Source organism: Lepisosteus oculatus, chromosome 16, assembly GCF_040954835.1.
Source record: "Lepisosteus oculatus isolate fLepOcu1 chromosome 16, fLepOcu1.hap2, whole genome shotgun sequence".
NCBI lineage: Eukaryota > Metazoa > Chordata > Actinopteri > Semionotiformes > Lepisosteidae > Lepisosteus > Lepisosteus oculatus.
Window position 1 is genome coordinate 5,149,085 of NC_090711.1, and position 144,179 is coordinate 5,293,263.

At 35.3% G+C, this 144,179-nt stretch overlaps 2 protein-coding genes across 3 annotated transcripts; one reads left to right on the top strand and one right to left on the bottom strand.

The window, feature by feature from the left end:
- The first annotated feature begins 34,894 nt into the window (after positions 1-34,894).
- On the top strand, positions 34,895-55,668 carry oprl1 (opiate receptor-like 1). Its single transcript, XM_006639609.3, has 4 exons — positions 34,895-35,673; positions 36,039-36,264; positions 50,695-51,050; positions 53,625-55,668. The coding sequence occupies exons 2-4, from the start codon at positions 36,053-36,055 to the stop codon at positions 54,146-54,148; spliced, it is 1,092 nt and encodes a 363-aa protein (XP_006639672.1). The 5' UTR covers positions 34,895-35,673; positions 36,039-36,052; the 3' UTR covers positions 54,149-55,668.
- A 25,405-nt stretch (positions 55,669-81,073) lies between these two features.
- npbwr2b (neuropeptides B/W receptor 2b) lies at positions 81,074-83,704 on the bottom strand. Of its 2 annotated transcripts, none has more exons than XM_015364963.2 (2): positions 83,585-83,704; positions 81,074-83,219 (listed from the first exon to the last, which is right to left on the bottom strand). In XM_015364963.2, exon 2 carries the CDS (start codon positions 83,038-83,040, stop codon positions 82,033-82,035), a length of 1,008 nt encoding a protein of 335 aa, XP_015220449.1. In that variant the 5' UTR covers positions 83,041-83,219; positions 83,585-83,704; the 3' UTR covers positions 81,074-82,032. The 2 variants fall into 2 exon arrangements, with proteins under 2 accessions (XP_015220449.1, XP_015220450.1); XM_015364964.2 differs by having other exon boundaries at positions 83,576-83,704.
- Between the last annotated feature and the right edge of the window lie 60,475 nt (positions 83,705-144,179).

Sequence of the window (144,179 nt, forward strand, 5' to 3'; positions counted from 1 at the left end):
TATGTTCTATATATTATTGTCAGCTGACCCTGTTTTTTCCAGTCAAATTTGTAAGTTTATTATATCAGCGTTCATTTTTTCCTTATGTCAGACCCATGATTTCAGCAGGGAATTAGTGAAGAATCTGTTTGTGCATGTCATTAATTATTTTGGCAGATTCATACGCCATTGCAATGAAGCGGGTGTTCTAATGAATATTGAATGCATTTTAAACAAGCTTGACTCCTGGTCAAAATTCCTTTTTCTAATTCTAAAATTAAATTTGGTGTCTTAGACGGGTCAAGTAAAGAGAGCACTGTGTTTGCTTCATTAGCATATCAAAGATTGGATATTCATTTAGCTCTTTTTGCAGGCTAAATCGCCTTATGAGCAGGGTGCAAAATTACAACTTAACCCAAGATTGTCCATCTCTAGTGTTCAAGGATTGCAAGTCTTTTTAAATAATTATCAGAGGAAGACCTGCAAAAAATGATTGAATTGGTCCAGTTAAGACTTAATTAGACCAATAGAAACATCCTCTAAAGAGTGTGGCACTTGAGGATTAGAGTGAGGATTCAGGACATAATTTAAAAATCCTTGTGCTCCTCTCATCCAAACTGAGTTGGGTTTTCTTGCCCAGGAATCCAAAATCCAGTGCACTATTAGTTTTTAGTGTTGGGGGAAGTAAAGTCCATAGGGTTGACTTGTACTGATCACATTTATTGATTCCCAGGGCACTGACAGATGGCATTGCCAGTCACATTGAGTATCATCCTGCAGGAAACTGAGTTACATCAGCACCTGTCCTTATAAACCATACAAAATCAAGCATAGGACATTGAGGTGCCAAGAGAGACTCCTGACAGGACAGAATTATGAAATGGGATTCCCAGCTTCTTTTGTCTTGAAGACCAGTGATAAACTCCTTAGAGGTATAATTTTAAAGGCGCCATTCAAACATGTCCTGCATATCTCTGGAAGATTGGAAAAAATCTCAAAGAATACTCAAAGAAAACTCACATGAATTCACATGAGAACATGTAACTTTCACCATCACAGGTTGCCAGACACTTTGAACTGCCAAGTAGCAGCACTAAAAATGTTACTGTGCAAGGCACTACATCAGGATACATACAGTAAGTCTTAACAGGAAATACTGCAGTGCCTTAACAGAAAAATAATAAACACCCGATTAAACTACAGAACACAACTTAAATAAAAAACAAGGCTTCACTTAAAGATATCTGGAATTAATCTTGTAAAATTAATTCATTTAATTTGAATTAATTAATCTAGTTTATTTAATTTAGAATTATTGTTTCCATTGGAATTCATCACAATCCTAGACTCCACTGTGGTGAAAAAAATGAGCCACAATAAATGACCTGGCAAAGTTCCAGGATGCAAGCATTGTAGTCGTGAAGAAAATATAAACAGTCTTTGCATCCTCAGTCTGAATGTCACCACAAGAGTCTTGGGATAATGTAATAACTTCGCTGCTGGGAATGCACTTCTGCCTCAAGGCATAAAAAAAAACAGTTGCATAAAAGTTCAACGACAAAACATTCAGACAGATCCAGTTATTTAATTGGATGAATAATAAATGAAGGTGTGGAGTTGTTTTAGCCAGGATGATAATTCCCAATTGCAATTGCCTTGAACAAATTTGGGATCAGCTGGGAGGGGAACTATGGGAATTTTAGAAATCAGCAAAACATCAAAAAACAAACAGAAAAAACAACTTCTGAATGCAATCGGAAGTGCATTAAAAATGATATGTTAAATGTTGCATTCCATTTTGTTAGATTAAAATAACGAGGATTTATTTTCTTTGCTGTTTTAATACTTAGATTTTTTTAAAATTATTTGTATTTTATCAAATTCTTTGTCTCAAACTATCCACTTAATTAATCTTCCAAACAGGCTAGCTCATTATTTCGCCATGTAATGTTCTTGCTTTGAGAACCTAGATTCCCTCAAGATCATTCAGTATGTGATAATACTAGTACTAATACAGTATTCTTGATTGTGCACTAATGCCGTAAAATATAAAACACCTCCACTGTTTTTAAAATGCAATTTGTTTCAAATACCTTTTTTCATTTGTTTAATTCTCTGTGAGATTTAAATTTGAGGATGTTTCTTTGTGAGTTAAGAGAAACAGGGTGGAGGTTGATTTTAGTGAGACTTAAGCAAATGAGACTGTTAAAATATTTTATAAATGATTAGACGCGTAACACAATGTTTCTCCTGGTATGTACTGTAATTAAAATGAATAGTTTCTGGATAGGAAACCTCATACCATAGAACTATAGAAATAGCTGGTTGGAATGGAGAGACTTTACTTTTGTTTCTTTACACTATCATGAGGCTTTTATTCACTGAACAGGATTTAAAAAAAATTGAATCGCACCAAGCTGGAAGAGTTTGTTAGTCTTCTGGCCTAATGAAAAATTCTGCATGCATTGAAAGTGTCAGGGAACTTTTGTATTGCTCCATGCTAATGGCTGCTATGACAATCACAGTGTATAATGATTCCTACAGGGATGTCATTTTCATAACTTAACTGTTGCATTAAAGAACTGAAAACACATAAGGCTGAGCAAAGAGAGATATTATGAACTGCATAAAAATAGAGCAGTATGAAAATGAATTAAGCTGAGATTCATTGGACGCACTATTAATTGATCATGCAAAAGAGAAGCTTTATTTTACCTGTGGCCGCTTAAAGAGAAAAGCACAGAAATCATGTTTTTGAAATAAAACCCATAGAATGTCATGTTTTTTTTAATGTACGAGAGGTTTACAATTCCTAACAGTAAAAGAATTGCTGTTTTTAAAATGAAAACACACATATTTAAAAATGTTTTAGAAACTAATTTTAGTCTAGTTTAGTGTTTCATTAAATTTAACATTATTCATGGAGGGATTCAATAGCTCATCATCTTCCTTCTGGGGTTAAAAATCTGTCTTTCTACATCTGCTGCTCAACGGGTATTTGTTAATAAAACCTTCACCATTCTGTTACTCACATGTGAAAGGGCAGAATTAGATTAAGCTAATAATTTTGCTGTAACTGGGTCCCTTACTCTTTCATTATGAAAATCATAATCGTATTATCTGATTTTGACAGGCATTCTGTCAGTGGTTCAGAACACTTGTTTTAAATGTTATTCCACAAAAATAAACGCAGATGTGAGCTTACACAGTTCTCTAAAAACTGATGCATAAGATTTTCAGATATTATATTAGAACTTTGTTTTTTTTCAATCACAGCTAGGTTTTGAGACAGTTTTGTTTTAGTAATTATATTAGAATATTTTAAAAAGGCATGTGTATTACATAATAATTTGCTCATTTCATCACATTGAAATTTGATTCTGTTTCCATTTCCTCCAGTCTTATAGTATGTACAGTTATTACTTTTGTTTACTCTTTATCACAATGAACTCTTATAAAAACACACAAAAATGCAATCCTGTCAATAGTACTTGAAACACTTCTCTCCATCTGATAAATGAGCTATATTTGCCTTTCAAATATCTGAACAGAGTTACAGTATAACAGTGTCAAGAGCAGATGCTTGTTCTTATATTTACTTTCACTCTGCTATTTTCAGTCAAGCTGATACACATTCCAGAACAGTATACTGTATTGTAGTAATAACATCACTTGAAGCTTGGCTCAAGGTCTTCTGTTTAAATATTTGATTCTTCTCTGGCTTGTGGTGATATGACTCCCAAATGTTTCAATGAGAATACTACCTTTGTGTGTGGAAATAGAGGCGGTATTATTAATCTATTTGGCTTCCATTTTTATCTGAGGCAACTTACTGTACTTCTGCACCTTTTGCAAGTCCAGAACCTTGGCCACATCTCTACACTGCTACCCCCAAAGCACAAGAACCCTTTAGATGTTTTGAAGCCCCAGGTGCTCTATATAACCAAATGTCATTTCTAGAAATACTATTAGTGAATCTTGATTTTTCTCTTGCTGAAGGAGTTTTATGACATAACACAAACCAAAGAGTGGACATTCATGTCAAGAGAATGAGAACATTGGAATTTAGAGCATCTTTGGAGCCAAATAAATCTCAGAAGCCTGGCTCAAAATACTGCTGCGGTAAGTAATATCAGTTATCACTGTCCCTACCTTGTATAATTAAATGCTAGTTTTGTGAAAAATTATGCTCAGCTGTAAAAGCTGTGTTCTGTTTAACAATCTTTTGAAAAGGTTTATCTCCTATTTCATCTCTGTTTGCTATAGAGTAGCTGAAATTGCATGATTCATCTTTTGGTATGAGTTCTGTGCATTTGATATATAGTACTCTCATTTTGAATGGATGCGTAATTACATTTTTGAAGCAACTTTTTTTAGAAAGGCTGGAGGAGTTAGCAAAGTAATTTCTTTGGGAAATTCTTAATTAGGTTGAAGAACACAAACCCTTTGTTCTCAATCCATAAACCTCTGAGTTCTGGCATAAATCTACAGATCAAATAAAACAGTAACCTCCTCTGGCATACATAGGGCCATGAGGTAATTCTATTTATTTCCACTTACAATAATCTCCTTAATGGCATATATTATCTTGGTTGTGATTGGATAAACCGGAGCATGTTTTTGCAGGATTTCCAAGGAGAATGTAAATGTATATATGAACCTAGTTAGTAAGGTTTATAAGTAAGGTTGGGATTAGCAGAAACTTTAGCAAAGTTCATTTATTACCCATGTTTTCTGCACTTTATCATTGAGCATTCAAATCGTTTGGAAACTATTTACTTTAATTGTATAAATTCTCCCTTTTCAATTAGGCTATGATCTGTGTGATTACATGTTTTTCATGCATTTTAGCATTTTAGCTTGTTCAGTCATTTACTTGTCTGTAGAGGTCTTCTTGTATTTGCAATTTAGAATTAAGTTAATGAAGTTCTTTGGAATTATAAAAGACAATATTGAGCTTTTTATCTCAGTATAATATTTTTTTTTAATTCATGGTCAAAAACAATTCATGTTCCCCATTCCTATAAATCATATACAGTATAATAAATATTGCACGTAGGTCTTGAAACAAAGTACATAGAAGAGTATTAAGCAAGCCTCCTTACTGGTTTTACTGCTGAAAACTGAATTTCGCTTGTGGCCATCATGAACATCACACTACCGTAGTTTAAGAAAATGACACTGAAGCTTTTCTTAAATCACTCCCAGTTGCCTTTTTCCTTTACTGTGGCTGATTTGATGATAAAGGCAATCATGGACCTTCTGCTTTTCATGCCTGATTGCTGGGATCAATTGCTTGATCAGTCTTAAATTTAGGGTAATCTTGTAACATTGGTGTTTTGTGGCTTGCAGAGTGCAGCTCTGCATCATCAGGGTGATGAGCTGAATCGTAGAACCTGTAATAATAATACAACTGAAATACTCCCATTTCAAACCATTTAACTACAGATGACCCGTAAAATAACCATTTTTTAAATGCTGGCCTCCTCCTTCAGTTCCTCCTTCAGGTAAATGCAAACAAAAGCAATAGAATCTTTATCAGGTGTTATTTTAACTCTTGAAGTTGATTGAAGGGGTAAAAGTATTATGGAATGGACGATGTGTATTATTAGGTCAAACATTTTACCATATATTTTGAGTAAAGAAGAACAGATTTAATCCTTCTTGAAAGATTGATTCATACTGTACTTTAGAACTCTTTCTAGTGGGATGTTGGATATTTAAGAAGGAAAGCCTCCAGTTATTTCAGAAATGAAGGAGGTGGAAATTTACTCTGCAGTCTACAGTATGTTCCAGAGCTTCCCATAATGGTTCAAAGATGTTTAGATCTGGTGTTTGAAGAGGCCATGGAAACTGTTTGATTTAATCTCAAGGTTCAAGAAACCACTCTTGAATCCACTCTTGAAGCTGTGTGTATAGGGGTGGTATTGTCTTGGATGATCGGATTCTTTAGAAAATAATGTTTGTACAATAGGGTGTAACTGGTTGGCAAAATGGCTTTGTAGTCTTTGGCTGTAATTTAACTGTGCAGAGAAAGAATTGGTCCCAATAACTGCCATGAGATGGTTACCCTTACCATAACAAATCTACCACCATAACAGCTGGGACCAAGCCTGTGGGTTGAAGACTTCCTTTGGCTTTCTTTTTACATAATTCTGTCCAGATGTACAGTAGGAAAAAGTAAAAGACAGGTCATCAGATAATTTTAATTTCTTTCATTTCTCTGAAATCCGGGTTTTGTGCTCAATACACCAGGTCATGCTTTGCTTCTCCTTGGCCTTTTTTACAAGTGGTTTCTAGATGGTGGCCTTACAATACATATCTACTTTGTGAAGCTCTCAATGTAAAAATTTTGTTGAGACTGGATCGTAGAGGAGTAGATTCAGTTCTCTGTGAAGTTTTGAGGCCATTGGTTTTTAGCAATTCTACTGTGTATATCCCTGACAATGAGCCTTGATTTGCAAAACTGTTCCTCTTTCATGATGCTGTTTTCCCTTTTTTCGCATATGCTGTCCTGTGTTTTGACACTGGCACATTAAATTATTTTGCCGTTTCTGTGAGTAACCTGCAATTTGGACACCAACTATTTCTCCTTTTTCATCATCTGTTAGATCTCTCATGTTGCTTTAAAAACTCACATATTAAAGTGTTGATTTTAAGACATTTTTATAGCATAAACATATTAGTAATCAGTACTGAAATGAATATGAAACACATTTGTAGAATACTTTCTAATTGCGATTTAGTTTCTTGAAAGCATAGTGTAAGTCCTTTTTCAATGGGTGATTTGATTATTTTATCCACCTCCTGGATAATTCTATAATCTGCCAGAAAGGGCTGTGTATTTCTCTAGTACCAGTGAAAACTAGCATTATGTTCATCAAAATGTAAAATCAAAGTATATATAAAGTTACAAACTAATGTAGGTTTATAAAAACCTAGAAAGATTTCTTAGAACTGCTAGTTTTGTGTATTTTGTGGTTCAGATCCATAAAGGTTTTTTTCCTTTCATTTGAAATTTAAGATAAGATCTCATGGTTTACTTTAATCCTTAATGCATCTTTCAGGAGCTTTAAACTGCAAACAGGCTGTTGGGTTTGAACTATGAACTGTGTCAATTGAAAGCTAACTCATGAATGACTAAGCTTTTTCTCTGAGGGCAAGTGAGGCGTGGTCTTGTAAGAAATCTTACAATGTAAAACTGCAATAGTCTTCTTTCACAAAAGAGTGCTTTGGTGCCAACGGTAATGAAAATTTACATTGGAATGAAATGCTAGTTTATTGAACAGAATGAGAATAAGAGGTTTGTGATATTCATTTTTATTTAGATGATACAGTATCTTGAAAACATCAAGCTCTCCTTTTTTCTTAATTTATTTCTCTGGAATTCTACATCAATTAGATTTATGTTCTCACAAAAACTATTTACAGTATGCTTTTTCTCAAACAATATCTGGTTGTGTTGTGAGTGAATTCACTAGAAATAAATTCTGTATATCCATAGAAAAATAGAAGTGTAACAGTTATGGTCCTTGTAACTTTGAATTCTAAAACCCAGAGTATTTAATAAATAATGTTTTCCTGTGTTTTGTAATTTTGTAAACTTTTTCAATTTATTGTATTAATTAATAATAAATAATAATGATAGCTTTTCAAATGCCTGTCAGCCTGCATTCAGAAAGATTTGCAGTGGTAATGTGTACGGAGGAAATAAATGTAAATAAATCTGTTATTTTTCAATGATACAGAAGAAAATAAAAAAATGGGAAATTGGTGTGTTGAATACATTCTGGAAAACCTGGTGTAACACTTTAAAGTAAGGGAAAAATAATGATTTCTTTGTTTCTTAGCTTTCATGTTGCTCAGAAAGATAAAGAGATTGAAGATGCCTCCTTTAATCATGGCTAGTTGGCTTGTTAACTTGTTCTGCTTGTAGGTTTTGAAGTAATAAGCCTGAAACAGATCAATACAAGTACGTGTAAGCAAGTCAATAACAATCTATAATAATTACATCCAGAATCCTGTCACCTTCTTTCAAAGACTTTAAAAAAGGATATCTCTTTTCTAAGGAGTCGGTCAAAATTTTTTTTAATGGACTGATGAAAGCATATAACGTTTCTGCATTAGTATGCTGTACCTTAAAGGAATACCTAAAACACTTCTTTTTCAACAGATTGAAAATTTGTCTAAAGTTGACACCTTATTGAAGACAAAGAGTCTTTTTCAATGGTTTTGAGTGTTTTAAACTCTCTTTCCTTGGGTTGAGGAACATTTTCATATCTGATGACTGGAGACAGATTGCAGGATTGCTCTGTTGAAACCCCAGCTAGGGTTAGGGTTAGCATTCCCTCTTTGCTTGGATATTTTTACGCCAAGTGCTGGATTCTGGTTCCCAAGGGAACTTTAGGACGAGAAACGTTTTCAGCTTTTTTTCTGAGATTTTTGTCTGCCTATGTTTTACAGAATATTCAGTAGCTAACAAGATGTGACATCAAGAATAATTAAGATTTAGAACAGAAAGGGGAAAAGGTGCTGTCATCATCTCTGACAAAACTGAGTTAAGAACCTGCATGAAAAGTAATGCACTTGTGTCGAATGACATGAACACTTAAGAGGTTCTGGCATCTATCCCTGTGAGCGATGACATCCTACTTTATATGAATGAGGCAGTAGGAACTCCCTCATTAAATGAGCAAACGTTTTGCTGAATTGGTTGTATTGGATATGTGCGCAAGCAAGAGTTGGGGTATCATCTTGTCCCAAGCTTTCATTTGGCTTTAAATTTGATTATTTTATGAACACTAACAAAATAGCATGTATTTTGTGATCCAGGGATGGTGATGCTTTTGGTTTATGAATGCCGATATTAATACATTCCAAATATAACAGGCCAGTGGGGATAATATCTTCCTTCATTAAAGCCAGTTTGCCAGCATTTGGACATCTGGCCAATGAATAATGCATAAAGAAATATGAGACTAATTAGATAAACAAGTGGCATATCAATGGAAATGCACTATTACTATAGAAAATCTCCAATATGTTTTCACTGCATAGATTTAGATTTTCTAGGTATCTCCTTGTCTATGGTGAATAATGTAACTGGCCTCCTTGCTGCTGAATAGGTAGCTGGCTCTGACGACTGTTATCTGCCCAGTTTTTTATCTCTTGCTGTTCACCCCTCTTAATTTTCAGACAGCAATGTCTTCAGATGTCTTTGCAATCAAAGACCTTGCATTCCTTTGATTCATTATTCTTTGATTATGGGGCTCAGGGGTGCTTTTGTCTTCCTGGATTTGGAATATGATAATAGTTAATAATAACGCCTAATTTAAAGTTCTTTTCTGAAGATGCAGTTCATTTATCCAGGAAAACATTAAAAGAGAGATACCCTCTGATTAGGTCATTTTTAAACAAACTGAGGAAACCCCATGAATTCCTTTAGAATATTTTTGGAAGATTAAGAAGGAAGATATTTCCATGAATGGGTATAGTAATCTCCTTCTGTTTATTTATATATACATTTGTGTGCAGACAACTAACTATATACAGTACAGTATGTACACATATAACTCACCAATGTATTCAAACCCTATAGAAATAGGAAAGTCATTTGCTCTTACATTTAATTTAGTCATTAACAAATTTCACTTAGTAACTTACATAAAATTAGAGAGATGTTAAAAGTAACACTGTACAGAGCTACACTATCCCAGCTTGCAAGGCAATGCTATTAATAATATATAGTCAGGATATGTCAGTAGGTTTCAGCAGTACTCACGTTTAAGCCTCTAGCTCTTGGGACTGTATACCAATGACCTTAATATAGATTGCTGTTCTCAAAATGCCATCTCTGTGCTGATCACAAAGTCATCACCGCATCTAGTAGGTGTAGGTGACAGAAATTAAATATGGATTTTCTTACTTCTCAGAAATGATGAAAGAGTAACTCATGTGTATCTATAGGCACATATGTAATGGCTCTTGTGCATCACCCAGGTTGGTGGCATGCACAGTACAAACCCCCAAGCTTGTAAAGTGCATTTGGAGTCTTTGGCATGAAAAGTGCTAAAGAAATTTAAACATTTGTATTATATGCTTTAGATTGCAATTGCAATTAAATAAAGTAAAGTTGATGGGATCCGTCTTAGATAACAGTGCTTTGTTGTCTTTCACTGACAAGTTTGAATCAGATGACCTATATAAGTGTTATTCCTCTCTACCATTATCTAGTGAAGATATGCTAATGCTGTAGCTGCATGTGGCATGTGAATGCCACTTCCTTGGCAGGTTTCCACAGATCGAGCTGATACGGTGTAACCCCATTTCTAACTTCTAGACATCTTTTGGCATTTGAAATGAAGTGAGAAGGAAGACTGACTTCTCAAAAGCCTTGTATTCAGAAGATCAAGCTTCCTTTATAACTGAAAAAGAACGTTTTTTGTGGTACCATCTGCATACGGAAGAGCACACAGATGAATGATTAAGAGGACAGATTTAATTCCCCTCTTTCTATTTCACTGTCAGTGACTCACTGCAGGATAAAAATGCGCCCGCTGATTAATAATTCATCAGCTAACAGAATTGACCTTGGCATCCTTGTTTACTTTGTGTCACCGCCATTCAGAGACATGTTGGCCCTGTCCTGGAACGATTCTGTTTCCATCAAAAGCTTCTGCTGAGAATTATGGCAGGGCTGTTACAGTTCAGCTGCCACAGAGCTAATGTGGATATGTGTTGTAAGCCAGATTTGTCACTCTACAAAAAGAATTAGAGTGCAATTATACAAACACATAAAGTACAGTAACCTGTGTCTTATGATGTACTAAAGCCATCCTGTGTACAGTGCAAATGTTGTAAACCATCTTCTTTTTTTCTGCAGACAGACAAGATTGAAGAAAGTACTGTACATAAACAGAATAGATAAATACTTCCAATCAAAAACAAAAGTAAACTTAAGGAAAAAGTCAAGCATGTAAAGTATCTATATTTGTACAGCATAAACTGTATTATCATGCTGTATTCAAAATGGATTCCTCTTGTCTAAAACATTAGAGGAGAAATTGTTTCATGCACTGGTGGTGGGGTGTCTCTGGATTTGGCTGGGCAGAGCTTTGAGGAGCTGGGAGGGCTCATGGATAAGGATTGTCGGACGGCTTCAAAGATGTTGACAGGTGGAAGGAGCACATTAAAGAGCTCTTGAATGCAGTGGACATGCCTTTCTTTCAAGAGGCAGTGCCGGAAGCCTCTGGTAAGAATGGACCATTTCTGTGGCTGAGGTCACTGCGGTCATTAAACAGATCTGTAGTGGTAGGGCTGCAGTGGTAGATGAGATTCAATCAGAAAAGCTGACGGCGCTGGACATTGTTGGGGTATCGTGCCTCTGGATTGGCAGACTGGGGTGGTAGTCCCCTTTTTAAAAAAAGTTGGATTAGAGTGTGTTCCAACTATAGTGGCTGTTTCCATTAAAAGCTTAAAATGCTGTTATTCAATCAACCCAGATGGATTTAATATATTTAGTCTCAGAAAAAAAAGTTAACAAACATGCAGTACAAAACAACCTCATCAATCGACAAAACAAACTCCCCATCACCCACCCACACTCTCTTCTAAGTCTCCTGGGAAAAGCCTATGCTGGGAAGAAGATGTTGTTGACTCAGATACAGGGAAAACAATGAGGATTCTATCCTGGCCATGGAACAGTAGACTGACTCTTTATCCTTGCACAGATGTTTGAGTGGGCAAGAGAGTTTGCCATCCCTGTCTACACCTGTTTTGTTAACTTGGAGAAGGCTTACAACTGTGTACCCTGGGTTATCTTGTGCAGCGGGAGTATGGAGCACTGTGACTGCTACTGCGCGCCACCTGTCCAGGTATTTTGAACCAAGCGTTATGTCTGCATTCAAGGTCAAGCCCATTCAAGGTGGGTGTCTGACTGCTCCAAGGCTTGTGTCTTGTCTCCTCTCTTGTTCATGATTTTCGTAGGTTGGATATCAAGGTGCAGATGATGTTTGGAGTGTATCCAGTTTGGGTTGCATCTCTGCAGGTGATATTGTCCTATTTGCCTCATATGACTGTGAACTCTGGCATACACTGGACATGAGATCACAGGAAAATAAACATTTAATTTATAATAATCTCTTGAAGACACTTCACTTATATTTTCTTAAATAAATAGAGATGAGATGCCTATGTTTGTACAATAGAGTCTTTGTTTTATAAATCTGGAGACAGCAGAGTGACAGTTGTGTAGATGAGATTTGTCCAGTATTTTGAATGCACGCCAAAATAATGTGTTTATCTTTATGTTTTTATTTTATCCATAATGATGTTTTGAGTTATGCACACAATAAATAAAAAAAAACAAATCTACAAAATACAGGTTACTTCATATCAATTCATCCCACAAAAAGCAGCATGCATTTTTTCTAGCTCAGCAATAGTATCAAATGCTAAACCAACATATTTTGTGATGTGATCAAATGATCCATCTGCCAGGGGCTCAGATCTCTTTTATGGACCCCCTAGTACAAAACAAATGGACTTTAATCTACTAGGGGTTAAGGAGGGAAAATTTCCTGGTGTTGATTCATCTGAATGAAAAGAAGGGAAGCATTCAGGTCAGTCTATGATTGATTGGTATGAACTCGACCTCAGAAGCTTAGCAATATTTAGGTGTATTGGATGAAAATCTTTTCTGGATAGACTGCAGCTCCAGATATCTGTTATTAGCTTTCAAGCTAGGTATGTGAAGGCAGCAATTAACTGGCACCTCCAAGTACTATGGAAACAGAATTTCCAGTGAATGCTTTTCGTTATATTTTCTTTTTATTATTTGGAATCAAAATTATACGACTGCATGAAATTTTAATTATGTACTGAAACAGTCAGTGGATAATACAATTGTGATGTAAAGTTCAGTTTTTGGGTGAAGACCATCAAACGTCAGTTTTGATACGCTCTATCTCCTGCACTGAGGAACCAAGAATGTCTTGAATTCTTACGCATTCCTACAAGGCAAAACCCCAACAGCTTGGGCCATCTTTTTAAAGATAGAAATCTTACAAGCATTTCAGAGCAATAAATATATCTGCAGTGAATTTAAGATAAAAGGATTGTGCTTTTTATATTGGAAGAAATATTTACTTCTGTTTAGTACCTTCCAGGCAGAATTTATATCTCTGAGATCTATTATCTGCTTTATAGAAACAATTTTCCCAGTTCAACATCAGTTTTAGAGAGCAGACTGTCCTGAGGAGGGTATTTTGTTATTTAGAAGTATCACTGTCAGTTTGCATTTTACAATTTCTCTCTTCTCCACACAGTCTTCTGCATGGTGGGGATACTGGTGTATGATGGTTGCTGTGCATTACCAAAGTGGGTGCTGTACTTAAGCAGTGGGTGAAGTGAGTTCTCTCTTATGTACAAAGCACTTTGGGATTCATCACTATGACAAGAGCTAAACAAATGCAAGCAATTATTAACATCTATTGTGCCTCAGGGAGCTTCTGAACTCACCATGAAGACAAAAAGGGATTTATTTACAAAATATAGTATAATGCAAACACCTGTTAAAGAAAACAAAATATTGTAAGCTTCAATAGTGAAAATTTTCTGAATCCTAAATACTATGATTAATTAAGCAAAAAAAGTCCACACAAATTTGGTACCACTGGCAAAACTGCTTTTATGTGATTACTCTGTTCGATTGCCTGCTGCAGAAAAGTCAATATCCCGCTGTCACCTTAAAAATACAGGCTATTCCAGTATTCTATAATAAAGGCAATATCCCTCTCAGATGACTACTGTATACAGTTCATGAGAGACATTATAGGGAAACAAAATGTGTCTGCTGAGTGAAAAATTAAGAGAAGATGCACTTCTTTTGCTAATCACAGTTTTGCCATGATGCTTTGAGAGTGAAGCACCATGACTGGCTCACACAAGCTGGAAACACAGGCCAATGTATTGGCATGACAAAGGCGTAACAACTATTAACTTCCAATTTATACGTTTCTAGTAGGAAGTACAGTATCACCAGGTTCCTGTTTACAAAGTAATTTCAACTGTCAAGTAAATAAACTGGAAGGAGAAAGACCTGCATAAAAAGCTTTGATTATTTTATTCTATGTTATTTCTGATCATGTCACTGATGGAAATTGTTGCCTGTTAACAAAAATATTTAGTAAAAATAATAGCAAAGATTATAATATAAATGCACATTGCTTTATAATTTGAGGAACCACAGGAAAGAGATGAAAGTAAAAGTGTTTGTATTGTGAAGAAAGCATTAACATGTTCTTTTGCTCTACAGTCATCAAGATGTGAAAAAACATGTAAAACTTAAATAAGATGTGAACATCTTTCATACTGCACTAAATTTAGTGTTTAAACTACTTATTTAATGAATAATTGAGATTTTGTATGTTTTTGATTCTGTGTATGTACTACGCCATAAGGAGCAACTATAAAAATCTAAAGTAATGGTAGGACTGAATTACAGTTAATAGGCATTTACCGTAAGTAAATGCAAGAAACTGCAATAAAGGTTCATTATACAGGCTGAATTTTTAAAAAGGCTCATTAAAACTGAAAATGATCTTGAAAATTAAATTAGTGTACATGTGTCATATGATGATATAACATGAAAAACTGATGGGAAAGGTTGTTTATTTTATTATCAATTAAAAATATTCCATGAATTTTGTCCTTGACTGCAAAACCCCCATTTTCACTTTGAAACCTATGCATGGCTTCTCTTACGGCTGGCTGAACTGATGTTTTCTGAGGCTTTGAATTAGTTTACTTCACACAGCAGCAAACAGATGGCCACAGGTTCCAGGACAATACCTTTAATCTTCCATCCATCCAGAAAGCTGCTTATTTGTGGAAAGGGTTGCAACAACCCAGAGCTTATCCCGGAAGCACAGAACACAAGGCACGGATACAATCGACAGGATGCCAGTCCATCGCAGGGTACACACAAATTTACATACATCAATTGACTTAACCAGCATATTTTAGGGAGGTGGGAAGAAAACACAGCATCCAGAGATACAGGAGCTACACTACAGTACATACAGACTCTATACAGAAGGTACACAAGTCCAGAAGTGAACTCAGGATCAAGAAGAATAAGGCAGGAATTCTAGCTACTACACCACTGTTCCAATCAAACTTTTAATTTTGTATTGTTTTTTCTGATGTTTTTTATTAATGTTTGTTGACAGCCCTCAATTAAGTAGAATGAAGATAACTGCTTTTTTTATTATATTTTTCTTCATATTTTGTTGTTGAGCTCTGTAGAGTTTACAAAATGGACAAGAATCGAATATTATAGCCTGCATAGCCTGTATGCTTGTGAGAAAAAAATAACATTCATTATTTTCTACACATTTGCCTCTAATCTTCCCATTGTGTGAACAGGTCAGTGGGACAGTCCAGTCATATGTACTTAAGGACTACTCCCTCACGTAGACACCTGTTTTCATCAAAACAAATTCTCAGATACTGACTGTGAAACCCCACACTTTCATTTGGCTAACAGTTGTTCCATTGAATGACACTGAAATCTCATTTCACCTTTCTGTATTGTAAGAGTATTGTAAGAGTGTACACTGTACTGTATGTGAGTGGTTTATGGGGTACCTATTGTAACACAAAGGATTATGATTCACTCAAAGTCTGTGAACTAATTCAATTCCCCAGGCTTAGGCAGACAAAGTTTAGGAGGGTCATGATCAATTATTGTTTTTCTTTATTTTGGGGTGCAAAAGGACTAACACTCTGGGGCAATACAGAACTTAAGTAGACATTTACATATTCCAAGGATATAAGATTTTTTGCACAATGTAAAATTCTAAAATCATGAGTTTAGTTATTTAGTTAATTTCTCACTTGCAATGTTTGCATACAGTATAGTACACAACTGTTGTAAAATGTTGTTTTTTTTCAATATTTTGAAATTAGCCTATTGTCTTCATTACAAAAAAAATATTTTCAAGCTCTACAGCTAACCTAATAGGATGTTTTGGTAGGTATAAAATCACATCCTCCCACAGAGGATATGAAAATTGAATTCCTGCTACATGTAAAATATTTACTGTGGTTACCTCTGTGTGAAAAATGTAGTATCTGTAGTATCTGTGAATTTTCATAACATACTTAGAGATAATTCACTAATTAGCTGAAGATCAATGGTATTTTCATGAACAAACTGTATGGCAACTGTAAATGTCTAAAACATAAATGAATGTTGTAGTTTTCTTATTAAGTATTGACAATACTGATAATGATAATGTAGTTCATAATAATCATGTACTTTATGGGCAATATAAATGTTTTCTTATTTTCATGATACTTTGAAACAAATTATCAGTGGAGGACAAACTTGACTTCATCTGTCAAGCATCCCATCATTCAGAATTTTAGCACATTTCTGACCTAGTCACTTAATTAAATCTCAGCAGTGCCACCAAGTATTATCTGATGACATTTTGTCTTTCTTGTGAGTGAGATAATATCATTCAAGAGCATATTCTCCTTGTAAACCACTCAAAATGGAGAAAGACCGATTATCACAAAGCTGGTGGGTTAGAATTTCCAGAACAGGAGATTAAACTCTTTAATGAAATCATTCCAAAAGAAGTCCTTTGTTCAAATTAAGACAAACTACGCAAGGGATTTTACTATGTATCATTACTGAACTCATTACTGAACAACATATTGCAACTTTTCTGTTGTAGAAGTAGTTATATTTGAAAACATAGTTACATTCTTTAGAGGATATATAAGTGAAAGTAGCTTTTGCTGCACTCAAATATTCTTATTATAAAAAATAAAAAGTGAACAACATTTGTGCTGAAGACCCAGATCTTCTAAAAAGTGTGTTTATTCTCTTTGTTTATGTAACTTTGTTAGTGTACTTACAGAATATTGAAACGTAAATTAAATATTGGACTGCACCGCATCCGACCGTAAGGCACTACAGCGGGTGGTCAAAACTGCCCAACACATCATCGGCAGTGCCTTACCATCCATCCAGGAAAGATACAACACCAGGAGTCTGAAAAAAGCCACCAAAATTATGTCTGACCCCACTCACCCAAGTCATAACTTGTTTGTTCCCCTACCATCTGGCAGAAGGTTCTGGTCACTCCAGTCGCATACAACTAGACTCCAAAATAGCTTCTTCCCCAGAGCTGTCAAGTTGGTGACGCCCCCACTCCCTCCCACCATATTATGATCTCTCCTAACGTCTTCCTCTACCCACAACCACTGTACTCCTCCACCACCACACACACATGTAAGCCGAAATTGTACTGTCCCCTCAATAGCCCAGTAAAACTGTAACTGGCATAATAATATTTAATATTTATTAATTAACCATACTATTTTTAACCATACTATTTTTGCACTGTTCCAAGAATTACCTTGCACTGTTTTTGTCCTGTTATATTTTCTCTGTTTGCTGAATTTTGCACAGTTTTGATTACTTGATTACATGTTATTTATGTTATGTTATTACATGTTACTGTTATTGCTATTTTGTAACTGTCTATTGTCTTATCTTCTGTCCTATTTATATACTGCACCTGAGTGACTAATGAGAAACACTTTTCATTATACTATGCACCTGTGTAAGTTTAATGACAATAAAGTTGAATTGAATGTCTCATCCAAAAGACAGTGCCTTTTTACAGTATAGTGTCTCCATCACTATATTGGGGCATTAGGACCACAGGGTGAGTGCCCACTACTGGCCCCACTAACACCACTTCCAGCAGCAACCTTAGTTTTGCCCAGGAGGTCTCATATCCAGGTACTGACCAGGCTCACACCTGCTGAGCCTCAGTGGACTGCCAGTGGTGAGCTGCAGGGTGATATGGCTGCTGGCTAAATTGGATTTGCAAAATACACTTCTTTATCTGACCCTTTTCACTTTATTCAAACCCATCAGATCAATATGGTTACATTTTAAAATATTGACATTTTATTTGTTAAAGAATTCCACAATTTATTATCCTCAATAATGACAAGTAAGTGTCATTATGTTTCTTTTGACATTTTCAAGGATTATTTTATAAAACTGTTTTTTTGTGAACAGGGATTCACAGTTTGAAGGGTTGTGTCCATTGTTTTTATTCTCACCTTCCTAAAAAAGGAAAATAAGGATAAAATAAAGGTTCAAGCTCTTATTTTTGTTGCTATAATGAAAGCATGATACAAATAAAACTACAAATAGAATTAATCGTTTGGGAACTAGAGCTGCCTCTTTAAGTAAGTAGCATTTAGTTTATGAATGGAAATAGAGCATTCATCCACTATACTGTAGATTTATAGATATAAATGTATTAGATTATAGCAATCAAAATTTTAAACATATCAGTAAAAAAAACAATAGTATCTTTTGCTCCCTCTCTATATTGATATATTTTTTAATTTGGTACAGATCACTTTTCTTAGCTTCGTTGTTAAATAACATAAAATGCATACCTGATAGTAATAGCTGGAGACAGCTAATTTGCTGTAATGTGCTTGTCTGCTGCAAATCCAGTCCCTTTCCACTTCAATAAGGAGCTGTATTCAATTTAAGTATCTAATCAAGTTTATCTCACGGCTGCCAAAACAGCAGATTACCTGCACAAGTCCCACGTGAATATAAATATTCCAGAAGCCTTTTCCCTGTGCCTTTGCCTTGTGATCTGAACAGCTTGTGAATCCCAGACAGACTGTTTTTAGATACATGCATGTGTAGATGTGTGCATTACTGTATGAATGGGAAAATTCATGATTTTAAAATTAATTTGCACACAACAGTGAAAGTACATTTACACGATATAGAAAGAGCTGTTTTCACTCTATTTTGAAATTAAATTTTGGAGGGTTAGTAATGGGTTAGTAATGAAATAAGAATTAGTAATGAAAGTTGCCATTCATTGATACTACTTTACATTTAGTATGTCTATCTAGCTAATGTTCTAGGTTTGTTTTGTCTTTATTTAATGTCTTTATACATGGGACGTACAATAGGTAGACAATACATTATACATAATATTAGGCAGTGGTGTTTTTAAATGTCTAATTTCTATACAAGAATCATTCAAAATTTTAGATTAAGCTTCAGCTTCTTTAACATGTCTAACACCTTTAAATAGCAAATCTGAAATGTAGACTAATCATCCTGATTTAAAAGATAAATCCCCTGTAGCTAAAAAACACAGGTGTTAGGCTTAATTGAAAATAATCTTCTTAATTTTAATTTGCTAGAAGATACAAAATGCTTAATGATCACTAACACATAAAAATCAGCATTTATTTTGAAGTGTCCATTACATAAAATCACATAGCACAATGGCTGTAAGAAAGGTAGCAGGTGATGTGAAGGTGTTATTTCCAATCCCTAGGAGACTGTATGATTTGTTACTGGGTCCACTTATCTGTATTATCTGAACTGTAGATTGAATAACACATTTTTAAAAAGGTCGTTGTTTTTTTTAAGTATGTCAGTGCGTAGACCATGCTGCTCAGCCTTTTTAAAAACTGGGTTGATCTGGATTTCTGGATTCCTGTCAGAGACATTTTGCCACGTATGTCTTCACAAGAGACTTTTGAAAGCTTTTATGCTGATTACAAAACAACAGCATTTTCAAAATGAAGGTCAGAAATGTCCTTTTAATACAGTATATCTTTCAAGCTGATATTTTTTAGTTTTATTATTTTTCATATTTGTTTCATGAATGTGCTTTTGGGGAAAAGGGAATAATAGGGCAGCCAAGGAAGGAAACAGAAGGAGGACAGAAAAAAGAAACACCTTCACCTTGAACCCTTGTTCAAGCAAGAGGACTTGTTCTGATTAGTCTTGGAGACCAAATTCTGGTTTAATAATTTGAATCTTTTTTTAAAGAACCCACTGTCCTACTTATTTAAAGAAATTCTTGTTATATTTATTGTGGAACCCTCAGGATAAAAACGTCCTCTACAGGTTGATGATGCATTCTTCATCAATAGAGAATAGAGTTTGACCCCACGTAGCTTTTGGACATCCTTGTTGTAGGAAGGGGGATTTAGTGGTGGGTCATATTCTTATTTGACCCACCAGCAGCCATATCACCCTGCAACTCACAACTGGCAACCCACTGAAGCTAAGCAGGTGTGAGCCTGGTCAGTACCTGGATGGGAGACCTCCTGGGAAAAACTAAGGTTGCTGCTGGAAGAGGTGTTAGTGGGGCCAGCAGGGGGCGCTCACCCTGCGGTCCATGTGGGTGCTAATGCCCTGGTATAGTGACGGGGACACTATACTGTAAACAGGCGCCGTCCTTCGGATGAGACGTAAAACCGAGGTCCTGACTCTCTGTGGTCATTAAAAATCCCAGGGCGCTTCTCGAAAAGAGTAGGGGTGTAACCCCGGTGTCCTGGCCAAATTTCCCCCCTGGCCTTTACCCCATCATGGCCTCCTAATAATCCCCCTCTATGAATTGGCTACATTACTCTGCTCTCCTCCCCACTGATAGCTGATGTGTGGTGAGCGTTCTGGCGCACTATGGCTGCCGTCGCATCATCCAGGTGGATGCTGCACATTGGTGGTGGTGGAGGGAGACCCCATTACCTGTAAAGCGCTTTGAGTGGAGTGTCCAGAAAAGCGCTATATAAGTGTAAGCAATTATTATTATTATTATTATTATTTGTAGACACATTGTATTTTGTAGGTGGCGTGTTAGGGTGTTGTATAGGATTTCAGATTACAACTAGCATTTTGTGTTTCTGTATTTCTGGTTCTGTAGAATGTAAGCTTCTGAGGTACACTGTTTTGTACAGTGTGTAGTATAAATTGTTTAAATTGTGTTATTGTTTTGTTAATATGAGTTTGTCTACTTGTTTTGTGTCTGGTTGTAATGATCTTGCCAGAACTGTGCCAGAAAATAAAGAACTCAACATGTCTCAAATGTAGACCTACTACTTGAGCTTTTTTATTTTATTTATTTAACTAAATTATTTTACAGCATAATTGACCTGACAACACCTTTATTTGTAACAGAAGTGTTACCTAAATCTATTCCTTTAGACACAAACTCTGCCATGGTTTTTGTACTGACTGAGCTCCTCAATAGCTAATTAAATTCAATTAAACCTTTATTTAAACACTAATAATTGTTTTAATCAAAGCTTTTAGTGTTTATTGTCCTCTTCAAAAGCTGGATACATGTTTAAAAATATTTTTAAAAGGCCTAATTGAACAAATAATTAGTTCACATCAGTAGCTAAGAGCTCAGATGGACGATAAACCACAATACAAAATATCTGCATCTGTCTTAACATCTTCAAATTGTGTGGCATTCTGCATAACTTAACCTGGTTTAATTAGCTAACAAGAGCTATTCAAAATAGACAAGTATACTTAAAACCTTCTCTTTAATGGCACCTCTTCTGTTAAGTTAAAAAAACAGGAAAAAACAAAAATGAAATGCATACTTTGTTGCTCAATCATTATGCTCATATTCATTGTTGTAGCTGCAAATGTTAAACCAACAGGAAGAAGTATAATTTTATCGCAACCTTATCAGCCAATGAATAATGACTAAGCCATCAACAGATATGAGGCCTTTTATTAAAGAAACAGTAGGGAGGGGGAGAATAGCTACAGGAATGAATAATATTACTATGTAAATTAAGGGAATGGCTTTGATCCTCTGAACAAGGAATGTGAGTCAAAGAGAAAAGTCATTAAGAGTCAAAGAAATGACAGATAACAGGACCATATGAAGCATAATAGCATTCTTAGTCTAAGTGACATTGTAGGGAAACTAACCACATGATGTGACATCTCCAGACAGGTTTATGCTTTCAAAATTAAATTATACAATGTGGTGCCAACATCTTCTTCACTGTTGTAAGAGTGCATGAGAAATGGTAGAGAATATGACATTCAGTTTAATATGTTCAATGTGATAGGACTGCAACAAATAGTATTTTATCTATTTCCTGTGAAGATATTAAAGGGTTTTATTTGTTTATTTGCCCTTGGTGTTGTTAATTTTAGTTTGGAAATATGTTCTGCAGTAAGCAGCACCTTGAAATTATTCTGGAGTTTCATCACAGACAAACATTTTAACATCATTAAGTTGCACTACTTAATATGCTCTCTTGTAATAATATTTAATATGTGCTGAAATCTACCATTCACAGTAAAGACTGTATGCTGTTTAACACAGTGACGGGCTGAAAAGAGCCTTAGTGAAATCATGCTACTTGGATTGTAACAATAATGCCATTAATTCAGTAATATGAAGGCTTTTTAGATAGTCAGCTATGATATCTCGACAGCCAAGCCAGGACATCCAAACGAAAGATGCATTTAGCACTCAGCAAATTGGTTGTTTTCCATGCAAAGATTATGACTGACTTATAATTGATATTATGTACAGTATCCTGTATTTTGAATTCAAAATTAAAGTTACAATGAAGGTACGCTGTCTTGCTCTAAGATGTTTAGGGAATACATGTCTGCCAAACAACTCCTGCAGTGAATTAAATAACTAAAACAATCTTGCTTCAATTCTAAAAATACAATTTACTTTATTAAGGTTAGAGAATTACTGTTCCGATAGTTCCCGCTGCACAGTACTTGAGAGAATCAATGAATCACATTATTAAGTGTGATGCTTTTGGACCCTTGGCGCAATTGGCACAAGTGTGGTTGTTCCATAATGACTAAAAGAAAAAAATGAATAAAGTATATTGTACAGATTTATCAATAACATATCTTTTGGATACTTCTGCTTTTTAACTGTACAATAGGAAAAAATAAGATAGATGATAGATAGATACTTTATTGATCCTGTGAGGGAAATTGCAGATAAGCATTAATAAGCATTAATCAATATACTGTAGCATGAGGGAGTGAGAGGTAGCTTATAGGAAATGGATGGTGTTAATGGTAAAAACCAGTGAAGCAAGACAGACCTGGTCTGATCATGTACTTAGTACTCAGAGTAAGTGAAATTCCACATGAGGGACACAAGCTGTCAGGAAAGGTTATACATGGAATAAGCCACTCCCCCCAAGCTGATTATGAGGCTTATTAACAACTGGAAGGAAAAGGGTCTCAGGTGGTGTCTAGTAGGAGGAAGAGTGTGCTCCCCAGAGAAAGTGTGCATTAACAATTGACTGGGCTGGCTTACAGGCCTGTAGGACTCAGTGACCTAGGGATGCTAGAGAAAATACAGCTTAGGCTGTACTGAGTGGTGTCACAGGTTCTAGACAGGTGAGCTGTATGGTTGTTTGCCATACTCAACTGGGCTGAAGAGGACTGCTGAGGAACAAGGTTGGCCAGCTGAACCAGAGCTGAACCAGGACTGACCTGAGGGGGCATTACTTGGCACAATAGTACAGTAGTCTTCTCCCTCCATCTGAGAGAGAAGTATAGGTGGGACTACCCATCAGCAGACACTGATTATTACTGTGAAGTGAGAAAGAGAAGAAAAGACAAGACAAACTGGCTGCTGATGGGTAGTCCCACCTATACTTCTCTCTCAGATGGAGGGAGAAGACTACTGTGGCTTACAGGCCTGTAGGACTCCGTGACCTAGGGATGCTAGAGAAAATACAGCTTAGGCTGTACTGAGTGGTGTCACAGGTTCTAGACAGGTGAGCTGTATGGTTGTTTGCCATACTCAACTGGGCTGAAGAGGACTGCTGAGGAACAAGGTTGGCCAGCTGAACCAGAGCTGAACCAGGACTGACCTGAGGGGGCATTACTTGGCACGATAGTACAGTAGTCTTCTCCCTCCATCTGAGAGAGAAGTATAGGTGGGACTACCCATCAGCAGACACTGATTATTAGTGTGAAGTGAGAAAGAGAAGAAAAGACAAGACAAACTGGCTGCTGCTGTATCAGTAGTGCTAGTGTTGGTTACAAAAAAAACATCCCTGGTCAAACAGGATCAACCTGGATAGTGATCAGCAGAATTTCTGATAAATGAAAGAGTATTGAAGTGTAAAAAATATAGGCTAGACCAGCAAAAGAAAGAAGACTGCAGCCTTTCCCAGGAGGGGAACAATGAGAGCTAGGTTCCTGGAAGCTGTCTAAAAACATCACCACTTCTTCCAATTCAGGGTCACCACAATTTAGTCAGTGCACCTCTTGTGGATAGTTTAAGAACTAAACTTTTACTTTTCTTTGCCTTTGGCCCTGCTACCTGATGTACCCTTAGTCTCAATCTGATATGAGGTGCTGGTTAAGGAAGATAAAAACTCTACCTGTCTGCTATGGATGTACAATATTTATGCCTGAAAGATGTTTGTCTTCAAACTTGAATAAAATTGTAATTTAAATAGCATATTCCATAGTTCTTCATTTTTGTTGATAACTCAGTTCATTATATCTGATGTGTAAACTGAAACTCAAATCCACAAAAAGAGCTCACTTTCTATGAGCAAGGCTAACATTAAAAAAAACCTGGTGCCTGGTGATACCTTCCACTTTCAACTTCCATTTCCTGGAAATTATGGAAAGAGACCTACTCTTCCAATCCTGGGACATAGTGGTGTTTTCTGTTGCTGACAGGTGGCAGGATTGACATATTGCATATCAAAACTTCTTCTGAAAGATCTATTTTAATTTGGTTAATGAGAATTAATGTTAATGTTTTGAACTACACAGTTCTAAAATGGCAAGGTTAAGTTTCTCTTAGGCTTGCAAGGTATAGGTTCTCCGCATACAGAAGATGCCATGTCAACCTGATATTTTGCCTTCCATGTATGTATCGTTACATTTGTCTTTCAAAGTCTTGTTTTTTCTCCTGTAATAAACCTTTATGACCAAAAATATCCTCTAGAGAATGGTTGTGAGAATACAATTATTGCCTAACCTAACACAAAGATGACTCATAATCAAACATATTGATTATTAGGTATATACCATGCTCTCAAGTGAAATAGGAAAATAAATATGTACATTGAGTTTTTGATTAGATAATATTGTGCTTGTGCAGTACATACTACACTTACTATACGCTTCTAGTAAAAAAGTGTAAAGTATCACAAGCATATATAGTAAAACTAATATATTCCTAGTATGAGTATGAAATTAGCATGAGTTTTCTTATAAACGCAGCATGGAAAATTACATATAATATTTGAATATGATACATGAATAAATGATTATATAGATTACATTATGATAGAGCCACTGATGTATCAAACATCCTGACAAATCAGAATCTACTTCAAATCTGATTAACTACAGCTATTTCATGTTTTCATCCTTTGCTTACTCTGCTCTATGTTACAAAATCTGTACTGGTTTGATACAGCATTAATAATTCTAATTTTCAGTAGTGTTGGAGAAGATCCAATAAAAAAATCATACTGTTGAGATTTCCCCAGAATTGGGTAGATGTGTTAGTTCACTTAAGGATGAGCTTTGGTTAAGATGAAAAAGGATAATGATGAATACTGCGGCAGTTGATTAATGCAACTACTTACATGGGTCTCTTTGGCTCTGAAAACAAACAAAAGATAGCATCTACCAAGTAAACGGAAAATGCTTTATCAGTCTCCATTTTCACTAATAAACAACAGACTCTGAAGTAATGGACAGGAAATTAGGGACCCTTCTGTTAACACAGACTTTTACTCCATCACAAAAAATAATGAGACCTTGAAAGCTTTTCCTTGTGATTGGTAATGGCTGCCATGTTTTAAAGATGTCAAAGGTAGCAACTTAGAAATTGTACTGTATCAGATAACAGAAGAAGATAAGAATTGTTAATAACGAAAAGAGGCCATTCGATCCATCTAGCCTATCTGATAGTTCGTTGCTAATTGATACAATGATATAATTTCTTTAAGTATGCCAATGTATTGACTTCAACCACGTACTGTAGCTGAGTTGCTTGATACATACTCCCACTACCCCTTATTTATAGTGAGGAGTATTGAGGTAGTGCCTCTTTTTCTTGATTTAACTGTATTTCCACGTCATTTTCACTTGCATCCTCTTGTTGGTGTTTCAGTGTTCATTCTGAAGACGTCCACTTGGTTGATAGTCAGGGTCAGTGTTCTCTTTCGGGGTGGCTCAGTGGCACAGTGGTCAGCATTGCTGCCTCACAGCGCTGGAGCCCTGGGTTCAGTTCTGGACCTGCTGTCTTGAGGTACTATCTGTGTGTAGTTTGTATGTTCTCATCATGTTTGCACGGGTTTCCTCTGGGTGCACCGGTTTCCACCCTCAGTCCAAAGACATGCTGGTCCAGTAGGTCAATTGGCTTCTGGGAAAACTGGCCCTGGTGTGAGTGTGCCTGTCTGGTGCACCCTGTCTTGTGCCTGTTGATTGCTGTGACAGGCTCTGGCTCACTCTTATGATGCTGAATTGGAAGAAGTGGTCTGAAAATGGGTGAATGGAATTTTCCCTCTTAATCTTCATTGACCAAGCATTTCCTTACAAGGGTACAGCAACAATGGAGGCCCTGTCACGCCCTCTGCAGCCAGAGGGCGCTCCTTCTCTGTCCTGTCCCTAGTTTCCAGTCTGCTGTCCTTCCTGTCCCTCTCTTCCTTGGGCTATATATTTCCGGGTCTTGCACTCTGTCCTCGCTCAGCATTGACGTTCGGATGTCCTGAGACCCGCCTAGCACCAGGGCGCCCCACATCCGCTCCCTGAGGGCATTGGTTTATATACGGCATTCCTGAACTCTTTGCACTACTGAGCCCGGGCCTTTTTCCCGTCTTGCCGCTACGCACATGGGTCTTTTTCCGCTCTCCTGCTCCCCATGGTTAGTCCCTTTGGACGTCCGTGACAGGCCCCAGTCCACTTATCCAGCAAGGAAGGAGGGGACCTCTTTGGCAGGTGGGAGGAAACCCTGAGAAAGAACGTGTGGACATGAAGAGATGATGCAAACCCCAAACAAAAGCACCCATAGGAAATTGAACCCTGGAGCTACAAGATGGCAGTTCTAAACACTGGGCCAAACTATAATAAGCTAATTTAATTTAAATAGTTCAATGTCACTTTTGTCTGCTTTGTTAAGCTGTGCTGATTCAATTAATGTTTTGCTTTCCTCTGCCATGGCTCCTAATCCTGAAATTGTCCATAAAATATTCTAAGCAGTGCACTGTTCTCTTCCTAAATGGCATTTTCTCATAGAAGCCGGTTATTACCGCAGAATTCTAAATCTGCTCCTCTCAGGTCCTTCTGCAGTGGGGTGGGTGTCTGCAGCATGATCTATCACTGATTGTCTGATGCATTTATTGACATCCTGAGAGTGATAGAATCTGTTCAGGCCACATATGATATGTTACTTTATGATTGATCTATTTTTATTCACCTGCTGTTAACTGCTGTCTTTAGCATTTGTATCGGTTAGTCAATATTGAATAAACAAATAACTAAGAACAAGCCCTGTGTGTCCTGAAGGATTTAAGAATGAACATGCTTATAACATCATCCATATTAGCTGATTTTGAATGCACTTGTAACTTACTCTGCAATGCAATCACACTGCTTCTAGCACCAACTTGTACAATTAAGACTGACAAGCGCAGACGTTTGGTAAATCAATACAAAATCCAGCGTTAATTAATTTCCTTTACATTGGTGACTTTACAGAAGTCACCTATAACGTACAGATCAGTCATGAAATAATGGCAATATTTTAAAAATGTGCATTTCCACAAAAAGCACCTTGAATAATAGAACATACTGTAGATGTGTTTGTGCAGTATGTGTATGTCTGTGTTGGTGGTGGGGATGCTACAGTATTCCTATTATTTCTACATTTTACCTAAGACTGTATCAGTTTTTTTATCCATGGGGATCCCACATTCTATTTAATTGTAATGAATTTTGTTATTTTTAGTGGAGATGTTCATATTGATGAAATAATTCGAAAGGCACTGTGATGTGACTCATTTCATGAGTCACATGTATGATTGAAAAAAACACAAGAATCTTAAAGAGCAGCTGTGAACGAGGTGTCAGAGAGACAGAACCAAATAAAAGGTCTGTGCTCACAGGCTTACTTTCCCTATCAGCACTTCTGCTAGAGGCTTTAACTGTTTGCCATTTCATGGAACTAGTGTGTGGAAGGCAGTCTGTAGATCTTACCAGTTTTCCTGAGATATCAGCTCAATCTCAGCTCATTATATTGGATAAAAACAGTGAGGTATCAGAAAGTCTTCAAATGAGAACAGCTGGGAGGTGGATCACTATAGGTTTTGCATGTTTTTTGGTGATACAGAATATGAACAGCACAACCAGTAAAATGCTACTCCCTGAAGGATAGCATTAAAAGATGTTTGTCATTAAATATGTCTATTAATTAAACTGGAAATTATTCCTGACACTTCTGTTTTGTATTCTTGGAAAATAATTCTTATTTCTTATAAGGAATTCTTTTAAGATTTAAACAAAATTAAGATGAATGTTGAAATGTATCTGGCCAGTGGTTTATATGAAAGGATGGAAAAATGGATTAATATAACCTGTTGCTTAACAGTTTTCCTGTTGAGTAGCTGTGCTGCGCTTTGAACATTAGGAATAAATCTGACAGTCTGACAAGATGACACAAATTCTAAAGTATATTTCTGCTTTTAACTATTTTTTTTACCTTCCTTCCTTTTTTTTCAATTCCTCCAAGAATTATTATGTCTACAGTCTAGTCTTCATACCATTGAAATGGTATAATGTATCATTTGTATTTGTTTGAATTTATGTCTTATTTGTTATTATGCACAGTACAACGATTGTCATGGTTTCTATATTCACAATTTTGAAAGGCTTTCTTCTTTGGCTGCTATTATGATTTTTTTATTATTTGTCCTTAAAAGAAAACCAGGTTAAATTTTCATATTTTAGAAGTAAGTGACATGAAAAATATTTAGAGCTCAACAAACATGATTAAAATACTATTAAAAAACTCATACTTTGATGGCACATTACTAAGTATGAATACCAGGGAACATAATACAAAATACTAAGGTATGATAATCACAATTCAAATGTTTGAGGCTTGGCATTCAAAGTAATTCTGACATTATCAAAATAGATTTTGTTCTTGTTTTGTACTGTATGTACTCAGTTTAGTATTAAAAAAATATTTGTCATTTTGTCCTTAGGATCAGTATGATCAAAGCTAATTGGCTGTTCATTCAGCTTTTAAAAAATGTAATAGATATGCAGTCAGATTTGCATGATTAAGAAGACGCTGCATTAATGCCTTCTCGATTTACCAGACAAATTTACATTATGACATTTAAAGATTAAACTCCAATAATCAGTTTTATTGAGTGGATGTACAAACTCTCTGCTTCCTGTTATAAGAAAATAATATTTTTATTTCCAAGAAACTTTTATTTACCCTTTGTAGTGACTCACAGCTTATTTATTAATTCCATCAATTCCATTAGACTCACAACCCTTATAAGTATACGCAGGATATATATTTTTCTTAGTATCATTTTAAAATATGTTGTTGCAAACATTTTTATATTTTAATGATTCTGTTTTGACATGATTAAGGTAGAACAGGAAGTATTATGTAAGACTGTTTTTAAATACTGTCCATCACAGGACTTTTACTTAAATCTTTAAGAAACAACTTTACATACTGAATAGACCAACTTGTGATTTCTGTTTTCATTTACAGTGGAATTAACCTCTGCCTGCTTCTCTGTGGCTTGACAGACACAATGACAGACCTCCCCAGTGTAAATCCTACATACAGTACAGTACAAAATCAAGGTAGCCCAAACCTTTCAGTAATGTCACAAGAAATAATATCAAGTTACTGAAAATGTATTTATTTCATATACTTTCTTAAACATTTGTTTTACATTTTAAGGTGTGATTGCTAATTACCGTCATCTAGACTTCCTGCTATCACTGAAGCGATGGGTTCATTGTGCACAACTCCCTTTAAAACTGCATTGTTCTAATTAACATTAAATGTTGGCCTTGTTGTTAAAATTACAAACTCACAGGTGCTGTGGTCACAGGGATCACGGTAGATCCCTGGCAAGTCAAGAATAACTAAGGGCACTGGGATCTATACAAACCAGGCACTTGACAATCACATAATGAAATAGCCAAGGTTCAAGCTGTTGGTGTCTTGACAGAAGAGCTCAGTGTGAGCTCTGGACAGGTGTCTTTAATAGTTAAACCATTCCCAATCCCAAAGTTATTCTTTGAAAATCACAGTTACGAATATTCAAAGTCATAAAGCAGTACTGTCTCCTGAGCATTCATATTCTAAATTCTTAGTGATTGCATGCTCTTAGAAAGCCATCATTATCCAGGAGTACATTCTTTGAAAATAAATATCTGTATTAAACAAATGGACTGTGGTATGTATTTCTTTTCATCTGGTCTGAGTAAAGAGGATAGAGCTGAACATGACAGCACAGTTGTCATCATAACAAAGGATGTAACAGTGTTAAAACCTGGATTGAAAATTGCAAGCATATTCTGTATATTGAGTAAGGGAAGTTTTTTGGGGAGGGTTTATATCAATAGCACACACATGAAACTTCCAAAAAGATTTATAATGTAAAGTAAGATTTGGATTAAAAAATTCTGCTTTGGTTATTTAGTTTTATTCATGTGGAAATGTAAGAGTAGAGATGGTTTTGAAAGTCCTTGAAGGAATATAAAATTATGATTAATTTGATCAACTCTAACAGATCAGGCTCGGCCTTGTTCAGTCTCAGCAAAAGTATGTTGTGCCAAATCAGGACAAAATAGCCCACAAGCTGTCCTGTATGGTCCAGAAGAGATAGATGTCAGAAGAGTACATAGAAAATAATGTTGATTGATGCTGTTATCAAATTGTAACAGAGAAATCCATCTAATAATTCTATATTTGATCAGCCACCTATCTGGGTTTACTAATGGAGACTGATGAATGCAAATGAAGATTGTATGAATGTTTTTGGAAACTGACATGCTATTATGTTGGGAGCATTACGTTATGGGGTTGCTTCTCATCAGCAGGAACAAGGGAGGTAAGTCAAGTTAAGTTAAGAGGAGTAAAAGAATGGAGCAAATCACAGGCACATCTTTGAACAAAACCAGTTTTCGCTGCTTTAGACATAAACTGGGATGGAAATTCACCTTTCACCAGCTAACAACCCAAAGCACTAGGCCAGCACTACGCTGGCTTGGCTTAACCAAGAAACAAACAAAAAAAAGAAATAAAAGAAACACAGAAAGTCAATGTTCTTGAGTAGTAGTAGCTGATGGTTGGTAGAGCTTTATCCAAAAGCCTTGCAGCTGTAACTTTCGAAGGTGCTTTCACCAAGTATTGGGAATAAAAAATATATTCATTTCATTTTCTGATTAATCTGTGGCAGTTTTAACTGACATGTAACTTATTTCATCCATCCATACAGCGTATGTTCAGTTTGAGTTCTCCAGTTTGGATTAAAAATACTCACTTTAAATAGGAGTCTTATCACTTGTCAAGTACATCATTTGTAATACAAAAATATGGGCCATCATTGGAAGGCATGAATATGTCTAAAAGGCATCGTATATAACCCATCTATATTTTGAGTACTGTACCAGGGACATATACTATATATACAGTATATACATCAAAAACATGGAAGAAGCAGAATTATATGAGACATGTTCAAGATAATGCAGTATTGTGCATGATGGTTACCGATTCTGTCTTACAGTTACTGTGTTGGGTTGTCTCCAGGTGCTCTGCTTTCCTCTCTCCTCTCACAATTTGCTGGCTTGGTTAACTGATGTCTCTAAACTGTGTGTGTGTGCCCTGCAATGCTGTATATTCCTGCCTTGTGAACAGTGCTTCTGGAATAGATTCTGGGAGTCACAGTCTTTACCAGGCAAAATAAAATTGGCTTTCTGATAACGGATGGATGGGTCATACACGTGCGACAGCTGTAGCTTTCTGAAGACAGATTAAAGGATTCAAAAGCAGAAGGGAAACGAAGAAAACCTTGTCTGCAACGTGGAACAGATGAAGACTTGTGAAGCTTTTCTGTTGTTGAATCAAGTGGTACTGTATATACTGTAAATTCTTCAAAAGCCTCTCAATTAAGGTTACAGCACTTGTTTTTCAAAATAATCTTAAATATTCATACATTTTTGTCATGAAAAAGTATTCATGCTTAAGAAGAAAGAGTCTATCCCAGACTGACAAAGTGTTTTACGCAGGGGGAAGAAGGGAGGCAGTAAAGTGAAAGGAATTTGAGCTGAGAGGTGGAGAGGAGTGAAAGGAGGCTGTCCATTTTAAGAACTCTACACGCCACTGATTTTTTTCTTTTTATATTGAACTCAAGCTTCTAGAATATTTCAGAAAGCATTGTTAGATGAATATTAAATTAATGCAGTGCTACACTGAACTTTATTTTATTTGTACTCATCCAGTAAATAGTGGTTATTTTATTAATGTAGCTATTCATTATTAAATTCTATTATTTCTGTGAATTGTAATTGACTTTTAAAAAACATGTAGTCAATGACAGTACTGAAGCTCCTGCAGACAGATTTGATTACAAGCATCAGAGTTCCAGTGGCTTTCCATAGTAACAAGGCTGACAGCTACAGCAACCCAATTAACATTTCCCAACATCCTTACAAAATGTCAAGCTCACATTCCAATTATTTCTACACAAGCCTCAGTACACTATCACTTAATTTAACAGCTTTAAGAGACATCTGTACCAGACTCCATTAGTGGACTTTGTTGGCATCTTTGTGTAAATCAAAGTCTTGTGTGACTGAATTAAAATCCAGTTCTATCAGAGGCATCAATTAAATTGGAAAAAAAAACTAACTTTTTTTTTATTTCCCGTTTCATAGTTAAAGTTAAGCCAATATGCTACAGTATTTGGATGGTAGCTTTTGTATATTTTCATTTTTTATAATTAATTTTAACCAAATGTGAAATTGTAAGAAATGGACCTACTGGGTTTGCTTGCAGAAAGCCTGGTTTGTCTCGCGGCTCTCATTACAAAGGAATTGATGCTTTGCAGGCACTATGGTAACGCCAGAGCAAAAGTCGTGTTAAAGGTTTTGTAGGGAACGGATTGGAGGATAGGTGTTAGCGCAGCGAACTCAGCGATAGATTAGGCTGGAGGCCATCATTTTTTTTCCAGAATGGCAAGAATTAAAGTATATCTTACACCAAGAATTGTTCTGGAAAGCGCCAAGGAACGAGGCTGGAGCTTTCTCCCGCAGTGCCATCGCTGATCGGAAAGAGACGGTGAAATCCACAACCTCTCAGCTCAGCACCATGGACAGCGGTCAACAGCTACAGCCTTGACAGCACAAGTGCTTCTTAGATTCAAAATGGCTTTCAGCTAGGAAGGTTTTATTGTACAGTAGCATGTTGCGATATTATTATTTGGTACTTTCCTCATTTTAAATTTATTTTAATTAAAAAATGATTTAAGAGCATATCAGTTCAAATGACCTTCTATAGCAGATCTACGGCTATACTATAAAAACGATTTTTTAAACCTTTTTAGAGTTTTGTGATAATGAACAATTGTCTAGTGTTTTGCTCCATGTGTTTAACGCTCCAATAAAAAAAAACAATAAGAAATTAAATTCTCCAAAAAGCTGTTTGAATATGAATTATTCAAACAGGGTTGTGATGGCAAAGACATTTTATCTTACATAAACAACAGACTTTTACTTTTCGGCGTGGGATTAGGCTCTAGATTTGCCTTTGAAACTCGCACAAGCACGCAGCTCTATGCGGCAGATTGACATGCCTTCTTGTAAAGGATTAATGATTAAGAATAATTGCATCGGGATACTGTATTTTCGATCATTTCAATAACTTTTTCAAAAAAATACAAACTGGAAATAAACATTTAGGACTGATACGAGTAGTAATGATGCTCCGCTATATGTACTGTAATACAGTAGTGCGATTGATAGGAAAATGTCATAATTTTGAACGATAGCTCCACCTGCAGACAGTAACCGAGAGAGCTGGGAATGAGAAAGGACGAGAGGGGCATGACTACAATGCGCTGGTATTTAAGATGTGCACGCGCGTAGTGAACATGACGTGTATCCTTACACTCATGCAACGCCACATTTTCAAAGCTCAATGTTTCTTTCTTAAATCTTTTTCAATATAAAAATATTTTGTGGTCCTTGGAAAGAAGACAGAAACGTGCTATAGGGCTAAGACGGACCTGTATTAAAATAATGAGAATAATGAAAACAGTAGCTATGTAAAAATATGCGACTAACTGTAGCCAGTCCAACCACAGGACAATAGCTTTCTGGTCAAAGTAATTACAGTAGCTGTGCCATGACGCATCAATTCATAATAAGCGCCTGTTATTTTAATGTGATTACTTATTAAGTAATACAGCACGTGCTTTTCAATGGAGTTAATGCAAAATGTACTGTTGATGTATTAAGTCATTATGTACAGTATTCATGGGCTATTCATATGGCTTTCTCTATTCGCCAAGATTGAATCATGAACAGCCACTTGCTGAAAAATGTTTCCTGTTTGGTATTTATATGAAAACATAAGTTGTTAGTTGTCCCATCCTAATAACTACTTACTGTACATAATCCACTGTCTCATTGAAAACCATTTGATAGCCATTTCTTTATACCACTGCAATACTATTGTACAGCATATACTGTACTGTATGTACATGCATGGGTTTGAGTAGTGTTATTACATTGTGTTTGATTCATCTAGTAAAATGCTTTCATGACACGTTTCCACGATGAAAAAAAAAACCTTAGTAAAGTACAGCCAAAAACATACAGTACATACAGTATACACATAATTTACATCCCCTTTAAGAGACAGATTGTGTTTGTAGTACACTTTCGTCTGTTGGGCTGTTCTCTCCAAGTTTCTGCATGCCGTACTGTATATCTGAAACACAAGTTGTGTAATTTTATATAAAGCTTCGCTTTACGCTTTTCTCTGCATTACTCTTAATCGTATCGTTTTTTTTATCGTTTACAACATAGTGTGCATCCAATTTAATTTTGTTTAAAAAGGGAGTCTAGCCCGAATGCAGTTAGGGCACGGAGCCCAGCAACTCGATGCTGTAAAGCATAAACACCCAAGACAGTCAGTAGCAGTGCTAGTAGCTTCTGAGTGCGTGATTGGAGACAAATTGAGTTCGACCTCAGAAGTTTTGATTTCTCCGCATACGGAAACAGAAAAAAGAAGGGAAAAAATACAGGAGGCACTGACACACACACAGAGGTACCAGGGCGCTCAGTCTACCGACTAGATGTCTGTACTCGACTGAAAGCCATGAAGACGCGTTGTATTTTAAGACTAGCGAAGAATAACAGTCTCCCTTAACACACAGTAAAGCTTCCAACAGTACTGCGTGAGCTTAATCAGATCTGGATTGCAGAACAAACGAAGAAGAAGGGGGGTTTCCAGCTTTGCCTGCTGAAAAAAAAAACATCCGCTTTAAATTGAGCATTATCTATCAGCAAGCACACTACCACACCTCCCCCCTCACATGTAAAAAAAAAATGTTTCGTTCATCTTAGAGGTCTACAGTAACCTGAACAGGCTTTGAGAATTGCAAACAGAACACTGAGAGGACATTTAAAAAGAAGGGGGAAAAAAAACAATCTACTGAACCGGAACCTTTGACATTCATCTTGGGAGACAAAAAAAGAGAAAATAGCTGATATTGAAGGAGAGGTGGAGTCCGCAATATATACCGGTATGTACCTGAAACTATACTGAATGATTTGCATGGGTCGCAAAGGAACTGGGGTTTAGCTTTCGTGCTGGGGGATTTTTTCTGTTACTTGACAAGTGATTAGTCGTTTTGATTAAATATGTATTGACTGTAATGTTGCCTGTAAAAATCAATTATGAGCCTTTGATATATGCAACGTAATTACTAGGGTGCAAAGTGACCTGACGTCAAATTCTTATGTAACATACTTTCTTAGTAAAAGTGATTGAGGCAAATAATTCATAAAGCTGGGTGTATTCAACTGTAATCAAAGAGTCTGTAAACAGGACCCGAGTCTAGAGATAAATGTGACAGGAATGTATCCCTTTTGTTTTCTTTAAAAACAGGTTAGCAGTTCATCATGGATTTCCCAAATGCACCAGGTGGTTTTAGAGACCCCAGTCTAAGCCGATTGCTCAACGACTCTGCTTTTAACATGAACTTCAGTGCTTATAACTACACCTTTGAGGGGGTACTGCCCATTGGCGTGAAGATTACAATTGTTGTACTGTACATGATCGTCTGTGTAGTTGGGCTGGTGGGAAATTGTCTGGTCATGTACGTCATTATCAGGTAAGTAAGACACGTTCTAACGTGCAAATTACTCTCGAACATACAGTAGATGTTTTATTTAAACTTTAAACATTTGCTGCGCGTTGTTGGCCTTAAACGTTTTATAATGTATGCTTTTTAAAATTTAAGTTATTTTATTGGCTCTTTTGCTCCCTCTTTTGGAATGTGGGTGGAATGAAAGGCTGTGCTCCTGTATCTCTTTTAAGTTTAAAAAAGTTTAAAATTCCGCATAATGCCATATTATGAAAGTCCTCGGATACGCGGTGTTGTTTCGATCACATTGACGTGTTCGACTGATTATTTTTTGTTTATCTGTTCCAAGCGAATTAATCAGTCAAAACCAATATCAGCAAAAAGAAATCTGCTTGAGTAAGTTGTGATGTGTGTCATTGCATGACGACCTCTAAAAGGTTACTGAAATGCCCCGAAAACAACGATGGAAAACGGCCTTTGATCGCGCTTATAAAACGTATGTATTGAGATCTTAAAGTAAAAAGAAAAGTTTTAGAGGATTTTTCTGATTATTAAACATGAGCTTTCCTTGAAAACGTGATTGCTGTGTACACAAAACGTGAAGCAATTGAACAATAGTGTTGTTGTAACAACAGTACTGTATGTGTATTTTCACACCACACATTTTTAAACTTTAAACTTTTTTTAATATGAATAAAAAACTGCAAATTAAAGCATAATAAGCAGAAAGAGAAATTAAACAACAGACTGCTCTTTTTTTTCAGTGATTGTTCTGTTCCATATACAGTATACAGTATTCTCTGGAGTGGTTAATACTGTATATTGTTGTCTGTCGTTGTGCCTTGGCAGAACTGTAATGTATCAGTCATTATTGCCAATAAAGCCCATTGAATTGTTTGCAACCAAGTGATTATATTTCAGTTACAACTTCAGCTTTATATCTCGTGATCTGAGCAGACTGAGCTCATCAGGCCAAAACATATTTCTATTTTTCAACTGTTTAAAGCATTTTGTTCAAACTCCAATGCCAATGCAGCTTTTCATGTTCACACTCACTGTTAACAAATCTACGTGGTCCAATAAAATAGTTTAACTTGAGCTATGTTAAGTCATGGCAGCATAATTAATTTTCTTGTGCTTCGTTGTTGTTGATATAGGGTACTGAATTGTATTTCCTTAGCTTGCTGGTCATCTTATAAATACAGGCCCAGGCAAAAACAGCAGATCATCTGCTGAGGTGAGCCTTGAATGTGAGTGAATGCTGACTAGATGTTCACAGGTATCTAACAATCTTCCTCGAAACTCACCCAATGTCAGTGCTTCTATTCTATTTCTGGTTAATGTTACCAAAGATACTCCAGGTTGGTTTGGAACTTAAAGTTCACTTATACTTTATTCAATTTCCAAATATCAGTCAATAGCAAATGTTTTGAAGACATTGAGAAAAGCTGAAAACATTATGTTTTTGATGTGACATCTTTTTGAGAAATTCAGTGTGAAGTATAACCACAATGGCATTTGTTTTTATGGTGGTCATTTTGGTTTTAGAAATATTTTCATAGCAAAATACAAATAGGAAATAGAAATTTCTAACAATCCATAGCTGAACCGCGTAATATACAGCCCCTCTGATTCACTTCTCTGTTGTACTCTAGTGCAACCAGAACCTCAGTTACTATATTGATCCCACTTACTACTTACTAATTACTGAAGTGAGCAGCTGCTTGCTGCAAAATTATTCAAAGGACTGGCTTGGATAGACTGCAGGTTGAATAGCTCTGGTGTGTGATGTACTGAATATAGAGAGATGTCCTCTATATATATTTATCTAGGACATGTATGAAACCCAGTAGAAGCCATGATCAGTGCTATCTGGTATAAAAATGTGTCTAGTGCTAAGTCAGATAGCAGCTCTTCATGGGGTTATGCAATTTTACAATTTAAGAGAACAGTCTGTGAAGTATGGAATGCCACTGGCTCAGGACAAACACTAACAGTGGAACACTTACATTTATTGAGTAACAAATGGCATTGTACAGAATTACATCAGTTTAACACTGCTATCATAGTCTTAGAAATGTTCAGTGCCAAAGCATACTCTGACCAATATGTGAGTTCTGATATATAATTGTCAGTACTACAAACACATTTGAATATCTGTTATTAAGGAACAGTGAAATGGAGGTGGAACCATTTATCTTTTTTAAAAAAATGATAATACTTAATATGATAAGACAGTAGGAATGTATAAAAGTAAATTTATTAACTCTTATTTTTATGTACAAACACACCCATCCAAAATATTTATCTTTATTCAGTATGCCGTGTTCGACATCTATTGTTTAAAATTTTGAAACAAAACAACCTTAGGGTATAGGTGTATTAAGGATCCAGATTCTGATTTTTTTTTTCTGCTAATATTTTTTGCTAAGTTAGATATTGTGTGCCTTCAAAACTACCAAATCAGAAGAATGAAGATAACAAAGGTGTATTTTGATGAAAGGTTTAAAATATTAACAATTTTACAAAATGTTACTGTTAAACATGATTAAAGACTCTTAGGCTGGTTGTCACATCTTTTTACTTGCAGATATTGTAAAATCTGATTTTGATATTCTGAAACAAACTCTTATAATAAACTTGCAAGTCCAGAAAGGCAAAATAAATATGAACAAGGTACTGTATATTAAGTGTTTTATTTTTTTTGCTTTAGCATAATTTAGGAATTTTGGCTGGATTCTGTTTGAAGACAGAGATAATGGAGCAAATTGTACTGTACATTAGGGCAGAAAGATTTGAAATTCTTTAGCCTCATGTGTAAAGGCTTATTTGGAATCTGATTCATAGGAAAACAATACCTCTCTGAAGGCTTTCTTGAAGGACAGAAATGAATGTCAGTATTATCTTCATCTTATAGGTCACATCGGTATTTTGTGTTGTTTAGTCCTCTAGTTGTGATTCAATTCTTAAGATACTTCCAGTATCATTCAAGATGTAATGGTATGGCCTTACTTGTTTTTTCAAAAACGTTCTTTATCCTGAATACATACATGAATGCGTGGCTTGTACTGTAGGCTTTTGCATTGCTTCTTGAATATGGATCACCACAGGTGATTGTTGGAAAAGATAACAGTAGTTGTGCTACAAAGTAGCACTAGGGTCTAATAAAATAAAAGGGAAATGTTCATTGCTGTTCATTTCCCAAAAGAATGGAGAGGAAGGATTATTTATAGGCATAGCAAGTGTAAGGAAGCTTGGCAGTTGTAAACAGTGCAGCAGCTGTACTTTTTTTACTTTGATGTTTATGCTCCAAAGCTGAATATGAAATGGGGCATGTTTTCATATGAGATGTGAATTTGAGTAATGGGCTATTCAGGAATTGCAAGGTCTCAAACAATAACTTGTGGGTGATCTTCATTATTGCTATGAAGGCTAAATTTGTTCATTTTCTTACAGCCAGCTAGACTTTGTATGAGTTGAATAATTTTGGTTCTGGTGAAATGGCAGCTGTGTTATTTTAATTCAGGCCTCATTTCTATTTGCATTTCCAGGGTTGCTTACTCTCACAAAACAGCTTTGCTTTCTCAAATTAGGTGATCTCTGTATTTATTGTATTTAATTATATTTACAAACCCTAGAGGCACAAAAGTGAGGGAGAGAGATGAAAAAATGGTTTTATGAAATTGTGCATACCAAGGTTGGAGAAAGATTCACAAAACAGCAGACATTTCCCTCTTGGCAGGTGGTATCAGCACTGTTTCTTTCTGTATTTAGATTTTGCCAGCTTTTTGCAAAAAATCATCTGCACAACCCTATAAAACAGTTCACTCCACACCCACTCTACAGATGGCCTTAGAGGCAAGCAGATTCCTGGAAACAATGCATATATTACAGTGGCCTCTGGCATGACTTGAAAACTGTAATTGTGATCCATTAAGTTGTCTACCGAAAGATCCATGAATCTTTATAATATATATGTATAAAATCAAAAGTGTAAAACTAAGACTATAAAAGAACTGCTTGTTCAATTATTCAATAAGAAATTAACTGGTTGCCAAGGCAGCAATGTGCTTTGGATGTGAAAAAATTATAGTATACCAGCTTTTCACATTTGGTTGTGTCTCTTTTTTATATGCTCTTTGTTACAGTACATTTTTACTTCAGGGGGTATAATTAAATAATTTTAATTTTGGAATACTCAGAATTATTTGACACCTTTCTTAGCCAATATTTCCAGTGCTCTGAAACACCTGAGAGGTCTACAGATGATGTCAGTGGGTGCAACATCATGGATACCTTCATCAGCGCAGGATTACATTGTGATTTAAAGAATCTTCCTGTAAGACTGCCTTTGGGAAGGACATTGTAAAGAGCATACTTTTGGACAACGTGATGACAAACTCAAATATTTTCCTCTGAACAGGAACTCTTTAAGATTTCATTGGATGGAACTATATATAGAAACAGAAGAAACATAGGAACATGCCCAGGGGTAGATGCACTGCATAATTTGAAATCATGTACAGTATACATAATTCCTTAATACGCACCTCATCTGCTCTCTCATGATGTCTTTGTTTTGCCTTTTTTAGATGATTACACATCTAGCAGGTTTGAGAGGTGGCTGTATAATAGTGGAGCTTAATTGAATTAGTAATTACATGATTTTCTCTGCATGGTATATGGCAGGGGTTGGCTCTGTTACATTGTAAGTCTCTGTTCCACCTAATCCTTAGTAGCTGAAGTGACAATTAAACAATCAGAAATCAGTTTAGTATTGTTCTGAATGCATCCCTAGGATAAGCATCCTGGACTAGAAAAAGCAAAGGTGCCTAAATACAGTATGGTCAATGATACTGTTGAAGATGTTTCTAACTGCAGTCTCCTGTCCTGGTCATTGAAGGCCGATATGTCTATCAGTTTTATTCCAGCTCAGCTCTTAATGGATTAAATTGGCTCAGATTAATCTATTCTTTTTAGATTCACCTGTCTGGTTTGCAAATACCAGATCATACTGGATATGATCTATCATGAAAAAAAGAAGTAGGTGTTCTGTGTCTGAGTATGATCTTAATTGACTAACTCTCCCACAAAATTGTCTATCAGTTTTTCTACCTCATCATTATAGTGTCACCAGTTCTACTAAGACTAGCTGCTGGTTGCTGAGAATCCAACAATTACATTTTTATTCATGCCTGTATTTTAGAAGTTGTACAGAGTTGTCTATTTGGTCAAAACTACAAATGTATTGTCTCTGCTATTATTTATTGCCTTATTCAGGACATGACAAGGTACAGATACTCTTTGGGTTTCTGAGCACATATTCTTCACATGTCAAGTGCTGAGATGTGTTGGACTGGCAGGCTGTCACACAATATTTCCATCAAAGGAAGGCCTTGCTATGAAAATTCTTTCTGCAACATTGCAGAAAGAGAAGCTAGATTTTGGAGTTTCTTAAGACTCACTTTTTATAGAATATTGTATCAGCAATAATGGCATTTGTCTTAATGTATGAAATCCCCCATGTAAAGAGTACGGTTTTTCATGAGAAAATTTGATGTGGTATATTTGAAAATTATACAAAATGTATTTTCAAGTTTTATTTTTTGTCTTTTTGCATAGGTCACATTTATTTGGTCTGTTAGTTGGTGTTCCCAGGTGCTGTTTCCTAGTGTCTTATCCACTATCTACTTTATCCACCTTACAGTATGTTGGATAGGTATATTGGTACAGTACATGTGCATAATAGGAACTGGTACACAAATACAAAGACAGATTTGTTTTCTTAATTTCACTATTAAAATCATTTAACCAGTAACCTCTTTGACTGGGACATTGTTTTGGGGGTTAGTTTATTTAGATTTTAACATTATGCTTATAAACTATAACTATGTATCCTCTATTAATTCTGAATCTATCTGTTCCCCCACTACACATTGGGTCAATGAAAAGTAAAGGTTTTTTTTTACTGTAATGAAAGGTCTTTTTCCTTGGATTATGCTATTTTGCTGCACATCAGACATCAGGGATGTCTAATTGTGTATGACTGCTCTATTACACTGGACTGTATGATGATATTGAGTGATGTAAGAGATATACTTTAAATGTTTCTGGCTAGCTGAGAGTCGTTTGGGTGACATTTTTGAACACAGTATTTGTAGGCAGTACAATCCAGTACTGTATGTGTGTTCCAGAAGTGCCCGAGCTAGGGTTAGTTTTAGGGTTTCATTAAGAATTAGATATATTCTGATGCATTTGCTGTGCTTTAGGATGCATTTGAAATGCAGGAAAAGTGTTGTTTTGTTGTTTCCTCGACAGAGAAATTTGGCCAGATTGTTTAGTTTCTTCTAAGCCGCGTGGCTGTCGCCTAAAAATGGTCAAAAATCTAAGTTTGAAAATACATTCTGCATGTGAAATTCTCTTGTTTCTTGCATTTAATGCCAAATACAATGATACTTTTAGCCATAATGTAGTGGTAATTGTAATGCTATGCTGCAAACGGCACAAGACATGCTCCTTTTATATGCCACTTCAGGAGCAGATGAGAAAAAGCACAATACTGGAAATTTAAAACAAATTCAGTGCAGATACATTGAATATACAGTACTGAAAAACATCATTGTACTGTACATGTATTGTGTTTGTATCAGTGTCAAGCCCTTCTTCAATGCTAACATTAAATATTATAAATATTAAAGTTATATGTTCATTTTCACAGATTTATAATTCCTCACAAATTTCAGAAAGAATTACACTATACTGTACATTACAACTACTATTGTATTTCTAATAGCAAACAGAAGCTTCTACCAGTAAATATTGAATGCCTTTTTATGAACTGAATCTTTAGCCAATTCAATTATACCGTATGTTCTAATGGCAGTAATAAGATGTGTATTGGAGGAAATGTTTTTTGTTGTTGCTGTTTTATAATTGATTTGTTATGTTTTGGAAAATTAAAGCTAATGAAAAATATGTTCACAGACAAAGTCATGAGACATTAATTAAAATGTTACTACATTTAATTTGCAAGCCATTTACACAATAAATACAAATCATTTTGGTTCCCTTTTATCCATCTTGCTTTGTATGTCTTGGGTTGATAGCAATGGTTGCAAATTTGGATCTCGAACTTTGGCCAGAACATTGCCACCACACAGTGAGATCCTTAAGGGCCCAGTCAATACAATAAAATCTTCACTTCACTATTGTTGTTGAAGTGGTAGTTCCTCAAAGGGTTTATCGATGTGCCTTTTTAAGCCATCACATCGCTCCCTGAGGATCTCTATCAAGCCACAGTGCTGAAGCTAAGTGGGAGGGCCTTGATGCAGATATACAAAGAGTTGCAGGGCTTTAGTCTTGTTTGAGCTAGATACCTCAGGTTAGTGTTCATTGAGATATTTGTGTTTGCATTTACATCTGGGTGGCAACCGTGATCTGGTTGAGTACTAGGAATGGGACCCAGAAGGCAAGAGTCAATCTAAGTGCTTCTGACACTACAGAGAACTGTTGTTGAGATGGGGCATATCAAGAAATGTAGTTTGACTACCGTGAGTCCTCACCTGTGTACGCCATTCACCTGCAGAATGTACCAAGGCTACTGCACTCCTTTTGAAGACGTTCCACAAATGTTGCCTGTTACACATAAAGTGTAAGCAATTATCATTAATTATTATTATTATCTGTGTTTGGTTGTGGGAACATAGAACAAGCTACCCAGCCGTGTTGTTAAATCCCGGCTTCTTTCAAGAAAGAGTCTAATGAGATACTTGTATCAATGAGCTACTAACTACCAAATGGGCTAAATGACCTCCTCCCAGCTATAACCTTTCATATGAACCTACTGTATGTTTTTACTTTTCATTAGTTTTTTCAATATAATAAGCACAGATGCTTTACAACTATTAAAGGTTGCTGCATTTCTGACCTATTTGAACAATATTCTGTTTTTGTCCTATATGAAAACTGCTCGTTAAACAAAATTCAGCACTTTGGACAGTTCAAACCATTTTTTTTTCTGCAGTGTGGTAAAATCCTCTTGAGTCCTGAATATTTTTTGTAAGAGATAATGAAGGAGTGTCAGTCTGTCAATAAGTACCAGGCACTTCCAGTTAATCAGAAACTCAATCTGATTGCCCTGAACTGCAATTGTGTTGAACAGCAGACACAATCCCCTGGGCAGCTGATCATAGCCATGTGCTCTGCCTTCTATTTGTGCAGTCTTATACAGTATGTAAGTAACTCATTCATTATTGTTAATAACCTCTTTGAACAAGGTTATTCACATTTATTAATTACAATACTAATATCATGAAAATTAAGTTAAAATATATGCATATAATAAATAGGATACAGCAGACCATTATTTTTTATTCACTTGGCAGCACAATACGTATTTTCAAATCCCCAATTTGAAGTTAGTTAGTATGCACGTAGACATTTGCAGACTATACTGTATGTATAGCAAGAGTAGACTAATTGTTAGCTTTTACTAATAAGAAATAATAGTAACACGTATAAATAAATGAATGAGTTAGTTAGTTAGAGTCTTAGTTAAACCATCAAGCACCTTAAACCTTTGCTGCCTGTAAGTGATGTTAGTGGACCAGAAGGGTGTTCTCTCCCTCTGAACTACAACTTGTATGGGGTATTGTTGCAGGAGAAGCTACCCTTCAGATGAGACATTAAATTGAGGTCCTGCCATCCTGTTCATTAAACATCACATCCCATGACACTTCATAAAAATAGAGGTATGAACCTCCTCAGGCTTTGAATTGTCCAACTCATGCACAGATGGGAACTGCACTCCAGTGGTGGTTGAAGTGGGTACCCTCCTGTACTGTATGTAAATGGCTTTGGGATAGAAATGCTATAAATTTTAGCTTTGTAATTATTTAATTTTATAATAATGTTAATTTTTTAACTAATTATTTTTTAGATCCAGGATGTAGTTTTCCTGTGATCAGTACAGTCAAAACATATATATTAATATGCAGCTGCAGAGCACAGCTGTGGTTTCTGATAGGACTAGATGATGTCTTGAGACAGATCTCGTGTTTCCTGCTGACATGCAATAGACTTTGCAGGTAGTATCTTCATGCATAGATATATTGTTTACATTATTAAGCCATTGCTTTCAAAAGCTTGTTGTGTATTTTGTTCCCGTATTATGTTCCCTGAGAGAGCTACATTCACTTATCTTAGAATATAAATCTTGTATCCCACTCACATTTCACTAAGTGGCCCTTAGTTCAGAACTGCTGCTTTACAAACATAAATCAAGTTCAGTGCTGTTTTTCATGGATTTAATTTGAAATACTCTTGATGGTTTACAAAAGTAGTAGGATCATTTACAGATAAAAGAAGAGCTAATGACAGTACTCATTTTGTGTAACAGCTTCTGCCCTTCAATTTTAGATTGTACTTTATACATCTGATTCCCACTGCTGATTATATTTACAAGTCTCAAGTGTCTAGCATGTTTTATGTATGTTTTTTTTCAAACATACATAAATAATGCTAGTTTGCTTCTTCCAATTCAGAGTTCAGGGGAGAGTTCATATTTTAGCCTAAATGACAAACAAAAGTCTTGCACTTTGACAGTATCTCTTCAAATGAAAGCAGGGACATGTGAATTTGAAGCATTTCCCTACTTAACCTTTAGCAGCCTGTAGTAACAGTAATTGGAAAGTTTGCTGTCTTAATAAAAGAGAGTGCTCACTTTGTTTGGAAGTGCAAACATGCACTTTCCATTGGCTGCTTAATGTTATTGTCAAGAAAAGCTCTCCAGGTTGTAACACATGACTTTAGTCTATTACAATCATTAATAAGAAAACAATTGTAAAGTAATGGTTTGTAGGGAATTTAGGAATTGGAATGCCATTCATCAGGCTGGCTGTGGTCAGATTGACATATTATCTAGCAGTCTGTATACTTTCCTTGAAACTAAAAAGTTATTAAATGCAGATCATGCCAATTTTGGCAAGACATTTTGTTTTGCAATATGAATGGTGCTGTTTCTCAGTGCAGAGCCAATGGGCTTATAGTTACATTCTTAATTGTAATTATTCTGCAAAGTTTCCACTAAAGACACAGCAGTTTATTGCATACAAAACAATAATCCAGTCCCACAGATCTTTTTAGTTGTATAATTGATTTTTTATAAGGCCAAATGTCACATTCATTCAGTAAGTTATATTGGTTGCTTATGCATGACAGTGTAGACATTGCAATTATTTCTACATCATACATGAAAATGGCTTGAGAAGCTTTGTAATTTCATGAAAATGTCAATGATCCTGTCAAGACTTGTACAATTTCATTTTAGGGAAGCATATCCATTAACTCCAGCCTTTTCTGTTTTGTTTTTCAGATTGAATAAATGCTATCAAGAAAGCTCTTTTTTACTTATACAGTATATATTTATTTCAAATGGAGGAAAAAAATCTAAACATATCCTCCATAATGTAATATAAAATATAAGAGGAAGTGAGCTGAGATGCAGTTCCAAACACATACCATATTGTGAACAGCTGGCTCATATATTTCTGGAATATTAAAAAAATACAGCACCTTACTGCACACAGAATGCCGTACTGACAGACTCCCGCACCCTCATGTCAACATTGAGTGCACTTCTGTAACTGCAGTAATGCTGAAACAAGCTATGCAAATATAAAAATGGAGTGGAGACTTTGAACAGGTCCTGTTGTTTATTATTAAGCCGACTGAGTAGCAAGATCAGTAGGCAACAAGTTCAGTGCACCAAGTAGCAAATAAGAAGAGCTCAGCATGGTTCAGGGAGATTAAGTAGCACCCTGTTGTGAATGTCGTTGTGCAGACTGTAGGGATTGTGGGAGAGACTGCACTGTAGTGATGAGCCATAAAGATGACGTCAAACAAGAGCTACATACAGAGCTACAGAGCACCACAAAGAAAGATGGATGGGTGAATGGATCAATGGATGCATGAACTGCTTTGATCACAATGTTTTTTTTTGGTTTGATGTTAGGCTTTTTTTAGCTACTGTATGTAAAATGTGCATGAAAGTGTATTTAATCTCAGACATCATTACAGTGTAGCAATGCCTTCAGATGTGATATTTCATCTTGCTCTCAAAAAACATCGCACTAGACTCAGAGAGAAGTGACAGATACAAATTTAAATGTGAAAACTGTCGCTTCTTCGAATAAATGTGAAGAACAATTTCGAACCAGAGAACCAGCTGTTGAGACTCATAGACTATCATTCAAACAGCCCACAGTATAATTTCTTGGATTATTTCTATTATGTGAATGTCAAGGTTTTCACTGAAATTGAAATTAGCACAGACCTTCACATTACTTCTGTTCATTTGTGTTTGAAATAATAATGTTAACAATTATACCCTGTTGTTCTGCTTTAAAAACCCATATGGTGTTTTGACTCAAAACAAAGCTTGCATCACAATCTTTGTTTAAAAACATTTAACAAGTGTCAAATTTAACATTTCTTTAAAGTTCTCTTAAAAAGTGTACCTGTTAGCATATAAAAAGACAAAACTGACATCCCCATTAGATCATGATTCAAATTGAAATGAACACTATTTACATGTCTCCTCTTTCAAAAGACCCCTGGAAATTCTATCAATGTTTCAGATGTGTGATCCTAACCTTTATTAGCAAGTCACAAAGATGAACAACCAAAAGACAATAGGTGCTTTGAAATAATTAGTCCATGACTAGAATTTCAACACATTTTTGCTTATATTAAAATAAATATACTATATTTATACCTTTTAAACTTTGTGCAGTGGATTCTGAATGATAAAGTGCTCTGGAGGAGGCCTACAGTTTCTCTACTTCCTTTTACCAGGAAATGTTAGTTTTGTAACATTTTACCTATCCCAGTGGTCGAAGCTGAAGTAGCTATGTATTATAAACACTATGAAAATTTGGTGAACTTCTATGTGCAGCAAAGATGTGCTTGAGTGGTCAAGCTGCAAAAGGGAAATTTAACCAGTTACCCTAACCTATGTTATTATCTGTGGCTCATACTGTTCGGTTAATGTAAAAGTATATTCTGACTAAGAAAGACATAGAAAATCCAATACAAACTTTTGGTGTAACATATTAAATAAACATAGAAGACCCAAAGAAAACTCTAACAGCTGAAACATGGTGTTTCTTTTCATCTCTTTTCAGCATGAAATAAACCTTTACTTGTTTCTTTGCAGCTTATGCATGCTGATGCAGCTACCTACTGTACGTGGAATACAATACGCCATTTTAAAAATATGTGTTCATGACTGTATGGCTTACAGTATGGCTTATACAGTTTACTGTATGGCTTATTAATGACAGTTCTATAATTCAGCCAGGCTGAAAGGCATCAATTTATTTACTGATGTTTTCTGTTCTGATAATGTAATGGTTGACAGTTACTATTATATGAGTGAACTATTTAATATTGCTAAATGTTAAACACCAGGTCGAGGAGTGACCAGCTTGTCACAGTATTGTTTCCATGTGTTTACCAGAAGCAAACAAGCATCATTTGTGAACAAGTATATTTGTCATCACTAATACCAAAAAATGAAGCCAATGGTGACCAGATATCTTACCTTTTTAGCTTCATACATATGCTTAACATTCTAAATTGAGTGTAGGAGAACATTACATATTTCTAAGGCTACAATGATTGCAGCAAATTATAGTACAGGTCTTCATTGGAAGCATTTTTAAATACAGTATTCTACAAGGCACTTTTAGCTCATACTAGCAATCACTTCAGTCAACTCTTGTAAGACAGCTAATTAGCCATTTTAATTTATTCATTATGTAATTCATCAACAGCAAAAACAGAATTTTAATACATAATTACATTCTAATTATTCTTCCAGCAGCAATATGTTCAGCTCATTCCCAAAAGAAGTTATTATTTACTAGGTTTTCTAAGCAGACAAAAGCTCATAAATACTCCTTTAAGTATTAAATTTGGTGTTTTGGTGTAGCTCAAATATATACAATAAAGCATACACCCTAAAATATTGGAAGCATTGCTTTTAATTTCACATCTGTCTTTTTTATCCTGTACTGTTTTAGACAATATTGTAATGTACAATGGTGCCCTACATATGAAACAAAAGCAATGTTTTCTTCCAAAGATTAAATATATAGTATATAAATAGGTAGAGTAGAGAAGTTTATTGCCATATGTACATGTACATTGAATTCTTACAGTATTTGTGTTGTTCTCTTAGGACATGCACTGTACAGCTGACGACATACAGTAGACAGCATCACACAATGTAGACAGTACATTACAAAACAGTACATAATAAATAATAAATAAATAAATAAATAAATAAATAAATAAATGAGACAGTGGAACTTGGCATTTGAAAACATTTTTACTTTTCTATTGACCTCAATCACACTATAATATATAGTATGAATTAAAATCATAATTAGCCACCTATTGTTCCTTCAATATGTTTTTAAAACTCAATACATCAATTTACTCAGTGATGTTCTGTATCATCTTGGAAATTTGGTGGATTGCTAATGACCTAGCTCACAACATGGCTTAATTTAGAATTCCTTTACGTAAAATATAATCATATCAGGATCCTGAAGCTATTATAAACAATATCTGATTTGGCTATTTCTGTCTGAAAAGGAAATATCCAGTTTGATCCATTGTAATGAATTAATATTAGTGTGTTTGCTCATGTTTTTTCAGTAGGATTTAGTCCATGAAAGTCTTACAAAATCAAAATATATACAGTAGTAATATTCAATATTGTTTTCAGTATATCACTCTAAGAGATAATCACTCAAACAAGTAGCACTGTACTTGTTCCCAGCAATACACACATTGGAAGATACTGCGCATGTGGAAGACAAAATCTTTTTGTAGGAAAAACGAAATTGAGAGCAGATAAATTCAAAGCATGCAAATGTGAATTAAGATTTACACTCAGGTACCTTCTTTTGTTTATAGCCTAAAGAAAGTCAGATGAATTCTGACAACAAGGGGAAATGTTTTTAACGTTCTGATGAAACAATATGACTGTTTTTAGAGGTTTTGGTTCAGTTCCCCTTTGTAGCTCTGAGTCACACAATTTCACATTCCAGATCTAAATCCATTCCAGCTGAAAGACAGGGATTTGAAAAGTCAACACAGGGCACAGTAGTTCTAATCAAATCTGACCTTTGGCTCCAGGGAATGAAAGCAGAGCTGCATTGTCCCATTAATCTCATTTCACATCAATCTAAGAAGCTTTGGTATATGAATAGTGTACAGTATATAATAGGACAAATATAATGGGGAAATATATAATAAAATATAATAGTATATAATAGGGCAAATATGGCTCACAATATGGCTGTGTATTCTGTGGGTAACAAAGGCCTATCTCATTCTCTTTTTCAGGGAGTCAAATTCTAATGCACTTTTTCATTTTACTGTTTGCAGGTACACAAAGATGAAGACCGCGACCAACATATACATCTTTAACCTAGCCCTTGCCGATTCTCTGGTTCTCATCACATTACCTTTCCAAGGCACAGATGTTTTCCTGGGCTTCTGGCCATTTGGAAATGTGCTCTGCAAGATAGCTATCTCAATCGATTACTATAACATGTTCACCAGCACCTTCACCCTCACCATGATGAGTGTTGACCGTTACATTGCAGTCTGTCACCCTGTGAAAGCTCTTGACATGAGGACACCCCATAAAGCCAAAGTCATAAATATCTGCATCTGGGCCCTGGCCTCCGCAATTGGTATACCAGCCATGGTGATGGGTGCTGCAGAGGTTCAGCTCATTGGTATGTAATGACAGAAATGTCTTCTTTCTAAGTTAGTGCATTGAAAAAGCTGTTGTACTGTAAGTGAAAGATTATTACTTTAGCATGGTTTCCATTGCTATCCAAGTGATCATGGTTGAATATACCTTTAAAATTTTACACACAGCCCTTTTATAACATGCACATCTTGACAGAATATACAGTCATAACAAGTAGAATGAAATGCTGAAACCCCAGGATATTTTTTAAGTTGATGACTTAGGATCTTCAACAACACCTCTCAAAAACTGTATATTACAGAGATCACACACGCTGTGTACAGGACATTTTAATTTGCTGGAGGAACAAATTCAATTTTTGCTGGTTGTGTTAGAATTTTAGAATATTTATACGATAATGTACAAGCTCCAAGACATTTCTTTGGTGCATTTCTTAAAAACAGAAAAAAATAAAAAATCTTGATCTACAATATACTGTAAGCCATTGTAATCACAAATGTTTGACTTGACAAGGAAATTAATTTGATCAGGTGGTCCTTATTTGTACCGTATCTATTACAAATTAAATTCACACGTGAGCTTTCTTAGTACTAATTTATTGTGAACTTCACTGTTTTGTTTGATTTCACTGTGACATAAATCTGGTCACAGTGGATATGATATTGCATTATATAAAATATTTAATTCAGTGCATAAGGCTAAAATAATTCAACTGTGTCAGACATTTACCTCAATGTATTAAGAAAAGCAGTGGACCAGAAGAAAATATTTGTTAGATATTTCATATTCAGAAAGAGAAAAGAGACCAGTCTGAAAATGACTGGAAAAATGATTAAAACCTAAAAAGCTCTTAAAACTGCAAAGACAGACATGTAAAATTAATATTAACTTAAACATGATTGACAAGGCAAACCCCCAGAAAGAAAAATGTTTTTGTTGTGAACAACATACTGTACAATATCACCTGTCCAGGGTTCAGTCAAGTCTTTTTCTCTTGAAGATGAGTTAATGGTGGAATTTATTAAATAATGACTTTTTGTTAATACCGGTTAAATAAACTGGACAAAAAATACTTATAAAGAATTAATATAATTTGTGACCGATTGCAGTCATTCATTAGAAATAGTGGACTAAAATCTTTAAGCCTCATTCTGTCAGTAGTGTTTTCCAGAAAAAACTAGTTCTTTATTCATTTTTAATTAATGACACCTTAAGCTCTTTATTTCTTTTCTTGGAAGACAAATTAAAGTTAAAAGATTGAAATTAAGTTATGTTATTACATAAAAGTACAATTTTCAAAATATGAGATGTTTGCATGTGATTATATCATTTGTCTTCACACTTACTGACTGGCATCTACTGTACCTCGTGTCTTTTTTCATGAAAATTAATTTTAAGGAAAGAATGTCAAGATACTTGCTGCTGGTGTATTGTTGCAGTGTCAAATAATGTGTTTATTAGTTACTTGAGGCGTTAAAACATTTTCTTTTAACTTTTTATTTTCTTCTTAACTTTAATTTACCTCTAGGCAGGACTCTCATACTGTATGTAGAGGAATCCTCACTGAATTGAAAGCTGAAATTTCTGTTGTACATATTTAAGTTATTGTGATTTACTGTACATTGCCAGCTGTAATGAAGATCTTTTTCATAAGTGACAGAATAAAACAGTTTATAATCCAGACCTTAATTTCTTTTCTGTTCTTTTATTCAGCCACTGAGTCATGCTAACTGTTGTGTATAATGGAAAATCATATTGCACTCCTTATATTATTAATATTGCCTTGGGTGTATCATTCATATTGCATATTGCCAACTAATACTTAGATGAATGTTTGCCTCTTGAACCTGCATACTGACATCTTAGACTTGTCTTGCATTGATAACACAAAGAACTACTGTATAGGCAGGAAAGAAACATTATTTTTACAGGTGTAGTAAATTAACTACCATTCAAGCTGACATTAATAATGGCTGGACATAGCTTAACCTGTGCCTTAAAGAGAGAAAATTACATGAACTTTGTGTAATACAATATGATGGATGTATCAAACTGTAATGTGGTTTTACACTCAAAACTGTCAGGAGACCTGCCTTTTAGTGTAATGGATTTCACAAGTGCTGCATGGCTCTGTAGCTAAGGATCTGCGCCTGTGGCTGGAAGGTTACCAGTTCATATCCCAAAGCCGGCAGAGAAGTCCTACTCTGTTGGGCCCCTGAGCTAGGCCCTTAACCCCAACTGCTCCTTGGGTGCTGTATAAATGGCTGACCCTGCGCTCTAACCCCAAGCTTCTCTCTCCCTGCCTGTGTGTCTCATAGACAAATTCCTAATACAAGAAATTGTATATGGCCAATAAAGTGATCTTATCTTAAGGCAAGTGAATCAGGAGAGGCACCACAAAGGACACAGTAGCAATGATAAAAGTTTAAACTTTTTGCTCTAGGAATTAAACTGGATTAATGGTAATTTTTGAGTGATTTATAGTATAGAACATTTGTTTTCCAGCCTTTTATGAAGATTTCATGGGGAGCTTGGCTTTTTGAATTGACCTCATTGTGATTTTCTTTTTGTTTTATTGGTTTCTTGTTTCCCACAGGCATTGAGTGTATTATTGTCCTGCCTCATCCGGACAGCTACTGGGAACCTGTGTTCGGTACATGTGTCTTTCTCTTCTCCTTTGTCATTCCCGTGGCCATCATCACGATCTGCTACAGCCTGATGGTGAAGCGCTTGAGGAATGTGCGGGTGCTCTCTGGCTCCAAGGAGAAGGACCGGAATCTGCGCCGGATCACACGGATGGTCCTCATCGTGGTGGCCGTGTTTGTAGTCTGCTGGACCCCTGTCCAAATCATGGTGCTGGTCCAGTCTCTTGGCTTCATTCTGGACAATGAGCTCACTGTGGCCGTCATGCATTTCTGCATCGCCCTGGGCTACGTCAACAGCAGCCTGAATCCCGTCCTCTATGCTTTCTTGGATGAAAACTTCAAGCGGTGCTTCAGGGAGTTCTGCTACCCTTCCACTTTCCGCATGGAGCTACAGCAGTCCAGCAGGATGAGGAGCATCGCCAAAGAGGTGGCCTACAATTGCAAGAATGCAGATGGGACTAGTAATCCAGCATGACTAGGCGTGGAGCTGCCACTAGTCAGCATGCCCCAACCAAAGCCTGGCAATTCGAACGCTGAGCTTACCCAAATAACAGCCCTTTAGCATTCCTGTGTATTATACCACACTGAACACAAACACCATTGGGATAAAGGGGCTTTTTTGTAGTGGACAGAGATTTCACAGCTCTGATTTGAAAACAAAAATTAGAAGATGTATTTCATGGCCTTAATTATTCTGTTGTCTGTTAAATGAAGCCGGACCAGGGTGTTAAATTTGTCAATTGGTGCTTTTTGTTTCTAATGCCTAAAGAAATGTCATATTGTGAAAAGGACAATGAAACTTGGAGAATTTTATAGTTGTGCATTGGTGAAAAAAAGTGAGCGCTTCTGTTTTTGTTTTTCTTTTATGTCCTGTGAAGAAACAACAGAAAAAAAATCTGTTTTCAATGTGTGTATGGTAGCATTATTGGACAAGTTCTTGGAAAATATGGAACAATGTATGTGGCATAAAAACAAATGTGTGGTTCTATAGATGTACATAATTCTAGTCCCTGCATTTTAAAACACTATATCTACAATGTGCCTCTACATATTGCTGATTTGTTTTAATATCTGTTAGCAAAGAATATTGCATGTCATTTTACATTTTTGTAAACCTGATTGTTGTAATGTTGGACAGGAACAATGGGAAGGAAATTAATGGATGAATGGTTTGTTCATATACTGTACTCCCATTTGATATGCCAAAAGCTGCAAAAGTGTCCGTATATCTAAGATTGCATTTATTTCTTGTATGACTGATGACTTTATTATTAACTTAATAATTGACCGATTACATATCAGGCTTACAGAAAGTTTAGCATTAATTCTAAGCATATCTATTTTTTTTCTGCACATTAATTAAACAGCAGTCATTAAAATTATAAGTTGTAATCTTTCTTCTTTCCAATGATTCTCAATGTTTTTGTGTGCCTGTTACAGTATACTGTGATTTTTGCACTTTATAGACTTGCCTCTTTTCAGCTCTGATCTTTAAATGCTCAGTGTTTGAAAAGCTTGTTAAATTGTTCATTTAAACCTATTAAGTATTCAGTACAGAATGTGTATCCCACATCCCACTGGCTGAAAATAAATAGTACCTCCATGATGGGCTGAGATTCCAGCAGATTAATTTGTCTGCATTGAAAAAAGAATGTGAGCATCCGAATCAATAACCAATTTCAGAGGCAAGATTATGTAAGTCCACTGTGAAATATAGTTAGGGAAATGGGGTTAACACCACTACTCATACTTATAGTGCTATGGGCTCTTTAATGACCAGATAATCAGGACCTCAGCGTTTAACATGCTATTCAAAGGTGAATGCCTCTTATAGCACAATGTCAATACTGACCATGTCCAACCTGTAAACTGCCAAGATCAGATTATTATATGTTACAGAACACACATTTTTTGATAAGTAAAGGTGATTGAAGACTGTTGTATTTTAAAAGTTATTTTATATAGTACAATAATCAGTTTGATTATCATATTAAAGAAAACATAAGATATTGGATTCTGTAATTCTGTTTTATTTCTGCCAGCCTTGTATGGAAGCACTGAATAGTACTAGCAAGACAGGATATGAAAAGCCCTTGAGCTTAAAATCAAATTAAATAAAATAAGCATTCTGCATGTGAGGCTCTAATTTAATTAAAACCTATGCTGCCTTCCAAAAAGTTAAGTCCTTTCTGTGTAAATTAAAATTTAAAATTGATCCATCTTTTTCCTGATCCCACCACTGAAGCCAAAAGGCTATCGGCAGTCATTGATCTACAGCTCTCAGTGCGAGCCCAATAAAATACCACTTCCACCACTGAGAACTTTGACGTCTACACTCTTCACCTTTTCTTATTGGTATCATTTTGTTGATGTTCCTATCATTTTTATGGAAAAGCTATACGGTAGTTTAACATTAATCAATCTGTTGACTTTTACAGCACGAAGATATTGATTCTTTGGTCATGGACAATTAGTTTACGCCCTTATTTATATTTCCTAAACACTGTGTTTGCACCAGCCTATCAAAGAAGCATCTCTTCTTTCAGTCCATTCACAGGCATGCTGTATTCAGTGCTCTGCATTGAGGTTGAAACACTTGCCTTATTTAAAACTAAAAACAGAATATATCTGGGAGCTCACAGAAATAATGTAAGACAACAGAGCATATCTTAGACTGCTAAGTGAGTTCAGTTAAACCTGATAGCTGCATAAAGTTCATTTTCGGTTTCTTTTAGTAAAAAATAAAATGATAGAAACAGCTTGTAACTATTGTCTTATTGTTTCAACATCTATAAGTGTGCCATTCGTGCCTGCACTGCAAATGTTCCCTTCTCCAATTATAGAGCCAATAGCCTTAAATGGCGCTTTATAATCTGGGCAAATCTCTTTTTCATAGTATCTGTAAGAATAAGCAAGGAAAACCACACTGAGTTTCACTTGTGGGAGTGCATTCTGCCAGACCTCCTTTGTGTTGTTTGAGGTAGGCACACTCAATACGATGAACTCTGGTTACAGTAGATGGATGCAAATACAGACTGCAAATGGGCAGGGTGTGATATTTACTTCAGTATATAAGACATCACTAGAAAAAGAACATCTGCAAATGGGCTGTGATGGGGACACCTCTAATTGAGGAACATTGGTGCACCTGTGCCACCCTTAAAGGCACACAGAAACAAACAAGTTTGATTTCCTTGTGCTTTTATGTACTTTTACATTTGCATTAAAAGGGGGAAGAAAAATAACATTCGACTATAAGACATTTAAAAAACAGTTGTGTTATATGAATTATCTATTTTTCTTCCAAACATAGTTGTGAAAGTAGTTTCAGCCCTTAATAAAATAGAAGTTACTCTCCAGAGAATAAATATCATAATTCATTAGTACTTTTTTAAATTAACTTCTTAAATTAAAGAAGAAATGTTAACAGCATCACCCCTCTGCATATTGAAAACCTGTGTAAGGGCATCTGGATTAACAGAGAAAAAAATTACATTTTTTGAGCCCACATTTACATTTTTAAGTAAACATACATACCTTAAGATTATTGTGATCCGCAATAACGCATGTAAAAAAAGACAAATGTAGTATAATATTATTAGGATTTTCTAGACTACCTGAAAAAAACTTTTTTGTAGCTATATTTTCTACATTGTTTTCTATTAATATTACGATGGACTAAAAGTGAGAAAATTCTTCAGTTTATATTTTGTATTTCTGTATTATACATTAGGAAAGCTACTAAACTGCTCTTAAACTTGCATTTTAATAAAAAGCAACATTAAATCCTTAAAAAAACCTAAAATACACATTTGTAAATTGTTTTCTGCTGTTGACGTATTTGATGTTTGCTGATTAAAAGTGTATTACAGTATACACAATGGCAAGGAACAAATCCCAGCCACGTGAAAGATATTATATCAAGTTATAACTTAAGCATCACATGTATGACTATGAATTAGAGTCAATAACCCATGGAGTTTTATGCTTTTCACTTAATTTGCAGGAAGCAACCTTGATGCAGTGCAATTACAGTTTGACTGACGTTTATTATTTATGAGCATGAGGTGTAAACTAGTAAGAAGATTTGATTGCTATCCCTGGGCAACAATAATGATCAAACAGTCTAGTAAATAACCAGGTCACATTCACCAACGTGTCAAATGCTCACTGGAATGGAAATGCAACAAAGAAATGTCAGTTGATATGATGAAAAAGGTATAAGAAATATATAAAGAAGTGTCTGTTTTACAAGACACACATTCTGTTTAACATAACCAAATGCATTGAATATTATTAATCACTCTCTACTTTTTCCTAATGAGGACATTTTAAATAAACCTGAGGCTTAAGGAATTACAGTGTGTTATTAAGAATGGTCCAAGTCTGGGAATACAATATACTGCTTCTGGAAATGAACAAGGAAAATAAGTTCAACCTCATTCCTACCCTTTCTCTTGGGTAGAAGGGCATGAGGATTTATAAGGGGATAAAATAATAATAACATTTCTTTTGTACAATCCAAGCAACTAAAGAATAGTAACAAGCCCCTCACCACTGTGTGCCAGGTCTTCAAGTAACGCATAATTACATTGAAATTGCTCTTGTCAAATCATGTAATATAGGATAGGTTAGGATGCCTGCAGCTGCTGTTTTCCCATGCTGATTTTTTTTTGTCATTGCTAGTCAAAACATTTGTCACTGTAGAAACAGCAATCATGATTTAGAGTCACTCACACATACTGTATACCACAGACACAGAGAAAAACCATGATTGCATATTTATGATTAATCGAATTATTTCTGTGCTGCAAATGTAGGGAAATGGAATTTCAATGAGAAGAATGAGTTTTTAAGAGCAAAATAATAAATAAATACTCCAGTTAAATGTATTTAAATAATATTTTTCATGCATATACAATATCCTGCATTTTTTTTCTTTCATATTTAATCACAAGAAAGAAGACCTAATACCTTATAATTAGGACTAAACTAATTGAAACGAGATGCTGTGTTGCACTCTTTCTTCTTATCAAATATCAAATAAGCTTTATCCTTCATACGAAAAGTGTGGCCAAAGGTGATTATTAAGGGGAAACTAGAGTTGTAAACTTGTGTGCAGGCACACAGGCATCTTGCAAGATACAGGAGTATCTGTTGAGTCACAAGCTGAAGATATCCTGGCCATCTCAATACCACTGAAACCCTGGCTATGTTCTGCTGCTGTCAGGGTAAAACTAGTCACAGTCAGCTAATACCATATCTCAGACTTGATCTAGTGATGTTTGAATAAGCCCAATGTGAATATATTTAATGCAAATCTTCATAACCAACAACTTAATATATTAAGCAGCACATTGACCAGCACACACCTTCACTACATAACAAAAAAAGATATTGTGCAGTAGCTCTGGAATCAATCCAAAGCAGTGGAATCCAATTCATTCTGAGACAGAGAAACAGAGAAGACTAGGAGCGGACCTGTTTCAAGTATTCAAAATCCTCAAAGGCAGTGACAGACTTCTAAAAAAACAATAATGAAACACACACCAGAAGTCTCAAATCAAAACTGTGTAGAAGTTCAATTAAAATTGAAAACAAGAGGCACTTCATGCTTATGAGAGTCTGGAACAAGCTACCCTGTCATATTCTTGAAGCCAATATGCTGGCTTCTTTCGGGAAACTGATTTTTATGAGATCAATTAGCTACTAACAACCAGGCTAGATGGGCCAAGTGTCCTTTTCTCTTATGTCACATTCTTATGTTCTCATACCAATACTAGTTTAAGTCCATTTGTTTAATTGTTGATCATCAAGGAGGAGTGATGTTTTCTTTTCTTTTTTCTCTGAAGCATTATTATTAATTTCCATTTTTTGTTGACAAGAATCTAACTGAGCCCATGAAAGGAAATTTGAATCAGCGTACAGTTGTTGGCATACAGTAAACTGTAAGATTGGTAGCAGCTGATTTAAGGGTGGAAGGAAGACAGTGCAGCAGTGAAAGGAAACACAACATCTTATTGAAAAAGTATCATTCCTAAACTCCACTTAGACTTAATCCATGAATGTGACACTTCAAAAGACAGGTGGTGAGTTTTAATTGTTTTTTTTTTTCATTAAACATGGAGACCAACCGAACTATTGAAAAACCTCATCAGCCTTCTTACTATAATAAAACACATCCAGGAAAGTGGTAGAACCCAATTAGGTTCATTTCTATTTTTCTATTTTACACTTGTTTATTTTATATCTGCCTAATTTGGAATCACCAGCAGGGTCCTTACATCTCAGCTTGTAGTGACAACCCCTGTTGCTGTGACCTCATGAATGAGAAGGTGCAGACAGGCTCCCCTATCAGGAGCCATTTCTCCTTCAATAGGCAATAAGTTCTGTAGCAACATGCAGAAGCATCAGTGCCAACTGGAAGACAGATGTATTCTTCACAGATGTCATTGCGAGCAGTAACAGGGATGGCTACCGTAGGTCTCTTGGAAACAAGAAAGCTCTGGTCAATTAATCCCAGTCGTACCCCAGCTGTGCTTGCCTTACTTGCATTATCCTGGTCACAGTCAGATAGTGACATGATCAGGAGATATGCTCATGACATGTGGATCCTGAAGCTCATTCAGAAAAGCAAAGCCCGGCAGACTATACTCTTTCAGAAATCGTGAAAGAAACATAATATTTACTTGTTTGCATTTTGAGAAAAAAACATACAGTAGTCAGTGCTTCTTTAATATTCCTTTGTTAATCTATGCCTGTCATAAATGGATTCAAGCATATTTTCCATATTTTAACCTGACACAAAGGAACAAAAGTGGATAAAGAATAAGTGGATTCATTTATGCAAACAACTGCCCTGTCCTTGAAAAGAGGTCGATTGCAGTACAGCGGATCTGCCTGCTTTTCTTTCTTTCGCACTGAGAAAAAGAACAGTATGAGTTCTTGTGCGTCATCCTTCTAATAATATGCAGCAAGTTTCAAGCAAACCTGGAGGGAAATGTAACACAACAGTGTCAGCAGAAAAGGTTCTTACTGAAAATGTAAGACAATAACATTTTTGCACTGATTTTTACCAAGGAGAATATAATACTGTCACACAAACGTCTAGTGGACCTGATAAAAAAAAAGAGAGCATCAGAGCAGGAAACCCCAAAAGACATTAGCTGGGAGTTCAAACAACCATTAAATATAATCTTTCTGTTATTAAATGTGGGTTTTCTACATGAAAAAATTCAATATGCCTCCCAGAAACAGTGCTGAAATACTGCTGTTGCTGCAAATAACACATTGAAACAAAATATATGACAACCTCATGAGCTGATAACAGTAAAAACTGTTACTTTTCTGTGATTTAAAAATAACTCAGTTTCTGACTTGGAACACATTTTTCTCTTAGGTTTGATTCTATGAGTGTTTTTCTTGACAGGTCCCTCAGATGGAGAGATGTTTTACTGTAAAAAATGCCCTCCGTCCACTGGGGAGATTTCAAAGACAAGAAACCAGACAAATTTCCACACTGATGACTTAGGAGTTAAAATAGCTTAAATCCCTTTTACCTAAAACAATGAAGAGTTTGTTGGTGTTTTCATTCAGGTGTTCCATATCTGAAAAGGAACTGAAAAGGTAACCCAAACAAGTACTTACATTAAAAAAAAACAAAGCACAGCCAGAGGATAGAAATGAGATTTATGTGAGAATGTATTTACGACACAAAAAGGGTATAAAGAGTGTGCATGTTTCAAAATACTTGTCCTCATTTTGGAAAATGATTTTCAGTGCTGATTTCCTTCAACAAACAACTTGATGAGGCAAATGGAGTACACTGTTTGCAACCAAATGACAAAGTCTCATTTCATTTCAAACACTTTTGTCTTTGAGAAGGACTTTTACATTATTGACCAGTTTCAGCTGTCTCATAAACATAGTTTGCAATGTGATTCCCTTGGATTGGCCGGTGTATTACTTTCATCCTCAAGGAGATAATGAGCTTTGATCTCAGCTGTTCTCATAAATTAATTGCCAGCTGAAGAGAATGAAAAGTGCAGTGCTATTCTCACCTGTACATGTTAACAAAGAACTGCCCTTTTAAATGGTAGAACATATTTCATTGCTAATGAACATCTTTGGAGTTTATAATTCTAATATTTGGGCAGCTACACACAATTTATTAAGTTTAGTATTATTTGAATGTAGGAGTTGCAATGACACTGTAAAACGGGGTGTTATCACCCAATTAACAGTAAAACCTTTTATGTATGTGAACAATCTATTGTCGATATACATTAAGAACCTGTTAATAATCCTTACTTGTAATCAGTTAGTAATATTTTATTAATATTCTACTAACATTTCTACTAACATGATCTGTTAAGCTATTATAAGTAGTGTAAAAATATGACTCTATTCATCAGCACTCTTTGATACAGAACTAAAGTTTTATACTGTTGGTTAAAATGTAATGTTAATTAGTGCTTAATACTCATGCATAGTAAAAATGCTCGATCAGCTGCTCATGATGAAACCTGACCTGTAATCACACATTCTGGACAAATCAGTAAAAGTGTTCTGCTGTTTACACAGTCTGATCATTGGCAGGAATAGTGAACAGCTGATCAGTATTGCACATTTAGTGCACACAGTGATTAATCACCAACTTTCATCCCAGCAAAAGTGCAATATTGAAAGCACAATACTGAATTTACATGTCATTCAGCTGCTCAAAGTGCCTCAATGAACACAAAGTCAAACGTTCATGTTAAATCCAAGTAAAGAATACAGAAATGCAATTTTCAACCCTTAAAGGGTTACCAGTAGATCTTTCTGATAATCAAAAATTTGATTTTCAGACAAGTTATATTTGAACTAAAAGAAAAATATCACAATCTCCAATTGTCATTTGGATGGGAGGTAATAATTTATTTGTGATTCATGTGAAGCACATGGAAATGTACAGTGTGTGCACAGCTAAATTATATGGTACAACACATTCCTTTCCCATTCAGCATAAAGGCATCAACTATCAAACACACTATCAAACACAGGTAGAGCAGTTGCAATTTGGGCTTCACTTAAAGAAAGAAGGCAACAAGAGGCCTCATATATAAAACATTATCAGCACAGCAATCAATGGGGCTGCAATACTCCCTCAAACACACTATCTCATGAAAAAGGGACTGTGCATTCATGCCACCCTGAATAATAAAATAGAGCTTTGAAGCTGAACTGTAAATCTTTCTGGTCCTGTTGTATTTTCTGTGTTATTAAATCAATGCATTTCCTTTAGTTGGGTTGCACTAGATCTTTAAATGTTCAATCTTTTGCAAAAAAGCTGCCATTTGCCCCTCGATAAGCAGCCAAAGCATTTACTTTGATCATCCCTCCTCACTGAATCTGTGATATCCATCTGTCATATCACTCCAGTCTGCATTGTGGATGTGTCTGATTCATCACATCTTGATCTTTAACAAAGAGCCAACCCTTTGAATCTTGTATGACTGTCTAAGCCATGTGCTCCACCACCAAAAAGTCTTTTTTTATCTTTTGTTTTTCAGTTTTCCAGGAGAGGATTTTTAGACTGTCTACTTAGAGTGTCTTTTAATATATAGCTAGGATGAACAATTAGCCACAATATGTGTTGTCTGTGCACAGCACCGAAAAACTGTGCTGTTCCACACTGAAGACATTATATGGACAGCACTTTTTAGGTCATGTCTTTACATGTGCTCCTCATAAACCATCATCTTTGAACCTACAGGAGTTAGTAGTTCACTGAACACTTTATAGTGATGTCCAGTACGACATTTGTTGTATATATCCCTTTTTATTATGTATTATATTAGGTTTGGATTATTTATGTTGTTTTGTATTATCTTATGTGCTACACATAAACGGTCAATTCAAAACGTGAATTGCAATATTTAAAAGCTTATAGAATAGAATGTAAGTGAATAAATAAAAAATAAATACATAACAATGAAATTATATTTATATAATAATCTAAGACACATCTATAATATAATATAAGAAATGTGTTAGAATTAATCCATTGTCAAGTTTGAACTATCTCTAGACACTTTGCAATGAATCATGTTACAACAGGTCATTGCAAGAGCGTAAAACACCATTAGATGCTTCAGTAAACATAGTTCTCTCATTTAAACTGGTAATAGGATAGGGTCAGCAATCGTACTTTTAACAATATCTGTTCATGTGATGGATTGACACATTCTTCACCTTGCAGAAAAAGAAAGGTAGAATTGTTCAGAATGTAATATTTCTCCATCATTTTGCAGACTAACATTTGTTAAGCGAAACACATTTTCAATGTGAATGTATGGTCTATGTAAAAGATTTTCAGTTGACTTAATTTTCCTTTTAACAGGGAGCACCTGTCCTTTCTTCACAGAAATAAATGAATAAAGAAACTACATTCTGAACACTTTAGTCCCAATGAATTTTCAAATATCAGAATACTTGTGGACATTCAAATCTCCCTTCTACCTCACACCAACAGTCCTGTTTCATCATTATTACCAAAGATACTACCATTGAGAAACGCTTGGACTTGTCTGTGACATTTAGGGTGTCTCTTAAATCATCAAATAATGTCAAAATGTCAAAATTTCTACTCAACAACAGACTCAGAAATAAAATCCATTTGGATCTCAGTGTAATAGAATTTGATTAGTCTACTAACCCATGACAGAATGACATGCAGTAAATACCCAGTCAAGAGATATCAGGACTACTGTGTACTAGAGTATAAAGTACATATTTCTATATTAGAGTAGGCTGTTGGATTCACTGGGTAAAACTAACACATAATTCAATGTAACACATACTGTAGCTCTGGTTTTTATTTGTATTGGGAGAGTTTTGCCCAATGATTTTTATTCCATGTCAATGATTAGTGTTTTGAAGAAGAGCTACATTGCCGATTTAGCTATAGAAGTTTCAAAAAGGCTAAATCTAGGAAAATGTTGTTGTGATACACAACGATCCATCCTTTATGAAGAAGATAACTTCTATTGATGATAGTTTTAGATTATTTGAAAGTTCACCACAGATGGTAGATGAAAGTAGTGAGCACAAAGCTTTGATACTGAAAATAAGTTTCTCTTCAAAAGAAATATGCAAATAGTTCCAAATAATGCAAATAGATGCCTTGGATTACCCTTGAGCAAACATCTTAAGTCGATTTCATGTATAGCTTTATGATGAGATTGTATTTGTTGTTGGCAAAGTTGCCAAAAACACATTTAAGCTTGATTTTAAATTTATATAACACTAATTGTGTTATACAAGTAATTCATGCTCTGCTATTCACTACAGAAAAAAACATTAATAGACAATAATAACAAACATTCATGAGTCTTTTCTGTTTTTCTGTATTTTCTGTCTGTTTTAGTGATTATATTCCTTAAGAAATGTGAGCAACAGCCAGTACTGACGTACACCCCAGTCTGAGCTGTCCCCTCAAGAAATTCAAACTTCACTGCACATATGTGCCTGATACACAGTCCCCATGTTCCCAATGAGTGAGTGCGTCATTACCCATTTAATAGACACACGTCCTCTGGAGATCTTTGTCTCTGTTCACACTTGCTTGTCTAATTGGTGACACTAATGAAGACAATGTTTCAATGGTCTCTAATGTTTTATTTAGATCATAAACATATACTGTATATGGGAAATACAATTGTGCATCCCGTTTCCACACTGAGTCAATGAGTGTCCACCATCAAATGGGGATAAGTTAACCTGACTACCTTTATCCCTTACAGATGATGTTGATCACGTTTTCAGGTGCAGTGAAGGTGCAGGTTCTTTGTAAAGAGGCAGAAGAAATAAATTGTGGTGACTGATTGTCAGGATTCATTCCTGGTACTCTGTGATCTCCGATCTCAGCATTTGAATGAGGAAATTAAAAAGTGCCTTCTTTCTATCCTTTAAAAAGAGGATAAAAGATTATTTATTTTTAGTCCATTGAAATGCAGTGAAATTTTACAGTACAGTAACATTTTATTTTGGTCAAACTAACTGGCAGAAATGCAAAGAAATTCTGAATGTTGGGGGGATTAACACTGGGTTTAGATGTATATAACAAAGTTTTGTAAGAAATAAAACAATATTAGAAAGTAAAAGTAAATTGCATCATCAAAATGTTCAGTCTACAGTACATTCAGTAAAAAGAGATGTACTGCTACTAGAATTCAAAATGCCATGGCTTCAATACTTAAAATGCAAACACCAAATCAATAAAATGGGTCTGATTGAAGATTAAGCTCAAAATTCTGTAACACGACCTCATAATGTCCCATCCATGATAGCGGTAAGAGAAGGTCTGAAAATATTTAAAAGCACTGTCCCACTATTTGGTCATTTCAAAATCTGTTTTGAAAAAATTAAGGTTTAACCAGAAAATAGTTTGATTCTCATCAGTTTCTATTCCCAGTATTTACAGTATTATGGTGGTGAACAACCACTCTTCTTCCTAGAGCAATGATGGAAGTAAATTATCAGTCACCTGTGTAATCCAAAACTGTAATCCAACCGTGAATAAGGTTCAACCAGGGTAATGTTGTAACTGTACTTTAAATTACATGATCTCAAGTAGATGGTTATTTTTTAGTCCTTTTACCTTTTAAGATGAAAAGTATAACCTAAATTTAAAAAGGAGCAATAGGTATGTCTTCAGAGGTCCAAAAGATATCACTAAAATGTGCACAAGTAATACCAACAAAAAAAATGTATCTCTGAGAAAACCTTAGGGCTTTGAATGGCAAACCTTGCAGTTACAGTTGCATTTATGTGAACTTAAATGTTCTTGAGTGGCTGGGTCTGGTGAATGCCCTTGGCTTCAAACATATCCTATAGGCTTAAGTGGCCTCTAAAAACCAACTGCAGTCTCACGGCCCATTTTAATTTGTGCAGTTTTACAATCAAAGGACAACTCATTTTGAATGGAAATATTCTAGCCAGATTATTCCCTGTAGAAAATGACCGTTGACATTTACTTCTTAAGGACTGTGTTAAGACTGGTTGCCTTAGTTCCAGTTAATGCATCCTTCACAGCAATAGAAATACTGAGCCTAAATTAACAGATCTTCAGATCTTCACTTTGCACATGCAAGTCATCTGCAATGAACTTTTCCTGCGCTGTTTATAAACAAATATTGTGGCTAACTGTTTTTCCTAGCTATATGTTAAAAGACACCCTAAAAATCCTCTATAGGAAAACTGAAAAACAAATGATAAAAAATACTTTTTTGGTGGTGGAGCACATGGTTTAGACAGTCATACAAGTGTCAAAGGGTTGGCTCTTTGTTCAAAATCAAGATGTGATGAATAAGACACTTGCACAATGCAAAAATGCCGAAATTGATTGTCTGGTTTTCCTTAGCTTTGTGTTCTACATTAATACATGGGAACACAAAGCAAACCTTTTACATGCCAGACATTTCCAATCTGACTTCTCTAATAAGTGTTCCATCTCCGTCAGCTTTATGGATTAATTCAAAAACAACAAGTGCAACAAATCAGCAATCTACAGCAGGGTTGTGTATGCATGCAAATCAAGGATGTTTCTGTGGAATGATAATTAAATATTTGAGGTCTGATCATGCCATGGCAAGTCCTTGGCAAAACTAATTCTTAACAGGTTTTTTGGATGTTGCTTTGTAAGAATGTTAGAAGCAAACAGAGGCTGAAGACATTCTTGACATACCATGGAATATGACACACAAAATTGGAAGCGTAGATGAAACACAGATCTTTCTGCCCAGCTGCAAGAACAAGAGTGTTTCCTGTGCACAGAAACTGTCTTCTGCTGTAAACATTACTTCAGCTGCAAATGTGGCCTATTATGACATACCTAAAATTGTCAATTCTAGCTTGTAGTTCCTCATACTGTATGTGCTCAAAAATGCATGCATTTGGAATTTCATTTCAGTATTTAATTACTGTAGTGCTAATAATGAAATGGAAACAATGTTCCCCTTTTCTGCACATGGCATGCATACACCACTATATTTTTGCTTGAAGTGTCTCTGATTATCTGATGCAAAGTGATAGATGACTTCTAATCTAAAAGTATAAAAGTATAGTTTATGATTGTTGGTAGACGTGGGAGATCTGTAATACATGGTTTTAACTGTATTGTTTGTTCTCATAGTCCACAAAGGAATATGGGAGTTGAGGAATGAGCAGACATAAATTTTGCAAGCAAACTACACTGTACTCTAAAGGGAGAATAACATCAGTAATGTTACAAAAGCTCATTGCTATTGACTAAAAAAGTCCACCATTAGAAATAATAATGGTTAGTGTTTAACAACCTACCCTTTGGCCTTCATTTGACTCCTATACATAAGGCACTGATGGTAGTTTTAAAGAACAGTTCACTGAAAAATAAAAATATAACTTACAGTTCTTATACACTGTAGTTTAATATGAAGTAGAATTGCACTGATGATCTTATTCCAACTGATTAGGTATTTCTTGATGAGAAATACTATGTACAGAAAAAAAATCTCACTTTAATACAGGTATGTGTCACGTGTGTCACTGTCCCTTTGCAAACCAAGGTGGATGGTGTTTTGTAAGCCATGAGTCTTGAAAGTAATAGAGTAAAGCTTTTCTAACCTGTGATAAAAAAAACAGAAGTAATGAATGAGAGGCCATAAAAACATGATGGCTTTTTGTAATTGCAAGCTTTGCACTCTGTATGTGTGACTTTAAGAAAGGAGTCTTTTCCTAAATTGCACTAAATATTATTTGAGCTTATTAATTTTTTCTTCCTTCCCTAACTCCATTGCACTGGTAAGAGAATAAACTATTTTCTTACAGTATGTGTAACACCATGACAAAAAACTAAATCTAAACACATACACTGTATGATCAGACAAACAGCTTGTCTCCAGGAATTCAAAATTTCTTACTATCACTAATGCTAGTGTTCTTTTCTACCACACCAGTATTCAAAACTTCTGCAACCTTAATTGAAACAATATCTAACACAAGTCTTTGCCTTTTATATGTTTTATAGCATGTAAAAGATTAACAAATTGTATAAAAAATGGTCAGAGAATAGAAAAGGCCTAGCATTTGTACACTGGTTAGGGAAAATATTGTTGTATTTATAATACTTTACAGACTAATATTTAGATGAATGTAAAATAAATGTACACACAAGAAACAAAAAGAGAAATACTGCCGAGGGACCTGAGGAATATTGAAGTGAATTATGCAGCTGTGGCCTTTTTAAGCAACTGTGCAAGTAATGCGAATTGAATGGTTATCTTTTAAAGCAGTAACATCCAAAAGCAACACATGCTGGGTTGTAAGAACAAGAACAAAATAGCCTCCAATTTTCATTTCAATAAAATGCCTCTGGAACTTTTGATTTCTTACCTTGTTTCTTGAAAAACATATTATAAACATGAATTATATCATATTTTATAAATATATATTTTTCACCAGATCGGTAGTCCAGTGTGCATAGCAAATACACTAAATAGAGCATACAGGTATTAGTAAACTACAAAGCTGTTTCTATCAGTCTGTTTCCTGGGATTTGAAGAAGGTGAAAAGGGAATTTGTTTTCATTGTGAAAAATGTCATTGTAGCTCACTGCTGTGCATAATTTTTGCCAGCAGGAAATTGCATAGTCATTGACTTTTGAAAGGGGTCTCAACTATTAGAGACATTTAGAAAGCTGAGTCAGCTGAAAGAAACACTATGAATATTAAAATTAAATTAGATATTAAAGCATATTCATATACAGTGCTGTGACACAAAGGAAATCAACACTCCGGTCTAATGGATTTAAAAAAAATATTTTAAGCTTTGGTATTAAATTAAATCACAGAAAACATTAACAAAAATACAGACAAAGACTGATATGCTTTCAGCATGAATTCATTCTGACATGCTGTCAAAACATTACAAAGTGATTATCAGGTATAACCTTGCTGAGCATGAATGCAATTCTCCTGGCATTACAGACTCAAAGACTCTTAAGTCTGATCAGCCTTTCAACAGACAGCTCTGAGCACCTGCAGTCAGATGATTGTGGTGTTCTCCTGTTGATTGCATTGTCACATTTTTCCCACAGATATCCTAATGGATTTGAAAATTCCACTGGATTCCATTTTAACCCTAGTACTGTGTGGTCTTCCATCATCTTGTTGGAAAATCACTGCTTGTGGATTGTCTTGGAGGAATGCAAACACTGTTGGCTCAAGAACTTTGTTGTTGCATGCTAAACAGTATGGTTACATATATCGGCACCAAAGGCACTCTTGTATTAAATGGTTCATGCAAGATTTCCTAATACACCATCACACATTCACCACCCCACTGGTTGGCTTGAAGAATGAAACAGAGAAATTGTATGTCAGTACTGCTTTGGGCCACAAGAGGGCGGTTTGGGGACACGACGTAGACAGTAGGTAATGTACTGTAGGAAGGTTTTCACGTTTGCACAAGGAATGGATTTCATCTGTCTGTAATCTGATTGCTCTATAAAATACACTCAAAGAGTGTTGTCTATTTAGGTTTAAGATAAATTCATAAAGTCTCGTAGGGTGGCAGTGGTGCTGCAGGAACACGTTAGTTCTAATGGCAGAGATAGAAGGTCGTACTGACTGCTGCCGTGTCAGGGGGGCAGCTATCGTTTTTTTATGTCCCTTTCCAAACAGGAGCAATTGGTGAGATTAGTCATATAATAATGGAAACGGGAAGACTAGCAGGTTAAGATGATTACCTGTGTCAACCCAGTTCTGTATTTCCCTGTAGTAAAAGTGGGGTTTGGTGTATAGATCCTCCACACGATGCTACCAGGATAGGCGAGAGGAAATCTGCTACAGTGTACAATGAGATATAGCTACAAATATAAAGCTTTAATATATTGTACATTGTCCTACTGATGCATGGATATTAAGTCAGACTTATAGGAAATTAGAGTAAAAGCTACCCAGAAACATTTAGGACAAAATTTAGACAAAATCTGTAAAGCACGTTACAGTTGTGCACCAAAAAATAAAGAGGCAATCTCATAAGATGGTTGAATTTTTTTTAATTGTTCTGATGCAGTATATCAAGAATTGGTGATTGAAAACTGTTATTTAGAACGTAATTTTTATTTAGGTGTTAGCTGATCACTATCCCAGGGCTGATTAATTTGCCATTTATGTGTTTTCTTTGTTTTAGACAGGAGTTTAAAGAACTTGCGAAACAATGTTATGGCATACTGTATACAAAGTTGTCTTCCAGTGAGCTGTCCTGCATATATTATCCTTTGGAATGTATACAATTTGTCGATATGCATTGCATTTAAAGAGTTCACTAAATTGATATGGCATTTCTTGTTCTAAGCAACAAAAAAGGTGTTCCCCATTAGAGATATTTGAGCTTCTATTTCACATTTGTTTATAGTTCAAGCATACCAATACACTTAACTTCAGCTTGTTTAAAAATGAAATGTTATTCTTACGTGTTTCAGCCATTTATCTGGTTTTCAAAAATTACATTGATCTATTGGAATTCATTGTATGGATTAAACTGGTATTTAAACATTGTTTTGTTTCTGTCCTTCAAAACATACTTTAGGACACTTAATAGTATGCTTTATAATAGCGTTTAACCACTGCACATAGAGACAAACTGAAGCAGAAGGACATGAGAAAGAAGAAATGTTTAGATTTCTTATCTAAACATTTCTGTTTATCATGGAAAGTTTATCATGGAAAGCAAATTCATTTCTGTGTTTTTCTAGAAAGTAATGTAAATTGTCCATTTATCTATCTAGAGATTCAGGGGTAGATAGGTATGTGAACACAACCCCCTTCTGAATGCAAAGATTTCATCATAGAAGGTGATTAAATGTGCCACTTCCCACACGCTCTGTGAAGAGTCAGCATAATGCTGCAGTAAACAAGAGTTTAACATCTCATGGGGCAGCAAAGGGTGTGCGTCCCTGGTACAGAATGTACTCTTTGGGTGCTACTAAGAGATCAGGCACAGATCATAAAGATGACAGTGTCCTGAGAGAGGTCCAGTTGGGTGCCACACAGTATTCCAAGACAGAGATGCAGTTTGATGAGCAGAAATAATTTATGGATTAAATACAGTAGATCAATGGAGAACAAAGTCCATTCCTCAAAAGCCTGAAGACCTAATGCTTTCTTTTACAACCCAAAGTTTCATCTTTTAATTGAACCTGAGTCATATATTGTTTTATTTTGGGCCTTCTCCTGGGATGATGATTCCCAATTATAGTTAATCTATGAGATATGAAGTTGTGGGAGTAATTACTGTGAAATATACTAGGTTATTATGGTCTCTTCTGATCAATGGGGAGAGAGGGGTGTGTTTTTAATAGACTGGGAAGGTCTGATACTGAAAATCTCCTATTGTTTAATACTCCACTGCTTGACCTGTAGTTTTCGTAGCACAGTATTATAATCAATCGATGGGAGTGCTTACAGTACAGTATATTTATATAGTCAAGGCTGGAGATAATTGTTCTAAATGATAGTACACGTAATGGATTTCTATCACAAATATTATTGATCTCTAGCAAAATGTCAGGATCAAATAACATCGAAGTGGAACAGCGGTATAAAATGCACTTCTAAATGTAAGCTGTTGCCCGTCACATGCAGTGATTTAGGATTTCACCTGATACCTCAGCAGACATTTATGACTAGGAACAAAATGCGGTCTGGGGTCCTAAGTTTTCAAACACACAGTACATACTTTTGACTTTCATTTTTTAATACTCCCCTGTGCATCGCTGCCAACCTGTTCACTAATTAATGTGAGACCGAAAACAGCGTTTTAATATCTGCAGATGTTGTGTATGTCTAAATTGCATAATATTTTGAGTTAAGATATTTTCTAATTATAGATTTTCGGAAAAATCTGAGAATGTTCACAGTGCCACCTATTGACACATTTCAGCAAGTCTGGCGGTAGCGGGCAAGTTTCGGTGCCTGTCTCTACCAGAAACGCTGTCTGCTACAGTACTGTACAGTATATCTTCTGTGAAACTGCAGCAATGGTGGTGAACTGCCCATAGGTGAAAATTGGTGTATATATATATAATTTATTACTATTAACAATGAAATAGTGTTTAAAAAACCTGAAGTAACACAAATAAGTAATGACACGACTGGGGAGATAGGCGACTCCTTTTTAATTCGTGCAATGGTGATCTCAAATGAAGGCATGCTGCTTTAAAAAATGCATGATTTTAGTGAAATGTGACTTTGCTGCCATCTGGTGAGATGTACAATAACATGCAGAGATCAGAAGTGAGTGTTAGGTACTGACGTAATGAATTTTGCATGAATGGATCAAAGCATAAAATGGGTATTTACGACTTTGATAACTAAAAACTTGTAAGCACTCGAATCTCATGGTGTAGTTAATTTAAATTATGGGTTTATTTTAGTCTAGAACCTTTAAAAATAATTAATCTAATTTACTCAGACAAGGAGTTGTAATTCCACCAGCTCCATTTTAAAAATAATAAATAAAACTACCAGGATATTTGTCGTTATCATATGTGGAATTGAAAAATGTTTTGACACTCCAGAATCCAGATGTGATTAAATATTGGAGAGGGAAACACAGATAACAGAATTCCAAGTGAACAGGCATTTTGAAAGCTAAAATGACTTTATTGCACGTTATGTTAAATTTAATCGAAGATTTTTTAATGTAATGTTCATCCTTGACTTTTGAAGTCAAACAACACTTTAAATTATTTGCAGTGAAGTATTTCCACTTGTGCGATATAATATTGCACGTCAAATTTGACTAAATATAAAATTATTTGAAGTGCCTCTCGATAAACTTTAGCTTCTCAAAACAAGACAGCCGTGACATCTGGTGGACGTTACAAATATTTTTTTTTCAGGAAAATGAAACAGGAGATTACTGTGGATTTGTAACATAAATTGTTTTTTTTTTCTTATACTTGTCATTGGCTTTCCAGAATAAACATCATTTTACGGGATTTTTACCGTGATACTAAAACATCTCAAAAGGATTCACAAAACTGTAGTAAATTGACCCTGTGTCCTTCACTTATCTAGGCAAGTGAGATATTTTAGAAGTGTTGTACCAATTCATGATTTGTGGTCCTGGATAGCCAGTTCAGTTTGTTTTATATTAAATCATTCATTCAGTCATTCCTCATTGGAACATGTGAGTTTTGATCAGAAGTTTGTTCCATTAAACTAGGAATGATCAGCTGTGGTACTTGAAAGCAACATGGTGTTTTAATTTCAAATCTCTGTGGTCAAAATAAAATTGTTTTGGGTGTTTAGAGATTGATGATTTAGGGTGGCACAAAAACCCTCCTGAATTGTGGCTTTCCAAGATCATTTCGCTACTAGTGATAAGTGTTGCCAAGTTAGCTGATGACTAAGCATGTGACGGGTTTGTTTTGTACAAAACAGATTGAAAAAAATTCTGGTTTACCGTGAATACAGTACATGTCGATAATGCATTTCATCTCCTTTTGTGTCAAAATCCATCTCAAGAATCTCTGCAGCCTCAGTTTGCTTCTAACATTCTTAAAAAGCAACATCCAAAAAAAATGTTAAGAATGATTTTGTCAAGGCCCAATCAGACATCAAATACACATCTAAATAAGTAGAAGTAATAATGAAAATGACCGATAACACCATGCCTTATCTCGCCGTTAATCAGATGCATTTCGGCTCTTTACCAGAAGAGAGCGCTCTCGATCCCCTTTCCTGCTTCCTTTCCTTCTCCCATCAAACAAAAAGTCCTTACACCATTCGTTTTGGATTAGATTTAAAATAAGATCAGTACACTCTATAGATTTTCAGATATCTATAGAGTGCACTGAGTGTATTTCAAATATAATTGGTAAAAATTAATAAGTATTTACTTGAAATAATGGTGAAAGCAAATAAAAAGGATGTCATCTGGGTCAATTCATACAGTAGTGTAGTTCCCTCTTTTAATGTACAGTAAAAGTACATACTCGAGCAAACCTGCAAAAATACAGCATGAATTACAAACAGATGACATGTAGGAAATAAATAATTGTATCTGAGCAGGGTAAAAGCTGCTTTTGTGTTACTATAACCAATTCTATGTATATAGTTTAAAAATATCTAAAAAAAAACCAATGCATGCAGGGTTGGTTATATTAAAAAAACATACCTGGTTAGTCACAAAATAATGATCTGGTGTTGAAATAGGGGCACAGCTCTTTAAAAATCACTTAAAAATACATACATCACAAATAAATATGATTTTTGAGGTTTCTCAATTTGAGTTTTTTCCAGTGTTTTTTTCTTTGTGTATTTTTGTTTCAAAGTTTATTTTCATGCAGTTTTTAAGTGAGGACCTAAAGAAAATCCTCAGACCTTCCTGGCAAAAATTCATATACTGTATCTCATGTGTGTCTACGTGCTAATGTCTACGTCCATTGTGGTCAGTGTTATGCTATTCATTTGTTTATTACAAAATAGCTTCACTACTGTGAAAGCAAACGTAATTGTTGTATTTAAAGGATATTGGAGATCACATGTTTTTGAGAGGACCTCTGCTTTTATAAATGACAAGTACAGTCGTTGGGAAACAAATATGAAGAATGTCTCCTGTAGCATAATGTACCCTCTGCCACCATACCAGGGTAATGATTTTGGAATTGCTGGTTCACTTGCTGGTTGACCAACTCCAGCATCCGGTCTTGCTTTGCAGGTCTCCCATCCAAATGGTCCATTGGAACACCTGTCTGCCTAAGCTGCCAGTTCCATTAACAGGAGACATTAATCATAACCAATTCTCAGTGGTTGGCTGCAGTTGCACAGGAAGAGTGGCATAAAGACGGCTTATCCTGAGGGTGATCAGACCTACTGTATGAATCAATGCTGCCAGGACGCTAAGGTTAATGTTTGTAATGATTTGTTATGTTTTCATTTTGACAGTGTCACATTTCAATGCTGAAAACCTATTGTAACACATTAATCAACATGTTCACATATTCTGAAATTTTGTTTGGCACCTATGTTTAAAGTATTTTATTAAATTGATGAGACATGAATGTCATGGTTTTTTGTACATCAGCATATTTTTTTTTCTTTCTGCATTGACATCTTAAAAGTACACACAAATATGAATACAATTAACTAGAAAGGAAGAGTGCATCTATGTACAGTATGTAATTCATGTTTGTATAAACAGAAAAATACAATTTGTCTTGTTAAAATGTCATAAATATTATTTGTGTTTTATGTAGTAAATATGAGTAAAGAGCATGTAGAGTATGCTGAAAAAAATGGATGCAGAAAATTAACATGGAAAATAGTTTGGTTCACCACACCATGACTGTATTATCCTTATGGGGAAAAAAGATATTATAGATATTCATGGAAATGTTCTAGATTCTCCAATAATTCAAATTTGGTTATTTTTTAACCTCTTTCTAAAAAAGAAAGAATACTTCCTGGAAAAGTTCAAGGTGAAAGCTTCATTATATGATCCTTGCTAGGGCAATGAATATTAACATTAATTTATGTTTTGTAAGGTGCTGTAATTACTGAGCAGTTTGTCCTTCTTAATTGACCTGCCATTAATCTTCAATTAGCTGGTTTGAAAATCACTTTGGAAGGAGTGTAATGACTCATTCTTCCTAAAAAGTGGTTGGTGCAGTTCTTGGTACACTGTTTCTTTCTTATTTACTTAATAAAACACAACTCTGTTCAAATAACAGCAAGGTGTAAATATTGATTTTCTCTGCACTTTAAATTTACTATTTATTTGAATTGTACTTCTTTTGTAGAATTGTCACCCTAATATAGTGATATTCACCATATATCCCAAAATGCTAATATTTTATTTTAGGAGTAATCCGTAAAGTGTGTAACAGTTTATAAGTAAGGCAAAAGAAACAAATGCTGAGCTGCTCCTGCATAAAGACAAGCTTGATACTTATTACCTGAGGCCAACATATTTAGCCAACCAACACAAGCTTCACTAATAAGGTATAATACTTTAGACAAGCTATGTTTCAGTAATAAAGTACTAATACATAACTGACAAGTAGCTCTTAGAAAAAGGTCTTCCTTAAGACAGCTGAACAGTATATCCGCAAAAGCAATTTATAAATGGTTTTCTAGACTACGGCTGAGACACTCACTGAGTTTAAAGGCAAGGATAGCGAAAACTGCCTGGAAGGTCTGAATTAATACCCGAAAGCAAACTGGCAATATAGTTTACTCACTGTATGCAAAGTTATACTCAAAAGTCAAAATGCAAGTAAATTGTAAAGGTAAAAGGGAAATGTGTACTTTAAATGAATGCTCTAGAATTCTCATGCTGGTGACCAGGGATACATTGCACAGGTAAACGCATGCACTTCCTTTAAAGCTGTTCTAATTTCATTAACCAATATACTGTATAATGCCTTGTTTATTTGTAAACTAAAACCTCTTTTGCCCATTGGTATGCAATTTTCAGTAAGGAATACAAGCAAGTCACTCACATCAAATGTAAGACTAAAATTATGATTTAGAATAAGATAAATTTAAATTAAATGTAACTAAATTAGTATATTTAACCATTAGGTCTTCTTTGATGGCCCAGTGCATAATAGGGTTAAGGTCAAGGGTCAGATTTATAGATGGTTTAAAAAAAAAGTCTGATTTATAGATGTTTTAAAAAAAAGGTCTAAGGACTGAATGTAACTGCTCATGAACAGGATATAAAGTTAAAGGTTACATAAAGGAAAATGGATAACAAAGAAAGCTGTGTTTCTCCAATGCAGTTAAAAATACCAAATCAAAATTGTTGCATAGAGATTCTGGCTTGTGAATGTACTGTAAACCCACCACTAATGATAAGTTCACCTCTAACGATAAGCATGAACTCATTATTCGGGTGAGAAATATGTTAAAATATTTCCCATTCCCAAGATACACTTGGAAAAATCAATTCTCTCTATTACCTATTTTAAAGACACTATAAGAAGATTATCACCGTCTGTAGCTGTGAATTTTTTTAAATTTTTGAACTTTGATAGTGGCGGTAAGTGTCAGGAGGCTGCCTGAGCACAGGCAGAGCGCGCACTGTATGGTCTTCGGTGCAGTATACCAGTGTGTATTCGTCTGCAGAGGTTCCGGTTCTCTGGTATACGAGAGAAATCTTTCTCTAATCGGAGAAATTAGTTTGTGCCGCCGGTGAGGGGAACGCATTCGGTTCTACCATGAACGCCGTCTGCGGGCGCGTGGGGATCTTAAATAGCAGCTCAGATTAGCGTCAGGTGTGGAAGCTGCACGTTCCCACGCGCCGTTGAGTGGGAAGTGTGTTCCACTGTCACAAAACCAATATTTGTAATTTTGCTGGTGATAAAAATTGGTAAACACTTTAAAAAAGTGCCATACATTATGCAATGATACATGCTACATGCTTAAAGGGCACTCTATACACTTTGCATGATGCACTTATTTTAGTGTGATTTATTAGAAGCACGAAAGCACTTCTTTTTAATAGTAAACATCTGCTTTCAAGTGAGAAATTGAAGAATACAGCAAGGACAGTTAAATCTCAATTCATGAGTTGCTGTATTAGCAGATGGCTTAATGCCATTTTCATCATCCACTTCAACCTTTTTTACTTCAGGTTCAATGCATAATTTGAAAAAACTGGTTTAGAAAAGCTGTTGTAGGAGCATTTGTATGCAACTACTATACAGTACAGTACTGTATATCCTTCACTTCTGTTTCTGTTTCTTTTGCTTTCACAGCAGTTATACAGTAGCTGAGAGATGTCCATAAATATAAACATCTGATGTTTGAAGGTCCCAGATGAAACAAAGGGCAAATGTATGGACCTAGCCTCGAAGGCCTAGCATTAGAATTAGGACCTTTGTAAAAGGCTTATCACTTTTGTTTCATTTTTTACAGTAAATACTGCCAAACCCCATTCAAGATTCTCTCGAAGCATTTATCGAAAGTCACGCTGTACATCTCATGACTAACATGAGCTTTTACTAAAGACAAAGTTGAGAACTGAGCTCTGTTTGCACGTTTTTTTTTTCGCATCTCTGATGAGTTATTTGTCAAACATTATGTTAAAAGCTGTACAGTACATCTACTTTACTGAAACTTAAGTGTGGGAAATTTCTATAGTTCCAATTCTGCATTCAATCATCATGTATAATTATTATTATCAGCAAAATGCGTATGGTACTTTATGAAGTTATACAATGAGTGTTAGTTATGCTTTTTAAATAGTGTCCTTTCACAAGCATTAAAGACCATTGAGATTGATAACAGAAACAAAAAAAATTGTTTCAGGAAAGGCATGAAAAAGCATTCAGGATTGGAGAAAAGCAGATTGTGACATCAGTTAGACTTGACAGCTTGACAAGTTGGATCATTTTCAGAGGTCAGTGCATAATTATTTTGACCAGGTAATTAATTACTCAAGATTTTGCTTGATATGAGCAATGTAGGACTAATGCCCTATTAAGCGGTGCAAAGCTGCTTGAGTAGGATGAAAATTATAGATTTTCAAGCCCAGGTAAATGATGCTTTGTGTATTTAAATCTCTGTTTTCATTCTGTATTCACAAGCAGACAGCTACAGTAGTAGGACCATTCTTTGTGCAGCACCTGAAAGCACAAATGAATTGCAAACCAGTCCAGTCCCAGGAGAAAACTTTAGACTATAACACATGGCCTGAGATGGTTAACTCAGTGCATGCAGAAAGCATTTTTTGTGCCGGCGTAACATGAGTTGTTGAAGAATGTCAATTCATATTTACCGTCACGAGTTTGAACAATCTTCAATTAAAAAACCTTGTGAGAATTTCAGAGTCAAAACTATTTTCAGAGTGCTCCTGTATATGGAGAAATCTCTGTCCAAAAAAGTAACACATGGGGCATCTTTAATGGTAAGAAAACACGAAATCCTAAATCTCACGTTCAGTAAAAACACTACAATTTGCTGATAAATCATGGTACATGAGCATTGTTGTTCTGTAGGTGATTGTTCAGAACAAGGTGATTGTAATTGTTAATTATTCTACTGCATAGGGTTAACTAGCAAAATACTTAACATTCAAAATGCAATCATAATACCACACACATCAGAAGTTGTACTTCAAAAATGACCCAGGCAAACTTAGCAGAAAGCAATTGTACAAGGTGCAGGCATATGATAACACCCTTTCCATTAGTGAAAAGCCTTTTCTATTTAAAACTGCTTAAGATCTTTGTGCAGAAGTAAATCATGTACCAAATCAGTGATTCTGATTAATGTGCATTCAAGATGGATGACATGAAACCATTCAATCACTGAAGAAAGAATCAAAATTACACAGGGGAAATGCTGAGGCAGTAACTCACAGCTTATTGCTAAGTATCTGAGAATCCCTCATCCAGGTAAAATTAAAGATTTAAATGGGTTTTCATGGAACACTTGCTTGTAGAATTAGATATGTATTCCACATTACCACTCACATTAGTACGTTTGGCGCACAACTGGAAAATATGCAAAAGGATACCCCATATTAATCACTTTCTTAAAATACAGTCACTTCTAATGGGAGTTGAACACAGACAGGTCTCCTTTTTATTTAATAATTGTCATTCAGTCTTCAACTTCTTTCCGATTAATCCTTCTTAATCCTAAATGTATTCCTGTTCTTTACCATCTACACACAGGACACTATTTCCCTTCAGTATATGCCTTTAATGTCCTCTAATTTGTTTAAATGTTTATCATAGTTTCTTCCTTTCATCATTTGTAAAATACCCATAATGCTGTTTTAAAGAAGCATTGTTTTCATTGAAAGCAAGCACTATGCTTTCTGTCCATTTTAGCAAAGTATCAGGTTTTTTGGAGCAGAAGACAAGTGAATAAATAAAAAGCATTCGTAGAGTTTTGTAGTTACTTGCTATTTCTCCCATTTTGCATCAACTTAGTGTATATATAAATAATTGTAAATTTTTAGGTTTTATTGAAACGTGATATTCTTAATCATTGGTATAAGTGCATTCTTCAAGTTTAAGGGTTTCTTGTCAGACTCCAGTAGGAGCTGAAATCTTTGCTAATTCAATATCTTTATAATGCATGCTCTATTATATTAACTTTGCTCATTCACCCTCCATTTATAACAAGAAAATAATGAGAACTATTATGTTGCTTAGTGTAATATTGTCAAGATGTTTGTGAGAATGTTTAAAATGTACAATAAATAAATGTTACAGTATATCATTGGTAACCTAAAACCTTGTCTATTACAACTTTAAAACAGTATAGTGAATCCTTGCACATTTCCTTTAATTTGCAGTTCTTGAAAGTATTTAATAAAAATGAAACAGAAGTACCATTGTTTAGAGTATGTCGCATTTATTTTTCCAGATTATACAAAAACAATCAAAACATACACAATGTGGCAAGCAGCATATCAATTTAGTGCATTGATTTTAAAGTAGTTGCTACGTTTGATTATAATTTGAACATACCATCAGTGAAGCTCCATTTACACAATGTCCTTCACATTGGCACCACTTGTTTCTTAGCAAACTAAATAAATACATTAAAATAAATACTACATAAAACAAGAAATTTCCATTACAGTTTGAACATCATGCCATTGCATCTTTTTATTAAATGTACAGCCCATTACTGGAAAATTCCCAATCTTATTTTTTTACCTGTGTGACAGGAGTTTTCCAGCTTCATGATGAGACCATAAAATGTCTTAAGCAATTCACTTTTAAAGCAATACAAATAAAGCGCGAATCGCTGCATTTTATTTATACAAATTTGTACGCTATAAAAATACTGTGTCGACAGGAATAACTCATATCTTTCTACTCATATGAAGACAATGTGGCTAAACACTAAAGCTCTGCAACACTCAGCATTCTGTATGTACAATAAACGGTAGATAAAATGTTACAATTCAACCATTTACATTTCTACAGAATTTTTACAAAAATAGTTTCATTCAGTGTGCAAGTGAAAATACGTTTTTAAAGCTACGTTCTTAGCCATTGACTTTGTACCGAAATGTTTATTTTGTTGTTCCCTTTACATTTTCACATTGGTTTTTCCAAGTGTTCATACCGCCACGAAGCGCAAGAGGGTAGCAAAATCCATAACTTGGAAACGCGGGTAAATAAAAGTTACAGATATGATTAGAGTTTCACTCCTCCTTACCAATAAATAAACTAATAAATAACGACAGCAATGACAAAACCCCTATTTAATATATCGTAGTGGAGGGTGAATATTCAAGTGCCCAAAACAAACAGGGTTTCTACAATACAGTAGACTGCAAACAATACAATTATTACATTCACGCAGGTCTACATTCCAGCATTTTCTTGAAAGCCTTTCTAAAACTGTCATCCAGAAACGCGTAGAGGAAAGGATTAAGACAAGAGTTAGCGTAACTCAGGCTGGTGATGAAATAGGAGATCCCGATCACAAGAGGAGTCGTCCTCAAATCGGTGGTTAGAGCAACTATGGTGCTGAGATGGAAAGGCGTCCAACAAAATAAACACACCGCTAACACGATGAAGACCATGACGGTCACCTTCTTCTTAGCTTTGTCTAGGGCTTTGGCGTTGGAATTCAAGCGCATGTTTCTCAGTTTGTAAAGCATCATCGTGTACAGGATACAGATTGTCGACACAGGGATAGCAAAGCCTAGAATGAGGGTATATATCCGGCTGGCTTTGAACCAAAAGCTCTCCGGACTGGGGAAGCTCAAGGCACAGCTCTTTCTCTCCATGTAATCCGGGACAGTATAAACCCCAGCAAAGACGGTGAAAGGCATGACTATCAGGATAACCAGCACCCAGACGCACAGGCTCACAATTTTGGCTGCCCGGTAAGTGCGGTGGGGCATTCTCTTGGACCTCACCGTTGAGAGCACTACCAGGTAACGATCGACGCTCATCACCGTAAGAAAGTAGATGCTGGAGAAGATGTTGTAGTGATCAATGGAAAGGATGAGTTTACACAGCACTTCCCCGAAGGGCCAGTAGTGCAGGAGGTGCTCGGCAATGTTTATAGGCAGGACGAGGGTGAACAGGTCGTCAGCTATGGCCAAGTTCAGAATGAACATGTTCGTGACCGTCTTCATTTTGGGGGCTTTCAAGATCACATAGATGACAGCGGTATTGCCAGTTAGTCCCACTGCACATATCACAGAGTAAATCACTGGCAGGACAACATAGAAATCTGGGTAGTAGAACTGTCCAGGTGCTGTGCAATTTGAATCGGTCCTGTTATAATAGTAGTAATCCATAGGATGGCTACATATACTGCTTGAGTTGCTCGTGTTGGATACATTTTCCATTTTTAATTTTATTTCTTTGCTTTATTGTTACAGTTGGGACACCACAGATTTGTCAAAAAGATAAAAAAGGCTAAGTTAAATTTTTGGGTTTTTTTTTTCAGCGGGCTTTTAGTAGCGTCATCTTGTTTAATTCTCGTCAATAGTTATTTTATTTGTGGTTTAGACATCACGCTGCGTATCTGAAGGAAATGATAACAGACATTAAACAATAGGACAAGCAAGCGTGCCAGTGCTGACTTCTCACACGCCTGCAACTTTCAATCAGGAAAGAAACAAAATTTAAACAGGAGATAAGCATACCGCAGCTTGGCAGTACATTTTAAACTAACCAGGACATTAATTCTTATACCAGACATTTATCCAGTTTATATCAATAAATATTTTAAAGTTTCAGGAAGCTAAGCATAAACAAGAACTGCTTTGTTTTTGGTTAAAAAAATATACGTTTGTTTGCCTGGACACGAGAAACAATACTGAATGCTGTGTCCAAAACAAAAAGCAGGAGTAACGCAAAGATAAAGATGTATTTCCTCACCGCCCTTACCTTGGTCGGCACTTCTCGCTGGTCCCTCTGTCTGGATCTTCAACACATCTCGCAGCCTGTTTTCCAAACAGTTAAAGGAGGGTGTGTGGATCGGTGACGTCACCTGCTCTGGGAGGTTTTTTCCAGATTCAGTGCGTGCCTCATAGTTGATCGGCCTTTATGGCCAAGCCTAGTGTTGTAGGTCTGCTGCAAATTATAAAATAAATATTTGCTGTATAATAGAAGTTGCAAAATAAACTTTTTTATTTTTTAAAAGGTTTGCATTGTTTTTTCTTAATAGGGTTTAATTTAAAACTGTTTTGTTTTTATACTACCTTTCCCTGTTTAGCGTGATGGGTGTTTAATAACTTTCTACTTGCTTTTCAAAAGAGAAATGAAAGTTATGGAATGCATAACAAAATGGCAACACAAACAGCCACAATAATAAAGAAATGTGGCTATTTAAAAGGTATTTAAAAATACCTTTTAAAAGGTATTTAAAACCCTTCCAGAACAAAATGGTCTTGAGAGTTGCCTAAGATAAAACGTTATGTTTCAGCTAACTGTAGTCTTGTAATAGGGGCAAGACTGGGAAATCCTGGTTCTGATGGTCTTGTGTGTCTACAGGTTTTCTAGCCCTGTTCTAAGCTGCAGCATTTGAAGAACTGGAAGTTGTTAAACTGGTATCATTCTACCAAAAATGAGTTGATTCAGGCTGATAAAAGCTGACTTGAAATGCAACCTCACCAGCCTTCCAGGAGCTGGGTTGTCCATCACTGCTTCAGAGATACGCGATTGATTAATGATTGAGGCTTTGAAAATCTTAGGATTGGCTTGATACACAGTGAGTATGAGTCATCAGAGACAGAGACCCACACTGGGGCTGTGCATTTGATAAATGTGAGGCAGGTTTAGAAGACAGGAATCAGTTCTGAGTGTAGAAAGATGTGGGTGTTACAGTAGAAGAGGCTATAGCTGCAGATTTATTAAGGTTACAAAAAGATCATTTAAAATTCAAAAAACTGTTCTGAGCAATATTACAGTAAATGGGAAACTGGAAACAAAATCTTCAGCTTTGCAAAAACCTTGAAAAAAGCTCCAAGTAGTGTATTTTGTATCTATACCAAGGTAATCAAAGGTAATCTATGAGGGTAAGTCATTAAAGTTAATTATCCCATAATACACTTCCTAGGCGAGCTCTGTTTTTCAGTAGTATGTCACTGCCCAGTCAAATGCTCTTGTAATAAAAAAAGGCGTTTATTCCCTGAGCCGTTCCTGCTCCAGCCCTTGGACCTCAGAGAACTTCATTCGCTGGGCCAAACAATGTGACAATCAAAATCTGACATTTCACGATCTGGACGGTAAGGTGGTTGGGGTGATAATTCAACATGATCTTCAGGGCATTGCACTTCTGTCACAGCTGTGTGGGTGTTGTGATCCTGAAAATGTACTTGTCTGCAGGTGGCGCTGTTTGCAGTAAAAAAATCTTAACGGGCCGGAGGGGCCGAGCGGCCCTCTCTCCTTTCTGAGGTTCTTATGTAACAGCTGTCCCCACCCATGGAAGAGGAGATGGTGGATAATTCAGAATTTCCTGTCACTTATTGAAATTTACTAGTAATTTACTCACACTGCTAGTGGAACACAGGGATACAAAATGGAGAGGCTTTTACTTTGAGTTTCTAGGCTTAATGGAGGCAGAGAGAAGTGAAATCTCTTTCTGTAGGCTAATGCTGGAATTGGAGGGAGCAAACAGCAGTTTTAGAAAGCAAAAAGATTGATGGGATGAATCAGATTGCAAGGTAAAATCACACAGAGAGAGAGCTTTAAATAGGCACTATTTAGAAGAGCACATTACCTACTGAGATTCATCATTAGGGAGTTAGTTTTGTGTTGTGTCTCCAGTGCAAGATGTGATCACACATAATAATGACTGGGGGGCAGCTGCACCCTAGAATATATTGTGTTGGTGAAATTGTTTTTAAAAGATCTTTAATGCTGCACCCATGTAAAAATATTGTTTGTGCATATCCCAAGCATTTAAAAGTGCTTACATTTAAAACAAGTACTTCAGGACTTTTAAAATACTGTGTTAACTATTTAAAGGTTTTTCTTCAGGTCCTTTTTGTGTCTAGTTTAAGGTACAACAATTAACTATTTAACTATTCTGCCTTAATTTTAATGATGAAAAAAATGTCTAAAATTATACTAATCATTTTCCTTTAGTAGAAATCTTTGTGACAACTTGAAATCCTAAAGTGATTCAGTGTATAACACTCACATGATCTAAATAATTCACTCTATTGCAGCTCTGCGGTTGAAGGCGACAACAGTTTCACACCCTAACATGAAGAAATGGGAAACTGCATCCATATTTTCAATTCAAGTGGTAGGATTTAAAGTAATACAACAAATATTAATACAAAAGAGATGGGACAACTTACAGATAACTCCCATGCACTCTTTCAAAAACACTCTATAGGATCATAGCACAAACAAGACAGAGGTTCAACACAGCATAATACTGCTGGTGAGCTTCATGAGTTACAATTGATGCAGACTTTTCCACAATATGAATTGGATCACTTTTCAGTTATGACAAGGTAGTTTCCCATATCATATGGTGTTAATATCGGTACACCTAAGTTTTAAAAAGCTATAGCTACAGTAAAATAGAACCCTCTACATTAGAACAGTTTTGCTGTCATCACAATCGGCCCCAGTTTCACCAGGTTAATCAGAAGAGGCTTAAACACATGCTTTATTAAAATGTGAAAACACAGAGCCATTATTAAGGTTTCATTAGTCTTGGTCTAAGGTCACAGGTCCACTCTAGCTTAATTAAAGACAGAAGCACAGGTTAGGGAAGCATTGAGTCATTAGTGTCGAAGGTCACTGTGTGGCTGACCTATATTATATAGCTCCCATATACATTTTCTTATCAATTGTCTTGTAGTTATGGTAGAATACATATGATTTCCTAATTAACCTTCAACCAATATGATGTGGCAACTGTTGTGTTATAAAAGGAAATTTTACAGCTAGTTTTATTTTTATTTTTAGAAAGGTAAGACCAATTAACCATAACAAGTGTAATAATTTAAACATGATCTGTCTGTGGATGTTGAATAAAGTGATGTTAACCATGTTAATCTTGTCACCAAATGAGAAATTAATGTTTTATAGAGCTAAAATTTACCAGTTTGTGCAGTTCTGATCTATTATATCAGGATGTCACAGTACGATGCAAAATTAATCTATGATACTTTAATTCTGGCAGTGAAGAAACAAAAAAATGGTCTTAATTTTATGCCAGTTCATTTCCGAATTGAGGACACTATTCAAGATCAATAATGATAAATTATCATTATTGAGCTCATTAATAAACATTGATTTTATTTAATGATGTTCCATCACATTTTTCCTGACATAAAGAAACAGGTTAGTTTTTTTTTTCTATGGGTAAGTATTCTAGAATGTTTTATACTGGAGAGCCTATCAAAATGTTCTTTTGTTCAAAAAGTTATGTACAATATTAATCATGAAGAGAAATGTTATTATTTTCTTCAATTAGACAAATATCACAACTTCAGAGATCTATGAAATTCTCAGCTGGAACATTGAGGTAGACCAGATAAATTGTCTGGCATTTGATATTGCTTTTGTCAGTTGTGTGGCTAAGTGTTTCATGTTATGGGTAAAACAAAGTAAGGTATATCCAATGGCTTTGTATGTGGATGAACAAATGTTTCTAGAATCTGTTCTATTGTACCTCATGATCAGAGATACACCACTAAATATTCTTCAACCAATATCTGTATATCAGATAATGAAGAAGTAAAATTAGTATTTTAATAAATATTTTATTTTAATACTGTGCACTGATTTTTGTTGGGTTTGCAGTAAAGTGTCTTGTGCTTTTCCCTTGTAGGATCAATAACTAACAAAGCAAAGCACCTGTTTAAGACAGTCAATATACTGTATACTGTAATTGGCTAAGTGTAGACAAGTATCCTCTACCAGTGAAGGAGGAGAGAGGGATTGAGAATGAATATTCAAGGAATGAGTACTCATAACTGTCTTTCTGAGAACTCGTCACAGTTAATAGAGAAGGCTCAAATGAGATTAGTTAACACATCTGTAGTGATGGTAAGCTTCATTAGTCAGGAGGGTGATTTCAGGTCTTAGAGAGAAAAGAAATGTGTCCTATAGGTTCCTTATTTGCAATTGCTATTCCCCACCAGGTGTCAGTACTCAAAGAATGATCTGAAACTACATATATATTTGGTTTTGAAAGCTTGCCATGCCCACTAATTGCCTTCATCCTATATGCTTTCCTTTTAAACCACACAGGACTAATTTGAAAGCACATCCTACAATGTGCAAGCCAGCAGGTTAAATATTTAGTCACAGTATTTAAATCAGCGTTACGTGAATGTGTAATTTAGATCACTGTGAGTTTGTCTCCTAACTGCTTTCCTTTTAAATCATGTACCATTGTATCCCTGTGTGCTAATCTGGAACTGTGCAATGTAGAGAATTCTTAATATTGATTTATTTAGCTGGTGGCTAAATTCAAAGTGTCATTTTCAAAACAATCTCCCAGCTGTAAAAAATATCTGTCACTAAATATATTATGTAGACTAACATGAATACAAAAATATATTTTTTAAAAAAATGCATAATCTAACAAAACAGAACAAGAAATTATTTAATTGCGGAATAAAAATATATATCATGGTAAGGCTAATTTAAACATTTAGAATATTTTTGTATTTTGATGTGCTGTTCAATCCTTCCTGTGAGATACAAAACTGAGATTCTAATGATGTAGTCATTAATGATGGATAGCACTGTACAGTATGTAAGAGTATGTATGTGGGGTGTTAACTGGGAGTTAACTCAGTGCTGCTGAATCTCACTCTGAACTTGCATAATCTAGGTTCCTTCTTAAATTAACTGGTGAAGTAATTTCTCTATTATCCTTCTAATCCTCTTGTTGTAGGGCTGTGGGAACATCATATCCTTCCATATGAACAGCACTTTGCAATCCTTTGGGATAAAAAGCACTACATAAATGTTAAAAAATAATGATTAGTTCAGAAGGCACTCCATTAATTTGCATTGTGTGGCTGGGATCAAACAAGTATGACTCTCTTAAATCCTGATCGATACAGAAAACACACTGGTTCAGTTGCTTATGTTCATCTGAGAAGTCCCAACACAACATGACCTTTAGATTTTTATGTAACAGATACACTCTCAAACACGGAGCTTCAAAGCAATTGAGCCTCCTGGTAACTTAGATACCAAGGATTTTTAAATGTAACAAAATGCTTCCAGATACAGCAGTATGCCTGTGACTTTTCTTTTGCTACTACAAACTGTAATTTAATCTCCTCAGGGCTTGCCTTTTGAGTTTGATGATAAAAGTCAGTAAGAATAAGATTACTTTGATATTTCAGCTATTTTTTATTGGATTGTTATACTCCTTCATTTAGATAATTAATACTTTATATAATGTATGTAAATGGAACACTAAAGCATCACTTAAAGTTAGTAAGGGTTAGTATACTCCATCAAACTCAGCAAAACTAAATAATTTAATATGCCCACCGTTATAAATCTTTTATCCTGTATATTAAAGATGATTCCTACGATGATCACTTTATTAAATTATTTATATATGTAAATCACATGTAAAAATGGCTGCATTACTGAAAATGAAAAGATAAAGGTAAATGACAAATCCTGATTTTAGTTTATTTATGATTCATTATACAGTTTTCATAAAAACAATTTTGATCATTAGTCCTTCATTCACTTACTCCTCACAGGATGAATTGTATTATTTCAGGAGCAATATATAGTAATGATTTGATTTTGTTGGCAGTGTTGCTATTAACACTGTGGGAAGGTCAATTGATTCATTTTCTCCACTGGTCCCCGCTGGTCTAGTGAGCAGCCAGTGAGTTTTGTGTGACATGTACTTCAAAGAAAGCACACTTTCTAATATGAACATGGCAGTGAAAAATAATAGGGTTACAATTAAGTGGAAACATAATTACTCATTCTATAAACACAAGAAAATAGCATAAATCCACACCCGTAGAAACCATACAGACATCCTGAATAATAAATCTGTCACTTTCCTGTTGTTTCCTAACATACTGTATTTTATTTCAGTTACTGTACATCTCAGATGGTCATACTATATTATGCTTATGTCAAATCATTGTTAGTATCCACCCCGTGCTATTCAACAGAATTAGAAAAGTGGGATCTACAGTCCTTCTGGAAGAATAATTGTGTAGGACTTTTTTCAGAAACTGTGAAAGTCTTTCAAAGGAAAAGAAAACACTTTGGCAGGTCTAATCTAATTTTATTTTTCCATGCACCACAAACCATGCTCTTCAGTAATATGTTTCTTTTTTATTTAAACACGGGATAGTAATCTACTGTAAATGCATTTCAGTCATCTTCAGCTGAAGAAGGTTGGATTTAGCATCAGGCTTTGGGAGCTGCTTTGCATAACTCTTTATAACCTTTTGCTCTTGTTTCCCAGAGTGAGTAATATGAATTTCCATGCCCATAATGCCTTCTCTGAATATATAAAAAATGTCACACAGTGTCAAAATTTCTAAAAAACAGCAGAAATACAGTACAATACAGTAAAACAATAAATATAAACATATACACATTGGGTAAAACAATACTAGTGTGCATTTTATAACAATAGTATGTGTGACAGGATATGTCTAGTATGCTGTAAAATGCTCATATTAAATGTTGGTGATTATTGTCTCCTTATTTTATAACTACAGTGGACACACTCCAAGAAGAAAAACACTTCCTAATTAGACAGAGCTTCTAATAAAATACTATTCACAAATAACTACAAAGACATTTCTGTGCAAACATGGGTATAGAATTTTGTACTGTATGTAATATTAGTCATTACAAAGTATGACAAATTAATCTAGAATACATGCAAATGGGTCTTTTTAAAGGCCTTGTTTTGATTGTATTCATGAAGTACTCAGATTATTTCCCATGAGAAAAAAAGTTATTAAAACTGGACTTTCAACAGTAAAACAGGAATTCTGAATGCTATTGGGATTTGGTAATCAGTTTATGAGTTTATGATTTTTGTTCTATTAAATTTCATGATGGACACACTCTCAATTCAGACAACTTAAGAGTCTTTCCCGCACTGCTTTGATTTTTAAAAAAATATTCAAGTACCAGTAAAAGATTAAAGGACTATTGCAATACATTAAAAAAGCCCATTGAGTGGTTCCTGGCCATACTGGTAGGTTAATTGGCTTCTGAGAGAATTGGCCCTGGCATGTGTGTGAGTGTCTGTTTGTGCCCTGTAGTGGACTGGCTCCTTGTACCTGTTGCTTGCTAGGATAGGCTTCATCTCCCCCTGCAAAGTGGTCAGAAAATTGATGGATGGTAATGCCCATAGAATGCATCTCATATTTCAGCTAATTGAAATGCCATTACGACCTACACAATTCAAGAATGTAAAATGCATTAAAACCTATTTACTCAAGTCAAGTAAATCAAAACTATTAAGTCTGACCATTTCATTGTTCTTATTTTAACTTCTAAGACTGCAGGTAAACAGAGCTCGTGGGTGCTAAGAATTAAAGGGGATTAATATTCTTGTAAAGACATTTACATTCAGTGCCTGCTGTGGAACAAAGAATGTGAATTGCAAGTGTAATGAAACACAAGGGAACCTCCGTGATTTTACTGCGTACAATATTTCTCTCTTTGTGTGTAGTATATTGTATATACTGATCATCTTGATAAATACATCACTGTTACTCGGAGTAGTCCATCATTGTATCTTTTTTAGAAAACTAAAGTATATGGATTTGATATTGATTAATATTTCTGTGACATTTTGATTAATTGAACTTTTATGAGTGACCCGAGACAATCAAGTGCCTTTGACTGTTAAGCACTAAATTGTCTCTTTAATGAGAGAACTGATTGGGCACGGGTGATGACGAGATTTAACCTGGTCAAGGTCAAGCTAAGTGAAAATCAAGACAAAAAAACATACAGACTGTATGCTCTGCCTATCAAGAGAACAATGCCCTTGTGCCCTTGGTTTGTTGGAGGAATGCCCCAGATGTACAGAATGTAATAGTTTCAATTGTTACCACACATGCTGACTAATTTTCATATTAAATTTTTCTGTTGAGCAACTGATTGTTAATAAACCTACACTGAATTTGTGATATTATCTGTTCAGTAAAATGTCAGTGCAATAGATACTACAATATTATCATCTTTCTCATTATTACTCTAATACAGTGGTCTCCAGCCCTGGTCCAGGTGAGCCCCATTCAGTTAGTCTAATTTGTCAACCATCTGTAAAGATTGGGAAGACCTTCCCAGTTCATTATAATTAATTATGTACATTTGCAGAAGGAAGGGCTAAAGAATACTCAAAACTGGGTATAAGACATTACATAATTTATCAAGTTACTGTACCTGCTTAATTCTAAGTCTTTAGAAATTGGTGCATCAATCCTCATAAACATCTGTTGGAACTTGTCTCTCCAGAGCCAAGGTTGGAGACCTGTCTTCTGGTACTGTATCATAAAAGTCATGAACAACCATTTAAGGATTGTTTTCCATCCCTGAAATTCTATATAAAATTTAATGTGGCATTTTTCAGTCAGGGTATTTTTTTTCTATTTAGTTTTTCTGACCTTTACTTCAATCTATATGAGAGTATGAGTGAACAGACAAAGAGTAAATTGCTATATGGTGCATTGGCACTAATGGGGAGTGACCAATGACATACAAGTAGGAATCATTTTGCTTTGTTCAAGAACACATCTAGAAGTGTCTATTTCTTTTTTCACATTTCATTCAGAATCGTATTGACAATATCTTAGCCCAGACAAGGCACTCACAGACAAGCATTCTTGCCTTCCTAGCAGCGAAATATACTGTATAATGAAAGAAAAATGGTGGTCAATTTAATGATTGGGAAGAAGTGTTAAGCTGTTTTTTATTGCAGTGCCAGTGGGAATTAGATTTTTGTATTTGATCTAGTGCCTGTAAGTGTAAAATCTGCAGCAACAGAGTGTCAGACATGACTGATCCAAGACAACACTGTAGTTTTATTTTTATTCTAGGACAGACAGACTAGTTTTGGCTGCAGACATTGAAACAGTGGTCAGAGGCATCTCATCTCATTGGTTGTTCACACAAATAGATGTGACGTGGCAGCAGTGAAGCTCTGGAAGAGAAAAGTAGTTGACAACCTTTTAGTGAGATGAGGTAAGATTCTGTATTGGGTATCAAGGATAATTAAGATGATCTTCTGAAAGATCATCAACAATAGAATGATTCTCAAACAAAAATAAATGTATGTTTATTTTCTAATTGATTTTCAAAAAGATCAAAACAACAGCAGCACGACAAGATTACAGTCATCTTTGTTCTGTCAGGCTTTTTTTATTGGCAGTAACAAAAACAAACAACAACAAAAAAACATTTTTCAATAAAAAATATAAATATAAAATCCTGCCATATATGTTTTAAAGTATTAGGAGTGTTAGATAATGTTATGGTCCAACCAGATGCAGTGTGGGATTAAAAGTGCTTTGGCAACCTTTGGGAACAGAGGTGCAATATAAATACAAGGAATTATTATGTTTTAAAATGATAGGCATCCTAAATGCTGGTGACTTTACAAGTTTCAAAGAAAAGCTGCGAGGAAACACTTTGACTTTAAATTGCAAAGACAGACTATGCAAAGCAAGGTTGTTGTGCCTCTGGGGCTAAATGAAGAGCAAAAGGTCCAGACACGGTGAGCATACTGAGCCAGCAGCGCCTTTGAGGAACACTATCATGCTGTTCCCAGGTGGATAGACTTGACATTCTTATTTAACAGACAAAGCAAGCTGTATCGGAACACATTCATGGGCTAGACAGTGGAATTGCACAATGGAAATTGGAATTTTTATTTCAAAGAAAATATCTGATCTAAAAGACAATTTACAAACTTTACTGCAATGATTGTGAATTTCCCAATTGCAAGGACTGTTCACTGACCTCAATACTAAAAATCCTGTGAAATGTTTTTTTTCAGTCTGCACACCAAAAATCAATGCATGTTAAAAAGCTAATTTTTCACATATGCAAAATCTGTAATATTTTATTGGCATACTGTCATTACTACTATAAACCATTGTAATTGGTATACTGTTCAGTATACAAAAACAAATTAAGCAATTTCATCTTATTTTTTTAATACTGGAGAAAGGATAAAGTGTGTGGCCACAGCATGTCTTTATTACTTAATTTACCACCCCTGGTGCAGCGTGCTCATTAAATAACTGGGTATATTCTAAAACTAAATATCTTCCCCTTTCAGACCAACAGTATGTGACATATTTAACAAGCAAGCCATTTTACACCTGCACCAACTGCAAGTCTTCTTGTCTTCTGTATGTACTGTACAAATGTGTGTTAAGGCACTGTATCAAGAATGTCCCTGAGAACAACATCAGCCAGACAGCAAAATCTATAACATAAAATATCCCAGAACAGCAGCACATCAGAGCCGAGTATTAGCACAGTCAGGCTTATTTTACAGTTGAGTGTTTCAACACGCCACAGTCAAAGGTGACAGGAAGAGGACTGGCCACCATTTTAGGGAAATCAGACCAATAGGAATCAAAGACCAATCCAAACCCATTACCCCACATTTTTACTTCCCCTGTCATAACTCCCTCTCTCTCTGTGTCCTTTCAGAGGTATTAATAAACTCTAAAAGCACGATGTCAGAAGTAATAACATGACACATGTCTCACACCAACGTCAATTTTCCTAAAAGCCAATTACCCTACTGTAGTACTAGTATTTTTTTCAGATTGTGGTACAAAACCGGTGCATACACAGGAAATCCATGCAAATGCAGATAGTGCCCCATAGCTGCAAGGCAACAATGCTAACCACTGCACCAGTGATTGATTAATCTCTGTCTAAATCCTTTCAGTTTTCCCTTCAGCAATTTGTCTCAGATGTTCATCTTTCTTTTCCCCTTTACCTAAAGTTCCGGCCACTTTCACTTTTTCTGTCTTTTCCCACACATCTCATCTCTCATTCTCCTCTCTGCTTTTACATGCTGGAGGAAGGCTCAGGAGTATAAACATTTTGGATTTCACTGTTTATTTTTACTTTTTCAAATTGGGTTTATCTTGTTTCTGTGTAGTCCGCGCATTCGCTCAAATCCCCTGTCTAATGTTTTAGATGTGGGAGGGGGTAAGGTTTTTCCTTTATGAAACTCCAGCTTGAATTAAATATGATCTGAATCTGATGAAATCAGACAAGCCTGCTACCTGTGGGAAGTTGTGAATAACGAGATACAAAGTCAGTCCTTGTATTGTATTTGCTTGAGGCACCTGCAAATATCAAGGTTAATTCTTCGAATGAGATAAAGACAAACCTGTCTCAATTGTGACACCATAAATATCGAAGACATTGCTCTTGTTTTAGCAACAATATTTTATATTATAGTGTACATATGAATGCATACTGTATAAGTATAAAATACAGTTTAGGAAAAAAACAACATAATGAGTCATTTTGAAGATTTCTTATTATGTTATTAAGGTTATTTGTGGCTGAAAAATGTAATTCTTACCTAAGCCTTACGTAACAGAAAACTTACAAGATGGGTAACGTTTCTAGTAAAATATTTTGATATATGTTTGTTATTTTCAAATATTTAATTGTTTAAGCTGGTTCATTATTGTAATTCAATTCAGCCATCTCACTACAAATATATAATTTGTATTTATAAAATCAAAATATATTGTTATGCATACAGTACATTCATAAACTTGAGACAGAAGGGTAAATAATGCTTTGGCTGTAGACAGTAACAGTTCAAGGCACTTGACATTCACAGATCTTCCTGCCATTAAGAATAAAGGGCTCGTTAAATTTAAAGCAATGGTAGTGTTTTTTTATATGAAAACCCTTTAAACAAAAAGGTCTGTTATTTTAAAGTTACTACTATAAGAATTATCTACATACTGTATAATGAACTCCAGGTTTTCTGAATCTGAATGAGAGGTGCATTTCAGGCACTCCATTACTGTAACCGCCATGCCATTTTAAATTCAAAATGTTTTCTTTTTAGTCATATTTTGTACAATTTCTTTCTTTTACAGTACACTGATTTCACTAGAAGTAGAAAAAGATTTTACACAATTAGGGAGCTAAGACATTCTATTGTACTGTATGTATGTTCCTCAGTGGTATCCCTTACCTGATAAACTTGGAGAGCCTCTTAATAATGTTGTTATGACATACAATGTTATTTATACACCCTCCACAAGTTGTTCCATTAATGTAAACATCAATATCAATACATTTAATTAGCAAAAATAAATGTATTTCATACTGTACTGGTTATTACTGAGATTCTAAATGTCCTATAGTACTAAAGTAGCCAATTATCAAATAGAAACTAAAGAGTTTATAAAATGTATCAAATGAGCTGTGAAAGCTTTCTGAGTTTGATATCATCCCCCATGAAATGCTTCCTTCAATAAAGGAGCTCAACTGTTAATTAAATGGAAAAAAAGTAGGGTACATATACTGAAATAGACTGTCGTCTATTGGCTAAGAAAAAGTATTATGATCCAAGTAGGACTGGCAATCATTCCAAAATATCTCTGGGGTCCTAATTTTTTAATCTTCAGATTAGTTTCTATGCTCACTTCATTCAGTGTAATATAGTATTTCTACACTGTGTTCCACAGCTTAATCACATATCACCCACACAATGAGGGAAAATGTCTCAGCATCTCATTCTGCTTTCTTGCTTATGGCTTCCAATGCAAATATTGAATCCATGCTGTTGTGGAACATACTCTGGTTAGCTTGTAGTCTGTTCCACCAATATGAAGTTTTAATGTCATATTGTCACACTTCTTTTTCACTCTGATGTAAAGTACACTATGTAGGCTTGAACCTTATTGGCTCCTACTGTATGTTTTCAGTGCGCAAAATTAATATATTAATATAAATAAATAAATATCAACATTAATATTATGTCTCAAACAGTTTTAAAAACAAAACATTTTAATCTAAAGTGCACCCTCAATTGGACCTTCATGGATTAAGACTTAATAATGTACAGTAAATGGAGACAATGTGGGTGTTGCATTTTAGAAATAATTTATTTTCTTTATGTGTGTAACAACAGCTATTTGGAAAGACTGCATTTATTTCCTGATTTGACTGACAAAGTGATGTGAGAATGTAGAAATAAAAACAATTCTAATTGACAGGGGAGACATTAAATAGATAATATCCCCACTTCCTAAACAGAAAAATAATAAAAATCAAAAGTGTCAAGAGTCAATCTAGAAAGAGATGGATAGATTGTGTGAGAAAAGATATGGAGGTATGTGAAGTGAGTGAGGAAGATGTGCTCGACAGAGACAAATGGAGAAGAGCAACCAAAGCAGCTGACCCCAGGACAGTCTGGGACTAAGGCTGTGAAAAAGAAGAAGAAGAAAAGTGTCAAGAGTCAAATTAACCATAACAATGAATCATGAAAAGTTAGTGTATAGCTAGTGTATTGTCATAAAGACGCTTACAAAAATGTTGAAAAATGTCACTGTTCAAATACAACGCACATTGTCAGCTTCTTGCAGCTTTCTTCGGTAAATATGGATCTAAAATCAAAGATTGACTTTCCCATTCATCCTGCTTCACTACATTGAGATCACAGAGTGCCTTTTGAGAGCTTTTGTAAGCCTTTTAGTGCCAAACCGTGTTCCATGCTGAAGGGATATGGAAGGAAGGCAACAGTAACAAAGATAACGCAATTGATCAGAAGTACTTCATAATTTAAGGCTCTAGGCGGCTACAAAAATAAGCTTTACTTTTTTCAGTGCTTTTTTAAAATGTTTTTTTTTTTATTAAAGACCAGCCACTGCAAAACTGAAAACCCATAATATGCTTATGAACTAAAAGAAAATCAATTAAAACCAGCAGTCCTATGGCTTCTAAAGGAATTCCATTATCAAGAAGTGCTACAGTAAAGTCATCGAGGGGGTTGCAGCGGCTTGTTATGGAGTGGATGTTAACAGCCGAGAAAAATGCAGAAAACATATTTCAAAAACATGAAACCCTGCAGAAAAGCAACATGTTGCTTTCTAATGAATAAGTGGTAGTTGTAAAGAATCATTCATTAGAAAGCAACACATTGCTTTACTGCAATTTGAGGATTGAAAAATATTATACCTAAGGGGATTCATTTGTACTTTTGTATTTTGATACATTTGTATCAAAATTAAACAATTTGTAAGATTTTTTGTGACCCCTGTATTAATCTATTCTAACTTAGCCTTAATATGAAAATAAACTGCAATATTGTTCTTGTGGACTGGTGAAATAGTATTACCTAAACAACACCGATAATTTCCACATACTGTACTGTATCTATTCTCAATTCAAAACACTTCTGTCATGAAGCCAGTACAGGGTACCAAATTCAAATAAAAACATTTATGTATGTTTGTAAATGCAGTTCCCCCCACAACCTATTTATTTATCCATTTATTTTTGTATCACTTACTCTTGTTGTGATTTCATGTAATTTTATGTGACTCATGTTTTGCTTGTGTATTTTGTACTTTTATGGGAGAAACAATATTGTTTCTCCCATAAATGCTGACAATATTGATATTTGCTAACTTTCAAATCAATCAATTTGAAAGGTGTTTTGAAAATGGAACTCAAACTGCTTAGCTACAATATGATTCTCATATATCAATTAGAAAGTGCACAACATTTTACCCACCATCCTTTTTTTCTAATTAAGTATTTGTTGAAAGCATATTATATGATATACTGTACATATTATGCACTAAAAGAACATATCTATTCTGATCCAGAAAATTCCTTAGCCTTGATTAAACCCTGTCCTAACCTATTCCATCCCACCACTCCCCATACCCTATATTGTATTCCCAGCCCCCCTCCCTCCCTGAACAATCATTTTCTTAGCAGCAGTTGTACAAGACAACCTCTTGCATTCTCTCTCAGGGAGAGGAGACTTATAGTCATTAATCAAAAAGAACAGGACAGTGGGAAGCAATACTGTACCTGTTAATATCGCAGTTGATCACTTGCTCAGTATTCAACCACGAATAGTTTAAATACACAGAATCCAAGGACATAAATTAACATTATTAGTCAGGCATCAATCTTGTTTTACACAGAAGCATCATTACAATTTATATTGTATTTTTATTTCATTTTTCCCAGGATGATACCTGTGAGGCTTGGGCATAGCTGACTGAACAGTTTTCACACGGTAGCACTTTGAAGCTTACACTGGGATTTGATTTGGTTTTGCAACTGCAATTTTGTTACATAAGACCACAGTTTTTGCAAAGCTGAATCCTATTTTGCCAGAATAATATTTGTACCTGCCAAAATTGTTAAATATCTTAGCTATCAGTATGGTCTATGAAAGAAAACCATTTCTCTGTATATCGATTTTATTGTTACAAGACAAATCATAACCGCAGACTACAACCTCATTCAATCAATAGTGGAGTTTCCATGCATTTTTCATTTCTACCCAATTTCTACCCTCTAAATATGCAACATGATCGTAATTGATGGTAATTGTACTGCTAGACCCAGTGTTCTATCAGAATCAGTCTACTGTGAGCTCATGCCACCAGCCGACCATATCTGGACTTTTAAAACAGCAGCATTCTCACTTCCCTGCTGTGGAGAAAAACAAAATGACACTTCCTCTGCTTGTAATAGAGACCCATGATGACTCAGGCCACTAATCATTTGTGTTTCTCGTGCTGCGATAGGTCCCATGAAGTCATTTTCTTGTGAGAGACAAACTGCTGTCTCGCTCTATTGCATTTCTTGTTAGATAAATGACCTGGAATTTTCCTCTGGAGACAAAGTATGTTTTAAATGTGAATTTGAGGCTTGCTGAAAAATGAAAAGGGTAGCTGCGTCAAACTTGTTTCTGGATTTGAGGACTTCCTTGAGAAGGCAAACTCATACACACATTTTTTTGTATAAGTTCAAAAGCATATTAGAGTATTGTGATAATAATATGAAAAACAAAGTTTCAGAATGTAAAGAATTTGTGTTCAGATTTAGAATCATCAATGAGCATTTTTGTTACCATGTCTTTAAGACAGCAGACTGCACACCGACAGGTACAAGAAAAGCTATTAAAGTAAGAATTTTTTTAACATATGTTCTACCAGTGCAATAATTAATCAAAGGCAGATGTTACAGCTCTGGGCCTTCAAAGCTCCAGAATAACATCCTGTGTACTGTAAGTAAAGATGTAAAGATTTGAATGTGGAGTTAATATGTGGTGCCCTTTTTCTTCATGCTGTAAGAAGAAAAATTCTAAATATCTAACAGATCATGGCCATCAAGGACAAAAACTGGCTACCCTTAAATTAATGTAGAATGTCATGTCTAAATTTAACACCTAAAATAAATTGAGTACTACTGTATGAAGTGACCTTCCTCCTCTCCCAAACATACACAGAGCAAAATGAAACTCCTAACATTATGTGGACCTGCTGTTTTGCACTCAACTATTTGTAAAATGTTAAACATACTTTGCACAGACCACCTGTCTATTCTGGAACCTTTCCTAGCACTGAGAAAGCCTGAGAATGGTTAATGCCTTGTGATGGTTCCCTAAGCCTTATGCAAGGTAGAAATGAGATGAGCATTTATGGCCTGTGAAATTGCAGCCTGTTCCAGACACAGAATGTGTATGAGAAAAGCCAAGCCAACTGTATGTCCTAGGATAACTTTTATAGGTTTAAGATAACTTGGTCATGCTAAATGGAGTTTGGGTCTGATAATATGTCAGACCATTGTAGAATTGTGATGCCTTGTCTCTCTGGAGTGTGGTGGATTTTAACCCATGAATAGTTACTCCTGCTGCTATTTTGCATGTTACATTACTTTGTCATAAAACACCCCATCTCACATTTAATTTATAACACAGAAGGAAAGGGGAGATGGGCAAAATTTAATGACTGTAAAAAAGCAATCCTTTATTGTCTTCTAATTATCTATAGAACCAACAATGGCCATTTAAACTGACAATTCACAACATAAAGTAAAAGAGCAGGGCAAGAAATCTCCCAAAACACATTCACAGGTGAAATGCATCAATATGAGAAAAGGTTTGTTGTACTTTTTTGTTTGCAAAAAACAACCTCTCCACCATGGTGAGATGTAAATTTGGAAAGATGGGGATGGTTTAAGATCTTTAATAATGAGCTGACCATCTCTGAGCTGAATCGCCTAATGGAGTCTCTTGAGGATTCACACATCATCTCCTGCAACGTTTACTGTCAGGTCTCTGCATTCTGCTATCACAGACATGCCAACTTGAATGAGGATGGAATTTAATATACTTCAGACAAGGTGCAAAACACTTACTGTAGAGGCTGCCTAATTTTATTACCACACCTTTTAAATGGAAGTTATTAACTGAAGTTTGGAAGGGATTGCAAGTCAAACACACAGAGCTGTACCTGATCACCATCTTTATGAAATTAGCTACAGTATATACTGTATCTAACACAAATACACCTCCTTGCATTCATCTCAAGCATCTCTCCTCCAGCCCATCTTCACCTTGCAGCTACTTAACTCCTTCCGAATTGGGTTCAAACCTTCTTGTTCCATGGTCAGCAAGCAACCCATTAACCATTAGGTTAAGCCAAACCTAACTAATACCAAGTATTCTAGACTTTCACAAAGCATTCGGTTCTCGGAGGTTGTTGTCCCTAGTGAAATACGTATGTATAAAACTATAGATTTACTATAGAACCCTGTGAAAATATCTTCTCCTACAATATGGAAATGAGAAATGCTAGCAGTCACCAGGAATCAGCACTTTACAATTTCCCAGACATAATTTATGTTTGAGGTTTTTCTTAGCTTAAAAAACTGTTTAGAAAGTGACACCCAATATTTAACTGTTGACCCTTTCAAAGTCCCTGAATGAGAAACTATAATAATCTGGTTCCACAGAGACTGCCAAGGCTAATAATTATAGAGTTTTGTTACCTATACTGGCGTGTAAAATTAACATTCTACTCAAGGTTAGTTTCTCTCAAAATTGTAGTATTTATCATCTCTTGAAAAATTGCCAAATCTCCAGCCAACAGTAGAAGGGATTTACAGCTCATGTAGAGGTTTAAACAAAGATTAGTTCCCCTCTTCTTTCAATTTCTCTGCATCCCTCTCCCTCTCCATCACACAATGATCAACCCCCGGGCAAGCTTCAGGGCTCTTTATACACAGGGGGTGGTGCACGTGAATGATTGAAGTCAATTAGCTTTCATTTACATTCATCACCTGAGTGCCATTCGTAAAGCTGTGCAGGACAACAGCAAAAAAATCATATAAATGAAAGATAAATATTTAATGGGAAACCCACTTCATGCAGCATAGTTCTTTTTGAATGTTAATGTTCGTCAGAAAGTCTATGTCTTGCAAGCCCTCAAATATGAATCTGTAAACGTCATAACTGACTGGTAGAAAATACATTCTTCAGTGAATTGTCAAGAATAAAATCATGTACAGATGATGAGTAATTACAATGACGCATGACTATCCAGGTCACATTTACCAATGCTTTTTTTCCTGGAGGTCTGAATGTAAATATGATTCATTCTCTCAGCGGAATGAACTACAAAAAATGGCACATTTATTTAAGAAACTTCTCATTGTTGATTTTTTTTACTTCCCTTCTTTCTTCTTTTCTTCTTTCGACCAGCACCCAAAATAATCTACAGATTACATACTCACTTTATATATATATATTCATGTGTATTTGATCTTTACTATATTTATATTACATTTCACTATGATATACAGTACTGTGTTTTGCAAATCATCCACTCCACAAATTAACCATCTTCCAATAATGTTGCATTTGTTGAATTACAAATAATGTATGCCCATTTTTTAAAGTTAATATTTCAATCTAAACTTGAATATTCAAACCAAACACTTTAATGGGTGAAAGAATGTTTACACAATATGTAATTGCATAAGTATTCATCTGCTTTTTTATGACGAACCTATATTCGTTAAGATGTACAAAATTATATTGAGAAGTATAAAGTATTTCACAGGGCCTCTGCTGGTGTGCAATATAGTGGTTCACATAATTTCAACATAAATAAGGTCCTTCAGTCAGGAAGGCAGTGAGAACTTTTGTAAGGTACTGTAAATGACAAAGATTGAAACAAGATATTCTCCTGTTATACTGTATGTTTTGGTCAGAGATCAATACCGTTGCTACTATTTTTGAAGTTGTTACATATTTTGGTCTCATTTTAGAGGTTAAATAGTCCAATTTTGCAAAGATTTTACAATACTGGAATACTGCCCTTAAACCTTACAGTCGTAAAATACCCATTTTCTTCTTAAATCAGAAGCTACTGTTGTCAATGATGAATGAGAGCTAGATGTATTGTATACTGTGCATCATTTTAAAGACCTCAAATGTCTCTTCACATGTGACCTTGAGGTCTTGCAAGTTTATAGTTGTATAAATGTAATTTTTTATTTCGTTCTGTATAACTTTATATATCCAGTTACATTCAGTGCTTCTCACTTTTTGACATTTTAAGCAATTATAGCGTTATGCAATTAGTGCTTTTCAATAGTTTATTTTTTATTTGAATAAAAGAAAGTTCTCTGCATTGTTAGGGGACACATTTGCTGCAAGGTCAGTTTTTTTCAAAATTGAAATACTTATCTCACATACCATAGCCTGCTACCAAGAATGAGGAGAGAAAAAAATGTAGTCCTTGTAGACCGAGAATGTGAATTAACTTAACCTTAACCTTTTTCATTAGAATTACAAAACAATTCGTAAGTTCAAGTCTGTTTACATTTGTCTCACTGAATTTAAAATGTAAAGTCCTTACAATATCACTACAATATTTTGAAGTATATTCCAGAGAAAGGTCACAGAAGGTCTCATTTGATTCTGCACACTGCTACAACCCTTGCACCAGCACAGGAAGAATAAAAGCTGGTATTATCTACCAACTGCTTTGCAGGGCAATAAACCCAATCATTCTATAGGTTCCACAGTGCCTAGAGGAATTCTGCAGCCCTCACTGAAAGGAATGCAAATTCACAGGCACCAAGCAAGTACAGATCTTCTGTGAGGCAAGCTGAGATAAAATAGGGTGCAGGAGAGTTTTGTGTCTGTACTCTATGTTCATATACAGTAGGCAGTGCACTCTGGTTCACTTTCCCCTCTGAAGCCATAAGACAGTTTACCGTTTAGACTCAGATTCTATTCTTCAAAGGCACTTAATTTGTTTTTGTTCTCCTCTGAACTTTTTACATTTTTTGTTCATTTGATGATAATTTGACGAGCATTCTTGTTTGTTCCTCAAAGATTTTTGTATAGCTTCCAGAAGATCCACAACAGCAGTCCTCGAATCTGCTATTATGAACCTTCTGGTCCTGGTCTGAATACATTTGTGCTGTCACCTACTGTATAAAATGGGCATTTTTAGTAGGACTCACTCAACTTCATTCTCTTTGCAATTGGGTGTGGTGAGATGCAATGTGGCTGAAATTAATGGTATTCCTCTAGGCAAGATCCCTTTCTTCATTTAAGTTTTCTTGTTCATCTAGTGTAGCTGTATTGATGTTGTTGCTATTTTTTATATGTTACCGATCAGGTCAGTCTAGGTCTTCTCTGTGTCGCCCCATGTCTGTGGCCTTGCCCCGAAATCCCAGGATCTCAATGTTCGTGTGTTCATGTTTTCCCTTTCCCTGGGATTTTAACCTTGTCACGTCCCAAGATGGAGCTTTCGGAAATAGACTCATGGACTGTACCCTGACCCTGTTTTGGACCTGCTTGGATTTGGATGCCGCTGTTTAAGCCCCTGTTCACTGTCTCACGATCTCTTACTGTTTACTTTATTGTACCATTAAATCCTTGTGTGTGTTTCCTCGTACTACGCCTCCTGTCTCCTTCAGCCCTTACCGCTTCGCAAAGGGTCTACTACAACACCCAACACGGACCGCAGAACAAGTTTGTGACATTATGCAGGGAAACCTGCATCCAACCTCCCCCAGGAACAACTCTTTCCCTTTGCAGTCTTGTACCATACCTTTGTGTTTGGCACTTTTCCTCTCAAAAGCCACCTCACCTTCTTCCTCCGATGGCTCTGTCAGCTCAATGCGGCTCTTTCTCACTCCTGGGGGCTGCGTCATATCTAGCCGTAGGGATGTTTGTACAACCTCGGGAAACTGCAACCTTCTTCCAAGGTCCACTTTCATGTCCCACGATGGAGCTTTATGGAAGATAGAATCTTTGATTTTCCCTGACCTTGTCACCTTCTCATCCTCCCTGACAAATGCAAATGCATTTGTCGATCCTCCATGAGCTTGCCGTTTCTTCTGTCTCTCATTCTTTATTATTTAATATTGTCCCTACCGGTAGTGTCATTTTGTTTATTAGCTTTAGGACTGATCAACCCATTGGTGTACATTTTATTCTACTGTAAACTGTATGATTTTTAAGAAACTATTTCCATTTGAACATTTACTTTTGTTTTAGTCCTCTTTCTTTCTATAAGGGTCTGAATTGCAATTCAATATTATAAACTGATGTTTTGGTACTGGTGATCTGAATATACAAACTGCCAAATCAGTCAATCAAACTGCAGAACTAGTCAATCAGTGAGTGGCGTTAATCCCATAAAACACAAACATTTTTTGTAGCACTTACAGCATTTAACTTAAACATTGCCTGTCTATTAGGTGGTTAAGAAGCTTAAATTTCATTGACTTTTTCTTAAAGGTTTCTGAGGACAGAGAGACAGATAATTGATACGAGAAGTAAAGGTCAGAGAGAAATACCAGGTTTTACTGGCGAGAGGGAGAGTCGATTTACTGCACTATTGGTTGTTCTATTTCCATTGGTTCTGTTATTCTAGAAGACTAAAGTTCAGCAAAGCATCCTCATCATCTGCTCCATCTCACCTCCAAAAGCAGCTTCACATCTGAAACTTTATGAAGTAGATAAATGTTTGTATTTAGCAATGTGTTCAGGTCAAACGGGTCTTTACTGTGGATACAAATGTTTCACATTTTTGTGCACAGTACAGCTTCTTGTAGTGAACACATCGTTTTTTTCATTGAGTTACAATATTTCATAATGTGTGCTGGTGTACAGGCTTGACGTTTGTTCATTAGGAAAGCTGGAAAGGATGAATTTCTGAATATTTCACAATGTTACAAGAGCAAGTGCGGTGGTCCAGTAATTTCTCAACAGTCCAAAAAATGACAAATTACATGGCTGTGTAACTCAGACCTTCTGTCCACTTTCTTATTTGGACTTATATTTGTTTCTGCTGTTTATGCAGTACAAGGCATTACAATACTTAGAAATGTTACAAAATGTAAAATTGCATGATTCAGTTCTCTAAGACTTTATGACTTAAAATTAGTTTTTGAACCAGTGTGTCTGTGTGATATGTTGTAACCCTTGAAACTAAAAACAATCTGTGCATCATAACAGGAAATGCACAGACAAAACTAAAATGGCAATTAAGTCCACTGGTAACCAGGGAGACCAGAGATTGCTAAGCAACAAGAAAAAAAAAACGGAATAAAAAGTTACCTAGCACCAGAATGTAGTGATGTTGACACTAAGTAATTTTTGCTGACTTTTTAGGGTTATACAGTATTAATATAATACATTTCTTAATCAAACTATCCTGCTATGAAAGTACCATATTGAAAGGTCAAATTCTTTCAAAATACCCTGAATGTCACCATAAAAAACTAAGGAGAAAATTATTATTCTTAATCTTAGACAATAAACCTACCTATTAATTCTCTCTAGAAAAGAAATCAATAATTTCTGTAGAACAATGATTCCAGATCATTTCACTGTTACAGTGAAGGGGGAATTCTCTTTAAAGTCACTTACTATAAGGTATCAAGAAATCTTCACAAAATGCACAGGATTTAAAGAGTTTAGAGGTTAAAACGTTTATTTTCCACACATTCTTCCCCTCAACCTTCTACACAATCCAGACGTTTAGCCAGTAAAAAAAAATACAACATATTATTCTTTGAGAGAATGAAACTCAGCATAGCCACTAGAAATATGGTAACAGCTCCTTAAGAAATCCTCAGCATCTTAGGCTCAAGGCTTATCAGGGGGGTATTGAGTGCTTCTAACTGCTTGCTTTCATTTAACAAATTATCACTGTTGTTGCACATACTGTAGGTGGCTGCTGGTCTGACTGCTTGGGAGAGATGAAAGTTCTTGCTTACCTCCCCCTTCCAAGAGCCATCAAGAACATACACATATTGATTGGCCTTGTCAGATCAATTGGATAGTGCAGAGAAATTCTGAAGATTCTCTTTTTCTTGCAATTCACACACAATATCAAAATGATACAGTAAGTACAAATTATATTAATGTGATCTGGAAAGTATAATCATTGTTATTATTATTTATGTATTTCTTAATAACAAAAATATTTTTTCAACAAGAATTATATTATTTTTGTCTCTCCTTAATTAGCAGCTTCAGAACAGAGCACCTTTTGTAATTATTTTGGAGACAAAAAGTACAGGACGGTTTAATAAAAAATAGTTTGTATTACAACGGCCATCTAAAAGAAACAAACTCATCAATAAAGTCCTCATTGAGGCTGTACTGTCTTTTAATTGGAGACATTGGAGACAGTAGGCACAATATTAAACAAATCTAATAAAATTCTTATTTCATAACCAACAAGCAAAATTATGAATAATGTCCACTCTTTAATTTAGTTCATCACTGCTTTATCTTCATGATTATTAAAGCATGCACACTATTGCATTAACATTCTTTATAAAAAAACAGTAGCAACTTAATTACGCATAGCATTCAGTAATTGACAGACTATGTTTGCCTGAGCAGATTAGTTTAGAAATTATATCCAGGACTGCAACTCTTTGCAATAATAAAGCAACTATATTTTCTGAATGTCAGCAGAATCCTACTCATTGGAGGAGAAGTGTTCAGATGAAAATGTTAGCACTTTTTTCTGTTAAACTTTTTGCACTGTTTGACTCCGAGGTCTATGTATTTTAAATAAATATGTTATATTATTATATCCATTTGATTATTAAAACTTGTACAGTATATGGTGTCATTATATAGATTTAGTGTATCCTATTGTTCCATAGATTAAGTCCCCACTTTAAGATACAGCTAAAACTAAAACCCTTTTTTGCTGTATTTGTTTTGTGCTCACAGAGTTGCAAATTAGTAGAAGTTTAGCTCTTAAACTCTGTTATTTGATTATCCCTGTAGTTCAATTCGGATTTTCCCAGCAGTGGTTCTCTGTTTAGAACAAAACACAAGTAATTGGTTTACACTTTGCTCAAAGGATTAGACTGTTGCTGCACTGTTGGAACAATGGAACATGTTTTCTGTTTCATCAGATACACAATTAATTAACAAGATTGTATGCTCTTATGCTCTTGCAACTTAATGGCCTAACAAAATGAAAATAATGTCATGTTGCAGATTTTCATTGCTTGAAACAGAGATTTTAAACATCATTCTGGTGAATGTATTATTTAAATAAGTGCATCATACAATAGGAATTTACATGGTTAGCAACTTCTTTGAAACCTTTCATCTAGAGATAACATTCTGGCAAGATGGCTAGTATGACTAATGTCACATGTGTCAGGGCAGATTAATACAACACTGTTCCAACTGGGAGTCTGAAATATCTATTTAAAATAATGTTTTTTTAAAGATTTTAGTCCATATTTTTCTGTACATACTGTACAGTACAAATAAATGTCAATGATTGGTAAACCATAGTACAGTATCTCAGAATATTATCCTTATCTTGATATCCAAGTAGGATGGTATATATTGTAAAATAAAACAAAACAGAACAGATTTAGTAAGTTGTAAACACCCATTGCATGCAGACTTGTAGTAAGTAAGGCTTACTTTGACAAAGCTTGTGTAGGCCACATTTGGACTGCAACTACCAGAATGTTAGAAAGTAAGATGAGTGACAAATCTTCAGATGACATCCATCTTGCTCACAATGGTGAGAATAGCGCATTATGTGGTGTGTTCCTTCATTCCCAAGGACTGTAAATTAGTGACAGACAGGACCCTTTCTGTTGTGTGTTGTGCTTTGGGAAAGAAGGGTGATGTACTGTAAGTGTCCACACAAGAGGCCTCTGATGTATTTGTAAAGGCAAAAACACACCTGACTGATTTGTCAATTCAAACAGCCTCAAGGGTTTACAGGCACTGGTTGGTGGAAAATAATACCACCAACAGGAGGAGTTCAAATAGGGAGCTGTGTAGCACACAACATTTCGGCTGTGAAGCCTTCTTCAGGTGTCGGTACTACTCCTGATACAACCCGATACTGACTCACACAGTACATTTAACTTCTTGTGAGTGTACTATCTGCAATTGAGTAAAGAAGTAGTTTGCTTGCAATCTACAAAGTCCAAATAAAATACAAAATCCTAGAGAGTTGTTCATGTCATTGTAATTTAGCTTAATCCCCATTAATCGCTATTGAGATTGTTTCTCCTTATTTTACTGTGCTTCTGTGATTTCATGATTATTAAATTAACAATTTTCTATTGGGGACTGACAGACATTAATTGGAATTTGTGCTCAATCTATAAAACTAATACCTGCCTGGTACCTGTTTTGAAATGTCAAGGAGCTCAATGACATCACTGTTGCCATTAGTAACTGTATAGGTGAAGGAAAGTTCTTTTCAATAGTGAGGCTGGTGTTTCGGTTCTTTTTATCCACATAATTGAAAGCAATGGTTTGTGTCGTTGATTATTCCTATCTCCCATACTGGCACAAAAGTATTCCCCAGCTTAGAGATAGAAGTAAAAAGCAGACATGATTAGGCAGTTAGGAACACATTTCTGTGGTGTTCTGTTGCTTTTTCCTGCACTTTTGCAAACAACATTAGTTGGATTTCACTATATAACTAAGCATTGTTTAAAATTATAAGTAATGCATACTTGTCTTTATCAGAACTAGTAGAAAATGTGACACTAATGATGTGGTGAGAGTAAGACACAAGTATTCAGCAATGTTTGTAACATATACTGTAATGAAGTAAATGCAAGATCTATTGTATGTACTAAAATTCCAAATAACATCCCGTTATTCTTCCACCAATCTCCTATCAGTTCATAATGCAAGAACACAATTCGACTGATTTTTCTGTTACAAATTTATTTAGTAAGTTTTTTACTTATAATATTTATATAATATTGAATCAAAATCTGATCTGAAATGCTATCAAAGAAATCAAATAAGCAGGATTGACCAGTAGATACAAAATATCATATCCATATATTCCTCAACAGGCAGAAAAAAAAGGTAACAGGTGCAAGTATAATGCTGTGTCAGTCTCACTTTATGAACATTTTAATATTTTAATATAGCAGAAATTATGTACTGAAAATTGGAATGTATATTTCCATACCCTGCAAGTGCTTTGGATATGAATTTACTTTTAATGGTAAATTATAGATGTGCTGCACTTATGTCAATATTTACCATAAAGGTTTAGTCAAAGTTTTGATGTAATCAATGCTCTTCATTTAATGACACTGGCCTGTTTTTCAGAGAAAAGGTTATCCCAATGTCCACACCATCTCTACAATAGAAACTAAACAGATTCATAAGGTGCTGTTTCCATTTTGTTTTCAGTTTCAGCTTATTCCTAAAATGTTCATTCTAGTTTACACTAGAATGATTTTTGTTTGGTGTCCTTCTCAGTTGCTGTTGGGTCAGCCCTCTCTCCTGAGCTATGCTAGACTTTGAGGGCATTTTGTTTTACAACAAGCAAGAGAAAACAAATAGTCCAAATGACAAATCAATGCTAGATAAACTTCCACCTCACTTCCCTATGTTTAAGTGATTTGTGGAATCATGAATCTCATTGTATCAAGATCGCCATCCCTCCTCTAGAGGGCGCTCCGAACCTTTTGTATTTTAGTTTCATTATCACGTTCACCTTCCCCTTGTTCCCCATTTATTATTTAAACCTCGTGCCTATGAAGCTCAGGGCTCTGTCTTGGAAGATGTATGCCCGGAGGCCCGCCTAGCATCAAGTTGCCCCCCGTCCACAGCTTGAGGGCTTAGGCTTCAGAACGGTGTCCTGACCAGCTGAGTCCAGGGCTCGGAGCGCCTGGCCTTGTTACCCTTCTTTTAAGCTTTCTTGTTCCTGGTTCCATGTCCCCATTCCCTGTTTTTATTTGTGTCTTGTCTTGGATGGATCTCCTGGATTGGTTATGGACTACGCCCTGGTTTTCCTATTTGGACCGTTTTAGACTCTTTTGCCTGTGCTCTCCCCATGCACCTGGATCACTGTCGGCACTGTCCCTGTTTGCCATATGTTCCATTCCTCACCGTGTTTTCCCTGTAGCTCTTCTCCTGTCTCTTCCGGATTATACCATCTGCATAGGGTCCTAAACTACGCACTTCATGGGAGTCAGGACCGGCTCCCATTACACATCACAGATACCCTTTTCCCTGTGGCAATAAATTTTCTAAATAATCTCAGGGAAGCCTAATCCTACATATAATCTATGTGAATTGGAATGAATCGAATTAGAAAGCATCATGTTCATTTTGCTATTTTCCATGTTTCCCAAATAAGATAGAGTATACTGTATTAGCTTTTACCAGTTTTCCTTTGAAGACATATTTCATGAAGGGCAAAAACTGAAAGAGCAATTTTATACTTTTTTACTCTAAGTAATACTTTAAGTGCATAGAGAAATCCTTATAGTTGAGGATTTTGTTCTCTACATAGAAGGGGCTTTATAAACTGTCATGTACTGAATAACTATTTACTTAATCTTATCATTTATTAAAATAAAATATTTAACTAATTCATATTATTACTAATACAGGTACATACTGAACATAATCTATATATGAAGACCTTACACAGGTGTACACAATGGGTAATTCATGATCCTGCTTAAGAGATGGTGGTGTTTGGGTTATGTAATTTTCAATTTAGTCCCACCTGCATTGAAACTTGTTTTGTAAATACCATGATGGTATCTGCTTTGTCTTGTCTGGTCCCCTCTGGACTCACCCCTGCTATAATTGTCGCTTGGACAAATGCCTCATGTTTTACTAAATTAGTGAAGTGGTCTTATAGTGAATTACTACAGTGTAAATGACTTGACAAATGTACTGTTTACTACCAAGATGCCACCTGGCAAGGTAGGCGGGGGGAGCTTAAGCAAACACTTTTCTTCTCAAAAAGGAGTTGAATATCCTGAAAGTGAAAGAAATCCAAATGTGTATGAAGATCATTTATCTTTTGGAAAAGGCAGACAACGCATTCACGGTCAGAGCTCCCTTTAGACCACTGCAAATATACTGGAATTTAATAAAACGTTCAAGATTCTTAGCATACAGGTGAAATGAAACTGCTAGATTGAAACTGGGATGTGAAATAGCAGTTGACCCCTGATATTTGTTTTTATCCCATCTCTCAGGAAATAAATTAGGCTGCCTTCACGTTTATTAGGGTCAAGAGTTCAGCAAATGCAATTGAACTGAGGTTCAGTCCTAATCTGACATTAGTGTTGATTTTGTAAAGAATTCCTTTTTCCATATTTAATAAGGTTATACAGTCCAAACATTCTTGAGAGTACTGTACATATAGAATTCTAATTGTTGTGAGTTGTGAGGCTTGGCATCAGTATTACAATTTTCCTTCCACTTTTAGTCTCTGCCTTGTCAGATAGGCTAGTGTTGGTTAAAAAATTATAATATAACTGAATTGGTGCATACTGTACCAAAGTTGGGGAAATGTTGCTGATAATCCATTAATTAATTGGTTAAGGGACTGCATTTTATATTAGTAAATTGTGGAGGGGATATATTTTACATACTTTATATTGTACATGTAATTCAAGGAACATTAATTTGTAATCCTTTAGTCCAAATAACTATAATACTGTACATTACTTTTCAAAGTAGCTTCCTCAATATTAAATGCACTAAATATATCATACAGTATGTATAAGGGCACACACAATAAACTGTGTGTACGCTTTGGTTACATTTTTCCTACCAGCAGAATGACTTTTGATCACAATGTCCTGAAGTCATTTAGTAATTTTGTACAACACATCTTTTCATTCATGTACTATGGAATTCAGTGTGCTCTGAAGACTGTAATACATGGCATTTTTCATTCATATTACTAGCCTCAACACAAAGCCAAAATAGATTTTTAACTTAAATGATGGTAGAAAAAAAATAGTAAATTAATAGTTACAGCTAAATAGTTCCTTGAATTTTAAAGGAATGTGACTTTTGGATATGGATGGGTAGTTCTAGAGTTGTACGGCAGCACATTGAAAATCTCCTGTCTTTCAGATGGAATTGGAGATATAGAAGTTTTGGAAAATGAGGTTTTAAATACGAGTATAGGGACATACTGCTTGGAATAAGGTGGTCTCAGCCATTCCGAGATATGTTCAGTTTAAAATTGCTCCCTAACTGAAATTTGTAAAAAGTATGGAACAGGCTATGTATGCTTCTACAAGATCAGAATCTGGACACCTTACTTTTAGACATTTGAATTAGACCTACAGTATGCAGTAGGTAAATGTACAAAAACACACTTCTGTGTTTTATGCATTGGGATTTAAATTTCTTTCCTTTTGAATTTGTCCTTTGGGTATGCATTTTTAAATGTCCTAGGTAATATAAAGTTATCACAATCTGCTAGACTGAACAGGTTTGCTCAATGTCTGATCAAGTTTGCAGTTATATTCCTAGAAAGCTGGGGTTTCTCAAAGAAAGGTCCACCTAATAATTTAATCTTCATGTTCAAATAAAGTCTGTACAGTATATAATGTTGCAGTTTGGACATTTTGTAATGTCATCTAATGCCCCACCTCCGTGTAACTAGAAATGCCCACTGGCAGGTTATAAATGCTTAGGACATTTTGTGTCCTTAAGAGCTAGACTGGTAAAATAACAAAATGGAAATACTTTGTCTTTAAGTTCCTTGAAGCTAAAGGATATGGCTTGAAACCTATTGAGAAAATGTAATTTTAGCAGGATATTAGATCTAGAGACCGCATTTTCAAACAACATGGATTTGATTTTACCTTGGGCAGCAATTTTTGAAATAGATTAATTTTTTGTTGCATCAATAGATGCTGGAGTAATGATTATTAATCCTCTTTTTGGCTGATGCTTTTACACAAAGCTTAAATTTACACTTACATCTGTGTCCATTTATACAATGTGGTATTTAACTGGAACAATTCAACCATACTCAAAAATACAACTATGTCCCACCTGCTGTTTGACCTCTATCCTTCCAGTCTTTGATTGGTTGTTTACTTACAGTACCAAACATAATTTGGGATTTTGGAATTAAGCTATTACTGTTCCTGTATCATGTTCATTTTTCTAACATAGTGCTTGCCCAAGAATACAGAAGTTATTATTTTAAAGTTGCTAAAGATTAATGTTAATAAGAACAATGCCAATATGAATAATTAATTTAGTTACAATAATATGTAACTTAATTGGCACAATAAAATGCCAATGCAGATTAAGGAAAACACAGTCTTCATATATATAGATGCAACACATTTTTTGGTGCAATATTTTTATGGTATTAATTTAAAATTTTCCATTGCTGCATACTTTCAATACACTTACTCTACAGTGCTTCATTGCAACACATGGTAGATATTAACCTTGAACCAGTCCAGTCACATTTAATCAATCACCTATATGACCTTCTACTCCACATAAAAAGGATTAGCACACCTTTTCGCTCATGCTTTGGTTTCGCCATGTGTCTTAATCAACTGCGTCAATCAGATCTACATTATTGTGCCACCATACAAAATAGAAGCAAGAAAAAAATAGGATTTTGGTGATTCAAATTGAAGGATTGCACTTGATATGTCACTTACATTATTTAAAATTTGATTTTAAAGAACATTACTCTGACTTTGTAAATGCAGTCATTGAAATTATTTAGCTATATTCCACAACAGCCTAATCAACATATGCTGCAGGTTCCTGACATTTTTCCTTTACTTAAGAGCTTAAATACATATATTATCTGATGCATTGTTCTACAAAGAAAGCCTACTACATGATTTAACCCAATGTAATGACTAAACACTATCTGCTAACACTGTTCAACATATAATAATCCACAGTGATTGCACTGATTTTCAAGTAAGAGATGTTAAAGGAAATGCATTCTCCACATCAGGAATTCAAAGATAAGTTATCTTTATCTGGAGTAGAGCTAAGCTCTCTTTTCAACAGAAATCTTAACATCTGTCTCTTTTCATATAACATTATAAATCAAAAAGAATATATTTACATACCTCACATAAAGTACAACTTGAGTTAGCAAAGACAATACAGGCTTAAGTTGTTTTTTACAAATATAAAGGTTTATATAGGTAATCTATTTATATAGGTTTGAACTCTCCTTTATTCAGCAGTATCACCATCTTTTAATGGAGACAACCAATCAACTTCACTACAATGTGTATTGAGCATTGTATTCCCCCTGGAAAAATACCTTTGTACTTCCTGACAAAAGACAAGAGCTCTTAGCTCAAATATCCCAGTATACATTGAAATTGGCCTGTGCTGAAACTGGTACAAGTATATTGGGACTGGAGGAAGTAAAAGATTACTTAAGCTGAAGTGCACCTGTATACAAATTGGATCATGGAGACTGTGTTGTATCAGCAGGTATATTGACCCTCATGCATGGTGGAGGGGATAATACTCTTCTCTATGCATTTTACCTTTCTGGGCCAAGCATACTTTTGATCTATCCAAAAAGCTCAGTTTGGAGTTCACCCAATCACATTCATTTATTGTTTTGTCTATGGTGTAACATAACAATTAAGAACTAGTGTACCTTTAAACCTGAGATATGACTAACATCTGAAATAACGTACTGTATGGTAGTTTACAAGGAAGCTTTGAGAGCAAAGACTAACACTATGCCTCTCCAGTGATGTACTGTATAAATATGAGTAGCAAACCCCCCTTTCACTGCGTTCATTGCTTTTCATCCCTCTACCCCTTCAGCAGATGCTCTATCAAGCAGCTCCTTGTCTCATTCCACTTGTTCCAATGGCCGTATGCTTCACTCCCTCAGCCATACAGGGTTAATGACACATAAGGACCTCAATTGCTCACACATTCAATTTTTCAAATTATTGGAAATGGCTCTCAAAAAAAGAATTATTTTTTTGCTTATGATTATCAAAGGTAACTAATAAAATTATAAAGTTATATCAATGTGCAGAATCATAAATGCCCTATCTAACTGCTAAATTGTATGCTGGATAATATGCCTTTCCCTGCCACATATTAGATTTCTAGGTTTATATTGATTCATATTGCTTTGCTTCTCAAATTCTCAGTCAATGTTGAGATACTAATAAGACTTTAATAAGTCATGCAGATTATTCATCTTTATTGCTAATTACTCTGAGGCTTAACACTCAACAAGGTTATAAAACAGCTTTAAAAAAGTAATTTAAAAAATTTAATTACTGTAACAAACAATTGGTTTTAAATCAATAAAGCATTAATTACTTTAGATTAATATTTGCAAAACAACAATAAAAATAATAAATCAGCTATCAGTGGGGAGGAGAACAGAGTGATAAAGACAATTCATATGATTATTAGGAAACCACAAATAGTAAAGGCCAGACGAGGAATTTAAGATTCAATTTCTGTTTAAAGGAAGAAAACAATGGCTATTATAAGATATTGATTTTACTAGGAATAACAAAACCCACTAATTAAGGGTACTGAAAGGCTTATTGATTGTTTAGTCTAAATTTGGCTTAACCCACTTAGCTGAACCTACTTTACATACAGTATGGCGGAGCAGTGGCACTGTGGCTAAGGATCTGTGCCTGCGGCTGGAAGGTTTTTGGTTCAAATCCCACGCTGCCAGAGGAATCTACTCTGTTGGGCCCCTGAACAACAACCCCTACTGCTCCAAGGGGCACCATATAAATGGCTGACCCTATGCTCTGACCCCAAGCTTCTCTCTCACTGTCTGTGTGCCTCATGGAGAGCAAGCTGTGGTATTTGAAAAGACTAATTCCTAGTGCACGAAATTGTATATGGCCAACAAAGTGATCTTATGTTATCTGAAGGCTAACCTCCTAGCCACCAGATGAGGAGGTCTGGTGTTTGAACTTGGTTGTCATCCCTCCCAAACCTATGTTATTATCTCCACTTAATAAATGTGCACACCCCTTCTTCCTATCAAGACCATCTTTGTTAAATTTGTGAAGAACGTATCTTCCATATAAAGATATGTCATATCAATGTGAAAGATATGTGTTTATACATGACAGAAACTAGTTCCAAGTGGAGGTTAAATTCATAATATAGCATGAACAGCAATAGATTATGATCCTGTATTCTTACCAAAAGGTCACAGCCATTACGTGTCTCAGTAGTACCACTTTACAAGGAGGCAAAGAATACATCCCAGAATTCCTCAAAAGATGAGCTAACCCACTCTAAAAAAGTGACTTCTATAAGCTAATGTACCTTCTCTTTCAGCTACAAAGTGTAAAAAGAAATTTAAGGCAACCTACTGTAAATTGTTGCAGCACTTTTTGATTAGTGAATAACTGCTTAATTTTTGTACTGTTTTCGATGGATATGATTTGAAAATCAGAACAGATTTTTTTGCAACATATTCTGTGGCTTTTCCTAAAATGTAAGCTGTTTTTTTCCTGACTCTGTCATGCAACGGGTTGCTGATTGCTGGCTAGGGAGCTCAAGAAATCGCATAATTTTGCATAATTGTTCTGCATATTAGCTGTCTGCAGATTATTAATTTATTTATTGTGTGTTAATGGTTGAGTGTTTGCTTCGTTGTAAAACCCAAGGCAACAGTGCAATAATTATTCAGATAATTAATTAACTTTTAAGAGTTTATGCTGACATCTGCATGTTGACTGGAAGCAGAGCAAGAATAGAACAATATACTTTATATAATATATACAGTATTTATTAATATTAGGAATGCCAATTACAGCATTATGTATTATCTTGAAAGAAACCCATTTCAAAGACAATGGTTAAAGAACAACAACAGCCAAACCAAAACTTTTCATTTACTTTGAAGTAAAATCTATAGAAGAAATACAGTATTGATTTTGCTTGGATGTTTAATGAACTTGTTGCTAACTCTTTACAGATACAGTAGCAGTATCAAATGAAGATAAATCATGGGCAAAGTCAAGGTCCATAACTACAATTTTTACATTACTATGTAACTATAAATAGTTAAAAATTTGATTACTTCTAGTGTAAGTAATTATGTGATCATATTCCATCATGTTAAACTGCTAATGTTTGCCTTTGATGTTGTCTTACTGCAATTAACTATAGCACATTTTACTACACTTGTGTGTAGGTTTAGAAAAAGCTTACTTTATCTTTGTATTTATATTGTACATTGCTTTATTTAACCCTTAGTTTCAGTCAAGCTACAATTTATTAGCTTATTATAATGGTTTTCCTCAAAATCACTTTACACACCTCTGTTTTATGCTTAGCTCTCTGAGACTTTTAATTAATTAAATTTATTATTGATGTAATCGAAATCTATACTGAGCTGAATAATTGAGTTGTGTAAAATATTGCATCATATCTCTGTAAATTGCATTTGATCATTTGTATGAATTTTTCCATCCCATTAAGACTCCATTAGACAGATGTAAGCCTTTTACTCTTCATTCCAATTAAAATTAAAAACTGTCATTAAGCTGCCAGTCACGTTGTCATATAACAATAAATATTCAATAATGTCAGACTGATGCATGCTCATGTAGCTAAACCCTCATGTTCACGTCACCATTATTATAAATAAATATTGAAATTGTGACTGTTTTGAATGTGACATCTAAGTGAGTAAAAAAAAAATGTTTTATTCAGAGTTCAATAATTCTAAAATGGTGTGGAAATTAAACACTTCTCAATTCTACAAGAAAGTTATTTTGTGGCCTTTATATCAATGTAGATTTCATTCGAAGTCATTGAGAATTTGAATACATAACTGCTCAATTTGAAATAGCCACTTGTTTTGAGGCTAAGTTTTCTGGAAACTACTGCTTGGGAGAAAATACCTACAGGGATACATAGATGTTTGAACATAAGGTACCATAGTACTGAAAATCCTGCCAGACCAAATGAATCGGTATGTGGCAAAAGCCAAAGCATCCCATAACTCTTTAAATAATTAGGAAAAACACAGCTCAGTTAAAAGTATACAGCATTTACAATCGATAAATCTACATCAAAGAACATATGAAAATAATTGCTTACACTTTAGATTTAGGAATCCAAGGATGGAGGTTGAACAGGGAATTAGTTTCACAGTCAGGCAGTGCAACAACTGACTATTCCTTCCCCAACCAATAGAACAATTTTGTCAGATAAAATCAATATGTAAAATAAATGTGAAATGTTAAAATTCATGTTAGTTTCCAGGTCTATCCATAAAATGTATTTGAAACCCAAGGTCTAAAATACCATTGACCTGTGTGTGCTTGATGACTTGAGGAGATAATGGCACATTTATTTCCCCAGCAGCAGAACTGTCACCTAGTATGTAGATTACCAATGAAAAATTAATGTTTTGTGAAGGAGAAGGAGATCTCAGTATTCACAAAATATAAAGAAAGGATTCTGATTTAAGATGCCTCATTTTTTCAACTTAAATTGAATAAATTCAACTTTCTTTACAAATTCATTTCAAATTAAATACAGAATAAATCATAGGCAATAATAGAAAAACTGCACCAGCTAAGCATAGTGTGACAATGGCATTAGATTGCAGCGACATTAACATTACTGTCATGGTTAATATGAAGGCAATAATAGGCTTCTTTCACTGTAACTTTGCTTTGACAGCAGGCGTGTTCTATAGTCCTTTGAGTTTGCTAGCTTTTGTGTGTCAAGTTAGAAGTGGTTACATCTCATTGTGTGAATGAGGATTATTTCACTTAAAAAAAAAACAGTCATCATTGCAGACGCAAAAAACCACAGCATTGAATTCAAACAATCAAAAACTGACAGGATATTCTGTCAGTCTGTAGTGGTTATACAGTAGCACCAGAAAATATAGAAAGAACTACAATCTGCAAATAGATGATACACAAGCGTGGATGAAAATGGAGTAATGAAATTGGTGTCTTCTGTGAGCCAGAGAACAACTAAAGTAGTGGCAAAAGAGTAGTGGGGAGTTTTATTCAGCAATAAAGGTTTTGCAAATGACTGACCTGATGGAAGATAACGTTGCTCAAGACAAAGGATTAAAATTAGACTATCCCAATGCTGTGTCCACCATTTCTGTTGACAATACATTAAGTTTTAGTGGCTTTGGTATTTTCTTACACTTTTGCCCTTTGCTTTATGTCAGTTCCAGCATTGCACGCCTTGTAGTTTCTGACGAAATGTTCCATCTAGACAGCAAGTCAGAGTGAATAAGTGGTGTCCTGTGTCAGCTCTCTTTTTAGTACTAGAAAGACCACCAGCTTTTCAGTGTATTGAAGATAAACTAAAGGATGTGTATGCCTGCTTTGGCTCTCCATTCTTTGCTTGAATAAATTCAGTTAATAAAAACTATAAGGAAATGTTCACATTGCCTCCAATCTATATTTATAACAGATTTATAACAGATGTTCTTTGGGGTTAAATATACTTTTTAACTATGTAACCTTTAAGCCATGTTAAATATGTCATTTGATCTAAAATAAACTTTTTTTTATATTACTTTAATCTAATGAGAGAAGCTGCAGTGATGAGCTACTTCACTGAAGTGTGTTGAAACTTATAATCTGAAATTGACTGTTTACAAGCTAAATTAAACTTCTCACCTTTTATCAGCCAAGAGAGGGAGCTTATAGTATCAGAAAAGCTTATTCTAAGACAGCAGAATCCCTCCTGATATATGGTATGACCTCTGTTTCTCCTCTGCCACATTTAAACAGAGGGAAGAACGAAAAACTGGTAGTAGTATGAGAAATACAACAAAAGTGATTAACTTTTATGTTTATATAATATTTCACTGTCCCACAAAATTATTAATTTTTCAGATGAATAGATTTCATTAAGTAACTGCATGCACTCATGCTCGGCTGGTGTTAAAACTGTTTACAGTTCAGATTTCCACTACTTCATTAAGTCAGCATCTTAATTTTGTGTTATCAATGGCCTAAATATATTTGAAATCAGTGTGTTGGCATAGTCTGGATTTGTATCTATTTATTTTCTATATTTCTTTTTAAAACTTAGAAAACTCTTGGAAGATCAAAATATTAATCATGCTTTTGAAATCCAATACCAAAACACATTCTACATTTTAATTACAACATGTAGTATGTGCAGTTTCCATGGTAATGTGCATGGGAATATGGTGGCCATTTTTCCTTGAACACTGGCACTTGTTTGGCTTAAGTAACCAGTGTGTACTGTATGATTGTAAGGAACAGTTCTTTCCGGACCCTATGCGGACGACACAATCCGACGGAGTGGGGAAACACTAGGGAAACGTCATGCAGGAAAACGGGGCAGAAGTGTCCAAGGTGCGCTGGTGCACGGGGGAGGTGTGGCCGAGGCTAACGATCCGAGAGTAGTCCTTAGGGAAAATCCAAAACGCAAGGGTAAGTCCAAAACCAGGAGATCCATCAGAACTCGGAATTAAAACCACGAAGGCCGGGTCGAAACCGGCGGACGGGGAACGGGAACCGAGGTTAAAACCTTAACGGGACCAGGCGCTTCCAGGTCCTGGACTCGCATGATATGGAAATCAGATGCAGAGCCCGGATGAGCGTCAGCGCCTGGCTTTTAAGGTGGGCTGGGAATGGGAAACAGGTGCAGAGAATAAAGTCTAGAGTGAAAGGGCTGGAGCACCCTTAAGGAGGGGGAACTAATATCGTGACAATGATATTCTCTGATTTCCAGGACTTTACTTTCCTCAGCAAACAGTCCACTGCAGACCTTTGTAACATTGATCATTTGTTTTACTGTTGAATTTTAAACAGTGATATGAATTTTAAACTATCTGTCTGTTATAACCACCATCATATTTTCCAGTCTACAGGCTAATAATGTAAATCAGCTTGGTCCCAAAGTACAGTATGTATTTAATATTTCTTGCTCTGTCATCTTTTTTGAAAGCTTATGGAGGTGTATCTATCGAGCTGTTTTTGCACTGTTACCATGACCTTTGCATAATAATTTGGTTGTGGTTTTAACATCCCTTCATTTTTTGCTTGCTATACTAGACCCTTGTGTAAACATTTCATAGAAATGGAAATTCTAAACTGAAGTTCAGGAGGGGTGATGACAATGAAGTTGTTCTAAATCATAATTGTTCCCAAAATCATTTCTGGTTACTTTTAGGCATCATACACCAAATCCTTTTTTTGCATTTTGTCTCATGCATCCATGCTCAACCCCATAAGGGTGAACAGATTTATTGGTGGGTTGAGATTTATTGTTGGCGTTTGCCCATGATGTTTGCATATGCATTATTCTTACGGCCACTTTTTCAAGTTCAAAAGTGTTTTTTCAGGGTATGTGCTACATTGGCTCATATTCACTCCCAGTATTGTTCATGTAAAGCTGTTTGGTGTTTTGTCTTTGGGGAGTCGTTTTGATTTTGCTTTGGTTTTTTTAAGGATGAGCAGCATTATGCAATGAAAGCATAGGAAAGCAGATAATGGTGAAAGAAACAGATTTATTGTTGGTGTTTGCCCATGATCTTTGCACATGTACTGTTCTATGCTTAAGGTCACATTTTTGTTTTCAAATTTGAAAGTGTTTTTTCAGGTTATGTACAACATTGCCTCATATTCACTTCCAATACCGTAAATGTAAGCTTGTTTGCTGTTTTCTCTTTGGGGAGTAGTTTTCATTTTATTGTGTTTTTTTAAGGATGAGCAGCATTGGAAAATGAAAGTATAGGAAAGCATTCTGAATTGTTTGATAAACATACTTCTTTGAGCAACACAAAGAATAAAGAGCGAGTACAAGTTATATTTTGGATGCCAGCTGTTTAAAGTTTAGCGATGCACTTTGACAAATCCATCATGTTTTAGGAGACTCCACCAAACCTAAAAGCACTCAAATTCTGATTGTTATGATAAAACTTATACAAAGAATAATTGCAAAGAGTTATCCTTGATAGCCACACATATTTTTTCCTTTTCTTTAAGGAATACAAAATAATTAATTAATTCACAACAATCTTGTTCAATTACAGCAAAAAAGCTTTAGAAATCCCTCTGCTGGAGAAGTGTATCTTCAAAGTTATCCGTTCATGTGTGTAAAATATGGATGCATAATCATTTATGCTCACTGAATGGAAACTTTCAGAGTTATAGAATGCTTTTCAGAGGTTATAAGTGCAGTTTTCTTTATTTTAAAAAACAGAAAATGCATTTGGGACAGTTTAAAAACTGACAATTTAAAGACAATGAAAACTGGCAACACCAAGAGCACAACAAAAAGAACAACTATCTGGATCTGAGTCTCAACAAAAGAAATGGTTTCACAGTATAAAGATTATGTTCAGCCATGAATGTGGGGCCTTAGATGTAATTAAAAGCAAGATCCCGGTTAATTACATTGTTACTGTTTTTGAAAACAACAGTTCATCCAGTTTCCGGCCTTACTCCATTGATAAGAACTGATTGTACATTCCAAAAGTGTGAGTACACATAGAAAAATGAGACATAACTGTTAAACACTGCTGTTGTAGCAGTCCACTGGTAGATTGGCAGAAAATATACTACTAAAATGCTTCATTTATGTCACTTCAGATGAGCCCATTGGTGGTCTGCTAAGGGCACACACACATGCACACAGGGGGAATCAAGAGATAACAATCAATCTAACCATTAACCTAGCCAGGGACATTTATCACCATGCCTCTGTGCTACACCCCTTCCAAAAATGAAAATCACCTTGCTCATTGAAATGAGTGCCACACCCTGACACTAACATCACCATGCCCATTATAATGACAAAGAATCACTTTAGCAGGGTTCATTAACACAACAATAATTATGCTACAAATAACAATGGATGTCAAAACTATGAATAGTACTGTTACTTATATTAAATGAAAAGGCTAGAAATTCTTCTAAAAGTAATATACTGTAAAGGCCTCAGGATTGTATTTTCCTTTATGACTCTTGGCTATACCTATTTTAGTTTTTAGTTTTTTTTTATGATTTCCCGATGTTGCTATAGGCTCCTCATTTTAATTACAGATGTATACTGAGTTTTGTAAATCTCTAGTACCTTTTCTCGAGAATTGAAATGACCCTACTGTATTTTCACGAAGAATAGCAAGAACCTGATAAGTTGTAACATATTTTGTGATCTAAAGAAGCTGGCACTTTAGGTACTGTAGTACATGACAGGCAGCAGTGAACGTACGAACATACAAAAACAAATCACTTTGACTGAGCTCTTAAAATATCACGCCCCAGGCTTCTGAGAAATGGAAGCGAGAAATCTCTCAAGGTATCTGACATTCATGTATCTTTGTATTAATGCATGTTAACATGTTGTATATATGTAATTGAACAATTTCCTTTCAAAGTGTTTTGAACACACACAAGCCTCAGTAAATCCTAGCATTAACAGCAGTTGGGCAAGGGTCAAACAATTAGAAGGGACCATAAACCTCAAATGGCTATATGGGTTGTCAGAAGTAATTTTTATCAGTACGAGAGGCAAACCTCTGGGTTTTCCATTTCTGTCTGTTTTAGAATCATTTGAATAATCAGATAACATAAACTAGGATAGGGTTTTCACTGTTGGATAAAAACAATTACATGTGTGCAGAAATATTTGCCATGTCTTGAAATGCATAATGTTATTCTATTTGTTTCTGAATGCCAGGTGATTGCAGATAACAAATGTAATAAATATACTTCAATCTTTTTTGTTTCATATGTACTGTATGTTTACAGTATGTTTACATTTCCCATTCAGACTTTCTTTCTGTCCTGTTAGCAATAATTTCTATCTTTTTAACAAGCTCCATTGTTTTTATTTTTTGATGACTGCTGTTAGAGGTGATCAGCTCCCTTAACAGTGTTTTGCCTGTTTATTTTTAAAGGTATAATGTTAATGTTAAAAACAAGAGGAGACCATTTGGCCAATAGAGTGATTTTTGTTACCAATGGCTCTTTGATCTAAGGATCTCTCACAGAAATTACAGAAGAAGCCAGGGCAGATTAGTCCATATTCCTACGTGTACAAAGCACCCCCTGTTATCAGTTTTAAGTTCAGTTCCCCAAAGTTTCCCTTTAGACCAACTGAAGTTAAAGCCATTTTACTGTAAGTACAGTTGTGTGCAATAAAACTGGATTTGAAATATACTGCAATCATAAAAGGTCATCTAGAAATCACAGACTGATGATAGTTTTCCGTAGAAGACCCAGCTCTGCATGCAGTATTTAAAATGGTACTTACTGTATTACTTATTTATTTCCTATTGGCCAACAGTGACTCATAAACCATGTCAATCTGCTGGTGGACTAAGCACATGCTGTTTCCATCAGCTTTCATACATATTCAATAAGTGCATGGTGGTATGAAGTATAATTGCTAAGCTTTGGTAATTTTCCTGAATTAGACAGCAAAATATTTGAAGTTTGTGAGAAAATTAAAGTTGTAAGAATTCTAGGTGTAACAGATTATATAAAATGAGGCAACCGTAATGTTAATTAATATTGTGACAACAAGGTCTTTGCACAACAGCACAAATCAAAATGATCTCCCCTGACAACAAGCATTTTTGAAATCTTCTAATTAAGAATGAGATATATTACCGAGTGACTGAGCACTAATTATCATGGTCACGCACCACAGATTACTTAAGGTTGTTCTATTAATTATTGTGAAGAGGATCTGCTGGGGCACCATTTGAACTATTTCTTCAATGTTGTGCTAGTCCGTAGCATTGATGCATGCTGATCAAAACATTTATTTTAAACCCCCTTGCACTAAAAAAAGTTTTGAATAACATTTATCATTTCTCTGAACCATCCAATCCCATTGATATCTCTTACTGATTTGTGATACTTTTGGTGCTGTGCTGTATTTTACATTGTTCAACCACTCTTCAGTTTATAGTTGTATAATCCAGAGCTCTTGTCATAATCTTTAAATTGACACCAAAAAAGAAAACAAAGCATATATTGTGCTGAAGTAAATTGATGTTTAGCAAGACTGGTGACCTTTACTAGACATTTGTGGCTTTATGAGGCATGTAAAACTTTTAATGAAGCAACTGAGTCTATTTTCTTTCCGTGCAGCAATAGCAAATCTAACTGCTTCTGATTTCACAGTTGGAGTCGTCAGCTCAACGGGTCATTTGTACTTTCATGGCATAATCCTCTTAGCCATTTTCAAGATAACCTTATCATTTTAGTGAGGGCTTGATGGTTAGTGCTAAGAAAAAGGTAACTGCACTTAGTCACAACAGGAAGATCATGCTGTGCTTCTTTACTGTGATACTTTTAAGTGTATGGGAAATATACATTTATCAGTAACCCGTAGATCATTGGTAGTTTTTTTTTAGCAATTAATATGTCTTCTTTCCCTGGTTGTAGCGGCCTTGAAGTCCCACTTGAATTGGCCAGGTTCAACCTTATTAGCATTTGATGCGTGGGCTGCATACTGAGCCCAGTATCAATTTCGAAATGCCAACAAATGAGAAACAGTAATGATCTCTTATGAATAAGATGTAAGCATGTCCCTCACACTAGCCTTTAATATTTCCCCTGCCCTTTATTCACAAATGCCAAAATAATTATCAGGTAATATTTCATCTCTTCACTTTTTAAATACATCTTTTTTGTACTGATTTGTCTAAGCCTACTATAAAAAATGAGTAGCATACACTGCACTCTTAAATTTGCTACTTTAAACAATTTTGAACATCACAAAATTACTTCAGTTTAAGCTGTTCAGTTTAAGTTCTGTTCAAAAAGAGCAAACGAGATTTTAAATCCAATTATGGAAATGTAAAATGTTACTCTTAAGATTACGGATAACTGGCTCAGCCAGTAAAATTATTTGTTTGAAGGGCAGGCAGAGATGTTTAGTTCAGACATCACTAGTTTGATATTTTCACAATTGGTGAAGCGTCTGAGGGTTTTCAGGGTTTTAGGTGCTGAGGGCATGCTTGGTTTGCCACACAAGAGTTCCCCTTGTTGCTTCCCCAGACAATAGAAGTTTTTGGTGATGTCAGTGAGAGCTGCAATACTTCTCAGATCGATGCAAACTCTTCTGTGGCTCTGACAAGTGAATTTTTCTGAAAAAAAGAGTTCAACTCTTTTTCCAGTTTCCATTTTATTCCCACCTAATCTAAAATTTCCAGTTACTGTATTTCTATCTGCCACCTATACTGACAAGCCTGACACTGCCCAGGGCAAAAGAAGATCCACCCACTCATCAGACTTGCTGCAAGTTCCCCAGCACTTTACAAGGGGATTAGCACTGACTGGAGGTGTGATATGTGTGCTACTGTATATCTTTCATTGATGTCACTGAAAGTTTGCAGGCACCCAGGATGTCTCACATGTTTGCCTAGTGCCATGGTTGACTAATTGCCACCCTATCCCTGGTATTACTCTTTGAGTTATGTAAAGTCATTTCTTCAGCTGGGGATCAAACTGGAACCATGTGGTCCAGAGAGCACCACTTGTGGTCCATACCAGTACTGTTTGAGCCAACACAGATTCCTAAACTGATTCTAGATGGATGGATAAATGGAAATTAATTGGCATTTCCAACAGAAATAAAAAATACAGATTATATTTTTCCTAACCTAATTACATACTTAAGTGCAAACACACACAAATGACTAAGAGTACTATATTTGGAAAGCAATAGACTAATGCTAAAAATTATTTAGTTAACAATCAGTGGGATGTTTGTAACCCCATAATCATATTTGCAATTGAAAAACAAAGCCATCCTCCATAACCATGAAGATGATAAGAATACACTAATTTCCTTTCAGATGCAGCTAAACAATTACTTATGGTACATCACCATCCATTATATTAAATAAAGGAATTTTTCTATTCATTGAGTAGAACAATGCCTTCACAACTGTTGTTCAATTCCCTTATCCAAAAATACTAAATACTAAATAAAACACAAAAATGTTAAAACTTTTGCATTCAATGCATTCCTATTCATATTGTGATAAACACAAAGGCATTGTATTAAAACACTGTTACACCACGGAAAACCAGGGACCAGGGAGGTGGACAGATTTCAGAGACATCTGCTTTTTATTGTGCATACTCATGACTGTCACAGAATGGCAAAAATTTGCCATGGTACCCAAGTGCCATAAAGTGGTACCCCCAAAACCAAAGCGCAACAGCGTCGTAAACCCCAAACAGACACTGTGTGCAACATAAACACTTTCTTCCTCCTGTGATCCAGGCAGGAGGTTCACTGATACTGTATATAAGATATCACTTTATTAGCCCTATACAATTTCTTGCATTAGGAATTCAACTCTTCACATACCCCAGCTTACTCTCCATGAGACACACAGACAGGGAGATCAGCTTGGGGTCAGAGCACAGGGTCAGCCATTATACAGCACCCCTGGAGCAGTTGGTGTTAAGGGCCTTGCTCAGGGGCCCAGTGGAGTAGGATTCCTCTACCAGCCATGGGATTTGAACCAGCAACCTTCCAGCCACAAGTGCAGATCCTTAGCCAGAGAGCCACCTCTCTGCCCCTGTGTAGTCAAGGCAGGGTTCATACAGAGATGTAACAATGGAACTGGAAAGCAGAAAAGTAAAAGCTAATAGCAGAGTACTGATTTTAAGTAAATCATTTTAAGTAATACATTTTGCATCCAGTTGTGCAGGTGGCAAAAATCCAGGATATTCGATTTATGTGCAGCACACAGGGGGTTTAAGGAATCTGAGGGGAAAAATCTAGAAAGGATGAAGATGAAATTTGAAAATTAGACTAAATGTGCACATTTGTTCAGGGGAGAGACTTTGTCTACTTGGTTCCTTGCTAGTTGTCACTGTGTAGTCATGGGTACCTTTTTCTATAGTGATGTTGTTCATTGCCTTTGGAGGATCACAGATCAGGGTCAAGAGGGAAGAGTTGAGCAGGGCTCATTGTCTTGTCCTTTTTTCACCCTGTGATATAGGTATAGGTTTTCCTATACCCCTGATCATGTTATATTCCTTCAGCCAAATATCACTTATATTAGTAGTCTAGGTGATATTTTTGGAAGTCTTGGTGTTTTCTTTATTTCTGACGGTGCAGGTTGCAAGATAAACACAGCCATTACAAGCTAATTATTTATCATCAACAGGTGAAAGCATTTTCAAGGACTGTGAGGGTCACAGGCTACAAGCACGTGTGGCCAGAATTAGACGCAATACAAGCTGTAGATCTGGGTTGTACCACTTTGCAGCTGCTGTCTTATGGGATTCTGTCCTACTCCTCTCATAGAGCTTGAACAAGCATCTGACTGTTCACTGGGCTCTGAGACCTGGATGCCACACATCATCCCAGATTGTGGTCCGTCATTGACAGACTATGTTTAACTGTAACATCCTGTCAAATTAGAAATTACTAGCTATGAAAACCCTGGACAGTGTGCTAACATTGTCCAGCCTCTTAGGGTTTGACTTGACTAATTCATACATTTCCTTGTTCTTTATTTTCTGTGTGCTAAATAACAGCAATGAAAATTAACAGGTGTGTGACATGCTGTAAAAATACGCAATTTTAATAATCTATAGAAAAGATAGATTATTTAATTCAGTACCCCTTTAATTTGTTTGATTGGGTTATTTTGCTCTACAGATTTACCATAATATGAGATATATTAACATACAGTTCTATCTATTCTCCTTTATAAGATTATTTTATTAAAATGCGTGTGTGCAATAGCTGTATTAAGGATTACATTCTTTTTATTATTTTACTTGTTTTTATTGATGCTCATTTACATGATTGAATTCTTATTCTTTGGCTCTGTCTGTCTTTACTCCAAGAAAGATCTCCTGCACTTGTTAAGAATTTAGTCATACTTGCCTACAGTACAGCTGTTTTCACATAATTGCTTCAGGCTTTGGACAGTTCTGCCTGAATTTATAGGTGACTTTTTTTTTCTGTGCTGAGAAAACCCTTCCCTGACCAATGTTTCGGCTGAACAAATACCCAACAAAAACAGTGTCAAAAAGCTGCCATGCGTGAGAATTTACTTGGCTGACAAGCAATTCTGTTACAACCTAGAACTTGAAACCTTTAGCTGAAGGAGTACAAATATTGTACAGTATGGCATTAACAGTTTAAACTAAAAGAGAAACAATTAATTTTATTATTTTATATAGCAGTGGAATGGCAAAGTATTGTGGATTCTTGTCAGTTAACGTGTTCTTTTTTCTTTGCGAGTGAGAGGTGCGTTATCTTTACTATATTCCTGCCACATGCCCACTTTATTCAGATTGTCACCTTCTGAAGAATAAAACACTGCAGATATATATCAGCAATATGAAGTAAAAACTGTGCCTCACTAAGAACCTAATATACATTATTAGCTGGGACATTTGTCACCCTTCAATGATAAGGAAATATGGGATACAATGATATAAAAATATTAGGACATTAGAGATCCTGCTTTCTCTTCATTCGTGTTTCATAAGAAGATGTGACTTGAGCACTATTTAACATCTTTATATTATGGAGATGTTTGAAATATTCTTATGAACTTCTAATTCCTGGCTGATAAAGATACTGTATACTTGTTAGATTGTTGTCATGAACTTTTCTTGTGTAGGTTCCATATCATGTGGAAAATGTCTAGAAAGAATATAATAGGTAAATCTGGATGTCCAATTCAAAGTTTAATGTGTAAATGCAAGCTTAAGACATATTTTTTATTTTGTTGTTTTCTGTGGCACAGGATTCATGTCTACAGTATATGCTCTTGATTCTAAGATTAAATCCCAGCTCAATTTGTGAGTTGTAAAGACAGAAAAAAATAAACTATTTGATGAAACAGTTATTTTCAAAAGCACAGCAATTCTCCTTGAAATATTTCCCTTAAGCTTTTAAGTAACTCCAAGCATATATAAAGTGTTTATTTTTCCCATGTTTCCTGGGCACACTCCAGGCATTATCACTTTTATGGCTTCCTACAGCTCTGAAAGTCTTAAAGATATACAGCTTCCCATTTAACTGTTAAAGGCCTTTAACAGATACTGTATATTGGACACTAAAAATAAAATGCAAAATAAAATTTCCTATCTGGTTAATGTCCTTGTAAACTACCAGATGATTTGTGTTATGGTTTTGTTGGTTTGTTGGTCAGACCTCGAGAGCTGCAGGTTATTCTGTCCAGTTACAGTTAGCCTGCCGGCTGCTTAATGCAGTGGGAAAACCAGCTGCCTTGCTCGTGAGGATTAAAACCTGGAGGCCAATTCAGTTAAGCGTGCATGTGTGTGGGAGCACTCACTTGAACATGGGAAGAACATCCAACATCCACAAAGACATGTGTAAAAAAGGCTAGAACTGAACCCGAAACCCATATCAGTTCCTAAAATGGACATCTGCTTAACCAAATATATCCCAATATGTTGTTATTCATTAGGGAAATTGTGTGTTATTGACATATACCTGTATGAGCCTGAAATTATATTGTGCTTCTTCTTATTGCATCTTGTACTTACGTGTCAAGAAGGGATGGTTTCTGTAACATACTGAGATTTGATTTTTTGCACACATTATAACAGTACTGCATGCTTACAAAATATGAATTATTTTAGTTCATTGTCAAAGTTGCGAACAGTACCTCATTCTTTATGAGAAGATATAATTAAATAATCCTCATTGCACATTACTTTGATAAAGGAAGGCCCATACTTTATTGATCCCAATTTCCCTCACGGGATCAATAAAGTATCTATCTATCATATATTTACAAAAATTGCCACTGTAACAGATGGCCAGGTGCAACAGAGGTTAGCATTGCTACCTCACAGTGCTGGGGCCCTGTGATCAATTCCTGGGGTTCTAAAGGTTTGGAGTTCATATGTTCTCCCTGTGTTTGCATGCGTTTCCTCTGGGTGCTCTGGTTTCCTTTAACATTTCAAAGACATCCTGGTAGGTTAATCAGCTTCTGGGAAAATTAGCCCTGGCACAAGTGTGAGAATGTTTGTGTGTGTCCTGTGTGTACTGGACTTGCTGGGATGGGCTCTGGCCCCCCCTGCGACACTCTATTGGATAAAACACTTAAACATGAATGGATATATTTAACTGTAATAATATAGAGCCTGTTATGCTGGAATCCTGCTGTATGGACATGAATAATTAGGTCTTTTGAAAAAGTTTCACAAAGTTTACAGCAATAAAAAGGACTACAGCATGAAATGCTTTTAAACCACCTGAGTTGGCATCTTTTTTCAGCAGCACTGTATATTGCTGGTCAATTTAAAAGGGGAGATTGGAAGAATTGTGCAGATATGACAGTTTACTCGGTTTTACTCTTGTAGAATATGGAGAATATTAACAGATTTATGCTATGTACAATAACACAATAAAATTCCCCTCAGTAAAGGTGTGAATTATATTACACAGACCCTTTATCTTGATAAAGGATTAAAGGCAAAATACTTACCATGCTTGAACTAGAAGACCCTGTTTTTAATGTCTCTTCAGGTCCAGGAGTCAAAGCACTATCCTATTGAACCATCTATTTTCAGAGAGACTCTCATTGCTGTTAAGGGTAGTGGCAGCACTAATCTATACAAACATAAATGCTTCCAATATGTGGATTTCTCACCATTTTGCTGTTTAAGACTTATGCTTGTTTCTTTAGGATATTAAAGAAAGCAATTCAGTTTCATGTGAACAGCAGTTGAGGACTTCAGGAAATTTTAATCATGTATGAAATCTTTCATTCATTCATTAGTCAGGAGAAGCAGTTAAATAGAATCAACTAGGCTCTACAGGCAAAAGGGAAAACTGTGGTTTAAGAGTGAAACAAATGTAAAACAGAGCTCAACCTCTTTATATTAATGAGGACATTTTGGACATAAAATTAAACTGTGGTATTTAGAATGGGCTGCCTTGAAAGGATTTATAATTTATGCTATTCCACATAAGCAAAACATCTACTGTTCTCTTATTAGCCACCTAAATTACAAGCCTTTTTAGCAATTTTTCTTTAATTATCCTAAAGCAATATGAATTAAGAAATAATTGAAGGCACCATTAAATACTACCATACAATGCTTTGGAAAGGTTTTAAAAGGAAACAAAACAGCCCACAGATTTATGTTCCCTTTCAGTACTGAACAATCACAAAATAATGAAGAAAAGTTTCCTCTTCTCCATTCTTTTTAGGTGTTGTTTTAACTTTCTCATCAATTTTGAAGCATTGTAGTGTTATTAATTTGCATGTTCCACATAAACTGCATCTTTCTTCACAAGAGGACTGTACTTCTGGAGTGTATAGAGGAAGTTCAGGTTTTGCAATCATTTAAAACTTTATTTTTCCTTGTTAAATTACTACAGATACTGAATAGGAATATTTTAGGATAAACTTGATATGAAGGAAACCACAAAACCCAAGTCATTATATACTACAGAAAATTATGTGTGTCAAATCTGTCATGTAATACAAAGAGCACAACAGACTGATATTTTTACAAGGTGTTTTAGGACTGTTTACTAAAGGAACATTGCAAAATACGTAAGCATAATTATGACAAGATTGCTAAAATAACTGTCAATACAGTAAATGTGACAGTTACGACTGAGAAATTGTTCTTGAAGAATGAATTGCCCTATAAGATTTTATTATTTTTCTTGTGTGATATAGAGGTCTGTAAGTCAGAGATGGTTAAATTATTTGTATTACAAATCATTTCATTCAGAAGTATAGAGCCAGAATAATAGTACATCAGATTATCCAACATTACCAAATCACTAATGTTAATCATCTAGAAGAACATGTTAGAAATATAATTGAGTTATTTAAGAATGATGGGTGCATATAAAGTGACAATTGTTTATGTATGTCCAGTTACAGTAGATGTTCATTCAGAGTAAAATGCAACATGTTATAAGGAACATTGAAATATTAAAAATATAAATATTAAGATGCTGAGCATTACAGCTTCAGCATATCTGAAATTAAGGGATTTAACAGGTTTTTAGTATATAGTTTATTACAGTTTCACACAGTAGTGTGTTGATAAGATCTCATAAAAGGTTGCACACAAGAGAAGGTCATTCAGACCACTTTGCTTACTTGGGTTCTAGTTGCTAATTAGTCTGAGAATCTCAATTAGCCATTTTTTAGGCAAGTTATTAAGGTAAAGGTTTGTCTAGTTTTTGTCATGCTACTGTATATACAGTACAGTACAGTAGCAATATTTTGATTTCCTCAAATGCAATGCAATTATTGCACATATCCCATTTTTAGAAAGCCAGAGTCTTTTTGCCTTCATTTTTATTATTTCTAATAAGTCCACTTCCAATGTGCTGTCATTCAGGACGACTGTATCCCAAGTCTGGAAAATATGTAAATGCAAACTCAATTTACGGAGGAAAAGTCCATCATAATTCAAAACCAGACTCGTAATACTTTTAAGTAGACTGTTAAAATATTATAGAAAAGTGCCTAGGGTCTACCTGCAATGTTCAACAAAATGACAGGTACTTGGTGTATAACTTGAAAATTGGTTATAAAGATTATCGCTAACATGGAACAGCAGTCTTTTAAAATTTAAAGATGATGTATGGTAGCAAATTTAACATTGTACTACTGTGTATATGTTGAAAAAGTAAATTTAAAATATAAGATATCTGGGCCAGATTTCTAGAGTTTATTACCTTATTCATGTTTCTGCTTCCCATTGTCATAATTTCTGTACTATTGTAAGAATCTTTGTCAGTAAAAAGAAAACATTACTGTATGTTGGCAGGAAAGGAAAGCATACTAGTTTTATGAGTTGCTTTTTAATATGATATATTAAATATTTTACAATTGTATATATGGATTTCTTTGTTAGTCAATTAGGCATCATTTAACATACAGTATGCTAAAGTTTAATTAGTTTACTTATTTAGGGCATTGTTTTATAGAGATGGGGGCATAAAACATTATCCAGCCAAACACAGAAGTACTCCCACAGATTTAGAAGTTCATAACTGAACTGTACTGTACAAATCCTAGTGGGGGAAGGGGTTCTTTTTGTTTTCCAGCATACAAAAGAAGACGTCTGTCCCTAAGCTGACAGACTGAATTTGACTTGAAATCACAGATTCTCTTGGAAGTCCCAAAAGTGCATGAAAACCATAGCAACCGAGAGGCTACCAGTGAGGTTTCCAGCTGTGGTTAAATTAATTTCTGGTTTGAGAGGGAGTTATGTGCTTTTCCTTACATCCCTCAGGAAAGATGTTCAAAATCAGTCATGGGCATTTCAGTATGTTCATTTCTACACAATTATGCTTTAAAAAAGGATATTCTTATGTAATTTGTCTTCTCTAACTACCTCTCTAGTAATTGTATTATAATAAATATTTTTTTTAATTTAGAGAATTATTTTCAACAGTTGAGGCTACTTGATATTGCTCCTTCCCATCTTAAGGGTTTTGTAATTTTTCAAGAAACCTTAACCATAACAATCAGAAATGTTTTGTCTAAACTCACAGAATGGTTATTTTTAAATTCTAGACATTTTCAACAACTTTCTCATAGTGTTATTTATATTGTCTATTAGTTGGCAAGAAGAGTTAAAATCTTCAGGGCATGACAAACTATTTCTTTGCTTTGCGACACATAGTGAACGCTGTTGTCACATTAGGCTGCTTTAACAGCGTGATGCCTTGAAGAGTAAGACAGTGATCAAAGCTTGCCTTTCATGAACTCTCCAGCTCCAAAGATGATGTTTAGTTTACCCTCTGCCTGCTGTTCACAGTACTCTTCCTCTGTCAAAACTGATTTATGTCTGATTTCGTGGTTATAATGCAGCCTCCACCTTGAAACGCTTGCTTCTTTGCCCTTCCTCAGATACGTGAACTTTTCCATCTCTGTTCCCTCTCTCTCTCATTCTGTATTTCTCTGGGTCTCTGCTTCTCTGTTTTCTTCATCCTTCTTAATATCATGTTCAAGTGCAATGACCCTTATCTTATTTTTGAACATTTTTTTCATCAATTGTCCCTCCAGATATCGGCTCTACAGCGATGACCCATGTAGTGCTTGCAAGCTCCACAAAGAGATACAGAAGGGTTCGAGCTAGCTGTAGGAGCGCAGTGTCTCAAACTGACATACCAATAATCCTGCAGGTGTCCAAAAAGTTGCAGGAGCTGCCATTTGCTGAAACCTTGTCTGACTAATTCCAGCCCTTAACAAGTGCAGTGTCAAGTGCGGAATGTTAATCACAATAGGCTCTTGACATGACCCGATCTTGTGACTTAAAGAAAATGAGCTTCTCTTAAAGAAAGTATGTTCCAAATTCAATTTTACAGCAGCTGATAATTTTCTTTATCTCCTAGTTTCAAATTAAGATGTACATTTAGATGTTTAGTCATAAACTGGAGAAAAATTGTGAAATGGAGTTTACATTGAAGGGGAAGTACATAAAGTGGTGTCTGCAAACATTTGTGCCTATACAGTATTTGTGCTTAATGTTTTTTTGTTGTTTTTTTTGTAACACAGATAAGGTGGTAAAGTTAAGTTTCATTCTATCTACTGTGCAAATGAGGGGTTTCACTGTTCATTTTCTCTGCTCACATTTATATATCTGATCAATTGTTTTATCTATCTGTATCTCTTTAAATTGGCGGTAATTCTCAACAAGCTTAAGTACAGTACTTTCCTTTTCGAAATTTTCAAGATTGATTACTACCTTCAACTTTAGTTTAGTGGTGATTTTTCTTGGAACAGAAAAACCTGTAAATGATTCCTCATATCACTTTCTGTTCAAGATTGTTAAAAACAAACCACTGCAATTTTTTAAAAATAGCATGACTTACAGCAATCAGTATTACGTGCACCAAACCTGGGTTCCTTAAAAAACACTTTGAAGTCAAACAGAAGGAAAAGAATAAATGAAAGGTATTTTTTATTGTTTGGCTTAGCAAAACTGAAACCCATGAATACATTTGTGCAATTAAAATAAAATATATGGAAGCTCACAAAAAATATTTTTATTTGCACATTCTCCAGTATAACAGTTAACAATACAGTGTCCTCAATGGAAAATAGCATTTAGTACATATTTGGCAAGATTATTGGTGATTAATGGATATATTAGAGATATATAGAATAGAAAAACACTAGCATAAGAGAATGGTGTTGACCACAGACAAAGCATTGTGGCAACATTAAATAGAGATTTTGGTGAAGCAGATTGTAAAAAGTATCTGAGCTAAGTCTTAGAAGAGTCTAATCGAAACTGACTTTAATTTCTCTCAGTTGAGCAGTCTCCATGTTCGGTTCTCAGTCAGTCTTCAGATGCTACTAGACAACCTTGTACAAAGCAATTTATGCAACATTTAAATAAAACCAACTCCGATATTCTGTTTTTGCAGTTGCACTCTGTGTTTCAGAAAGCAGTCTCCCGCCCTCCACTACACTGTAATATATTCTGGTGAATGTACTAGATATTCGAACATAATATCCACGATAGACAATAACTTAAACAATTAAGCTCATTCAACCCTTAAATTAACAAATTAATTAAGGTTCAAGTGTACCTGCACTCAGACATTAGGTTCGCAAATAATCCCTTTAATATGTGTCATTCCCAAATTTCCAGTTCAGTAGATTGGTAAAATTCTAATAACAATGAAACAAGCTGATGGATAAAAAGGTACAGCGTACCCAATGCTTTTGTGTTTACTCCCCTGACTAGGGAGCAGAAGTGTGACATTAGAATTTGACCACCTTCAGGTCTTCTGTTAAATAAACAGCACAAAGTCACCTGAAGCCAAGAGTATCCTTAAATCTGGATCACACCTTCCCCCTTCTCTTATTCACAAACTAATCTCTTTTTAGAACTTCTACATTCATTTATAGATTTCAGCTTTTCACACCCCTACCCCAGAGCTCCCTTCATTTTGGACACACTTTCTCACCTCTTTGTGCTCATTCTCGCCTGCTCTCTCCTTTGTTCTACTGTGCTTTATCTTTGCTATCTTCCTCTCTCTCCCACAAACCTGAAGAAAACCCAACAGTCGAAAGGTTGTATTTTTTTCTTCTCGGTTTTCAGTGTGGAAGTAACCTTTATTTGTTCCTTTGCAACCAAACCATGCTGATACATCTCACTCGGATCATTCCAAAATCATATTTTGTATAGCTGAAGGGTATTACCCCCTGATCACCAGAATACTTATAGACAAAACAGTATTTTAAATATACAACTGGACAACTGTTCATTATTCCTGCCATCAAATCTAGTAAAAAGCAGGTTTGTTTCATTGATGTTGGGATACGATTCTGGAATTTGGTTTAGGAATTAGGTAATATCAATTTATTTATATAATTTTATTATTATTACATTTATTAACACGTAGGCACTACCCTGCTTGGTTTGAGGTTAACCACCTGGAAAACATAGTCAGAGCCCTGTTCTATGATAAGCCAAAGGGTAGCTGCATTGGTAGTGAGAGTGGGGATCATGGAGGAGTTTTGGCAAGATACAGTAGGTGTTATCGTGTGTTACAGTGTTCTGTGAAGGAAAATGGGTGAGGGCAATCCTCTTTTGGAAACTGAGAAAAGAATCCAGACTACAGTGGTGAAGCAATCATCAGGCCTTTATTCCAGCTGAAGTTAAGGTACCATACAGCAGCATGAGAGTAAGAAAAAAACCTACAGTCTACGCATTCTGTCAGAATTACAAGGACATACTGTATTGCTAACAAAAGAAGAGCTATAAACATTACAAGCTTTTTATAGATGCAAGGCCATCGGTGCTCCATGTGCTCGTTTACACAGAAGTGTAAGAAAAAGAGTACAGGCATAAGGTTACAAATGTTATGATTAGAATGATTTTTTATCATGATGTGGTATAAAATGTATATATATAACAACAATCCTTCATATGGATAGGTGATTTGTTACAAAATCCATAATTAATAGTAAGTAATGGTAAAGCAGCAATTTAGAAAATTCTTCCTTTAAAAGTGAACTTGATTTTTTAAATTCTTGCCCTGTCTTAAAATGTTCTGGTGAAAATGCAATTATTTTGCATCAACAAATCTTAGCAAAACAATTAGAATATCAACATTTATGGTTTGTTAAACAACTTGTTTTATGTAATGTTCGTAACCTCAAAGGATGTTTTACCTCAATCCTTTGTGTCTGACAATTAAGAATAAACAACTGCTGTAGATTCAGTATGTTCAGTCTTTTCATCACTAGCTTTCCATGTAAGGGAATTTTTAAAAATCCCCTGAGTTTAATTAGACAATACATCTTTCCTCCCTTAATACATGCACCTGTTAAGTATCTGTAATTTTCCCTTTCACAATGCTTCTGAACTGAAATGATGAAACTGTTTTGTTTCCCCAGCATACAGTAATTAAGGTTGCATTCTTTACCCATCTGATTCTGGAAGTTCTCATTAATTTTGCTTTCATTAGACAAAAGTGGATAAAAAACACATTCTATGTTTTCCAGCATCAGGTAAACTACACTTGCTGTGTAATCTGAACCATGAAAACAAAATGTAAAAAAAATGATTATGTCTCAGATGATCTCACTGCTTCCACAGTTGGAAGTCAATTACTGGAATGTTATGATAAAGGTAGCAGTTTGTCTGCATAATACTGGATGCTTTTTTAGAGCAATCATTACAAATGGGTCATTATTCACTTGAAACCTTATTATGAACGGATGATAAAGTCAGCAGAGTTGAAAGTTCTGGTTGTTTTTATGGCAGTCTATGTTTCTTTTGAAGACTTCCACTATTTAAAATGACAATACATATTTAACAAAAGGTTCACAATCTCAGGAATGCTGCCCTTTAAATAAAATCATTGTAGTACCCACCTTATTATCCTGTGCTACTCAAGGGAAATCAATTCCACATCCCCATGAATTTTTAAATATTATGAAAGGTATTGCTGTCAAAGCAGCAACCATCATTCTGGAAATATGCAGATTTAATTTACTTGAATGTTAGTTAATAAAAGAACAACTCCCCCAAACATAGAGCTCTAGGCTGTTGTAACCCATTATACCCTTCATAAAACAGAATGGCACAAGCCCGTCATTATTGATCAGAAGATCTAGGGTGTTGCTCCTAAGGCACTGTCATTACAAATCAGAATGTTTTCTCTGTAAATGGGAGATTCAGAATACAGGTTTTCTGGACAGACTTTCTGATGTGAATGGAAGTATACAGCAGTTATCTGTCTTATGTTATAAACTTGGTGGGCAACTCACAGTCTGAACTTTTCCACAGTTTCATAGTTTAGGACTGTGTAAGATTAAAATGAAACATCAATAATTCAAAAAACTGTTTCTGAATGCATTTGTTCTGAAGCAAGCTCAATCTATAATATAAACAGCATTCTGTGCTGAACATAAATAGCAGGATGAAATGTAATTTCTAGATTATACTGTATAGTAAAAAAAACAAACAAAAGCACAGGGCACAAACAGCTGCATAGCATAAAGAGAAAATGATTTACAACTTTGCTTCATTCATGTTGCAGAGCTGAGATGGGAATAAATCCTTCTGTACAGTGAAAAAGTAAGAAAAGGCCTTAGGACTTTGGCTTTGCCCTTTTCAGTAGATATTGACAAGGTGTCACAACACATATCCTTTCCATTTTTACCTTTCTTGGAGTTAGTTTCAGCTGTAGATTTAAAATTTGCTTCATTATTGCTCAGACATTATTGCAATGATAACTAATAGAGATGTGACACAATAACAGAGATATGAACATGTGCAACTGTTTTCTATACAATAACATTCATTCTGCTAAAAAAAACAACTCATTACACAATTCTGTGTTACATTGTTACAAACATAAGGGCGGGAAATATATGAGCATGATGTTCTTTCCTTCTCAGGCAAAGCTTGGTAATGGAATAATGACCAGGTGGCAAACTTAATAAGATAACCACTTAAGTAACATAAATATAACACACACAATAATTAAGAGATATGTGCAAATATAAACAAGTCTGTCAGTTCCAGAGCTCTTCTTGCTGCAGGCATAGGAAAATATTTTCCTTATAATTCTGGCACTAAACACCTTTAAAGGCAAAGGGGGAATCTGTGTCTTATTAAACAAAAGGATCCTTCCCAAGACTAAATCTCTCTAAATGCTAAAAATGAAATAAGAACTAATTTACCTATTCCAAGCAAATGCCTCACTAAATCAATGAAAGACATCTTTATCCACAATAGAGGAAATCAAAAGTTTAACAGAATATTAGACATCAGTCCCCTTTTATGAAGATGATGGTTCTCTTCCAATGTTCAGATTACTTGAAGAGTTCTTTGTTGTATTTATCCTGCCTTAAGGCCTATTCTGTCCTCATGAAGGACAGAATATATTTTAAAAGATTTGTGTTCTAATATGGCTGACTTAATGATTTAAGGGTGAATTAATTTACCCAAGTTAACTGTTAGTATCAGCCCTTTGGTCATCTATATCTTTGAGCATGTTTACTTGCCTCAGAGATCAAGGACACCTCATTTATAGTACTGCAGAGAGGCAGAAACCTATAGCTAACCCTAAAACATGCAACTACTACTACTAAACTGACTTACTGGTTGCTTTATCAAAGATGCTAGTGTGGTATTCAAAGCATGTGCAGTAGTCATCACCAGCCTCCTGGACAACTGAACATAGGCAATTGCCAAGTCTCTGTTCTGTAAACAAGGTCACAGCTGCATTTTTTCACATCATAATAAATGGGATTTGGGACATATGGCATGTATAATTATTATATATAAGCATAATAACAATCATGAAAACACCTTGAAGTTATTATTAATAAACCTGTGTACAGATTTACGCTTCAATTACTGATCTTTAACACTCTTGATTGGACTGTTGTCTTTGACTTATCATTGAATCACTTTTTGCTGATCATACAGGGTATGTATCTAAAATTACAAAGGTTTATAAGTGCCACAGAGAAATAATTTTATTTGTGTTTAAACATGACATTGTTATGTTTAATTGCGATAATTGTGCATTCAAATAAGATACTTATTGCTTTACTGCCAAATAGCATGGCATCAAAATGAGAATGTTTGCATTCATACAAGATAACATTGCATTAAAATGAGATACATCATTTGTGAACAGTATTGTCCTATGCAAAGTAGTATTATCCTTAAAAACAGAAGAATATTGTTTTGTGTGTCAGATATTTTTAAGCGATCTTTTATATTTAATACTTTTATAAATGTTTCTTCTTCAACTTCCTTCCTTTCTAGAAGTTTGTCTAAGAATAGAATTACTTGCAATACACAAACTGTAAAATCCTCATGCTCACCTATAAGGCTTTACATGGCTTGGCACCTCAATACCTGTCTGAACTTTTATCGCCCTACTCCCCACCTCGCAACCTCCGCTCTTCAAATTCTGCCCTCCTTACTGTCCCCCAAGCCCGTCTACATTGTATGGGCGACAGGGCCTTCTCCTGCTATGCCCCCAAGCTCTAGAACTCCTTGCCCAAGGATATTAGAGAGTCACCTTCTCTAAACTCCTTCAAATCCAGACTCAAAACCCTCCTTTTCAGAAAAGCCTTTACTTAACTGGTTCCATTCTTCACCCCTCTGCTCTTCTTAATACCACCTTCCACGGTCTCCTCTATTGTTATTGTTGTATTGTTGTAATTATAATTGTGTCCTATCTTGTGAAATCTTCTTATTTATTGTTGTAGTCTTCTTATTTATTGTTATTGTCATCCTGTAAAGCGCTTTGAGAAGCCACCTTTATATAAAGGCGCCATATAAAATAAAGTTTATTATTATTATTATTATTATTATTATTATTATTATTATTATTATTATTATTATTATTATTATTATTATTATAGCTATCTCTAGATGCCCAAAGGCCAGTCCTTATCTTAAATCACATCCACTCGACAGTTCACCCATGTGTTCTAATCACACTTGCCTCTCACCCAATCTTTCGGTCATTAGAGTCAATGAGGCCGAGATGAGATTTTCTTTGGCTATCCTCAGCAAAAGGTTCCTTATAAGTATTTTGAACTTTAAGTGTGTGCTTGTTTTTTAATTTATTAACAATAACTTGCAAAACAAAAAGGTTTTTTTTTTGTTTTTTTAATACAACTACACACAAGACAAGCGTTGGGTTTAGCTCACTAGGGTTAATGAGTCAGGATTGACAAAAAACTCTAGAGCTTAAAAATTGAATTAAAACAGGTAGGCACTAAAGAAAGCAAAACCACAAGCCATCCTTAACCTAGAGCCTGTTTTAACAGAATCAGAGTGCTTCCTGAAACCTTTCTATGTACAGTACCATACAAAATCTAAATCTACGTCATGCTACCACTGTACTGTTTGAGCCATACTGTATTTGCCTTACTAAACCAGGCATGTGCCCTCTGACTCACAAGACCCACAAGTCTGTGGGTTTCCATGACATATATCAGGAATTTTAGATAATGGATAAATGGATTTAAACCAAGATAACAAGTAAACCTGACACTAATTTAAGTGTGTGTGATGGGAATGTGGAATTATAATTCTTTTGCAATGGGGTTAGGTGGTTTATGCATATTTTTCTATTTGAAAAGGATTGTTTTTCATATTTTTGCACTTCGTAGCAGTTACATTTTAAGAAATATTATAGAGCGGTAAAGCCAATTTAGCTTCCTCTAGCTGAATCATCCAACAATATTGTTAAGAATTTTTCATACGACATTTTGTAGCTAACTGATAGAAAGCAACTGACTGCAGTTAACTCATTAATTTAATTTTAAATTTGAATGGCTGGGGCAAGATTGAAATGTTCTGTATTTTTTTCTGTATTTTTGAAAGCTATTGCTAACACCAACGAATCATTTTCATTTTGATATCCATACGATATGTATATGCACTATGTTCCTTTCTAATGGATTTTTTATGGAGTGAAGGCATTATTAAAACAAGGTTGAAAGATGCCACTGACTGGTGTTGGCTAAAATGTTCCTCTCTTTAATCATTCCTATGTTATATATTCTACATTAAAAAAGAGAATAACATAGCATATTATATTGGTAATATACTGTATATTAGATAAAAATGGCGAGATACAGACTGATAATGACATGCTCTGACAGGTCTGTCCTTCACCATATTCAAAATAATTCATTTAACTTAATCTTTTCTGTAGCCCAGACCTTGCCTAAAAACTATACTTCTTTAA

Coding starts and splice junctions, on each gene's coding strand:
- oprl1 (XM_006639609.3), top strand. CDS start 36,053: ATGGATTTCCCAAATGCACCAGGTGGTTTTAGAGACCCCAGTCTAAGC. Junction 36,265..50,694: donor GTCATGTACGTCATTATCAG/GTAAGTAAGACA, acceptor TACTGTTTGCAG/GTACACAAAGATGAAGACCG. Junction 51,051..53,624: donor TGCAGAGGTTCAGCTCATTG/GTATGTAATGAC, acceptor TGTTTCCCACAG/GCATTGAGTGTATTATTGTC.
- npbwr2b (XM_015364963.2), bottom strand. CDS start 83,040: ATGGAAAATGTATCCAACACGAGCAACTCAAGCAGTATATGTAGCCAT.